This window comes from Gymnogyps californianus, chromosome 21 (assembly GCF_018139145.2).
Source record: "Gymnogyps californianus isolate 813 chromosome 21, ASM1813914v2, whole genome shotgun sequence".
In the NCBI taxonomy this organism is placed as follows: domain Eukaryota; kingdom Metazoa; phylum Chordata; class Aves; order Accipitriformes; family Cathartidae; genus Gymnogyps; species Gymnogyps californianus.
Window position 1 is genome coordinate 547168 of NC_059491.1, and position 129503 is coordinate 676670.

The window sequence follows — 129503 nt, forward strand, 5'->3', positions numbered from 1 at the left end:
CAGGGCTGGAGTACGGGGCGGTGGAGCGCTTCTCCTGGAGCTCCAGCCTGGACATCAGCGAGGAGCTCGGGGGTAGGTGGCTGGGGGGCCGCGGGGGGCCGGCGGGCTGCGGGCAGCCGCGCTTGGCCAAAAACCTCCAGCCCTGGCAATGAGGGTGAGGGGCCGGGAGAAGCTCCGGCCGGAGCAGGGATGCCGCGGGGATGATGCAGTGGGGATGCTGCAGGTGCAGCCGGGGAACGCTCAGCAAACCGCACCGTGCCAGCGGCACCGCTCCCTCCCGGCTCAGACAGGCACCTGAAACGGTGTGCTGCCGCGATGCACTCTGGTGCGAGGACGGTCCGGTTTCAAACCCGTTTGCCGTTTCCGGGAGAGCCGGGTGTGATAACGCAGCCTGCGGCAGCAGGAGGAGGTGACCGGCCGGGGAGAGGAGCTGGTGGGGACAGGATCCCTCCTGTGGCCCCTGAAGTGGCTGGTGGGGACCTGGACACCCTCCTGCTTCTGCCAGAAACCGGGGCTCCCTCTGCACGCTCCCTGCTGAGGAGCTCCCACCCGGCACGCCTAAGGCCCTAGTGTGCGCCTGACCTGCTGCCGGGGTCAGCATTTGGGAAGAGCCGCGCGGCTCTGGCCGTGCCGGCGGCTGCGGTGTGGAGCTGGTCCCCGGCACCGCCAGCCGCTCGGGCCGGCCTCGAGTTTTTGGTGAGTTTGGAAAACTTTCCCTTGGGTGCGTGAAAGAATTTATTTGTTTCCGTTATTATTCCCGATAGGTCAAGTGAAACGGCGGCGGCGGGGGGCCGGCCCAGCCCGGCGGGCGCTGCGGGGCGGCCACGGGGACAGAGCCCTCATTGTGCTCCCGCCGCGGGGGCAGCGCGGCAGCCCCGGCTCCCAGCCCTCTCCCGGGGGACGGCGAGCCGAGCCCTGCCTGGCTGCTCCTGCACCGTCGTCCAGCAGCGTCTGCCGTGCTGCGGCAGCCCCTGCCGGCGCGGGCAGCCCTGCCTGCGCCTGGGATCATCTCCTGGCCGGGAGCTGGGGCAGCCGGCACCGCTCCGGATTGTCTCCCTCTCTCTGGGCAGAAGCAGCAGCTTTTTTGGCGCTGCCTCAAAAGGCGGTTTTTCCCGCAGACCGAGGCTAACCCCGGCCTTGGCCGCGGTCCTGCTCGGGCCGGCGTGGATGCTGTTTTTGTTGGCAGGAGGGATGCGGGAGAGGGGAGCGGCGTGGTGGGGGAAGCCCCTCTGCCGGGGCTGGTGCGGCCGTGCCGTCCGGTGCAGCCATGCCGCCTGGTGCAGCCGTGCCGCCTGGCCTCTCTGCATCCCCTGCATCGGCTCCATGCCCAGCAGGGCAGCTTCCCATCGGAGCATCCGTGCCCTGCAGCGCGGCTGCCCTGCAGGAGGGTGTTCGTGCTGCTCGTTTGCCGTGAGCCGCCCGGAGTCTGTTATTTTTAAACGCTTAGATGCAACGCGTAACAAAAGCCTTCAAAATAGGATTTGTCCCTAAGGCCGATTTAACTGTCAAAGCTTAAAGTGGCTCCTAAGCCCCGTTGGGGGCTGGCGAGTGGCAGATTTTGCGTTCCTGCTGCAGCCCCGGTCCGTGCCAGCCCCGGGGCAGCTGGGGCAGGTCCGTGTCCGGATCCTGCGACTTGGGGCGCCGGGCAGGAGGTGCCGGATCCTGACGCTGCAGGATGCGCGGCGCCTTCCCCCAGCAGGGATGCAGCGCTGGCTCTTGGGCTTGGGGTTTCATCCCCCTGGATGGGCTGCGGGGCAGGCAGGAGCAGGCAGGCCCAGCCTCGGCTGAGCCCGAGTGCTTTGCCAAGCTCTTAAACCTGGGGTTTGCGGTGCGGGAGCCTCGGCACGGCCTCCCTGCGCGGGCAGGGCTGGGAGCGGGGCTGGAGGCAGCTCACTGCGGTGCCCCGGCACTGACCTCCCTCTCTCCTGCAGCCGAGCCGTGCCCGCTGGAGGAGACGGTGCTGCGCTGCCAGAACCCCGACTGCACCGGCGAGAGGAGGGCGGCCAAGGTGGGTCCTGTGGGGTGGTGGGCAGCGCCAGGCAGCTGCCTTCTGCCGGCACCGGGCATCGGTCTCGGCGGGTGAGAAGGGGCAGCAGGAGGCTCTGCCCGACCTGCCGCTCCCCGAAGCCGCCCTGGCGTGGCCAGCAGCCCCTCGCCAGCCATGTCCCTTCCGGCCCGTGCCGGGCATGCATTCCCTGGTGGTGTTGCGGTCCTGCTGGCATTTAACGGTACGGCGGCAGCTTGCCCCTTTCCCCTAGCTGGTGTGATTCGGGCTAAGCCGCTCTAGCCCGTCTGTCCCCCCCTCGCTAACAGTGACGCCAGAGCGGATTTAGGGTCCCTTCTCTCCCACCGGCTGGCCGGGTGCGGGGCTGGGCTGGACCCACGCACCAGCTCCCGGTGAGTCCCCGGGATTCCTGGCCGGGGCCGCGGGCGGTGTCTTTCTGGCGCAGCAGGCGGGACGGCAGCCCGGCCACGCCGGGAGGTGTGCCGCTGCGCTTTGTTTGCACAGCTGGGGTGGCAGGGCCAGCGCTGGCGGGGGCACACGTGGCTCTGGGCTGCGGCCGCCCCGGGGCACAGCTGGGACCGCCGGGAGGGACCCGCCGGGGCCACCCCGCCGCTGTCGCCAGAGACCCCCAACGGCGCCCAGCAGGTAGCGGGGGGCGGGGGGTCCTGGCTGGGCTGGGGCTCGTCCTGCCGTGGCACGGAGCTGCATCGCGTCGCCCCTCGCTTCGTGGGGCAGCTGCCGAGGGCGAAGCTGCCGCATGCCGGGAGCGCGGTGGGGCCGGGAGCCGGGGGCTGATCCCCGGGGTGGGCAGAGGGGTTTGGGCATCCTGCCTGGCCCCTTGTGCGGGGACGAGCCGGGGGCTGAGCCGCCGGCACGGGGTGGACGGGGAGCCCCAGATCCCAGCGGGGCAGCTGCTGAGGGTCTCGGGGGGTGCCCGCTGAGCGAGCGCCGGCTGCGGTCACTGCCCTGGAGCCTGTAGCCATGTTCCCTGTCTCGCAGGTGCCACGATGGCCACGACGGTGTTGGGCTGGGGCACGCGGTGGGAGAGGAGGAGGGCTGGGGCCAGGGCCGCGGGGCGTCCTGGGTGGGGCGGGCGTGCCTCCGGGGCTGGGGCTGCCCCGTGGCCCAGGCACTGGTGGGTGCGCGCGGTTGCCGCAGAGGGACTGACGGCCCCCTGGGGAGCGCGCGGGTGGCGGGAGCGCGTCAGCTCTGACCTCAGCAGCGCCGGGAGGAAGGAGGGCAGGAAGTGGGGGCGGCTGGAGCTGCACGGGAGCTTCCTCCCTGCAGCGGCATGGTGCGCTGCAGGCAAACCCGAGCAGGGCTCGCTCCTCCCCGGCAGCCCCTCGCACCCCACCGCGTCCAGGGCGGCGATGGTGGTCCCACACGGGGATGAGGACGTGCCGGCGGTGTAGCAGGGCTCATTGGCAGTGGCTGGCGGCACTGCGGTCCGGGGCGAGGCGGGCACCGGCTGGGGGTCACGGGCTGTGCACCGTGCTGGGGGCCTGGCCGGGGGTTTAAAAATAACCGGCTGTGAATGCCTGGTGGGGCTGGGGCCGCGGCCGCGGCCGGCACACAATCGGAGGAAACGCGCCGGCTTCGAGCATTGTTTCGCCGCAGACACTCACTTCCTCCGTCCTGCTGCAGGGACGCTGCTCTCGCCAGCACAAAGGGGCTGCGGCATGGGAGGGCGGCCTCCCCGGCACCCGGCGAGGTGCGGGTGTGACACGGGTGCAGGTGGCTGTCCCCCGGCTCCCCCTCCATGCCGAGGCACGTGCAGCCTTCCCGGGGTCCCGCTCAGTGCGGCGGAGAGGGCAGGGGGCTCTGCGGTGCAGAACCCCCTGCCTTGTGGCCGTATCCTGCTCACGCTGCTTTCCCCACACCCGCTCTGGCCTCAACGTTGCCTGCGAGCGGTGTGCCGGCAGCAGTTCGGGATGGGAAGGGGGGTCCCCGCTGCTCGTGGTGCTGCCCGTCCCTCCCACCGGCGTGCCATAGCCATTGGCCCCCGGGCAGCCCGTGCCCGGCTGACGCGTGCGCCCGCAGGTATGCCACCATGCAGAGTGCCGGCAGCTGAACCGCAGCGGCCCCCTCAGCCTGTGTGAGCTCTGCGACGGCCGCCTCCATGGCACCATGCACTTCGACGGCCACATCCGCTTCGACCTGCCCCCGCAAGGTGAGCCGGGCTGGATGCGGCCGGTGCCACTGCTCCCGGCGGCTCCGCAGCAGCGGGATGCGCTTGAGGCCGGTGCGGTGCAGGGATGGGAATGGGATGCGCTCGGGGCTGGTGCAGCACAGGGATGGGAATCGGATGCAGCTGGAGCCGACGTGGGGCTGGGGGTGCCGGCACAGCCCAGCTCGACACCCGTTTGCAGGCTCCATCCTGGCCCGCAACATGTCGACACGCTCGTGCCCCCCGCGCACCAGCCCTGCCTCCGACGTGGAGGAGGAGGAGGAGGGACCGGCGGATAGCAGAGGGTGAGCCCCCGCCCTGCGCGTCCCCTCCGCGTCCCCAGCCCGTGGCGTCCCGGTCACCCTGCCCGCCCTGTGCCCGCAGGGAGCGGAGGAGCTCGGCGCTGAAGCTGCCCAAGAAGAAGGCTCGGCGCAGGCACACGGACGTAAGGCACCGGCCCCTCTCCCCAGGGTGCTCGGCGGGCCCCCGCGCGTGGGAGGGACCCCTGAGCGAGCGGCTGCCGCCTCCCCCCAGGACCCCAGCAAGGAGTGCTTCACCCTGAAGTTCGACCTCAGCGTCAACATCGAGGCGGAGATCGTGCCGGCTGCAAAGAAGAAGTCCCTGGGGTGAGTCTGCTGGGGAGGGATGCGGGGACGGATGCGGGGACGGATGCGGGGACAGACGCGGGGCTCATGTCCCCGCAGGGAGGTGCTGCTGCCGGTCTTCGAGAGGAAGGCGATCGAGCCAGGCAAGGTGGACGTCTACCTGGACCAGTCCCACACGCCGCTCTCCCTCCAGTTTGAGGCGTACCGCTTCGGGGGGCACTACCTGCGGGTGAAAGGTGCGGCGGGGGCCCGGCGGGAGGCTCGGCTGCCCCGGGGCTCACGGGGGACTCGGCCGCCCTGGGGCTCGCAGGGGACTCTGACCGCCCGATGCTCCCGCAGCCAAGCCCGAGGACGAGCTGAAGGTGGAGCAGGCAGCGCGGGATGCCAGGTCGGCCAGCCTGCCCATCCTGCACCCTGCCAGCACTGCTGCGCTCCTCGGGCCGGCACTGGAGCTGGTGCCGGGACGCCGGGAGGGCGCCGACAGCCTGGTGAGTGCCAGTGCCAGCCCCGGGGGGGAGGAACTGGGGAGGGAGTGGTGGGGCACGGGACCCCCCGTAGCCATCCTTGCTGGGAAGATGGGGACGTGGGGCAGTGGCATGGTGTCTCTTGGATGCCCTTGTGTGGTGTGGGCTGAAGACCCCCCCAGAGTCCCCAAGAGCCAGTTTGGCTCCTGGCTGTTCCATGGTGGCTGTGCCGTGGTGGTGCTGCACGGGCAGTGCCCTGTGCCAGGCGTGGCAGCTCAGCCGGTGGCACCGGCCCCGCGGCCGTGCCACGTACAGGCTGGCACCAGAGCGAAGGCAAACAGGGGCCCTGGGAGCCCCGGCAGTGGCAGCCGCTCAGTGCCGCCCTGGCCCTGGGGCTCACCCTGGCCGCCGGCCCTCCTCTCACCGCAGTGCCTGGCAGCTGCTGAGCACAGCCCGGTCCTGCCCCATGGACCCTGGCCCCAGATAAGGCGTGGAGCCAGGCTGGCTGCCGCTCCCCGTGGGAGCAGGCTGCCACGCTCGTGGGGAGCGGCTCCGGGGGGCCGGTGGAAGGGACGTGGTGCTCGGCCCCGCGCCGGCAACCCCTGAGGGTGGCAAGTTGGCCGTGTGGCTGGGGCTGGTGGCTGCCCGTGTCCGGCGTGACAACGCCTGGCTGTGGGACCGGCACGGCCCCGGCAGGGCGGGGGGCAACCAGCCACCCCTGCAGAGGTCTTGGCCCTGACCGCCTTCATGGGGGTAGGCGGGAGCTGAGCCGCGCCGGGGCCATGGGGCTGGCAGCGGCCGGGGCACCTGGGGATGCGGCGGCACGGTGAGTAACGGGGATGGCGCCCGTGATGGCTCTCCCTGCCTGGGGCTGGGGACGTGGCAGGGTGCAGGGCTGTGCCGGCAGCGGTGGCAGCAGCGTGCCACGTCCCGTGGCTCGATGGCAGGCGGGAAGCCCCAGCCCTGCTGCCTTTCGTGCTGGGGCGAGGAGATGGCAGCGGCCGCGTCCCAGCACAGCCCAGGGATATGCGGGGAGGCAGCCGGTGCAGCGGTGCCCGGGACGGCAGGAGCCGCTTGGCCGTGACCCAGCTCTCGCGCCAGCCGGGGGGCTTTGATCTCTGCCGGTGAATTGTTTCGGCTCTGGTTAGCTTATCTGGCCAAAGGGGGAAATTAGGTTTTCGGCGCTGGCCCCACCTCCTTTTGTTTCGGAGGAGCCCGGCCGCAGCCTGCCCAGCTCCGGCTCCACCGTCTGAGCTGGGAGCACGGCTGGGCAGGCGGCTCAGCCGGGGTGCTGCACTCTGCGGGATGTCCTGAGCCCCCGCGCTGCCGGGGCCGCTTGCCCGTGACCAGCCGGGCTCGACCAGGCGCACCCGGGGCCCCACACCCCCGGGATGCAGGTAGGCAGGTCAGTGCGGGCAGGGGCGTGTGGCCGGGGGGACCCCGCTGCCCGGGGGTGCCATCTGGGTGTCTGTCTGTCCTACGGCTGCTCGAGGTCAGCCCCGCTGTAGCATCGTGCTGCGCCGTGCCGCTGTCCCCATCCTGGCGGCACAGCCGCGCCGGGCGTGCGGTGCTGGGTGCTGACGCCGGAGGCACCGGCTGTCCCTGCTGCAGGCTCCGGGCAGGAGGAGGAAGAACATGACGGAGTTCCTGGGGGATGCCAGCATCCCCGGCCCTGAGCCGGCCCCGCACGGCAGCGGCTCCCTGCCTGTCAATGGCACCGACACCTGGAAGAACCGTGCTGCCAGCCGCTTCAGCGGCTTCTTCGGCTCCGGCACCAGCGCTGGCTCCTTCGGGCGGGTAGGTGGGACGCGGGCACGGGGAGGGGGTGCGGGAGCTGCTCCCAGCTACGCTGGGGAGCTGGGATGGGTCCCCCGGGGCTCGAGCCCCCCCAGCTCTGCGGGCAGGGCGAGGGGGTCCGTGGCACGTCCCCGCTGGCCCCCCGCCCAGCCGCTCTGCCCCCCGCTTTCGGCCAGGAGACCGAGAAGCTGGAGCAGCTGGCGAGCAGGCTGCACGCCTACGGCACCTTCGGGCTGCCCAAGCTGCCGCCCCAGCTCCGCTTCGACCGCGACTCCTGGGAGGAGGACGGGGACGAGGCCGGGCTGGCACTGGAGGACAGCTGGCAGCAGATCATCCGGGGCGCGGAGGTAGGGCCGGGGGGCCTGGGGGGCTGCGGTGGCTCTGCCCAGCCACCGGCGCGGCGCTGACGCTCAGCCCGGCAGGCCCTGTCGCGCCGGCAGTGCCACCAGCAGGAAGCCATCTGGGAGCTGCTGCACACCGAGGCCAGCTACATCCGCAAGCTCAAAGTCATCACCGACGTGAGTGCCGGCGGCCGCCGCGCCACGCCGCGGCAGGGGGCCGGGGGCCGCGGCCGCACCCCACTGGCTCCCCGCTCTGTCCCCGCAGCTCTTCCTCTGCTGCCTGCTGAACCTGCAGGAGTCGGGGCTGCTCTGCGAGGTGAGCGGTGGGGGGCTACGGGGGCCGGGGCACGCCGGCAGGGTGAGGATGCCGTCCCCACGCAGCTGCCTGCCTCACCCCCGCAGGTGGACGCCGAGCGGCTCTTCGGCAACATCGGGGAGATCATCCGGCTGCACCGCGAGCTGTGGCGCAGCGTCATGGCCCCGGTGCTGGCCAAGGCACGCCGGACCGGGGCACTGCTCGACCCCGTCGACTTCCTCGACGGCTTCAAGACGGTGAGTGGGGGATGCCGTGCTGCGGCGGGGGGCCGTGCCACCACCACGCCCCGCGGTGACCCCCCTGCGCCCCCCAGTTCGGCTCCCTCTTCAAGCCCTACGTGCGGTACTGCATGGAGGAGGAGGGCTGCATGGAGTACATGCGGGCGCTGCTGCGGGACAGCGAGCTCTTCCGCGCCTACGTGACGGTAAGGGGAGCGGGCGGGGGCCGGGGCCGGTGCCGGGGCCGGGGCTGACACCTGCGTGCCACAGTGGGCCGAGAAGCACGAGCAGTGCAGCCGCCTGAAGCTGAGCGACATGCTGGTGAAGCCTCACCAGCGCCTCACCAAGTACCCGCTCCTCCTCAAGTCCGTGCTGAAGAAGACAGACGACCCACGCGCCCGTGACGCCGTCACCGCCATGGTAAGGGGCTGGGGGGCACAGGGCGGTGGGGCGCAGCGTGGGGTGGTCCCCCCCAGCCCCTCGAACCCACCGCCACCCCGGCCACAGATTGGCTCTGTGGAGCGCTTCATCAACGACGTCAACTCGCGGATGCGCCAGCGGCAGGAGCGGCAGCGCCTGGCTGCCATCCTCAGCCGCATCGACGCCTACGAGGTGGTGGAGGGCAGCACGGATGAGGTGGACAAGGTAGGCTGGGCACGGTGGAGCTGCCATGCCGTGCCACCCCGTGTCTTGCTACCCCATGCCATGCCATGCTATGCCACCCCATGCCATCTCATGCCGTGCCATGCTACTCAATGCCGTGCCATGCTACTCAATGCCACACCATGCCACGCTACCTCATGCCATGTCATGCCACCCTATGCCATACCGTGCTATGCCACCCTGTGTCATTTCGTGCCACGCCAACCCATGCCATGTCATGCCGCGCTTGTACCAAGCCACCCCATGCCATGCATGCTACCCCATGCCACCATGCGCCATGCCACGCCATGCCGTGCCCGGCGCTGATGCCGGGGGCTCCCGGCAGCTGCTGAAGGAGTTCCTGCGGCTGGACCTGACGGCCCCCATCCCCGGCACGTCCCCGGAGGACACCCGGCAGCTCCTCCTCGAGGGCAGCCTGCGGATGCGGGAAGGTAAAGACAGCAAGGTGAGGACCGCGGGGGACGGGGAGCCTCGGCCCCGGCCCCTGCCCGCCCGCCCCCGCCCGCCGCACCGGCCGGCGCCCACGGCCCCGCTTTCATCCCCAGATGGACGTCTACTGTTTCCTCTTCACCGACCTCTTCCTCATCACCAAGCCCCTCAAGAAGGCTGAGCGCACCAAGGTGGTCCGCCAGCCCTTGCTGGTGGACAAGGTTGTCTGCCGGGAGCTCAGGGACCCGGGTGAGCGGCGCCGGGGGCGATGGGGGCCGCGAGGGGGTCCCCGGACGCTGCTGACGGCCCCTGCCCACAGGCTCCTTCCTCCTCATCTACCTGAACGAGCTGGGGAGCGCTGTGGCCGCCTACACCTTCCAGGCCAGCGGGCAGTCGCTGTGCCGCAGCTGGGTTGAGGCGGTGCGCAATGCCCAGGTGAGGGGCGCGGGGGGCGGGCGGGGGTCCCGCGGGCGCCCTGTGCCTCTCTGATGCCTCTGCCTCCTCAGAACCTGCTGCAGCGGCTGCGGCAGCGCCGGCGCCTGGAGGAGGAGGAGGAGGAAGAGGAGGAGGGCGAGAGCGGCGCCTCGGCCGCCAGTTCGCCCACCGTCCTGCGCCACGGCAGCACCAGCCCGGACTCGCAGCGGTGGTAGGGAGTGGGAGGGGGGCCCCGCATACCCCCAGCCCGGCACAGCCCCCTCCTCACCCTGCTGCCCCCGCAGCCCTTCCGACGGCTCCACCGAGACCCTCGCCGTGGTGGCGGCGGACGGCGGTGACGAGCTCTCCTCCCCGGACTGGGACGCGGGGCCCTTCAGCTCGACCTCGGACGGCTCCTCCGTCAGCACCGGCACCTCCATCGGCACTGGCGCCTCTGCCGAAACCCCCACCCGGGAGCTGCCCGCGGGCGCCCTGCCTGTACCCCTGCCCCATGCCGCGGCCCCCCGGCCGGCGGCTGCCGCTCGTCCTCCATCGACAGTGCCTACGGCACGCTCTCGCCCGCCTCCCTGCGGGACTTCGGCCAGCAGCCGGAGGGGGTGGCTGAGGAGGGGCGGGAGCCCCCCCCAGGCCCCCCGGCCCCCCGGCCACCTTCGCCCCGGCTGCGCCGCCGGACGCCCGTGCAGCTCCTGCCCTGCCCAGCCAGGGTGCTCAAGTCCAAGTCGGAGGCCAGCCTGCCCCAGCTCCTGCCCCCCGGTCCCCCGGCCCCCCTCAGCCAGAGCCGCAGCCTCTCTGACCTCTGCGCCGGTCCCCCCGGACTAGCCAAGCCCCCGGCCCCCCGGCTGCCCCCGGCAGCAGCGGCAGCTCCACCTCCGAGCTCTCGGAGCCAGAGGAGCCGGTGGAGAGCCCGGCGTCCCTCCCAGGGGAGCTCGGTCGCGACCCCCCGCCCGCTGCCCGCCGGACCCTCTCAGACCCGCAGTCGGCACAGCACCGCAAGCTGACGCTGGCGCAGCTCTACCGGATCCGGACCACGCTGCTGCTCAATTCCACGCTGACCGCCTCGTAAGTGCGCTCCTGCCCGCGGGATCCTGGAGGATGCTCTGGCCCTCCCGGATGCTCGCCGGGGGCCGGGTCCCGGCACTGAGGGCATCTCTTCCCGCTCTGTGCCTTGCAGGGAGGTCTGAGAGCCGCCGGGGCGGTAAGGATGGACGTGTGGCCACGCCAAGGAGCTGCTCCCGCTTCTAACCGTAGCGTAACGCCGGGGCCGGGCAGAACGGGCGCTGGGATGCCACGCCAGTGGGGACACGGATGGGGATGAAGACCGGTCCCCTGGGCGGGGACGTGCCCCCAGCATGGCAGCGCGGGGCTGCCCACTTCTCCCTGGTGCAAGGACAGACGCGGCACATGGCTCGTGCCGAACCCTTGTCCGCAGAGATGAGGGTTGTCGGTCGGGGCCCAGCTGCCCCATGGTGCATTGGGCAGGGGGTCCCGGGGCTGCGGGGGGCCGTGGGGCGGCTCCCGTGGGTGAGGAAGGGATGACGACGTTGGCGGTGGTGAGTGGGGAAGGTGCTGAGAGGGACGCGGCGCCGGTGGCACGGTGCTGCGGGCGGTGCGGGCTGGTGGCAGGAGGGGACGGTGCTGGGCTGGGGCGGGCGGTGGCCCCAGGGCCTGGCCGGGGCAGGGTTTGCCCTGTGGGGTGGGATGGGCGGCAGCGGACAGCAGCGCCCAGGGCCGGAGCACGGGAGCCGCGGGGGGACGTGGCGGCGGCTGGAGCGCCGGCTGCCGTCCCGTGCCGGGCTGCGCTCCGCATCCTGGCTGAGCAATAAACCCGGCTGGTGCACGCTCGCGCCCGCCTCGCCTCTCTTTCGGCTGCGGCGGCACCCTACGGCTGGGCAGCACTGGGGTGGGCACGCGGCACGGCCGAGGGAGCCCCGCCGGGGCAGGCACCGCGGTGAGGCTGGGGGCAGCTCCAGCTTCGTGCCCTGGAGCTCGGGGGGGGGATGGAGCTCTGGGGAGGGAGGGGGTCAGCGCTGCTCCCCGCACCCCCCGGCCGTGGTGAGTCCGTGCCAGCAGGAAAGGGAGGGCGGCGGCCGGGCGGCCTGCGGCGAGGCGGCACAGGTCCCTCCCGCGCCCGGGACTCCTGTCATGTGGTTTCACACCCCCTGGACTCATTTCCAAAAAAGTATTTCCTCCTGCTGCAGTTGGGTGTAAAAGCCTGCGTGGGGAGGGCTGGTGCTCACTCGCCACGCGTCGCACGCTGCCGGCAGTGGCGGCGGCGGCAGCGGCGGCGGCGATGGGGTGCCGGGGCACCCTGCCTGGGCGCTGAGCTGCCCCGACACCCCACTGCGCCCACCGCCCCAGTCCCCTCGCCGCCCCGGCATGACCCAGCCGCATCGGCTGCAAGGATGAAGCGCTGCTGCCTGGGGACGGCTTGGGTGAGTGCGGCAGTGCCAGGGTCCCGCGGGCTCCTGGCACCAATTGCGGGGTGCCCTGGGGCCGTGACCACGGGGAGTCTGGAGACGAGGGGCAGTGGGGTAAGCTCAACGCCAAAACCGCTCGCCCCCCCTGGCTGAACGCCTGGGACTGGGGTCTGCCTCGCCGAAGCGCCTGCAGCGTGGCACGGCCACAGGGACCTCAGGCATGGCACAGCCGTGAAGACTGCGGGCACGGCCACGACGTGGCCGTGGGAACTGTGGGCTCAGCCACGGGGACCGGCTGTGCTGACAGCCTGCGGGCGCGGGTCAGGGCTGCCGGCAGTGGTGGCAGCGGCTGCTGGGGGCCATCACGGGGCTGGGCCGGTGGCTGCCCCGGCACACGGGCGCTGGGCACGGAGGCCTCACCGGGGCCGCGTTACGGGTAGGGGTGGTGCTTGCGCGGCACAGGAAGCGGTGGCTCTCCCAACCGCGCAGCCAGCGGTACGACGGTACCTGTGCCGACGGCTCCCCTGCCCGCGGGGCACCTGCTCCCCGTGCTGGGGAAGGGGGCAGCTGCCCGCTTGCAGGCAGGGTGCGCAGGCAGGGCCCCACCATGGGAAGGTCGTGCTTCGGGGGTGACTCAGACGTGCCGCTGGCAGCCGGGGCCGAGGCGGCCGCCCCGATCTGCCGGCAGCACTCTGCAAGTGGGGCAGCCCGTGCGCGGTTTCCAGTCCGCCAGCGGGTTTAATAGAAAATGATTCAGCTGCCGTAATCGGGGCCATCGCGGCTGGGAAATCCAGCCCCTGGCGAGGAATCCCCTGGCTCCCTGCCCATGCTGCCGGCGCCATGGCCCCCCCGGCCCCCTGCCCTCCCCAGGACGGGGGGTGCCAGCACGGGCACCCACTCGCCGCCCCCGCAGGGGCTGTCTGGGGAACGGGGCTCCCCTGGGTGCAGCACCAGGCGCCCCGGGGCGGGGGAACGGTGACCTAGTTTGGGACGCACGTACGAGGCGCGATAGCATCGGGGAGAGCGTGAGCCGGGCACGGCTTCCTCTCGGGGAGGAAATCGCCTCCTCTGCGAGGAAGATGAACCCCAGGAAAGTCGACGTTGGCAGTGTTAACCCTCCCGTGCCCGCCTGCCGGCACGGCCCCAGGCTGGCCGTCCCATGGGCAGCAGCACTGGCACCACCGGCAGCCCGTGCACCCGAGTCCCGAGTCCCCATCGACACGGTGGGCCCCACGACACGCGTGCCCCGCGGCACCAGCAGGAAGCCGCTTGCTTGGGTACAGTGGGGAAAGCACGGCGCAGGGGCTGCCACGGGGCGTTCCCGGCCCCAGGCTCCTGCACCCGCGCAGCTCCAGAGCACAGGGCCATGGCTCCAGCCGTCCTGCCCGGCACAGGCACTGGTGGTCACGCGGCACCGGACCAGGCTTGCCTCTGGCTCTGGTAGCCCAGCACGTGTGGCTGGAAGGGCGGGGAGCACGGTGTGAGGGTGCCCCCCGTGGGTGCGTGGCTCCTGGGGTGCCCCAGCTGCCTGTATCCCTGCCCTCTCCCTGCCCACAGGCGATCCTGGCAGCGCTGTGGCTGGCAGCGAGTGAATCACAGCCCCCGGGGTGCCGGGACCGTGCCATGCCGCGGGGGCAGTGGGTCCTGGCGCGGCTGCCCGCCCGCCCGAGGAGGCATGCCACCAGACCCCCCTGCCCCGCTGGCATGAACTGGATCGAGCAGGCTCACCGGTGCTGTGCCCAGTGTCCCGCAGGTGAGAGCTGCCCAGCCAGCACGGCATGGCACGGCATGCTGTGGCACACCGGGCGCGTTGCCCCAGGTGGCCGTGCTCCCTGTCACCCCACTGTCCCCGCAGGGACGTTCCTGCACACCCCCTGCTCGAGCCACGGCAACGACAGCGTCTGCGCCGCCTGTCCCGCCGGCACCTTCCGCGCCCAGCCCAACACCTTCCGCGAGTGCCAGGCTTGCTACGAGTGCGACCGCCAAAGTGAGCTGGCAGCGCGCTGCGCCGTGCCATGCCGTGCTGCACGGTGCCGTGCCGTGCAGCGCCGTGCCGTGCCACTCACTGCCTGTCTTCTGCAGCTTTCCAGAGCGTGCTGAGCAACTGCTCGGCCACCAGCAACGTCGCCTGCGGCTGCGAGCCGGGCCGCTTCCGCAACTGCCTCGACGAGCACTGCAGCGACTTCTCCTGCCGGCAGTGCCAGCCCTGCACTGGGCGGCTCATCCAGCGGCCCTGTGAGTGCTGCTGGCCGTCCCGCGGTGTGCCCCCACTGGCTCTGCCGCCCCTGGCTGTGCCGCCCTGCCTGATGCCCGCCCTCTCCCCAGGCTCGGAGGCGCAGGACACGCTCTGCGGCAGCTGCAAGCCTGACTTCTACGCCGAGGGCGGCGAGTGCCGGCCATGCAGCACGTAAGCGCCGACCCTCCCTGCACCCCAGCCGGGGACACGTGCGGGGCCCGCGGCACGGCGCAGCGCGGCGCCCACGGCTCCCCTCTCCTTGCAGGAGCGCCCCGGAGATGTGTGGCAAGGAGTGCCAGCAGGCGTGCGGCGGCAGCGGCGGCCAAGGTGCGGGGGTGGCGGGGCCGGGTGTGGTGGTGCGGGGGACGCTGCGCCGGCCGGCTGATGGGGATGTTCCCGCTCCTTCTTGCAGGCTCGGGGCTAGTGTACATCCTGCTGGCGCTCACAGGGCCCTTCTTCCTGGGCGCCCTCGCCATCTACCACAAGAGGAAGCGGCGCCGGCACGACGCCCCGGCAGGCGGCCCCCTCCCCGTGGCGCAGGCAGCCACCCCCACGGCTGGGGCTGCGGCCACGCCGTGGTATCAGGTCAGTGCCTGTGGGTGGGACAGACGGTGCTGGACCCAGCCGTGCTCCCCCCAGCTGACAGAGCATGCCGCCGGCACGGCGAAGCAGAGCCCCGAGTACGGGGCCTTACTGCGGGAGCAGCCCAGCGGTGCGGCACGGCCGGGCGGCGAGGTGGAGCCCTCTGCTCCCCCGGAGCCCCGCGGCGCCCTGCTGCAGGGCAGCCAGCTCTACGCCGTCATCGACGCGGTGCCGGTGCGGCGCTGGAAGGAGTTCATGCGGGTGCTGGAGCTGCGGGAGGCGGAGATCGAGCTGGTGGAGCTGGAGGTGGCCCACATCCGCGACCAGCAGTACGAGATGCTGAAGCGCTGGTGCCAGCAGACCAGCGCCACGCTCGACCGCGTCTTCGCCGCCCTGGAGCGCATGGAGCTGGCCGGCTGCGCCGAGGCACTGCGCCGGAGCCTGCCGGCGGGCCCCTGACCCCCCTGGTGCCACCACCCCGGCAGAGGGAGGTCCCGGCACCTCCCCGGCTCGCCAGGCGCCTCGGCCAAGCCGTACCCCTAAGTATTGTTACTTATGCCGTGTAGACATTTTATGTCAGTTTTATGTCCCCTCCCCACCCGCCCCACCCCCCCTATTTATGTCCCCCTGCTCCCAGGGCCGGGCGGGACCTTGCGCCCCGGCACGCCGGCTGCCCGGCCGCTCGCGGGACGAGCGGGCGCCGAGCCCGCCGCGAACCCATGGGATAGTTCTCGAGGCCGCCCGCTGCCGGGCGCGCCGCCCCCGCCCCAATAAAGTGGCGTGTTCTCCATCCGCTGGGCTCCGGCCCTTCTTCCCGCCGCTGCGCCGGCCCGGCCGGGCACCGCTGGCATCAGGGCCACCACGGGTGGCGTGGCCAGCGCAGGTGACGGGGGCGATGTGGGTGATGGCGGTGATGCAAGCGATGCGGCTGATGCGGGTGATGGTGGCGACGGGGGCACCGCGGTGGGTGCCGCGCGGTGCGGGCAGGGGGGTGGTGTGGGCAGCCCCAGGAAGGCGCGGGGCACTGCTGGCGGGGTTTATCGTTTTAATCGCTGGAAAGGCAGGCGGTGCGGGCGGAGGCGAGCCGGGAGCCGGCCTCGAGCAGCTCCGGAGGTGGGAGGGGCAGGAGCGGAGGCGAGCGCGCCGCAGCCGCAACGGCGAGCGGTGCCAGGGGGAGCACGGGAAGCCGGGCGGCATGGCGAGCCCAGCCGCAGCGGTCGAACCGGGCAGCGCACAAAGAGCCGGGTGCCCCTCGCTTTGCGAAGGGCAGCACGGGGTGGCGGCGGGCTGGCGGCGGTGGGACGGGGGGTACGGGTGCCTGGGGCGACGGTGGGGGCTCCTCCGGGTCGGGTTACGTGGCCGTCCGCAGCAGGAGGAGGGTGCCGAGGCGCGTCCCGGTCCGTGGCGGGACCTGCCGGCCTCCTCCCGCCGCGAAGAGCCAGGGCGCGGCGTGGCGTGGCTAGTGCTTGGCTATGTCCCCCTTCTTGAGGATGATCTGCCGCTGCCAGGGCGCCAGCTTTGTCTCATCGTACCCGAGAGTCCTTAGCTTTTCCGACTGCTCCTTCTCCTTCTCCTCCTCCTCCCGCTTCAGCTTCTCCTGCTCTTTCCTGCTCGGCAGCGGAGGGCACGGGGCGCCGCGGTCACCGGAGCCGCTGGAGCCGCCGTGCCCGCCCGCCCGCCCAGGGAAGGGGCTTGCGGCACTCACCGTTTCTGCTCCCTGCAAAGGCAAAGGGAAGAGCGGGGTTAGCGGAGCCGCGGGGGCGGCCGGCTGGTGCGGCAGCCCCCGGCCCCGGCTCACCTCTCCTCCTCCAGCTTCTTGCGCAGGATGTCCCTCCTCCAGGCCGGCATGCTGGCCAGGCGCGCCTCCTCCTCCTTCTCCTGCAACAGACAGCCGTGTTACCGGCACTGCCGGGAGCCCACCCTCGCCGCTGGCGCCGCAGAGCAGCGGCATCGCCCCAGCACATGGCACCACATCCCGCCGGCGGCCTGGCTGAGCCGCGCTCCCGGCACAGCGCTGGCGGAGGCTCGCCAGCACGTGGCTCGCCGACGTCGCCCCTCGCCGCCCGCCTTCTGCGGGCGCGGGGAGGAGGAAGGAGTGCGCGGCGTGGCCAGCCCTTCGCAGCACACCACAGCTTTATTGCACTGACACGCGGGGGCCCACGCCGCCCCGGCACTGCAAACGCCACGCTGGAGGGGAGCGCAGCCCCGGTGCTGCACCCCTCCACACAACACACAGCCACGGCAAGCAGCACACTGCAACCTCAGCCCCAGGGCCACGCGAACCAATGCCGAGCCCTCCGCTGAGCCAAGCTGCGGCACTGCCAGAGCCGCAGAGGTGGCTGAGCACACCCGGCCACCGGGTCCTGCTGCCCCCGGCTGCCCCCGGCGCCTGCTCCCGGCCAGCCCCGCGCCACACCGCTGGCACAGCCCGCAGCATCCCGCCGGGCTCAGGTGTCAGACATCTCCGCCTCCTTCTCCTTCCAGAAGGAGAAGCTGCGGTCGATGAAGCGGCAGATGTCCTCCTCGCTGAACTCGCCCAGCTCCGGCACCGGCGCTGCCATCCCCTCCCCTCCTGGGGCCGTGGCGGGGGGCTCCGGCGGGCTCTCTTCCACTGCGGTGGGGCTGTCCCCGAAAAACTCCTGCGCAAGGTCCTCAAAGCCGTCGAGCCAGTGGTGGTGGCCGGCCTCGACCCGCTCCAGTGCGGCGCGGTGGAAGCGGCGGACGCGGTGCCAGCTGTGGCTGCCCAGGCGGTCGAACATCTCATAGCAGAGGAGGTGGCGGAAGCGCCGCTCCTCGGGGCTGAGCGGCATCTCCAGCAGCTGGAAGTAGCCCAGCATGAAGAGGTCGAGCGGGAGGCTGTCGTGGGGCATGGGCGAGCCACCGACGTGGGGCAGGAAGTGCTGAGGCCAGTACAGCACCGCAGCGCGGCTCAGCCGCCGGATCTGCCGCCCCGGCACCCGGCGGGCGAACACTCCTCCAGCGGGCTAGCAGCCACCCCGCTGCCAGCCGTCGCCTCCCCGGCCGCTCCTCCCTGGGCACTGCCGCCAGCGCCCGCTTCTTCCAGTGCTCCAGGAAGAGGAAGACGGCACGCTCCTTGTGCACCTTGGCGTGCTCCCGCGGGCCGCTTGGCTCCGGCGGTGCTGGCCGGCTCCACCGCAGTGCCCTGTCCCCATACTCCTCCTCCAGGACGGGCCGGCGGGCGCTGCCGGGGGGCTGTGCCCGCTTGCGCTTGGTGACCCCGGGGAGGGGCGCGGGGACCCCCCCTGGCCCCTCGTAGTTGGCCTTGAGGCTGCGGACGGAGACACCACAGCCCAGGATCTCGCGCCGGGCATCGTGCCGGGCGCCGGGGCCGCCCCCTGCCCCCCCTGCCCCGGGGCCCTCCTGGCCCCTCAGCGTGGCCGGCGGCGCGGCCGTGCTCCTCGGCAGTGCGGGGGGCTGGCTGCCGCGGGCGGGCGGGTCCTCGCGGGCGAGGGCAAAGCACTGGGGTGCCGGGGTGGCATGCAGTGGCGGGAGCGGTGGCAGCTCCTCCTCCAGCCGCCCCGGCAGCGGCTGCACCGGCTGCACCTCGTGCATCACCCGCAGGCTCCCCAGCTGCCTCTCCAGGTGCCGCACGTCCTCCTCCCGCATCGGCTGGCCGGTGAGTCCCGGCGTGCCCCCGCCCCGGCACAGGGGTGGCGAGTGGCTCCCGGGCTGCGGCGGGAAAGAGGGCAAAGGGGCTCTTGAGGCCGTGCCGCGCACACCTCATGCCGCCGCTGCCGCACGCGGCACCCCTGGGGCGCGACGCTCCTGCACGCGGGTGGGGTGGTCCCCTGGCACGGCCGGGAGCCGGAGGCGATGCCACGCGCGCCGTCTCGCCAGGTCCTGAGCTGCTGGGCCGTGCCCGCGCCGTGCTCGCCGCCGCAGCACGCGGGACCCCCCTACCTTGCGCCGCTGCTCCTCTTCCTCCTGCATGCGGAGCTGCAGCTTGCGCACCATCACCTGCCGCTTCCACTCGGGGATGGGCCGGCCCTGCTCGTCGTGGCTCGGCACCAGCGCCTCCGCCTCCACCGCCGCCCCAGCGCCCGCCGCCGGCACCGGCGAGCTCCCGTTCAGCACCGGCTCTGGCGAGCCCCCTGCCAGGCAGCGTGGCGGCCCGGCAGCCTCGGGGGTGGCCGGCGGGGTGGGCGTCCTGGTGGGTGACGGGGAGGACGCCGGCGACTCTGCCTGCGGAGGAAGGAGGGAGGGAGGGTGGTGGGCGCCCGCCGTGCCGCGCCGCGCCGTGCCACCGGCTCCCCTGCCCCCCCGCCGCCACCTACGTTGGCCCCTGCCTGGCCGCTGCCGGAGAAGACGGTGGTGAAGCCTTTGCTCTGCGGCGTCGGCTTGAGGCTCTTCCCGGCCTTGATCTCGGCCAGCAGCTCCGAGTTGTCGCCGGTGGGGGACATCATGTTGAAGGACTTGGTGCCTGGGGGGAGGCAGGGTGGGCAGTAAGGGCCCCGCCGCCGGCACCCCCCCACCCCCCGGCTCCCCCGCCGGCTCGCGGGGCGTGGGGGTGGCGGGGTGGCCCACTGGCTGCCCCCCCCACCCGGGAGCCCCTGGGATCCCCATCGGAGCAGCATCCCGGCACCCAGTCCCCCAGGTCCATGGGACCAGCACTCTGGCACCCAGTCCCCTGCGTCCGTGCGACCCTGCCAGGCCAGCACCCCAGCACCCAGTTCACCGGGTCCATAGGAACAGCACCGCAGCATCCAACTCCCTGGCTCCGTGGAACCCCACCGGAGCAACACCCCAGCACTCAGCAGCCTGGCGCCCTGCTCCCCAGGTCCATGGGACCAGCATCCCAACACCCAGCTTACTGGGCCCACGGGACCCCGCTGGAGCAGCACCCCAGCACCCAGCTCCCGGGGCCCCAGCACAGCCCCAGCCCCGAGTGCCCCCCACCCTGCAGCACCGTGCTGTGACAGCAGTGACCTGCCTGTGGAGGGACGGGTCCGGGGCTGGCAGCAGCCCCGGCACAGCAGGACGGCCCCGTGCCGCCTCACCGGCGGCCCTGGACCCCCTACGCCCCCCCGCAGCCCCCGGCAGCGACGCACCGACAGCCTGAGCCAGCCCCACTGCCAGCCCTGAGCCCCAAGCGCCGGATGGCACGGGCACCGGGGCACGGCAGTGCCCCTGGCGATGCCTGCGCCGCTGCTCGCACCAGCCGCCCTGCAAGCACCCACCGTCCGTGCCAGCCATGCGTGGGTCCCTAACAGCCCATGGTGCCGTGCCAAGGCAGAGCCCCTCCCCGCCGCCGGCACCCGCAGCTCGCCCCGCTCGGCTGCACCGCGGCAGGGCCAGACGGCTGCGGGTGCTGAGGGCCCAGCGGGGCGCGCGCGCTGCCATCCAGCGCCGGCTGAGACCCCCCAGCCCCGGGAGCCGGCGCTAATAAAGCGGGTGCCGAGCGGCGGCCAAGCCCGCCGGCTGCAATCAGCGGCGGGGGAGCGGCCGGTGCGCTCACGTGGCGGGGTCACGCCGGCCGGCTGAGCGCGAACAAAGGCCCTCTGTGCGCGGGGCCGGCGGCGGGGCCGCGGGGGCTGTGGGGGGCGTGGGGCCCCGGCCGCCTGCCCAGCCCTGCCAGCCCTGCCCGGCAGCTTTGGCAGCCCCGCGCCAGCGCTCGAGTCGCCCGCGTGGCACGCCGGCCTGGCGACGCGGCAGCGAGGGCTCGGCGGGCAGGAGGGCCGCGAGCAGTTGCCAGCCACGGCGGCCGTCGATGCCCCGTGGCTCCGGCGCGGGACGGTGCCGGGTCGGGCCCCTCCGGCCGTGCCCCGCGCCGGGGCACCCCCTGAGCAGGGAGGAGCGCGGGGCCGCGGTACTTACTCTTCATCTGCCTGAGCGCCTTTCCTCCTAGGGGGAGAAGCAGAGAGGCGGCGCAGGGCGCGCGGCAGAGGAAGGATTTGGCCACCGCGAGACAAGAGAGAAGAGAAGCGGCCAGCAGTGAGAGCAGGCGGGGGCGGGCGGGCGTGGGGGCCCCCGCGCCGACACCGGAGGAGAGAAGGACAGAGAGGCCGTCAGGAGCCGCGCGGCCGGAGTGCGGCAGGAGGAGACGCGCCGGGGCGGCCGGCGTCGCGGTGCAGCCGACGGGACGGTGCCCGGGATCACACCCCGTGCCCACCCGGCGCCCCGCCACTTACTTCCCGTGGAGGAGGAGGAGCGGCGAGGGCCGGTGGGGGTCTCGGCCAGCGGGGGCGGCGGTGGGGTGGCGGGCAGGCGGCATCAGGCAGCGGCGGGGGCGGCGGCGGGGGCGGCAGCTCAGTGCCGGGCTTGCTCTCCCCGTTGCGCATGGCGTCTGCCGAGATGGGCGATGCCTGAAAGAGAGCACATGCAGGCGTCGCCCGGTGCCGGCACCGGCGAGCCATGGGCAGGCTGGCGGCGCAGCGCCGGGGGCTCACCTCCTCGCTGTGCGCCATTCGCTGGGGGCCGGGCTGCTCGGCCACGCCGTGCCCCAGGTGCTTGTAGTAGTCGCCGGTGCTCGGCTGCTTGCCGAAATTCCTCGACCGCCTGGTGGAGTCGGCCCTGCGCAGGCCCTCGGGGCTGCTCTCGCGCGACGCCAGCTGCAACGGGGAGCGCGGCTCAGCGCGGCCGTGCCCGGCTGTGACCAGGGTGGCCGCGAGGCAGAGCTGTGGCGGAGCGGGGCTGGGCCAGCGGTGGCCACGGGGCAGATGCCAGGCTGGGGGGACGGCAGGCGCGTGCCCAGGCGTCCGCTCGGCACGAGGCTACGCCAGGGGCTGCACGCCGGGGTGGCAGCATGTGCCATCGGCGCCTGGCACTGTGACCCCATAGCCTGTGCCCAGGAGCCCGGCCGAGCCTCCCCCACAATAACCCCCTGGGAACAGGAGCGCCGAGCCCCGGCCCCGCGGATTACCGGGAGCTTATCCCCCGCGGGGCTGGGGCCCGGTTCCAAACCTGCCTCTGAACGAGGCTGTCGGGCAGCGCAGCCTCGGCTCACCCCGGCACATACCGCAGCGGCTTTGCAGGTCGTGCTGCCGAGTGCCGGCGCTGCAGGGGGCCGTGCCCGCTCCCCGGGTTTGGGGTGCTGCGGCGGCACGGCCCCGCTCCCTGCGCTGGGGGGCCTCGCTATTTGCGTTTCCCTGTGCGCCACCTCCGCCCGTGGCATTTGCACGGTGAGCCCGGGCGCTCACCGCCGCCGCCAGCCCCAGCTAAGTCAACAAGCGCCAGCTCGGCGCTTCCTGCTTCGGCTGCCGTGGGCGCTGCGCCAAGCCCGGCTCCCGCTCCGGCAGCCCCAGCCCCGGTCCGGCGCGAGGGTCCGTGCCGCTCAGCCCCGCTGCATGGGGTGCCTGCACCGCTCTGGCACCGGGCTGGCACATGCCCGCACCTCCCCAGGGCAGCCCGGCTCTGTAGCCCCACGCAGGGCCGCTCGTTGCCCCGGTAAGCACTAACGAGCCAGGGCCATGCACAATGAGCGCACCGGGGGCCCGAGCCCCGCATGGGCCTGGCACACACTGCTCTGCCGAGACCCCCATCCCATGTGCCTCCGTCCCCCGCGGCGCTGGGCTCTGCTGGTGCCCCGGCCATGGCCGTGCACCGGGCTCCCGTCCCCGGTGGGGTGGCGAGAGCCTTGGTAGGGGGTTGGGGCGGCCCCAAGCCCACCGCGTCCCTATGCCCCCCCGGGAGGCTGCACCCCTCTTACCTGTGCACGCCCGGCTGAGCCCTCTCAGCTCCTGGCAGCGCCGGCTGTGCCACCTGACACCTGCGGCGCGGGCGACACCGGAGCCGGCTGCTCCAGTTACAGCCTGCGCAGCCGCCCACGCCCAGCTCGGTGTGGTGCCGGTGGCATCGCCGGGGCCACATGGGCGCGGCTGCGACAGCCAGCGACGCACCGGCCTGCACAGTGCCGCCAGGTGCCCCAGCCAGCGCAGCCGTGGAGCAGGGCTGCCCGGTGCCACGGAGGCACTGGAGCATCACCAGTCCCGGCTTGCTGCACCCTCGCTGCCGGTCGCACCCCGGCCCCCTGGTGCATGCCAGCATTGCAGGCACGCGGCCTCAAGCCGGGGCTGTCCCCTCCCGGTGCCGTCAAGAGCTAACAGCTCCCCGCGGGGGATCGGTGGCCGGTGGCATGTCCCCCCGGGTGGCACGTCCCCTGAGCTGCGTGGCCAGGAGCAGCCGTGCACGGGCCACAGTGCATGGGGCACAGGGCACACGGTGCACGGGGCCGTACCTCTCGGCGCAGCGCCTGGCTCTCCACGTGCCGCAGGTTGTTCTTGGCCCGCACGTAGATGTCGGCGGTGTGGGGGCGGCGGGGGGCGCGGGCGCGGGGTAGCCGGGGGGCGGCGGGGGCGGCCGGGCGGCGGGGGGCGGAGGCGGCGGCGGGGGGAAGGCGGGGGGCGGCGGTGGGGGGGAGCCCTCGCCTGCCGGCCCCCGGCCCCGCGGCCGCGTCTCGGGGTCCAGCATGTCCATGTACGCCTGCATGTCCGCCAGCGCCGGCTCGGGCACCCCTGCGCAGGGCAGGGGGTCAGGGGGGGCTGGCCCCGCGCCCCCCGCCCCGCGCCCCCCGGCCCTGCACTCACGGGCGGCGGGGGCCCCCGGGGGGCCGCCCCTCTTCTCCCGGTGCTGGACTGGCTGGAGTGGCAGGAGTCGTAGTTGGAGAGGGTGCTGGCAGGGGAGCCCACCTCGAAGCGCGCCTGGGGCGCCGATGCCGTGGTGTTGGGCGACGACATGCCCGAGTCGGGCTGCCGGCACTCCCCGTCCGCCGAGGGGTCTCGCGACAGCACGCGGTGCTCCATGCTCTGCTGGCACAGCCGCGCGGTCAGGCGGCGGGGCGGGAGCGGCGGGGCCCCGTGTGCTCCCCGCGCGCTCGGCCACGGGACGCCGCCGTACCATGTTCTCCACAGTGCGCAGGTACTGGGCGCAGTGGCCGTGGCCGTTGTAGTCGGCGAGATCGGCCGCCGTGTAGCCGTCCTGGTCACGGACGCTGAGGTCGGCGCCGTTCACCACCAGGATCTGGCAGCACTGGGGAGAGGGGGGGGCGCGTGGCAGGGCCGGAGGGCGGCCTCCCCACCCCCCCGCCCGGCACCCTGCCGGCTGCCGGCACCCACCTCCAACTCGCCGTTCTCAGCGGCGTCGTGCAGCGGCGTGCCGCCCCAGCCGTCAGCGGTGATCTCCCCGCCGTGCAGCAGCAGCCAGCTCAGCACCTTGGCGTGGCCGCGGCTGGCGGCGAAGTGCATGGCCGTGGCCCCCTCGGCATCCCGCTCCGACAGGCTCACCGTCGTGAAGCTCATCTGCGCGGGCAGGCGGGCTGAATGCCGGCGCCGCCAGGCCCACGCCGTGCCGCCGCGCCGTGCCACCACGCCGCCGCGCCGCGCCACCACGCCGCCACGCCGTGCCCGGCCAGCTCTTACCAGCCAGACGATGACGGTGTTGTGGCCCATCTGGGCGGCGGCGTGCAGCGGGGTCATGCCGTCGTGGGCGCGCGCGTGGGGGTCGGCCCCGCAGTCCTGCACCAGGTACTGGATGATCTCCAGGTGGCCCTCCTGGCAGGCGAGGTACAGCGGGGTGGCCCCCGTCTTGGTCTGGGCACTCAGCGTGCTGCAAGCGGGGCACAGCGCCCGTCACCCCCAGCCACCGCCGCCGGCAGCGTGCCGGGACGGGTGGGCACGGGGGACACGTGGGTCGCAGGGAGATGGGGAGGTGTGGGGGCACAGGGGACACACAGGGCACAGGGGACACGCTGGCCGGGGGCAGGCAGGGCAGCGCCAGGGCCGGGCAGCGCGGGCAGCGCGGGCTGGGAGCCATCCACCCCACGGCTCCCCGCTGGATCCCTGCGCAGCGGCGGCCGCTGCGGCGGGAGGTCACGAAGTTAATCAGCCTGCTTAGGCTAAGCTCCTTCCTCCGGCTGTTTTTGGACACTGCAATTTAGCAGTATTTTTAAATAAGCGGCTTAGGCCGCACTGGCCGCGGGGCAGCCGGCAGGGAAAGGCCGACCTGCACCATGGCGCTGCCCGGCCCCACTGCCCCCCGCCAGCCCCGCTGCCGGGCACCGGCGTGCCCCCACTGCCGCCGGCGAGCCTTGGCGTCCCCGCGTCCCTTGTCCTGAATTGCACATCCTGAATCACACAGCCCGCATCCCAAATCCCGTATCCCGCATCCACAGCCCAGCTGCATCCCGCATCCCACATCCCCATCCCGCATCCCGCATCCCTGCGGCGCAGGAAGCTGTTTTATTAAGCGCTCCGTAAAAAAACCTGTTGAATATTTAAAAAAGGAAGAGCAATAAATACTCTGCTCTCTTATCGCAACGATCGCAGGCCCTTAATAATTGATCCCTGTAACCAGTGAGACGCGGACGCGGCCAGCGCTGCCTTCCCGCCGTGCCGTGTCACAGGGCGCCTGCCCCACGGTGCCGCAGCGCCGGGCCGGCAGGCCGCTGGGTGCTCCCCAAGCAGGGGCCGGGGCGCAGGGGGACGGTGGGGGCACGGGCAGGTGTTCAGCCCCCGATTGCCGTTTCCCACTAATCGCAAAGGGGTTAAGCCACTTGGGCGAGCGCCGGTAAACTGCTTTGCCAGATGGCCACGACCCCACGCCGGGCCGTCGGCTGCTGGGGACCCCGCAGGGCTGGGGCGAAGGCGGGCTGGGAGCGCCAGCATCCCACGGCGGCACTGGGGATTGGATTTCATGGCTGTAACGGAGCCTCCGGGCAGGCGCGGGGCCGGGAGCGGGGCCAGCCCTAAATAATTCAGGGGAAGGCGGCGACGGCAGCGGAGCAACACCAGCAAGAAGCGTGAAAGCCAATGCGGGAGGGCTGCCGCCAGCGCCGCGCCACACCGGGGCCGCCACTGCGGGCACCGAGCGGGAGCCGTGGCTGGGCTGGGGGCCACGGGGGGATAATCCCCTCAGGTGCCCGGGGCTGAGCCGGCACACCCAGGGCAAGGGGATAAAGAGCCGGGGCTGGGGCTGGGGAGGCTGCGGCCGGCCGGTGAGTGCCACGGGCGTACAGGGGCCCTGCAATGAGCTCCATGGCCCTGCCTGGCGGGAAGGCTGGGGGGCTCCGGGGTTGTGGCACCCGGGGACAGAGGGGTGCTGAGCCCCTGTTCACCTCCCGCTGCCTCGGGACCCCCCTGGATGCGGGGGAGCTGCGCACCCCCTCGCATCCGCATCCCTCGAGCCTGCCGGGCACAGTGTGGGGCGACAGCGCATCCCCCCGGGCTCCACCTCAGCCGGCGCCGCGGGTTATTTCCAGCGGCCTCTGCCCACCGCAGGAAATCGGATTAGGGGCTGCCTAATCGCCTGCCGCAGCCCTGCGGCGAGGCTTGGCACCGCGTGCCTGGTGGGCTGCCGTGCCGCGTACCCCGGGCAACCGGCCCGGCCCCGGGTACCGCTCAGGAGGCAAAGCGGGGTCGTTGCCGCGGCAGTGCCGGCCGAGCGGGCCTGCCGCATCCAGCGATGCCCGCGGCCCTGGGCGGGCGGAAAGGTCACCTCCGGCGCGGGGAGCGGCCTCTCCTCGGCGGGCAGCCTAATCCATTTACATAACGGCAGGCGGACAAAGGCGGCTGTGTTATCGCCCCGCGCCAGGAGCCCAGGGAGCCAACCCGGCGGCCGGCGGCAATATTTCTGCCAGCGCTCACCGCTCTCCTCCTCGCCCTTTCTCTCCGGGCCATAAAGAAGGTGCAGCTGGCTGCCCAGCCTGATAACGCGGCCGCGTTGCCCTTGGAGCTGGGGGATGAGGGCGGCTGCGGCATCCGTCCCCAACGCTGGCACCGCACCCGGTGGGTGGCGAGCCCCCGGCACGGAGCCCGTCTCGCCCGCCGGCAGCGGGGGCCGTTACCTGGGGCAGTGTCCCAAGAGGAGTCGCAGGGATGGGAAATCCCCTTTGGCCGCGGCGTAGTGGACGGGCAGCGCGCCCGTGTTGGTGGCCGCTGTGGGGTCGCTGCCCCCGAAGCGGAGGAGCCAGTCGATCACCTCGTGGTGACCGAAGCGGGCTGCCAGGTGTAGGATGGTGGCACCGGAGTTGTCTGTGTCCTGCGGGAGGAAGCGGGGCGGCCGTCGGCACCGGGGACCTGAGCCCCTCCGGCGAGGGAGCGTGCGTGGGGCTGGGGACCGCGGGCGGCCGCGGGGCGTCCCCGGCCGGGAGCCGGCCGTGGGCAGGGTGGGCTGGCCAGGGCGGAGGTCCCGTCTGCACGGAGCAGGGCCGGCGGGAGGGGACGGGGCCATCGCAGGGGCCATGGGACAAGCATGTCTGCCCTCCGGCGGGGCCCGCATCCGCACCCAGCAAGCGCGGCACAAAGCCCCCCTTGTTCTGCCGGCGGCGGCAGCCCCTGCCCGCGGGGGCTCGCCGCGGAGCCCTGCTGCGCTGCCGGCCCGGCGCCCTCCGCGCTCGGCGGGGCGCGGGCAGAGCTGGCCTCCGGCCAGGAGGTTGCCGAAGCGTGCTGACCCCGTCCTTCCCACTTAATCCCCGCTCCCAGCGCCTCCACCGCCTCCTCTTCCTCCGGCCCGTCAGATGCCCTCAGCTCTCGGCCGGCCCTGGGGCAAGCCGCTTTACCGCCCCGGTCCTGCCGTTGCGTAACCCCGGGAGAGGCCGGCAGCCCCGGGCACGGCCCCGGAGGGTCTGTGCTCCCCTCGGGGCTGAGCCCCGCCGGGATGCCGGGGGCTCGCCGGGTGCCCCGGCTGCCACCCGCTCCGCACGGCGCCGTCCTGCCCGTGCTGCCCGGGACCCCGGCTCGGGTCTCCGGAGAGCCTCCCCGGTTACCCGCGCCACGGGGACCCCGCCGCGCCCCCGCCCCCCCCCCCCCCCCACCTCTCCGCCGTCCCCGCTCGCACCTGCACGCCGCAGCCCCCTGCGTGAGCAGCCACTGGAGACAGGCGAGGTTGCCGGTGGCGGCGGCGTCGTGGGCCGGCGTGGCCCCGTTGCGCGCCCGCGCGTCCCCGCGGAGCGCGGCCTCGGCCGCCAGGTACCGGAGGCAGGCGAGGCGGCCGGCGCGGGCGGCGTGGTGCGCGGGGGAGGCCCCCAGGGCGTCCCGCAGCCCCGGCCGCAGCAGCCCGGCCGCCCGCAGCCCCCGCAGCGCCTCCACGTCGCCCTGCCGCGCCGCCAGCAGCGCCCGCTCCAGCGCCATCCGGCCCCGGCCCGGCCCCGGCCCCGCCGGCCCGGCCCCGCCGGCCCCGGCCGCCGCTTGGCACTGCGCGGCCTCCCGCCCCGCCGCCCCCCCGGGCCCGCCGGCTCCTCCTCCTCCTCCCCCGGGGCCGCCCTCCGCCCGCCCCGCCCGACGGCGCGGCGGCTGCCCGCTGCCCGCTGCCCTCTGCCCGCTGCCCGCGCCCCCCGCGCCGCTCCCCCCGGCCCTGCCGGGCAGCCGGGCTTTGCCGGCTGCGGCCGGGACCGGGGCCGGCTCGGGGGACCCCAGGAGCGGCCGTGCCCGGCCGCCGGCGCTGCCGTCCGCGGCCCCGGGGAGCTGCTGCCTCCCCCCGCCCCTCCCCGCCCCACGGGTGTCCCCTTCCCCCGCACGCCGCCCGCCAACACGAGAGGCGCGGCGGTGACGGGTTCCTCCGGCAGCCCGACGTGCGCCTGCCGGTCCGGCAGCGCAGGCAGGAGCGGGGGGACGCTGGGCGGGCTGCCCTGCCTCCTCCTCCCGCCGCGGGGGGGGGGCCGGGACGGGCAGTGGGGCGGGGGGGGGTCGGAACCGACGGCGGGACCCGTGGGCAGCGCGGGCAGCGGCGGCGGTTACCCCGGGCACGGGCAGCGGGCGGGGCGGGCGGGCTGGGACACCCCCGCCGTCAGCACCGCGGACAGCGGCGGCGGCGGCGGCGCGGCGGCACGCGTTCAGCACCGCGGACAGCGGCGCGGCCGCCCCGCCCGCCCGCCCTGCCCCGCCGGCGGCCGTAAAAGCGGCGGCGGTACCGGTACCGGAGCGCCATGGCCCGCCGGGCGCCGCGCCGCAGCCCTCCCGGCCCCCGCGCCCCGCTCCTGCCGCCGCTGAGCTGGGCAAGGTGAGAGCTCCGGCAGTCCCGGGCCTCCCCGGGTCTCCCGCCCGCCGTCACCGCCCCGTCTCCCCGCAGAGCCTCAAGCCCCTCACGGGGAAGCGCCGCCGCCGCCCCGCATCAACGAGAGCCCCGACCGGCTCCAAACGCTCATCCTGCCGCTCCTCGGTCCCACCCGCCCTGACAACCCGAGCCGCCAGCGCCGGGCGGGAGGGCGGCTGCCCGCCGGCGGCCCGCGCCCGGCGTGCGCCCGCTCAGGCAGGTGCCGGCAGCTGCCCGTGCCGGCCTGAAGGCCGTGGCCTCCATGAACCCCCGCGCAGGCAGGGCGCGCCCCGGGGCCGGCGGCTGAGCGAGGGGAGGCGGAGGGGCCCCCGTCCCGGTGGGGCACACACGGCTCCCCGGGCAGCACCGGGGCTCCGCCCCCCGGGCAGCACCGGGACACCAGCTCCCCGCTGCGCCCCCGAGCGGCACAGGCCGGCAGAGCGCCGGCCCGCCCCCCTCGCCGGCGTGGGGGCGTGGCGAGGCGCTGCCCGCCAATGAGAAGGCGCGGGGGGGAGGCGCGCCTCCTCGGCGTGGGGCGTGGCGTGGCGAGGCGTGGTGGTGCCGCAGCGCCGTTGCGGGCGGGGCGCCGGTGCCGCCATGTCGGAGCGGGGGGCCGCGGGCCCGGGCCGGCCGCCATCCAGGTCTCCAGGTACGGCCCCGCCGCGCCGCCCGTCTGCCGGGGACCCAGGGGAGGGCAGGCGGGCTGGGGGACCGCGGGCGGGAGGGCGCCGGGGCCGGGGCCGGCCTGCAACCGGGATGCTACCGGCGGTGCTGCCTGCACTGCTGCCGGCACCGGCAACGCTGCCTGCACCAGTCACGCTGCCTGCACCAGCGTCGCTGCCTGCGCTGGTGACGCTGCCTGCGCCGGGCACAGCGAAGCCGCGCCGTGCCCTTGCTCGGGTGTGCGTGAGCTGGCAGGGCGGGCAGGGCGCGCCCCGGTTTTCCTGCCTTTGCCCGGTGCGGCTCCCTGGCATGGCCGCCTTGCTGAAGCGTGGCTCTTCTCCGGGCCGGCGTGCAGCCGCTGCCCCATCGCCACCGTGCCTCGCCTTCCCTCCTCTGGTCAATTATTTGCTACTCCGGCAAAAGCCGCCGCTGCTGCTGCCGGGAAGCCGGGTCGAGCGGTGGCATGTGCCCGGCTCGGTCTCTGTTTGCCGCAGTGAGGTGGCGGTGAGATGCGGTCCCAGCCGAGCAGCCGGCTGCCCCCGGCAGAGGAGCGATGCCTCCTTCCGCTCCCAGCGGTAATTTAGGGTGGTTTCCACTGCTGCTCGCAGGAAGCTGCATGCAGGCAGCACCGGTGACGTTGCCGGCATCAGCGTGGTGAGATGGCTTGGCAGCTCATCCGGTAGGGCGATGGCGGTGCCTCCGGGGGGCTGCACCGGGAGCCGGGCTGGGGGCACAGCAGGGGGGTGCGAGCTCCCGTGTTCCTTCCCCTGGCAGGATCATGCGCCCGGACGATGCCAACGTCGCGGGGAACGTCCACGGGGGAACCATCCTGAAGATGATTGAGGAGGCGGGAGCCATCATCAGCACCCGCCACTGTAACTCCCAGGCTGGGGTGAGTAGGTGCCGGAGTGCCCGCTGGGCTCTGGCTCGGTGATTCTCTGACCCCCCCGCCACGCCTCAGGGGTCTGCTGGGAGCGGGGAGTCCCCAGGCATCCCCGGGGGCCCCCCCGGTTGTCCCCCCGCACCAGAAGCGCTTGCTCCTGTGTGCAAACCACTGGTGGCTCCGGCTGCTGCCAGAGCATGGCCCCGGTAGCATCCAGCTGAAACTGCATTTTATGAGCAGAAACATGATTACGCTGCTGTTCATGTTTTAACTCCCGTGAAGGGCGAGTCAGAGGCAGCCCCGGCGTCGGTTACGGGTGGGGCAGGAAGCACAGCCACCGGCTGATAAGGTGGAGGTCAAAGTGCCGGAGCCGCACGTGGCATGGTCGGGCCCCGGGGAGCCGCCGGCTGCGGTCCCGCGTGGCATGGCTGCGGCCGCTACCCTCGCTCTCTCGATGTCCCCAGGAGCCCTGCGTGGCCGCGCTGGCGCGGGTGGAGCGGACGGACTTCCTCTCCCCGGTGTGCATCGGCGAGGTGGCCAACGTCAGCGCCGAGATCACCTACACCTCCCGGCGCTCTGTGGAGGTCCAGGTCAACGTCATGTCCGAAAACATATTAACAGGTGGGTGGCTGCCGGCGCCTCGGTCCCAAAACTCCAGGAATAACCGTGATAAGCCGAGAGCTCGCGGCAGTGACCCCATCCTCCGCCCACCGTCGCCAGCAGCGTCGGGCAGAGGGGAGATGTTGCCTTTCTACTGGGAGCGCCGGGGGCGGCGGGGAGGGGCGGCGCTGGGAAGGGAAGCGGAGCAGGCTCCCTGGGGATTACGGCTCTGTGGATCGTTTTTGGCAAAGAACGGAAAAATCCACCGTTAGCTCCCCCTGCCTAATTTGCTGCCCGTGGCTGCCTTTGGCCTGAACGAGGCCCTTTTCCTGCTGTTGCTGCGGCAACCGGCTCCGCTTGCCGGGACGCCTTCCCAAAAAGCGCACTGTCACATCCGCTCCAAGCCAAAGCCCGGCAGGAGCCGGCAGGGCAGGGGGCTGCCCGGTGCCGGCGGCATCGCCAGTGTGCGGCCAGCCCCAGACCGCGGCAGCGCTGCCGGTGTCGGCACGGTCACCCTCTGCCCCCCTCTCCGCCAGGGGCGAAGAAGGTGACGAACAAGGCGACGCTGTGGTACGTGCCGCTGTCCCTGAAGAACGTGAACAAGGTCCTCGAGGTTCCCCCCATCCAGGTAGGATGGCTCGCTTTGCTCCCCGAAAACTGGAGCTCGCCCTCTCCGGGCGCTAACCTGGCCCCGTCGGCACCCCTGGCTGTGCCGGTGGCTTTGCTGACCCCGTTCTTACCGGCCTTCGCTTCCAGTATGCGAGAAAGGAGCAGGAGGACGAGGGGAAGAAGCGTTACGAGGAGCAAAAGCTGGATCGGCTGGAAACTAAGCAGAGAAACGGCGACGTGATCTTCCCCGTCATCAACCCAGGTAACGCGGGCAGTGCGTGGCCTGTGGAAACGTCCCGGCGGTGCTGGGAGGCCGAACTGGTCCCCGAGGCAACTCCAGCCATCCCCGGGCACCCGTGGCTGCGAGCGTGCGCTCCGAAATGCTGTGTCGCGGATGGGGATGGGATTTTGGAGCCGCGGAGGGGGAGCCGGGCGGGCACCTGTGATCCCCGGCTCGGGCTGGTGGGTGGGATGCCCTCTGCCGAAACACGGTTCCTGCCACCACCCTTGCATCCCTCGTGCGCTCCTGGGCAGCGGGAGCTAGTTTTGCTCAGCATAGGGTAAACGCAAGCGTTGGGCGAGGGTTTTGCACGCTCTGCAGCTCCAGCCCCTCTCTGGAAGTCAGTTTTTAGCAAGAAGTTCATCGGCCGGTGTTCGAAGGGGAGGATGAGCTACGGGGAGGAGCTGGGGTCACACTCTCCCTGGGGGAGCGCCGGGGATCCCTTTCCTACCGAAAGCGTCGCCCCGGCTTCTGGAAACCCGGTGGCAGCGCTGACGGCGAGCCGAAGGGGCGAGCGGCCGGCGGCCTCCGGCAGAGGCGGAGCGGTGGCACACGGGGATCGTCGGGGCGGGGCGTGATGCAGGATGAAAGTTGCTCAAATGCTTTTTTTTCCCCCTTCTGTTCTCCCTGCTCACAGATAGGCAGACGAAAGGTAAGGCTCCGCGGGCGCTGCCGTGCGGGTGTCACCCCCCGAGGAGGCGATGCCGAGCGGTCGGGGGCTCGGCTGGTTTTTCCTGCGCTAAGCGCCTTTAGTGTCTCTCGTTAGACGGAAAACGCAGCCACCCCCGAGAGCGGTTTCCCTCTGCCGGCAGTCGGAGGGTGCGATTTCTGTCGCCTGGATTTAGTGGCGAGTCAGATGTCACCAGCATGCGCCAGGGCTGGGGGGGCGTGGGGGCCGAGGTCTTCACGCCGAGGGGAAAGCGTGGCTCTTTGGAGACGCCGCTACGTGGCAGCTTCGGGGAGATTTGGCTGCGGTTGGTGGCCTGCGGAGGGAAAGCGTACAGCCGCGTGTCCGTCCAGTTCACTCCCGTTTGCTTTCGGGCTCTTTGAAAGCTTTAAAAGAAGAAACGAGCTGAGCTGGAATAAAATTGATGGGTGGGCATCGGAGGGAGGTGGCAGCCCGTCAGGTGGTGACTAGCCTCTGCTCTCAGGACTTCTCGGGGCCGATGTAGACGCTGGTTTGAACATGCTTCAGCTTTGCACAAGCCAGCCCCATGTTTTCTTCCTTCAGACGGTTTAAGACGGGGGCGTACGATGGCGTACGGGTGCTGGCCGAGCAGCTCTGACCTCCGCTTTGCTCTCTTCCTCTAACCAGAGCCGCACACTGTTGGCTACAGCCAGTCCAGCCTGATCCACCTGGTGGGACCGTCGGACTGCACGCTGCTGGGCTTCGTGCACGGAGGTGAGCGAGCGCCGCCCCGTTCAACGGCTGGGTTGGTTTTTCCCCGGAGCAGAAGCGCGGTTTGAGAGCGACTCGTGCGTCTTGGTGTTTTCGGGGGGCGGCCTCCGCCTCCCGAGGCGCGCAGGCCCGTTTCCACCGTCTGTAAGGTTCAGCGTTGCTTCAGCTGAGACGAAAGCTTCGTCTTTTTCTATGCTTAAAAAAGGCCCCGAAAACCGACATGCTCAACTGTTAAATGCTACAATTTTGTCATCGTCTCTTAAATTGCAAATCGCTGATTATAAACACCCAGCGTACAATGACTGCAATTTGCTGGAGTAATTTCCTCTTGGCTAGCAGTGCCCGTCGCCTGCCGGGCAGGCAGGGCAGGGCAGGGCGGACGCGTGCAGCGTGAGCCCGGGGAGACGCATGTTCGCCAAGGGCTGGGATGACGCTGAATGCCACTCTTCATCTAATTGCGTCCTTAAAAAAAAAAAAAACCAAACCAACAATGTGGCTCAGAGCTCTTTCCAAGCAGGAGGTTTGTGGGACCGCTCTTGCCTTGCAAGGCTGAGGTTTGCGCAAAGAAATTCGGGAGAGCCAGAGCTGGCCTAAATCTTAAGCCCAGGTCTGTAAGGATGTCACCCTGATGGCACTCTTGATGGAATTCTTTGTGCTTGTATGGGGGGTTTCCTGCAGCTGGGATTCAGTCTCCGGTCCGACTCCTCGGCGTAGCTTTGGTCGTGCAAAGGCCTTACCGACCTACGTGTGGTTTTTCCCAAATCCCACTGGCTTCCCTGAGACGCACCCTCTGCCTCCCCCCGCCAGGTGTCACCATGAAGCTCATGGACGAAGTTGCTGGGATCGTGGCCGCCCGCCACTGCAAGACCAACATTGTCACCGCCTCGGTGGACGCCATCAACTTCCACGAGAAGATCAAAAAAGGTACCGGGGGTGGTGGCGGGCACTTTGCTCTCCTGCGGTGCCACGTCCCAGCTCCCTTGGGTGCGTGCTCGGGACACACTGGCAGAGAAATTTAGTCCCCGTTACACTTGTCCTGTGCCGAGAAGCTCCGCTTAAGACATGGCTTAAGCATAAAACACGCGGGACCCCTTGCTCCCTTTCTCTGAGCAGAAGCGGGGGCCGCCTGCTTAACCGGCCCCTCTCGGCTTCGCAGGCAGCGTCATCACCATTTCGGGGCGCATGACCTTCACGAGCAATAAATCCATGGAAATCGAAGTCTTTGTGGATGCCGACCCGTTCGTGGACGAGCCTCGGGAGCGGTACCGTGCCGTCAGCGCCTTCTTCACCTACGTCTCCCTGAGCAAGGAGGGGAAGCCCCTGCCTGTCCCGCAGCTGCTGGTAAGAGCTCTCCCCGCCGGGCTGCGGGCCCTCCTGCCTGTTTTTAGCTGTCCTGATCCCGGCAGGGCTTTGCTGACGCGGCGCTGCTGACTGGGGGCTGTTTCTTGATTAATATTTGATCCCGCGCGGGTCTCCTCCTGCTCCGTGCAGGAGTGCATTAGCTGTCAAAACACGTATTTCACGGAGCGCAGGTTTTCCTTTACGTTCCCTGTAAGGGGAGGCGCGTTTCCCTCCCGCACACGCTTGCAAGGTGTGGCGTGGGAGAGCTGCGCTGCCCCGAGGCAGCTGACGCCGCTGGCTTCGTTTTCTTTCTGTCGCCGGCAGACGGAGACGGAGGATGAGAAGCGGCGCTTCGAGGAAGGGAAGGGCAGGTACCTCCAGACGAAAGCCAAGCGGCAGGCGCAGATGCAGCAGGCTGCCCGGCAGTGATCCCGTCCCGCGCCGCCCCGCGCTCCCGCAGCCTTCGCCCGCCAAACGTCCAGGTTCCCGTTAGTGTCGTGTCCGGTCCGCGCCGGGCCTCGCGCCTTCGCCCGCCCCCGCCTGCCGCCGGAGCCGCCGCGGTGGTGCGGTTGCTTCGCTGCTGATCGGTTTAGTGCCGTAGACCTTGTGCTTTAGGTGGCTTAAGCACCCCGAAAGCCTCCGGGAGCCTTCCCGGTCGCTCGCCATTCACCTCTGGAGCCCTGTTTTCACCGTTTAACCCTGTAAGCGAAGCTGCTGCCCGTGCTGGAGCGGGGCAGCGGCGCGGCGCGAGGGACGCGCGAGGCCACGAGTCTTTGTGATGCTGTGTTAAACTTGCCAGTATGTCCTAAAACTGCACACCAAAGCTTACGTACGATACTGGCGACGAGAAACGCGCCCCGGTATCGTACTGAATGTCTCGGACCGTTTCGTTGACATCTCTAGGTAGTTTCTCTGTGCACAACTAAATTATTTAAGGAATCCTGTGGCATAAATAAAATCTGTTGTCGTTGACTGAAAGAAAATCGGTGTTGCTGTTTTGTTTTGTTTTCTGGCTCGAGCAGCAGCAATTCTGGCTTAGGAGCTTTATTGCAAACAATTGTGCTGCTTCCCCCCTGGACCCTCCCGGGCTCCCCGAGCGGCGCAGCGGGCTCCTGCCCTTGTTTTTAAGAAATTCTGCCTCTTTTAACGGAATCCCGCAGGTCGGCAGCCATCCAGCGCGGATCCCCTCGCCGGCCCGGGACTGCGGCTGGCCCCCCAGGGCCCACGCAGCTCTTCACCCTGGGGCCTGGAGGCCGGGTGCGGCTGCGCTGGGCCTCGGGGCCGGTGGCGGATGGGGCAGCGACTACCGGTTTCCTCCGCTGCCCCGCGGGGTACACCACGTTTCTCTCGGCCTCCCAGGCGTGGGGCAGGTGCCAGAGAGAGCCCCGGGGCCGGGGCGGCGGCCCGCAGCGGGAGAGGGCGGGCGGCGGCCCGGCGGGTGGTGAGGGGACGGTGGCCTGAAGGTTACAGCCCGAGCCGGGAACGGCGCCTTCGCCCTCGGAGCGGCTGTTCCGGTTCGCGATGTGAAACGACGACCAAAAGCAAAACCGGCGCCGGGCCGGGCTCCGGGACCGTCCCGCTCCCACCGGCGGCGGCCAGTGCGCCTGCGCGGCCCCGCTGCCTGGGCGAATGCGCCTGCGCGGCGCACCTCTCGCGAGAGCGGCGCCGCTCCTAGGGCTGCTGCGCCTGCGCGGGGCGGAGCTCTCGCGAGAGCGGCGCGGCCGTTTCCCGGGCGACGCGGGCGGGGTGGGCGCCGCCATGATGGCGGCGGCGGCGGCGGGTCCGCGGCGGGGGCGGCTGGGCCGGGAGGCCCGCGCCAGCCTGGCCGCCTTCCTGCTGGGCGCCTCGGTGGCGGCGCTGCCGGTGGCGCTGGGCTCCCCCTCCGCCCTGCTGGCCGCCCCCGGCCTGCGCGGCCGCCTGGCGCTCGCCCTACACGTGGCGGGCGTCAACGCGGCGCTGCTGCTGCTCTACCCGCGGCCGCTCTACAAGGTGCGGGGGCGGCGGGATGGGGGGAGGCTCTGGGGAGCGGGCCTGAGGGGCGGCGGGGTGGAAGGAGGCCTTGGGGGCGGGGGGGACGACACCAGGGCCGGGCCCGGGGGGCGGCGGTCGGAAGACACCGGGCCCAGGGGAAGGCCGCGGCGGGCCCAGGTCCGGGGGGCGGCGGCGGCGGGGGCGGCGGTTTCTCCCCTCTCTCTCTGCTTGCAGATCGCCGTCCGGGCGTGCTTCCTGGGCTTCGCCTTCGGCTGCGGGCTGCTGCTCAGCGCCGGCCGCTCCGCCTGGCGCCACTTCGGCTGGTAAGGGGAGGGCCGGCGGGGGCCGGGGCAGCCGGGCCGGTGCGACGGCCCCCGGCCCTGCCAAGCGCTCCCTCCCTCCCTCCCGCCGCAGGTACATGTGCTCCCTCTCCCTCTTCCACTACTCGGAGTACCTGGTGACGGCCATCAACAACCCGCGCAGCCTCTCGCTGGACTCCTTCCTGCTCAACCACAGCTTCGAGTACAACCTGGCCGCCCTCTCCTCCTGGGTGGAGTTCACGCTGGAGAAGCTTCTCTTCCCAGGTCAGCCGCCACCCTGCCCCTCCCTGCCGCCCACCCTCCCGCCTGCCATCCCCTGGCTCTGCCTGGCTGCGCCTGCCTCGCCTGGGGCCCACCTGTCCGGTAGCAAAGTGCTGGTGACCCCCGCTTAGCCGGCCCTTGCTGGCGGCGGAGGAGGGCTTTGACGTGGTCTTAATCTCCCTGTGCTCAAAGCCTCTCGGTTTCGGTCTTCGGGGGGCGAGGGGGAGCGCCCCCCTCGCTCTGACGCGCCACCCCATCTTTGCCGTGTAGCGGGTCTTCAGCCCTTTTCTGCCTGCATCTTTTGAGCCGCTTTGGTGGTACAAAGAACGACGCTTCAGTTACATCTGGGCGTCTTTTGACCTCGAATAAAATCAAATCGGCAAAAAACGTTGCTGTTCGCCCAATCTCGGGTGCTTCTTTTTTATTTGGGAGAGGGAGATGTTCCCCTTCCCGCTTCACAATGGCTGCGGACTCCCCGTGTCCGGCCTGAGCGCGTCTGCTTGGCTGTGCTTTACGCGGCTTTACTCTACACCGTAAAGCCGGGCTCTGCCTTGGAACTGGGTTCCCCTTAGGGCGATCTGCTGCGAGGACGTACAGGCTGCGCGTCGGGGGGAGACTCCGGGGCAGGGGACGCTATTTTTATTTGTTTTGGTGGCGGGATGGCAGCGCGTGGAACGCTGGCTGTCGTACACGTTGTCCCGCTTTGAGATGGGGGGGGGGAAGCCCACCCAGCGACCCAGCCCCCCGTGAGCCCCCCGCGCCGCCGGCGTGGGCTGTGCAAACCTGTTGTGACCCGTCCTTGTTCCCTTGCAGAGCTGAAGCAGATCACCTGGCTGAGCACTGTAGGCTTGGTGATGGTGATCTTTGGGGATTGTCTGAGGAAAGCGGCCATGCTCACAGCTGGCTCCAACTTCAACCATATTGTTCAGAATGAGAAATCGGATACTCATACTTTGGTGACAAGCGGGGTGTATGGGTGGTTCCGGCACCCGTCTTACGTGGGATGGTTTTACTGGAGTATTGGAACGCAGGTACCGTATACAACGCGCTCAGATACTTCCATCTTACAACCCGGGTCTTTCTTCTTAACACTGCCCCGCACCCGTAACGGGATGCAAACCGCCAGCGGTCAGCGGCAGGGGCGGCCCAGGCCTGGATTTGGACGCCTCCTGCCTCCCCCCGGCACGTGGGGGATCAGGAAACCCCGAGCGCTCCGCCCCGCACGATCTTTGGGAAGACCCCGTCGCCTTAATTTTCTGTGTGCAATAAGCGGGGGCGGCGGGGCCGGGGTTTGAGCCAGAACGCCCTCGGAGGCTCGGGGTGTGATCCGCTGCTAGCCTAAAGCTGGTGTCCGGAGTTGCCTTGCATCCCTGTGGCCAAAACGCCTTCCGTAAGCGGTGGGACTCGGCCTTGCTCCTGCCAAACACCAGTCCTGTGCGGATGGCAAAGAAAACTCCCCCTAAGAGTGCCCAGGGCCCGGGCCGGAGGGTGAACTGGAAGCCAGCTGCGGTCGAGCTGTAACTCGGCGCTGCCTTAGTCACGCTCCTCTCGTGGCTGGCATTTGGTTTTATTTCTCTGGAGAGAGACCGTAAAGACCGCATGCGGAGCAGCGCGGCCACGCACGGGCTCTCTAGAGCCGGGGTGCCGCTCTTAGCCAGGGCGGCAGGAGCAGGCAGCTGCCCGCGGGCCGCTTTCTTCATAAGCACTAATTTCTCCCCGGAATGAAATTCCACAAAAGGCGCTGGGATATTTTCTTTTCTTTGGAGAGCGTTTAGACCTCATGGCAAACTTAACGAAGGGTGATTAGCATGTGGGGGCGGGGGGCAGCCGCGGTTTCTCCGGGAGGTGAGGGGACGCTAACCGCCGGTGTCTGTTTGCAGGTGTTACTCTGCAATCCCATCTGCATGGTGGGCTACGCGCTGGTGTCCTGGCGCTTCTTCAGGGAGCGGATCGAGGAGGAGGAGATCACGCTCATTCACTTCTTTGGAGAAGAGTACCTGGAGTACAAAAGGAAGGTGCCGTCGGGTCTCCCTTTTATTAAAGGAGTCAAGGTGGAACTGTAACGCGGGCGAAAACCGGACTGGCTGAGCGAACGCCCGGCTCCAGGCACGGCGGGGCGAGGGACGATGCGTGGTGCCGGCGCCGGGAGTAGACCGTCGGTATTTCCCGGCCGCCCAGGAGGAGCTGGCGAAGGGCTGCGGAGCTCGGCGGCCTGCCGGGTCGCTAGCAGATCAGAAGCTCGTTCGTCCTCCTCGAGATAAGTCCTTCGTTGCACATTCAGGGATCTTCCAGATAACTTAGCCTGTAGCGACCCTAAAGAGACTCGAACCCTCCTGCCTGCAGCAGCTGAATTACACGCCTCCGGACCGATTCTTCCGGAGAACAGCTCTGCCCTCCCGCCCCCGTGCAGGAAAGGCGCCGGTCAGCGGATTGTTCCTGTGCCATAATTCGATTTTAAAGCTTTTTGACCTTGCGAGCCAGGCAGCGTGGCTTTAATCTCTTTAGGCCCGATTCTGCAAGCTGGCGCTCGGGCGGCTCGCGGGAGCCGGCCTCCAGCTCTCCGCTCCTCGGGTGCGGGGGCTGCCTACCCCCTGCTTGCCGGAGAGCCGGCAGCGCGGCACCAGTCGGTTCTCTCCCAGGCGTTAACGTTCGCAGGGAGGATTCTTCCGCTCGCCTCGTGCCGCTGGATCGCGAGCACCTCTGTGAAACACGGCAGGAGAGTGAGCCCTCTCCCTCCTCCTCGGCTGCCACCGCGAATTCGGGAGTCACCGTTTCAGCCGCTGCCTTCCCGAGCCTCCCCGCCGCCACCTCTGTTCCCTCTTCCCGCTTCCAAAGCGCGCTGCTTCCTCTCCTGCCGGGCCGCCTCCGTCCTGCAGAGATCCCGGGATTTTGGGTTGGGAAAGAACCGCAGCTGCCGGGCTTGCCGGGGGCTTTAGCGCTCAAGATTCTTGCCTGCTTTTTTGGGCGAAAGCTGGGATGTTGGCGTGACTAGGAGACGCTTCTAGGGAAATTCTCCAAACGGGGAAAAAAGTTTGGCTAGCTAATGCTATTTTAAACGTTACCATTTTGGAAATGGTTCCTACTCGAGCTTTGTGGTATAACTTATTCTGTCGTTATATACCAAAGAGGTTCACTGTTTTCTTGAGTTTTACGTTATTCTTCCTAGCTGGAATGGAAACAAGTTGCTTGTCAGTTCACGCTTCGGGCTTGCGGTGTTCCTCGGTGAAGGTGCTGTGGTATGGCTCAGGAAAGGGGGCACTGATGGAAATTGCTTTGATTTTGGTTGGTTTTTTTATATAAAACAAAAAATATTGCCGACTGCTGTCTGGTGGTTATTTGGAGATCTCCTGAGGTGCCGATGACATCATCGAAACTGGAATCCTTACCTTTACAATTCCCAGTGGGTTTGCGGTCCAGGCCAGTGTTGCGTTAAAGCATGACCGCAACTCGCGGTGACTCGCGGGGCTGCACGGCCCCAGGGACGGGGCGAATTCTCCGTCTCGCCTCGCTTAACCGACGCAGAGTCCTTCCTCCGCCGGGTTTGCTTTGTATTGCAGAGTGCGTTCTGCACGGAGCGTCCGCTTAACGCCTTCGCTGGTAATTTGTCTTTTACCGAGCGTGGTTTTAGCTTGGGAGAAGAGAGCAAATGTGAAAATACACCAGCCGGATAGCGCCGATTTCTCTGCGTAGTCGCTCGTAGGGCCCCGCTCGGGCTTTTCTGTGCCTCCGACGCACGCCCTGCCGGAAGCTGCGACCTGCTGTTGTAGCCAGCGTGCCTCGGGCAAGTGAATTTTTAACTAATTATTTTGTAGGCGTTGACGTTTCTGCTGTGAACTTGCGCCAGCGTACTTTGAAACAAACAAACAAAGCGATTGTCGCTGGGATTTGACGTGAGCTGACGACGGAAACTTCAGCTTTATTCTCAAGTTGTTCTTTGTAGTAAATGCCCCTCGACCCTAATGGGCGAGAGCGTGCCAGCGCTAGCTCTGACCCCGGTTCCAGCTGCGCGGCGGCAGGGTCTGCCCAAGGCGGGATGCGTGGGCACCGAAAGAAAGGGATAAAATTCCCCTTGAGCAAAATCTTCAGAGCCCTCTCGGTGCTTTTGAGACCGGCAGCCTCTCTTAACCTTTTATTTTCCCGAAACCTGTGACTGGAAGCTCGGTGAGGAGACCGGAGCTCACCAGGCGCGGGGAAGGCGTCCGAATCTTTAGTGAAAAGCCGGAGAAAGCTGTCAAACCCTGCCCTCCTGCGCCGCAGCAGTCGGTAAGTTTTTAAATAGCGCAGACGCGCAAGGAGCAGAGCGCCTGTTTCTAGCGCCCTGCCTGTGTTTTCGCTCCGCTGCCTGTCGGCGGTTCGCAGGACGCTCTGAGAGCCTGCGGTGAGCTCCCGGCTCTGCCCTACGCCGGGTTTTTTTGTTTCATTTACCCCATGTTTGCAAACTTTGTGGTTTTAAGAGTGGCTGGACGCCCGGAGCTGGCAGGCCCCGTTTTTTCCGGGGCGCAGAACCAAGCGGACAGGTACGCTTGCGCCCTTTTATTTCACTTCCGACACACGAGAGGGAGAGTATAAAGACAATTAAGGATTTTTCAGACGAACGCAGTCGCCCTAAGGCAGGCTTTTGATACGCCGCAGACACTGTGTGCCCGGGCTGCGTTTTCGCTCGTGGCACAAGGCAAGAGGAGCCGGTTCACAACTGGGGCACGGCTTTTGTGCAGCGAGCGGCTCCGCGCCCTCGCTCGGCGTCAGGCTCTACGGTGCAAGCTCTTTCCGGGCGGCGCTCTCGGTCCCGCTTTTCGGCTGGCCCCTGCAGCAGTCTTTGCTTTTCGGGGAGGGGTCTCCGGGGGCAGCGCCGGGCGCGCAGCCCTCCCCGGGGCTGGCCGGAGCCCCCTCCTTGCCGCTGTCCCTGGGGAAGGGAAGGTGCCTCGGCAGGGTCAGCGGCCAGGAAAGGGCAGGGAGGGAATTCGGCACCCGGGCGCTCGCCCTCGCCTACCTTGGCGCCGCTTTGCTGTCGTCGCAGATCTTGAGCAGCATCTGCGCCTGTTCCTCCTTGGGCTCCCGGTGCTCCTGCAGCCTGCCGCGGGACGGGCGTGAGCCACGGCCGCGTCCCCCCCCGGCCCCAAAACCCCCTCCCCTGCACCCCTCACCTGGGCTCCAGCCGCTCCTTCACCTTGGCGATGGAGCGGACGTAGGGCGCGATCTGCTTGGTGATGGTGGTCAGGCAGCTGTTCTCCTGCCGCAGCTGCAGCAGGTCGTGGAGCTGGGCTGGGGGGCGAGAGGAGCGGGCCGTGGCCACGGCTGCCCCCCCGCCCCCGGAGCGGGCACGGGGGGTTCGGGGCCGGGGGAGCGGGGTCGCCGGTACCTTCATAGATCTCCTGCTCGTTTGCCACCCGCTGGTACGTCTCCTCCCAGACCTGGAAGGGGAAGAAGGAGCCGGGCAGCGTGCGGCGGCGCGGCACGGAGGGACCCTGCTCCGCCGGGACGCGCCGGCCGTACCTCCTCGAAGACGCTGCGCATCATCTCCACGGCGGAGTAGTGGGCCGCGATCTGCACGTCCATCTGCAGGGACTTCTGCAGGATCTCGCTCATGATCTCCGTCTTGATGAGCGAGTGGTGCTTGGTGAGGTCGCGGTGCAGCTCCTGCACCTGGTCCTTCAGGCCCTGGATCTCCGTCTGCAGCATCTGCGGGGGCCGGGGGGCACCGCCACGTGAGCAGCACCGTCCCCACCCGTCCCCACCCGTCCCGACCCGCGCTCCCTACCCGGTAGGTGTTCTCGTAGTTGCGGCAGTGCTCGGCGAAGGGGGTCTCGCGCCCCTCGGCCAGCAGGACCTTGGTGCTGATGTACCGGTGCATCGTCGGCTTCCGCACCATGGGGCCGGCGGACATTTTATCGCCGGCGGGGGGGCAGCTGGGCACCATGAGGGTCTTGGAGCATTGGCCGCCAGGGAGCCTGCGCGGAGAGGGCGACAGGGGCGCGCTGCAGGCGAGCGGCGGGGGCGAGGTGCCAGGGGCCCGCCGCCGGCTCGGCCCCGCTGCCCCTCGCCCCCGGGGTGCCTGGGGACGCACCAGCCCCGCACGTAAGCACGCGAGGTCAGTCGGAGGTGCCTTACGCCGCCCCGCAAGTCGGGTTTCCGTGGGCTGCTCTCCCGATGCCTGCGGCTTCGGGATGAGCTGCGGCAGGGAGAAGGCAGGAGCCGAGCTTGGCACGCTCCGGTTTCTAAAGGGAAGGATGCGGCTCGCTCCCTCACCGCCGGTATCTCCTGGCCCCTTGGCAGGTGCCACTGCCTCTGCGTCTCCCCCATCACGCTGCCCACCGCCCCGGCTCTGCTACCCCACCGCCATTGGTCCTACCGTGCAGCGCCGTGCTCCCCCTGCCCGCGCCGGGGCCAGCAGCCCCCAGGAGCTCAGCCGCCCTGCGGTGCCGAGCCCCGCCGGGGGCGAGGAGCGGTCCCCATGGGGTGGCAGTGCCCGTTTGTCCTCTCCGGCCGGGAGCGCCTGGCAGGGCCGGTGCTGCCGTGACATCAACGGGCCTAAATATATCCCGAGCGAGGAACGGCCGGGCACTTCCCTGAAATTCTGATAAAAATAGTGGCGGGCAAAGAGGCTGCGGCGCCGCGGGCGTGCGGGCGAGCAGGAGCTGGCTGCGGCGCAGCACCCGCGGCAGCGGGGGCAGAGCCCTCCGGGGACCGCGGCGGGGGGCCGGGCTGGGGAGCAGGGTGCAGGCTCACCCAGGCACCCTGCTGCCCGCCCCGCTGCCAGCCCTGCTGCCCGCCCCGCTTCCCAGAAGTGTCACTTGAAGCCCCCGCGCCTGTCGTTCGTCAGCGCAGCTGTGCTCCCCGCTGTCCCCGCGCCACCGCCGAGGTGACAGCCTCAAGGGCAGCAGCGGGGGCGAGCTTGGCGTGGCAGGATGCCGAGCGGGGATGCGTGGCACGGCGCGCGGCAGGGGACGCAGCGGCACGCGTGGCAGGATGCGCCCCGGCCCCGGGTGCGATCCTAGCACCTCACATGTTCGTGCCAGCGATGCCGGGACCGATGCCGCCGGCGCTGCCCACCACAGAGCGGCGGGGGCTGAGCATCAGCAGGGGCTCCAGGCAGCGGGCGAACTCTGCCTGGTACTCGCTGTTGATCTGGGGGGCGAGACAGGGGCGAGCGCGGCTGGGGCCGGGGCAGAGCCGGCAGCCGGGGCTGCCCGCAGGGCGCTGTGGGCAGGGGCTCGGCCCCGGGCGAGCGGCAGGGCTCTACCTTGCTGGTCTGGGCCGGCCGCAGGCGGTGCGGCAGCTTGACGATCCTCTGCAGCCTCTCCATCAGTTGCTGAAAGGCAGCGGCGAGGCGCGGTGAGGGGTGCCCGGCACCCTGCCCGTGAGCCCAGCACCACGGCAGGATGCTCCGGCTGCCTCACGGCACATCGGCAGGGTGCACTGGCCACCCCACGGCACCGCGGCAGGATGCTCCAGCCACCCCGCAGTGCTGGCACCACTCACGTAGCCCAGGTCCAGGAACTCGGCTTTGTTGGCGGAGCTCAGGAATGCCGAGCAGGTCACCAGGTGGACCTGTACACAGGGGGGTGTCACCGCCGGCGCCCCTCGGGGCCGTGGCAGCCCGGCCCCTGCCCGGCTCCTGGGGCCAGGGCATCCCTGCCCGGCCCAGGGCCCTACCTGCAGGGTGGGCAGCAGGGAGGCGAGGTGGGCGAGCTGCTCCTTGAACGCCTTCTCCTTCTCCTCGTGCTGGCTGCAGCAGAGCAGGGTATGGCCCAGCCTTTGTGGGGCACCGGGGAGCCATCCGGCCCCAGGGTACCCCAATACACCCCGGGAAGGGGGGGGACACCCTTGGGAGGGGGCTCAGCCCGCGGCCCCTCACCTCTGCACGGCTTTCAGGAGCGTTTTCTTCCTCTCGGAGAGCTGCTCCTGCAAACGGCACGGCCACCCTGTGTCCTGCGGCCACCCCGGTTCCCTCCTGCTGCCCCGGCTCCGCCGTGCCCGTGCATGGCGCGACCCTGGGCGCAGGGCGCGATGCGCGGGCGGTTGCCCCGCACCTGCATGCGGCCGAAGAGGGAGTTGATGGCCGCCTCCTCCTCGCTGGCACTGTTGCGCACCTCCTCGATCATGGCCTTGAGGAGGACGATGGCCTCGCGCGTGGAGGTCTGCAGCTCCTTCACGGCCTGCCCGGGGGCGGCGGGGCGGCTGCGGCGCTGCAGGCAGCACTGCACCCCCATACCCCCCCCTTCCCCGAGACCCGCCGGCACAGCCCACCATCACCGCCTGGTCCAGCCGCTGGCAGCCCTGCATGTACGCCGTCTCGATGTCGATGCAGTGCGCCCGGCTCTCCCTGCGGGCACGGGCGTCAGGGCACGGGCCGGGATGGGGCGCGGGGCGGGCGCGGGGCCGGGGCCGCTCACCCCTGCATGTCCCTGAAGCAGTTGATGCAGAGCATGGACTTCTTCTCGGTGGAGAACATGATGTAGGGCTCCTCGTGCAGCGCTGCGAGGGACGGGGGTGTCGGGCAGGCTGGCGCGGCACGGCGCAGCATGGCGCGGCACGGCGCAGCCCGGCACGGCACTCACGGCACTTCTTGTGGATGTCTTTGGTGCGCTTCGAGAGGGAGACGATCTCGTGGCGGGCGAACATCTTGGCGCGGTGGGTCTCCTCGCGGCACGGGGCGCAGAGGGGCTGCCCGCAGGTGTTGCAGAAGTACATGGTGTCCAGCTCCTTCGTGGGGGGGGGGGCGGCTGGCGGCGGGCACGGCCCCGGCGGGGGTCCCCTGCCCGCCCCGCCTGCCCGCCCCGCTGCCCTCACCGCCTTGGCGCAGCGCCGGTCGCAGTTGGCGCACTGCACGTCCTCCTCGCCGTCGGCCGAGCTGTCCACCAGGAACTGCAGGAGCCGGTCCACGGGGGGAAGCCCCGTGCCCCCCCTCACCACCGAGGGGTGCCTGCGGGGATGGGACGGGGACAGGGATGGCGACACCCGTCCAGGGCAGGCTTGGGGACACTGGGAGCAGGCTGCCGGCCGCGTGCCCTGGTCCCGGCGTCCCCCCCCGTCCCCGGGCAGGGTCCGTCCCTTACCCGCAGAGCGGGCAGCGCAGGCGGCCGTCGCTGGCGCGGCCCCGCAGGCAGCTGGCGCAGAAGTTGTGGTAGCAGTCGAGCAGGCAGGGGTGCTGGTAGGGCTCGTGGCAGAGCAGGCAGACCAGCGGGTGGCAGTTGGCCTTCTCCAGCTCCGAGCAGCTCCCCAGCGGGGAGAAAATGCCGCCGGCCATCTGCGGGGCAGAGAGCGGCCCCCCCCGCGCCCCGCTTCACCCCCTGTGCCCCCCGTGCGGCACCGCTCTGCGCGAGCACCGCGGCCGCCGCGGAAAGGACGAATCCTGCCCCCCCCGTGAGCCGCTGCCTATTTTTAGGTTATGAGCTGAGCGGCACGAGGCTGCCCCGAACGCGCCCCTTCCCCCGGGCACCGTGGGCTGGGGGCAGCAGGGCCGGGTGCCGTGGCCCCCGGGGTGGGCATCCCCAGAGCGGGAGCATCCCCCGGGATGGGGTGTCCCCTGCAAAGGAGCGTCCCCCAGCACAGGGGTGGGGGATCCCCCAGGACTGGGTGTCCCCCAGGAGGGAGCGTCCCCCCGCGACGGGGCCTCCCCTGCCCTGGGATGTCCCCTACGATGGCAGCCCGGCAGCGAAGGCAGCCAGCTGCCCCACACACCGGGGAGCCCCCGGCCCGGGGGGCACCGTGGCCAGGCGAAGGCTTTACCTCTCCCCGTCTGTAAGCCGGGGGATCGGCCGTGCCGTGCCGAGTCAAGCCGTGCCGCCGCTCCCCGCGCGCCGGCTGGAATGAGAGCGATGCCGAGGCGGCAGGGCCTGGCCGCCCCCGTGACGTGGGGCCCCCTGGCACCGCCGGACGGTTGCCACGCCACGGCCCAAAAATAGCCCCGCGCGCTCCTCGGCGCCCTACGGCGGGGACGGCCCTCGGGGTGCGGGGACTGCGGGGACACGGGCCCCGGGGTGCAGCCAGGCTGCGGGGACGGGGGCATCCACGTGGCCTGGCGATGGCTCCCGGGAGGTGAGGGTGCACCGGGTGGGCAGTGACCGGGGTGCCGGGACACGTGCACCCGGCGGACAGTGACCGGGGTGCCGGGACACGTGCACCCCGGGGGGCAGGGGGTTACCCTGCAGGCAGCACGGCGCCCCGGGGTGCAGGGGTGCTGCCACCGGCAGTGACCGGGGGTGCAGGGACACGTGCACCCGGCGGGCGGCGAGGCGCCCCGGGCCGCACCGTGCTCCAGAGGGGCCCCGACCCCTCGGTCCCTGCCAGACCGATCCCCTTGTCCTTGCCGCCCCCGATCCCGGCCGGCCCCGGTCCCCGGTGCCCCGATCCCCCGCCGGGCCCCGCCCCCTTCTCGCCGGCCCCGCCCCCGACCGCGGCCCCGCCCCCCCGCGCTGCGTGCACCGCCCAGCCAGGCAGCACTATGCGCTCGCGGGGCAGTCAGAGGCGTGCGGGGGACGGGGGGAGGGGGGGGGGGGGGGGGGGGGGGGGGGGGGCGGAAGCCATCGACGCGCTCAGCGGTCGGCTAGGGCGGCCTGCGCGCGGCGCGCGGCGCGCGCGGCGGCCGGCGCGCGCCCCGGCGGCGGCGTGGGCGCAGGCGGCGCGGCGGCGCGGCGCATGCGCCGTGGCCGCCCGAAGGTGTTTCCGCGCAGGCGCGCGGCGCGGCGCTCCCTTTTTGCCCCTTCGCTGGAGCCGCCATGGCGCCCGTGGTGAGTCTCCGCCGGCGGCGGGCGGCCGGGCCGGCCCCCTCCCTGCCCGCCCGCCCTCCCGCAGGGGGCCTGCCGGGCCTCCGCCCTCCCCCACCCCGCCCCCGGCCCCGTCTGCCCCGGCCCCTTCTCCTCCGGCCCGGCGCGGCCCGGCCCGGGCCTGCGCGTGGGGCTGGGCCTGGGCCTCCTCCGGGCCCGGCCCGCCAAGCGCCGGGGGGGCGAGCGGCTGGGGGGGGGGGCCCTTCCCTCTCCCCAAGGCCCCTGCCCCCTTCCCTTCTTCCCTTCCCCCGCCCCAGCCCGGAGCTCGGCCCGGTCCCCTTGCTTCCAGCCTGGAGCTCGGTCTGGCCCCCTCCCTCCTCCCCGCCGCCCCCGGGCCCGTTGCTCGGAGCGGATCCCTCACGGCTCTCTTCCCTCCCCTCCCCGCTGCAGAAGAAGCCCGCAGCGAAAGGTGGCAAAAAAAAGAAGCAGGTGTTGAAGTTCACCCTGGACTGTACCCACCCCGTGGAGGATGGCATCATGGACGCCGCCAACTTTGTGAGTGCGGGGCCTCCCCGGGGGCAGACGTGACGGCCCTGCTGCCCCCCGGGCCTTTCCGTGGGGGGGGGGCTGCTGGCTCCGCTCCCAACAGCGTGCTCCCCCCCCCCCGGCAGCCCCCGCCGCCCCTCCTCTCTGTTTCTGCCCCTCAGCACGGCGCAGCGTAAAAGCCTGCGCCGCTCGGAGACGCCCCGCAGACAAAGGGAGCCGGGGTGATGCCGGAGGCTACGAGATGCTTATTGTTTTTAAACACTTGGTAGTTAAAGCACAAGCGTTTTCCCCACCTGTCGAACAGTATTGCCGTTCGTCCCTCGCGGGGTGAGTTTTCCGTTAGGCTGTGAGGATCTGCGAGGGCAGGGAGCGCTGCGTTTCAGCGCTGTCCGATGAACCTGTTTTCGTTCAGACTGTGCTCGAGTACGGGTTTGAAGCGCAGGGCTGCGGCTGAGGTGTCCTCGGAGGATCCTAACCCAGCCGTCGCTTCGCTGGCTGTCCCCTCGGAGGGCAGGAAGCGCGTCCCTGCCTCGCTAAGCCGGTGCATTCGGACTTGAGGACCTCGCTTAGGCGCGGGCCTGAATGGGCCGGTCGGATTTGTTGCGGAAGGCGGTGGCGGGCTCGGAGCCTCCTGGCCTGCAGGAAGGCAGCTTTCCTCCGCTTTGCCTGGACATAACGGCACTCCTCTCTCTTCCCCAGCTCTAACAAAAAGCCGAAGCGCCGGGCACGAGCGAGCTGGGGAGGCCTTGTCCGGCAGGAGCTGGCGGCCCCGGCTAAGCGGCGGCGTTCCTCTCTTGCAGGAGCAGTTCCTGCAGGAAAGGATCAAGGTGAACGGCAAAGCGGGTAACCTGGGCGGGGGCGTGGTGACCATCGAGAGGAGCAAGAGCAAGATCACGGTCACGTCAGAGGTCCCGTTCTCAAAGAGGTGAGGCGCAGGGCAGCCCCGCGTCCCGGCGGTGCTGGTTGCCGTCACGAGGCTGCTGCCGGCACCCGGAGCCGCGGTCGGTCGCTGCCGGCAGCAGTAGGCCCTCGGTGGGGGATTGCCGGCGTTCAGACAGGAGCCTGGCTGGCAGGAGGGCCCGGTAGCGAAGAGACGTCTTGGTGCCGGAGTTGTGCCAAGACTCTCGGTTAAACGCTGCGTGACGCTCGGTGTGGTGGCTGCTGTTCCCAAATGATCCTCAGCCTGCTTCTCGTGGCTGCCTGTCCTTTGTCTGGCTTCGATAAATGTGGTTTCTGCTGCGGCAGAGGCGGCTCGGTGCGGCGGCTGGAGGTCTAAAACGGTGGGAGGAGGAAAACTGTGTGGTGTTGGGGCAGTGCCCTGCTCTGCAAGCACCCGCGTTTCACCCGGCGCGGTTTCTCCGTGTTGGTGCCGCACCCGGCACGTCCCAGCAGCTGCTGCGGGAGCCGGCAGCGGTTAGCCGCCATCCGAGCGGAGCTTCGCTGCGGCGGGTTGAACCGGTGGCGTGGAAATAAGGGCGTTGTGGTCGCAGCCTCGGAGGGCGAGGGGAGGGAGATGATTTCCCAGGCTCCGTGTCGCGGCGTTGCCGGTGCGATTCCCCCGGCGGTGGTGTTTCTTGGCAGAAGCTTTGCCGGGACATGCCTGATGGGACGCGTTGCTCCCGGTGGAGGTGGAAGCCCACGGGAACGGGGATGGGTGTTTGCCAGCACCGCCGTGCCGGGGGTCGCAGGGTGGGCGGAGGGCGTCCCGGGAAGGCTGCTCGGTGCCGCTGGAGAAACGCTGCGGATCTGGGGGTGCAAAACCGCTTCCGAGCCGCGCTTCTCCCCGCAGGTACCTGAAGTACCTGACCAAGAAGTACCTGAAGAAGAACAACCTGCGCGACTGGCTGCGTGTGGTGGCCAACAGCAAGGAGAGCTACGAGCTCCGGTACTTCCAGATCAACCAGGACGAGGAGGAGGAGGAGGAGGAGGATTGAGCCGGCCCGCCGCCCGGCAGCCATTTTGTACAGTTTTGCTTTGCTGGAATAAACGGCGGGGAGAGTTGTTGATACCCCCGCGCTCCGCTGGCGGCTGGCGGGCCCCCGGGGGGGGCTGATTTTGGGGGGGATTGGGGGATTTTCGGGGAGCGCCGGGGAGGGGAGGGGGCTGGAGGCGCGGCGGGGCGGGGCTGGGGGCGGGGAGGGCGGGGCTGGGGGGGGTGTCACGGGGTGGGCGTGGCGCGGCGGTCGCCATCTTGGCGCGGAGCGGCCTCGCCCGCCGCTCGGCCCCGCCGCGGGCCGCTGCCGCCGCCCGGCATGCGGGGGCCGGCGGCCGGCCGGGAGCTGCTGGACGACGCGGAGAACGAGGAGGACGTCTCGGGTAGGCGGCGGGAGGGGGAGAGAGCGGACGGGGGCGGCTGCGGGGCCTCCCCTGAGGAGCGGCCCGGCCGGGGGGGGAGCCGGCCTCGCCCTCCCGGCCCGGCCCCGGGGCGGTCTGCGCCGGGTGCTGCTCCTCCAGCTCAGCCCCGTTGTCCTGACGCCTCACGAACGGGCGGGGGGGGGGGGGGCTGGCAGCTCTCCCAGGCCCGGGCTTGTCCCCGGGCCGCGCCGGGCCCTCCCGCCTGCGGGTCTGGCTCCGGCCGGAGCGTCGGGCTGCGCTCCCCGGCCGGGCACCGCGGGGCTGCCGCGGTTTCCTCTGGGAGCGGCGCCGGGGGGCGGCCCGGGTCCTTCCCCGGGGGCCGAAGAGCTGCCCTCCCTCCTCGCTGCGAGCCCCGCGGAGGGCAGGCTCCGCAGCCCCTTCTCCGGCGGGACGCGGGGCCGGGGCTCCGTGCGGTGCCCGGGGAGGAGGTGGGCTCCCGGCTCCTGCCCTGCCCCGTGAATTCGGTGGAGCTCAGGCGCCTGCCTCGCCGGAGCCTGAACCGGCACGGCTCGAAGTCGAACAAGAGCTACGCCCCAACGACCCTGGAGTGTTATTACCGTATAAGCTTGGAAATAAAAAAATAAAAAGACTGATGTAGGCCTTAAAGAAATGCAAAGGCTGGACAGGATGCTGGGAGTCACTGGCGAGCGCTGGGTTCGGGGAGGTGACGATGATGGGAAGGTGAGAGCGTGTGTTGGGACTGGTGCCTCTGCCCGGGGCCGGGGTCCGTGAGCTGGCGTACGCAGCCCGGCCGGGTGCCCGTGGCGCTCCCCCAGCGCGGAGCCATGACACACCAGCCTCCCGTGAGCCCTGGCACACGTCTTCCACACGAGGCCCTCCTCTTCCTTGTTCACCTTTCATTGAATCCGTTTTAACGGGCTCTGCTTGGAGATCCGACAGGTAAAAGCCTAACGCTCCCTATTACCTGCGGACCCAGATCGGTAAGAGCAGGCAGCGCGCGGGAGCATCCCCGTGCCCCTGTCTCCCGAGAGCGAAACGCAGACTGCCAAAACCTCGGCTGTTCATGTGCGAGCGGCAGCGAGGAGCTGGGCACGAGAAGTGCCGGGGCAGGCACTCCTGGGCAGGGCTCTGCCGGCGCGAGGGTCTCCGGGAGAGGCCGCAGAGCTCCGGCGTGATGCTGCCGCTCGGGTGTGCTCCTCTGCGAGGATAAACGCGAACGCGGTGTCCTGCGTGCCTGTGCAATCCGTCCGCGTGAGCTGTCCCTTTTGTCCCCAGAAGAAGATGATGGGGTGCTGGAAGGACTCGATGAGTTTTTCGCAGAAGAGCAAGTCGCTGTGCAGAAAAAGAAGAAATCCAAGAAGCTGAAAGACGGCAAGGCTGCCAAAATCAAGAGGAGGAAGAAGGAGGTAACGCTACATGCTCTCGCACCGGGCTGGGGGGCTGCTCTCGGCTGTGGCACAGAGGCAGGCTGCTCAGGGCGCTGCTGGCGGGCACCTCTGGGGTGTCTGTGGAGGGAAAGGGGGGGCGTTATCGGGGTGTTCCCTCGCCGAGCAGGTGCTCTCCTGGCCCCGGGGGGTGACCCAGAGCCAGGGCAGGAGCGGTTCTTGTCCAGCTCGGAGGCTCTGGGGTGGAAATCGGCCCTACGAGTGGTCTCTGGAGAGCGGCTGGGGGAAGAAACGGCCACCGTACCTTCCGGCAGCGACGCGGCTGCCCACCCCCTCGGGAAGGGCTCGGCTGTGGTGCATACATTGGTGTGTGCGATGATACCGTCTGTCCCCGTTTGTTGAAGCCCTCCTGCCCGCGCTGCAGTGCAGCACCTCCTTGCCGTTGTCTCCGGGGGCAGACAGTAAATCTTTCTGGCGCGTCCTGTACCGACGCGGCGTCGAGGAGCTCGTGTTTCTGAGGAGGGAGATGCAAACCGCCACGTTGGGGGCGCGACCGGGGCAGGGCTTGGAGGTCTCTGCAGACGTCGGTGTCAGCCGTGCTCTTCCAGGGCATTTTGCAAGCCAGGCAGCATAGGGGCTTCAAGGATTTGGCACGTAGCAGGGCTCTTGGGCCTTCTGTAGGAAAACAAAGGCGAGGCGTTGTGTCCTTGAGGATCAGGCCTTCCCGAGGCTGCACTGGGGGTCCGCTGTCTGGTCGGGAAGGCTGACTGGCGCTGCGTGTGCTCTGCCGGGGCACCCGGCTCGGACACGGCGCAGTCCCGGAGCTGGGCTCACTGCCGCGTTGTGCCGCGCAAGCTCTGCCTCTCGCTCTGCCATCCCCGGGCAGCACTGGATGCGAGGATGGGAGCAGACATCTTGTGTGCTGGCCCTTTCGCTGACTAAATGCAAATAGGCTGCTGGAAAGAAAGGGCCAACAGCCGAGGTTCTTCAGCCCCCTTCCCTCCCCAGTGATGCTGTGGCTGGGGAGAGGTCACTCATCCAGCACAACTAGACACATTCCCCCCTTCCCTTGCCAAACCGGGGCTGAACGATGCTGATCTCCTCCGGTCATCCTCTCCTCCAGCCACTCCCCGTGGGACTTGTAAAAACAGATTGGCTGGACGAGGTAGCGCATTAAAGTGCTTTTGCTACTGATGGGAGCTTGATGAGCTGCTGATTTAAAGGAAGCTGATTCTGTCCTGCACTGCGTTGCCTGCCAGCCTTTTGGAGAAGTCACGGCCCCGAGGAGGCTTTCTTCCTTCATGGCCGCGGTGATGCTCTTCCCCTCCTGCAGATACCACACAAAGCTGGCTCAGGCCCTCTGCCTCCCTGTGCCTCTGCCATCGTTGGGTGCATTTTTTTCCTATGCCGCTTTTCTGGGGCAGGGGGGGGGATAAAATAAAACCCCGTGGTATTTTCACCTCTGTTCGTTTTCCGTCAATGCCGGCCTGCCTGAGCCCAGCAGCAACATGTGCGGCTTGTGCCGAGCCTGACTGCTGCCTTACTGGGGGTGGGGAGAAAAGAACAGGCTGAACGTGGAGTGCGCTTGGTTTTTTTAATTAATGCCTTGCGTGGGCAGCGTTAACCAACCTTGGTTCCCCCTGTGGGAGACTGTTTCCTCGTCCACCGAAGCCAGTGAGAAGCTGGTGCTGTAGCTGTCGGTAAGGACCGAGCAGCACCCAGGCTGCCTTTGGGATGAGGAGATAAAAGAAAGGGGGGCCTTGAACGGGGCTTCCTTTTCCTAAACTCCTCCTCCGGAGTTTTGTAGGGTAAGTTGGCTTTCCCCCTGCTAGAGGAAGGTGGGAGCGAGGTGCAAGGCTGCGATGTGGGGCCGGTGCCTGCGCCACGACTGACTGACGCCCCGTAGTCCCCCGTGGTTCCATCATGGGAGCGTGGGGCAGGAGTGCCGCCACGCTGCGCTTGCACGGGAATTCGCCTGCGCCAGCCGCAGTGGAACTCGTTCGGTTTGCGGCGACGCTGGCGGAAGCCCTGCTGCAGGAATTGGTGCTGCAAACCCCTGGAAAAATCTGCGTAAAATAACCAGGCTGCGGTTGGAACCTCAGCATATGGAGATGAAGGTCCTTGTCAGAGAAGGGAGCGGCGAGAGGGGGAATTTCAACCTGTACTGCAGCAGTTACCATGGCAACCAATTATTCCATGCCAAATTACAACTGTTTATAACCCCGCTGAAGGAAAGGCTCGATTTGTTCTGAACCAAGAAGGACCAGAATGCTATAATGGCCGCGGAGAGAAAGCACGCCTTGGCAGCCGTTGGTGTGGGGCATTACGATGAACTCCTGTTGCCGGGGCGGTGGCTCCGGGCAGGAGGGCCCGGGGCGGAGGGGGCCTGCCGGGCGGCGGTGCCGAGCCCTCCCCGCGGTGCCGAGCCCTCCCGGCGGGGCAGCATCCCGCTGAGCTCTTGTGCTGCTCCGCACGCCGGCGTGAGGGCTCTGCCGACCAGGTCCGGAGCACTCCGGGTGGGACGGAGGGATGCCATAACGCACGTATCCTCTCGTCCTTGCTCGTATCCTCGGTCCCTGGGACCCGAGCCCTCCGCCCAGCCCTCCTTAGGGTGGTAATGTGGTTGCTGTCAGGGTTGTGCAGCGGGTCACAGTCTTTCTCCCAGATGGAAACCTAAACTCTGCCCGACGGGTCTCCACTCTAGCTCTCCCCAGCTCGGTGTAGCCGTCTGAGCCTGCTCCCTTCTGACTGTGGGGAAGCAGAACGCGTCCGCCGGCCATCCGGCAGGCCCAGGCCTTTCTGAGGCAGCTGGCTCACCGTGCTGCTGAAGCTGCGCGTGACCGAGTCCCCGCTGGAGACGGGGGGCTTCCTGCGGCCGCCTGTCTCCGAGAGCGAGGGAATCCAGCCAGGCTGACCTGACTTACCCTGCTCTCCTGCCCCTTTCAAGACTCTCTGTGCATCCACCGGGACTCTCTTGTTCGCGTGACAGCTGAAATCCTCCTGTAGGCACACAGTCCTACTGCAGCACGTAGTGCCCGGCCGGGCAGAAAGAGAAAACGGCCACAAAGCAAAAACCGAGCACGTTACCTGTCTGGTGAGCTAAAAGGTTGCATGTGACTGAAGAGGTGATTTCTTCCTTTCCGGTAGTTTCTTAGCTGTTCACACCGTGGTAGAAGAATGTGACTTTATTTGTGTAAAGCCGGAAGCAAACACAAGACGGAACATCACGTTACCTGTGTTACAGCAATTAAAAGCGTTGCCTAAATGTTGCCTGTCTGACAATTTAGGATCTTTTAGCAGAGCAGTTAGCTGCCTCTCAGAGGCGTTGCTCTTTGGTTTTCTACGCAGCTGTTTTTAATGCGCACATTCCCTGACTTGGCTTGCTGTCTCCTGGTTTGCTGTTTGTACCGCCGCTCGCCAGAGCCGTACCTGGACGCTGTGGTCTTGCAGCATCTGGGCGCTTTCAGAGGAGCACGTTGCCTGCTCTGCCTCCATGTTGTATACATCCGTACGGCTGTGGCTCAGCGCTGCTTCTCTTGCCCGCCTCGGTGAACGACTCTTGAGGCAAAAGCATGAAGGTTCCGTGCCGTATACCTTGGCCTAGACCAGCTTTTCCAAAACACAGTTTTATCCGTATTGCAGGACCTTCTCCTCTTGTTTCCAGTGCTTCCACGGGGCGTGGGTTGCCTTGCGTGAGCAGATGTGTTTATAGCGTTCCTCGAATGGAGAGAGGGAATGGCTCCATTTACAGGTGGGGACTTGGGGCAGAAGATTAGCTAGGGATCACGCAACTGCCCTGAAGAAACGCTTGCAGATAAACCAAGGATTTCTTTCTGTCTGTGTCTCCTGTGGTCGGGTGCTTCTTGCCATTCCCAAATTTGATTTTCGTGGTGTTTTCCCCCAGCGTAACGGCAGGGTTATTCGAGGGAGGGTTGACTGTGGCTGGTGACAGGGCTTGCTTCGTGCTGGCTGGGAGGGTTTGTTGGAGGAGAGCGGAGGGGGGCAGGCCCTGCTCTTTCTCCACTGGCACTTTCTGTTCTAGGGGAGCAATGATGAAATGTCAGACAACGAAGAGGAGATCGAGGAGAAATCTGAGAGTGAAGGGAGTGACTATTCCCCCAACAAAAAGAAGAAGAAAAAACTGAAGGACAAGAAGGAGAAAAAGCCAAAACGGAAGAAGAAGGATGAAGAGGAGGATGACAACGAGGACGGAGGTCTAAAGGTACCAAAGCTTCCTTTACCCCGAGCTGGTGCTAGAGCATGAGCCCTCGGGTTGTGGCCAGATCCCTGCCAGGGCTCGAGCCACCTCGTTCAGCGAGTCACCGCGCGAGAGCCGAGCCGTGTTTTCTGGCCGGTCACCTTGCGTGGGTGGAGAAGTTCCCTGTGCGTAACGCAGGGCGGCGTAAGCAGAGCGCTCGCCGGCGGGCTGACCGATTTGGCCGCGTGGCGACGTGCGCTCGCAAGTCCTCACGGTGCCTTTCGCGGTGACGAAGCCAGCGTGTTTTACTCTGAGGTTGGAAGCCTAGTCAGGTAGCTTGGAGCTTCTGACAGACGGCAGCTTCTCCGTCTGAGGCAGCTTGCCTTCTCGGATCATCTGCCCACATCCTGTCAGTAACAGATTCATCGCGTCTGAACACGGGGACAGAGAGTGACAGAGCAGCTCGTGCTTGGGGAAGGTGGCCTGGGGGTTTCATGAGAAGTTTGCCCTGGGTTTGGTGAGGAAGGGATTGCAGACGAACGGCTGGGAGAGGAAAGGTTGTGTTTCCCTGTTGTTTATCTCACATGCAGAGTTTCTCAGAGACGTGAAACCTGCCAAGGCTTTGCATTGTATTACGTGGCACAGGGAGCGTTTGGATGATGCCACGTTAATTTGCTTCTTGGAAGTGTGTGAAGCTGTAGTTTATTAAGCACTTGTGCCCGCTCCGTTTTGTAAATCATGGAAACAAATCCCTGCGTGTGGCTGACTAGGGAGAGCGTTTGATACGGAGCACATGACAGACCCAGGCTTGCGCTGCTCGTCTGCAGAGCCGCAGTCATTTATGTTAACGATGTCTCTCTAAATCTACAGGAGCCCAAGAGCTCAGCCCAGCTGATGGAAGAATGGGGCCTCGATGACGTAGATTACGTTTTCTCAGAAGAAGATTATCATACTCTGACTAATTACAAGGCTTTCAGCCAGTTCCTCAGGTAGGAAACTGTAGGTCTGGATGGGGCCTTGTGTGGCGGTTGAGGTTTGGGCCTTGCTCGGTCAAGCGGGTGAAGTTGTGAAGTAAATTCTGCATCGCGTGCTCCTTGTTGCTTCTCCCCGCCTGACTCAGTCCTCGGGACTCCATTTGAATTGCAGGATTGACTGGAAAACAGCTGAAGTGTTTCCCTCTCTCCAAAAGCCCATTTTTGGTGTGTGCTTCTTTGAAAAGTTTCATGAGAAAAATTGAGTAACAGTAGTGAATTTTTGCTTGTACTGCCAGCCATTCAAAACACAACAGGTATTTCAGGGAAAGGCGGTCTCTGAGGAAGTTTAGGCGTGCCCCCTTTTGTATAGGTTCTTGTTTGAGAAAGCTCTGGTGTCTGCTGCCTTTCCGATGGAGCTGCTACCAGTGGGCCACAGCAGCCTGCTGCTGCCAGCCGTGCACCGCTGGTGCATTTCTTGGGCTGAAGTACCAGCACACGACGAGCAGGAGCAGACGCGCAGCGAAGTGTTTCTGTTAAGGCGTGCTTTTCCCTCTCACCCGCCCTGCAGGCCTCTGATCGCCAAGAAGAACCCCAAGATCCCCATGTCCAAGATGATGACCGTGCTCGGTGCCAAGTGGCGCGAGTTCAGTGCCAACAACCCGTTCAAGGGCAGCTCGGCGGCAGCGGCAGCGGCGGCCGTTGCTGCAGCTGTGGAGACCGTCACCGTCGCCCCGCCGCTCGCCGCCAGCCCCCAGCAGTCTGCCTTGCCCACCGTCATCAGGAAGGCTAAGACCAAGGAGGGCAAGGGTAGGTGCCAACCGCGGTGGGCTGAGCGGAGGGGCTGCTCTCACCGGCGGCGTACGGCCCGCCTGCCGGGCCTGCAGAGCTAGCCAGCCGCATCTTCAGGCTGGCAAAGGTGGCAAAGCATCTCCGGGCAGGAGACGTGCTTCAGCAAAGCGCGGAGGCGAAGGTAGTGCCAGAGGTGTGTCTGCAGCTCCCGTTTCCCTCGCAGAAGTCCTAGAGGGGGCCGTGGTTCGTCAGCCGCGGCAGATCGCCCTGGCAGGCTCTGGATCTTCTGGACTTTTGGCACTTTGTGGCAATTAGTGCTCAACTTCATTCTTAAATAAGCGATTGGGCCGTGTGTTTCTGTGCCCTCTTCTCTGCTGGGGGATTCGGCAGGGTTGTAAAGCCCTCCAGAAACCAGCGGTATCCTCAGAGTCCGGTGTCCCAGCTGAAGAGGATTTGTAGGTTAGGAAGGCTAGGGCAGAGGTGCGTTGGCAGAGCAGGTATGGTCTGGCCAGATGAACGTGCACTGTTTGGCAGTCGAGCCGGGTGCTTTGTCTCTGAGATGGCAAGGAGTTCAGTGATGGAAAGGCACTGGCAGTAAGGCTGCAGCTCTTTTCCAGAATTAAAGGATTTATTCTTCTGGCAGTTGGGTGGAAGGCGACTGTCTTCAAAGCCTGCTTGCAAGGAGCGAGCCAACCATATAAATCTGCAGTAGCTCCTCTGGAAATAGTCTGATTTGCGTTGAAAGGGTCTCTTGCTGTCAACCTTTCTCTGTTTCTGATGGCAGATTGGTGCTGCTTTCCCTGCGCTCGGAAGGGGCTGTGCGAATCGCTGTAGAAGCTGGGCGGTAGTGGGAAAGGGAGGGATCTCCCTTTGTTTGCGCCGTGTTCCTCCTTGGGAAGGTTGCTGTTCTGCTTGTGCGGTCGTCAATTCCTGATGCCTCAAGAGGTTTTGAACAAGCGGCTGAGAGCTGGCAGCTGACCGAGAGCGCAGCTTGCAGCAGCCTTCCCGTGCGATGGGCTCAGCGCAGCGTTCCTGCCGCTCCGTGGCAGCCGCCTCTTTTCTCCCCGCCTTGCGGACCCCTGAGTCCCTATCTGGAATTCGCAGCCCTGTGGTCCCTGGGCTGCGGTCCCTCTCCTGGATCCCAGGGCAGATGCTTTCCTCCCCCGATTCTTCGCGAGCGCTGGGTCTGGGCTTGCAGCCTTTTGCCCTGAAGGATGTGCTCTGTGGACGGTGCTAGCCACTGCCCTGCTCCCCGTGGTCCCCAGCGCGCTCTCATCGTCCCTGTAAATCCTGGGGTTGGGGTGGGGGGTGATTTGGGGGACAGCTGTTTGTAGAGTACCAAACAAGTCTTCTGTTTCTCCAGGTCCAGGCGTGCGGAAGAAAATCAAGGGCTCCAAAGACGGGAAGAAAAAAGGGAAGGGGAAAAAGATGGCAGGCTTGAAATTCCGGTTTGGAGGAATCCCCAGCAAAAGGAAAAAGGGCTCCTCTGTAAGTGTGCGCCACCTTTTTCGGCACGGGGCCTTGGGTGTGGGGGGGCGCGGCAGGGAGGTGCCGGGACAAGCCCTCCCCTAGAAGCCTCCCTCGTGTAGGGGGTGTCACGGCCTCGTTCATGCCCCTCTGCGAGGCGCCGGTCTCCGATCAGCACGTTTGTTCATCCCTTTGAGAGCGAGCTGTGTCCGGGCTCAGATCTGTAAAGACGTCGTGTCTGGGCGCAGTTGCTGCTAAAATCACATAACCACGTTTCCTTTCGGTGATGAGGTTGATAATGCCATTGTTTCAGATTCCATTTGCAAAGGAATTCTTCAGGGCTTGCACTCCAGCTGAACCGTACGTCAAAGAGAATTATCGAATGCTTTAATTGCGTTAGCATAGCCTGCCTCCGGGCATCCGGAGCGTAGCCCAGGGGTACCAGAGCTTCCCAGTAAGAGCACGGCAACAGGGCTCTACTGCAGTTTGTGTGCTGTGCTCTTGCCAGCACATGAATATCGGGCGCGTTTTAAAGAATAGCAGAGCATTTTAAAGAAGAAATCTCTTAAACAGCTATTGAATAGGGGTGGAACTCTTGTAGGTCTTGATAATATTATTGATCAAAGTCCTATTAGTTCACCCTTATTGGAGCTCACTGACTCTCTAGCTCTGGTTCGTGTAACACAACCTGTTTGTAAATACCTTTGTGCGTCAGAGACTGAAGCAAAAGGAGCAATGCGAGGCAGCCACTCGCTGCTGCGTTTTTTCAGTCGCACGTCACAAAAAATTCATCCCGTCTCCGGGCGCGCTCTAGATCTGTGCGTTCACCTTCCTGAGGGTTACAAAGAGCTTGGGCTTGCTCCTGCAGCTGGAGCGCTAAGCACCCGATTAATAGTGTGCAAATCGGGGATTTGCATGCGTAAGTCTCCAGAATAAGAATTCAGACATGTTCTTACGTTTTGACGCCATTGAATGCTGGGCCTGTTTAACTCCTTTCACGTTATAAGGAAGGTCAAGCGTGAATGCCTACGTGCACGCACACAAACGGGCTCACACAAGCTCAAACGGGTGTCGAGAGAGAGAGAGAGGGAGCAAAGTTCTGCCCCCAAGAAGGGGGCCCCTGACTGCACAGGAGTGGGAGCAGGGGGTCGTCCCCCCACGTGTCTCTCTTTCGGGTGTCTGCACCCAGGACAACGTTGCCACAGCAGCGGGCTCTTGCAGCTGGCCGACGCCTGCGAGACGCTGAGCCTTTCCCAACGTGCCTGGCCCGCCGCACCATGCGATACCTCCGCACTCTGCGCTAGCGGGGACGGCAGGCTGCAGGCGAAACCCAGAGCCCACCTCTTGTCAGGGAGGCCGAGCAGGGACCCGACACCTTGATTTATGTATTTTAACTGTGCTCTGAGATGTGCTCGGGGAGTGCACGTTGATGGTGCTGTGAACTGGACAGGCTGTCCCTGTGCTGTGCTGAGCAGTGCAAGGCAATTGCCTTCGGGCTCTAGCGATAGTCCGGCTCTACGCTTACCGATTGCCTGGCTGGGACATCGATCTGATAGAGGAGATTTCCCTGCTTCCCGACGCCTTGTGACACGCTCCTATGAGCCCCGTCCGTCGGTGCCGGGAGCGCGCTCGCCCTGCCACCATCCCTGCTGCTCTGGCTAGTCTATTCACGTGGAAAGGAGGGCGCCCCGAGGAGCTGGGCCGCTGGTCGATGATCCCGCCTGGGTTTGTGTGGGTGTTTGGGGGTTTGTTCCGCTGCAGAGCGGCGTTCTCTGGGTGCGACCGCTGGGATGCCAGCGCTTGGACTGTGTGTGCTTTGGTTTTCCCTTCTGCAGAGCGAAGAGGAGGAACGGGAGGAATCCGACTTCGACAGTGCCAGCATCAACAGCTCCTCAGTGCGCTCCGAGTGCTCGGCTGGCCTGGGGAAGAGAGGGAAGAGGAGGAGAAAGAAAAAGAGGAGTAGGCCATCCTTTCTACTCTGTTCCTGTTCTGTTTGGATTTCCCTCTTCAGATGGTGCTTTCCTGGCCTTGGCAGCTCCAGGCCGTGTCTGGCGCTGGCTCGGTGGGAGAGGATGTGCTTGTGCTTGTCTGTGTGTGTGGAGTGCGAGGTGGTTCCTTGGTGTCCAGGCCCTGCTGCTGGTGGGCTCGCGCCCGCAAGAAGGCAGCGAGCGGATCCCGCCGCAGGGTGACGGCTCACCCCCACGGTGCCGGTGGCGGCGGAGCAGCCCGGCGGCGGGGCTTTTCCGCCGCTCCGCAGCCAGCTTTCCCTCCGGGCCTCTCTCCAGCCATCAGCCACCGCCCGGGGCTCATCTGCCCCCGAGCCAGCTCTGTGTTGCCACTCGGAGTTGCTTCAGGAGAGCTGTGGTGGCGGTGCTCTGCCGTGCCGTGGCTCGCACAGCCTGCCTGCCTCGTCTCGCTGCCTGCTCGCAGCCCCAGCCACCCAGGGCGGCTGAGCCCCCTGCCCGCCCCAGCACCTTGCCTGCGCTTTGGGTGCCGGGGTGCGTCACAGGCAGCGTGGGCAGCCAGCACCCTGCCTGCACGTGTGATCCCGCCAGGATTTGTCCTCTAGCAGCAAAGTTCCAGAATTTGTGGGGCTTCCAGGGAGGTGATTTTCTGAGGAGCAGCCCCTGGAGAGACACGGCTTGTGGCAAGCTCCCAGCAGAGTAGGGCAGGCTGCGGGTGAGAAAACGTTAAGAGAAGGGACTTTTTGTCTGTGTGAGATGTGCAGTCAGGCAGTGGGCAGGCGGTAGATCTGTGGTAGCGATGTAGGAAGAGGGAGGCACGCGAACAGCAGTGGAAAGCATCTGTTGGGGTCTCCCAGCGGCTGCATGGCCACGTTTGTGTGTGTATTCCTTCATCCTTCCCTCACGGAGGGCTGTGGGTGGATTCCGCGTGATGGCACCTCCATCCCCGTGCTGCCGTTGAGAGCAGCCCCGCTGCGCCGAGCTGCCCCAAGCCGTGCTCCGGCTCTGAGCGCCGATGGAGACTGCTGGGGCCCGGCACTGCCCTGCCTGGCTTCCCACGCCGTCTCTGCCTCCTGTGCCGCTGCAGGACGCGCGCTGCCTTTCTACTTTGTGTCCTCATTGGGGATGAGATGCTTCAGATCCAGGCGCATCCTTTGGCTTCTTAGCTTTGCCGGCGGGTTTTTGCTTCCGAGAAGTGGAAGGGCGGCTTCTGGGCTGGGGGACGGTCAGGATGTGATGCTGGCCAGCCTCCCCGTCGGTCAACGAGGCAGGGCTGGCCGGCTGGCTCCACGTCTCGCGCGTGAAGGGCATCGCTTCTCCTCCCGGCTTGTTGCCGTACGAGGGCCCTCGTGCCGGAGCTAGGCAGCTCCTGCCGCGTGCTGGAGGAGCGGAAGGTCGGAGGTCTGCGCCGGGAGTTTGTGGCAGAGCTGGGAATTGAGACGAGCCGTTCCGGTGCTTGCAAGGCCTCGTCCCTCCCGTCCTCTTCCCGTCCGTGCCGGGTTGAGAGAGCTCCTGCCTCTGTGCCAGTGAGCACCCAGGAAGAGCAGCGTAGTCCCAGGAGGAGGAGTCCTCCTCCTCCTGCTCGGCCGTGTCACCCTTGCATGGTGCGTTTGCAGTTGGTGGCGCTGGTACCCGGGGAGGTTTCTCTGACTGGCCTCCCTTGCAACCTCTCCAGGTTCTGGCATTCTCCATTGAGAGCCTGAAGGAACCAAAGGATGATACAGTGTGGAGAGAGAAAGAGAGACAGAGGTGAGATGATGCTGTGTGCAAAGATGAACTGTGGTGCTGAGGGACAGAGAGGTAGGGGGACGTAACAGGAGGGGTCCGAGGCGAAACGCTTTCCTTATTTCCTTAACTGTATCGTAGAGGAGCAAGCGTCCCGTTCCCTCCCGGGAGAGCAGGCAGCTCTGCCGTCCCTCTGACTGTACGCCTGTCCCTTGCTTGCAGTCGAAGAAGGGGACGGGTACGAGACGGACCACCAGGACTACTGCGAGGTGTGCCAGCAGGGAGGGGAGATCATCCTGTGCGACACCTGTCCTCGCGCCTACCACCTCGTCTGCCTCGACCCCGAGCTGGAGAAGGCCCCCGAGGGCAAGTGGAGCTGCCCCCACTGCGTGAGTGGGGTCGGGGCCCCGTGGGGGCAGGTGGGCGGGCGGGCGGCGGAAACCCTCGGCGTTACGCTGGCTCTGCTTCCCCAGGAGAAGGAGGGCATCCAGTGGGAGCCGAAGGAGGAGGAGGAGGAGGAAGAGGAAGGCGGCGAGGAGGAGGAGGAGGATGACCACATGGAGTTCTGCCGAGTCTGTAAGGACGGAGGGGAGCTGCTGTGCTGCGACACCTGCCCGTCCTCCTACCACCTCCACTGCCTGAACCCGCCGCTGCCAGAAATACCAAACGGTGAATGGCTCTGCCCTCGCTGTACAGTGAGTGTTACCAGCATTCCTCGCCCCGTCCCTGCTCCTGCACCCGCCCCGCCTGGCCCGGGAGCGGGTCTCCTGGCCGCCACTGCCCCTCGCACCCTCTCCCCGTGCCCTGCTGCAGGCCGGCGTCCTGCCCTCTGCCACAAACCCCCTCCCTGGAGGAGCATCCGTGCTGGTTGCCTGCGCCCGAGGGCCCTGGACGGCTCTGGACGGCTCTGCTGCCTGCACGGTCTCCCCGTGGCGGCTTCCCTGCCAGTTTTCAGATGGGATGTCAAGCCCCATTTGATGTGTGGCCTGTGTAGAGAGACCTTTCTTGCTTGGTGGCAAGGCCCGTCCCCGCGGGGGATGCAGCAGTGTCACGGACACTTCTCGGGCACGCCTGCGCCGGCCAGCCTCCGCCCGCCCCACGCACCCTCACCGCCTCCGTTCTGTCTGCCCCGTTAGAAATAGCAAACGAGTAGCTCTGCCGGGACCTGGGCCGCGCTTTGCTTGTGCCTAGGGGCGGTGGTGGTGTTTGCGGGGTGAGATAGATGCAGCCAGGGTCTGGCACCGTTCAGGTCACCCCTTTGCCACGCTTGGCTCCCTGAGGCTGGGGGTGAATCCACAGTTGCTCTCCGCCCTGGGCTTTTCCTCTGGCAGCAGCTTTTGGCACAGGCTGTGCCGGCACGCTCCCCGGAGCCCTGGCCGTGCTCTCTCTGCCGCGCCTGGACGGCTGCCGTCCGCTTGGCATCACGACACCCTTTCTGCCCTCCAGGTCTGCCCTCCTCCCGCGGCCCCTGACAGGGGCTCACCTTAAACTCTGTGCTCTTGCCTGTTTGCTTTTTTATCCCCAGTGCCCTCCCTTGAAGGGCAAAGTCCAACGCATCCTGCACTGGGCCTGGAAAGAGCCGCCGGCCGCCCCGCTCCCGCCCGTGCTGCCGGCCCCGGACGCGGAGCTGGCTCTCGCCCCGCCAAAGGTGCTGGAGGGGATCCCGGAGCGCGAGTTCTTCGTGAAGTGGGCAGGCCTCTCCTACTGGCACTGCTCCTGGGTCAAGGAGCTGCAGGTGAGCCAGCGCGGTGTCGGTGTCGTTGTGCCCCTGCCCGCCCCGCTGCCCCACCGCCCGCGGGCTGACCGCGGCTGCCTCCTGCCGCAGCTGGAGCTCTACCACACCGTGATGTACCGCAACTACCAACGGAAGAACGACATGGATGAGCCGCCGGCCTTCGACTACGGCTCTGGGGACGAGGACAGCCAGAGGGAGAAGCGGAAGAGCAAAGACCCGCAGTACGCCAAGATGGAGGAGCGGTTCTACCGCTACGGCATCAAGCCCGAGTGGATGATGATCCACCGCATCCTGAACCACAGGTCAGGAGCCGTGTGCGGGGGGGACGCGTGAACGGGCCGTGGGAAGGCGCGTGTCAGGGTGCCCGAGCCCCAGTGGCGCTGAGCGATGCCGTTGCAAGCCAGGCAGGGAAGCGGCAAGGGTGAGCTCTGCCATGCTCCCCGGGACCCCTGCGAGTCCTGCAGATGAAGCTTTGAGCAGCGGGTCTGTGCCCTCTGCGGGTTTTCCCTTCGCGTGCAGCTCTCACGCGGACGGTTTATGCGGATAGCTGAGCCTCTGGGACTGCCTGCCGCGGGATTTCTGTGCTTGGCTGAGTTCTCCCCGCCCCGGGGCCGGGAAGTTCTTGCTGTCCTTCTGCAAAGCCAAAATCTCGGGCTGGTGGAATTTCAGCTGCTGGCTTGTTTCGAGGTCTCTGTCACCTTGGGAGTTTGCTCCCGAGGTGAAGCCAAGGCCAGAAGTGAATTGATGCCTTCCGTATCCTCATTTCTGCTACGTTGCACGTTAAAAACAGAGATAGTAAACTTTCCCAAAGGTGGATGCACAGAGTTGTTCCGCTCTTCCTAGATGTACTGTTTGGGTCCCTGTTACAGCCTAATCATTCTGCAAATTTCTGCTGCAAGCCGGTGATGGGTCTTGCTTCCATCGATTGTGCCCTGCGGCTGCTGCCGCTCACCTAAACCGCTTTGGAACAGCGGCCCGTTTCCGTGTAGGTCGTTTGTTCCTCTCAGAAACCACGCGGCCCCTCTGCAACTCACATCAGAGGTGAGGCACCAGCAGGGATTTGTGTACTACGCGTACCCGAGAGGTACGTTATTCCCGCTCGCCTCCCCTGATGCTGATAGGGACGGTGCCCGAGGAGAGGAGCTGGAGCAGGTGCCCGACTCCCTTAGGAAGCCTTGACGTTTGCGCTTCTTTGCTGTGGAAGAAATCTCCTGCATATGAAATGTGCTCTGCGGATGGTTTTCTTACATCGAGCGGCTAGAGATACCTTTTTGGTTGAATTTCTACATTTCAACTGGCAACCGGAAATTTCAAGCGGCAGCTCTGCTTGAAGGCTGCTCGGCAGAAAATAAATAAAGCTGCCTGGCTAATTTTCATGCGAGCTTTACATTGTTTGCTAATAAGGCAAGGGTTTTTTCCCTGTAGGCATATAATCGGACTCGGTAGTGTGTTTATTCATTTTTCAGTGTAAGCAAAACTTCATAGAGCAGTGAGTGCTGCGGGAGAAAGAGGGTGAGCGCCGGTATTCATCCAGTCCTGGTAAAACAGGAAAACGAGGTTGTTCGGTGGAACGGAAGAGCAGCCTTTAAAGCCCAGTGATTTAACACACGCAGCAGATTAATAGGCATTATTCCGGAAAGCGTCCATACTTTCTGTATGTTTTTCTGCCTCTGCTTGGATGTCGCGGTCTGTAGGTAAAAGCAGAGGATGAAACATCCGGGCTTGTGGAAGCCGGTTATGGCTAGCTGCTTCCCGGGGGTCAAGCGTCACTTCACTGATAGGCTTTTCATGCCCTGCCTTACAGCTTTGATAAAAAAGGAGACATCCATTACCTGATCAAGTGGAAAGACCTGCCGTATGACCAGTGCACCTGGGAGATCGACGAGATAGACATCCCGTACTACGAAAACCTCAAACACCTCTACTGGAACCACAGGTACGAGCCAGCTGGGCGGTGGGACCGCAGCCGGGCTGCCGCAGCCTGGCAGAGCCGGGGCAGCCTGCGCAGGCGTTCGGGACGACCGGGGACTCGTAGGTGTCCCCCTTTTCAACCTACTGGCACCGCTCGCAGGGACCTCTCTTCAGAGAGCGGTGGCCGAGCACTTTCGGAAAGCTGGCCCTCCTGAAACGCCATTTCGGGGCTGCTGGGAAATCCTGCCGTACCTGTTGTTTTCCAGCCTGTGCTCCCCTTCCCTTGCGTTCATACTGCCGTAATATTCATGGTCTCACTGCGCCTCAGGGCGGCTCCGTGGCGCTGCTGCCTGTCTGTTTTGGGGGAGAACCACAGTACTCTGATGAGATTGCTATTCTTCGTTTTGGATGATGTTGCGCGGACTGTCGGGAGGGGAAAATGAACACCCTGTGAGTGCCCGTGCTAAGTGGGCCAGAAAAGCTCCCGGGGGGAAAAGGCAGTGGAGTCTGAGAGGCGTTTCTGTCCCTCGGCGTGGGGACTGGGAGAGGAATGCCCGCCTGCCTTTTCCTGATGGGCCCTGGCTGTTGCAGGGAGCTGATGCTGGGGGAGGACACGCGCCCTCTGAAGAAGCTGAACAAGAAAGGGAAAAAGCTGAAAGAGGAGAAGCTGGAAAAGCCTCCAGAAACGCCTCTCGTGGATGTGAGTAAGAGTGGCGGGGGCAGTGCAACGGGGTGTGAGCCCAGAGAGAGGGAGGTCGGTCTGGCCCCCCCATCCTGTTATGTTTTTCTCCTCCAGGTTCCTTCGGGGACCCTGGTTTTTTTTCATTGGAAGCTCTGGGGTGGTTTCGCTGTGAGGAGCCTGAGGGCTGGGCTGTGCCGGGGACCGTGTCTGCATCTCTTTTGGGGCTGTTCGGTGTCACGAGGCTAAACAGAGATGCGCTTGGCCGCAGAGAAAGGAAGGGGAGGTGGTTCTCACCGCTATGCGTCGTGTTTCTCTCTTTCCAGCCTACGGTGAAGTTTGACAAGCAGCCGTGGTACATCGACGCCACGGGAGGCACGCTCCATCCTTACCAGCTGGAAGGCCTAAACTGGCTGAGATTTTCCTGGGCCCAAGGGACGGATACAATCCTGGCCGACGAGATGGGGCTGGGGAAGACTGTGCAGACTATTGTGTTCTTGTATTCCCTGTACAAGGAGGTGAGTGGAGCATCCAGCAGTCCCTGAGGTGGCTGAGAGCTGCTCGGTACAGGGAGAACAGCTTGGACTTTGTCTCCCCGAGCAGGGCCACTCGAAAGGGCCGTATCTGGTCAGCGCCCCTCTCTCCACCATCATCAACTGGGAGCGCGAGTTTGAGATGTGGGCACCCGACTTCTACGTCGTGACCTACACGGGGGACAAAGAAAGCCGGTCGGTCATCCGGGAAAATGAGTTTTCTTTTGAAGACAACGCCATCCGGAGCGGAAAGAAGGTCTTCCGGATGAAGGTGGGAGCTAAGCCTGTGCCCTACCCGGTAGCTTTAACCATCAGTAAGAAGGGGAGAGAGCAGAATTTGACCCGGAGAGGGAGGTTGGTTAGGTCCCTAATCAGCTGTTTTCCAAAGAGGGAAGCTGGCACTGTTTACAATTGCAGGAGATCTGTGATGAGCTTTAAAGATTCCTGCCAGACCCTTTGCTCTTTCTGTAGTCCCCTGCTTGGTTCTAACGTTCGGATGGGCGTAGATTTTCTGCTGGCACAGCTCATGCCTTGGCCCTGCTGCTGGCGCTGTGCAGTGCAGCGCAGGCAGCCCCCCCTTTTCTCCTTGGGACACGTGCGGCAGCGGCAAAGGCGGAGGCCGTCCCGTTCCCTGCTCTCTTATCCTGGCTTTTCTCTCCCTCTGCTCCTCCAGAAGGAAGCCCAGATCAAGTTCCATGTCCTGCTCACCTCCTATGAGCTGATCACTATTGACCAGGCGGTGCTGGGCTCCATAGAGTGGGCCTGTCTGGTGGTGGATGAAGCGCACAGGCTGAAGAACAACCAGTCCAAAGTAGGTAGCAGACGTTGGTGAGCGATTTTTGTGGTGCAGCCGGTGCCACAAAGATACGACGCCCCGGCACTGGTGGTCTGCTGCTCCACGCTTCTCTCCCTGGGAGCAGAAAGATGTCCTCGCCTCGCACAGGCTCTGCCTGGGGCCCGCGTTTCGGTGGGGTTGCTCTCCTTAACATCCTCTGGCATTAAAAATCCTTCAGCAGTGGAAGAGGCGGCAGCCTGGCTGCCTGCCTGGCAGCCTGACGGTCCTTGGATGGGCTGTCGTGGAAGGGAATCGATCCCTCTCCTTCCTCTCCCCTTTACCTGAGGCTAAATGCAGTCTCTGGCCCCTGGGACCTTCACACAGTCCCCAGCGCAGGAGGAGGCAGGCGGTGTGACCCAAGGACGCTCAGGATTGCTGCCTGTGCTCGGTGGCGATGGCGCAGAGCTGCGGTCCGCTCTGCGTGCCCGGTGGGGGGGAGAGGTCACTGCTGAGTCTCCGGGTGCGCAATCTGCGGAGCCCCCAGATGACTGATCGGCTCCTCTGAGCTCTTTTCACCTAACCTCATTTCTTCTTCCCAGTTCTTTAGAGTATTAAATAGCTACAAGATCGATTACAAGCTGCTGCTCACCGGGACTCCGCTCCAGAACAACTTGGAAGAGCTCTTCCACCTGCTCAATTTCCTGACTCCCGAGAGGTTTAAGTAAGTTGCAGTAGTTTCCCCCCTGCCCCGAAAAGGGAGAGCAGTCGGGACCTGGCCGGCAGGGCGGCTCAGCAGAGGTTTTCCAGTTTCCTGGGGCTCCTGTCTGTGTGGGGGTGCCTGGGTCCAGTTACTGCTGTGCCAGCGTCGCAGATCTGCGCCGGCAGGCCGGTGGCAAAGCGTATCGCCCCCGTGGCTTCTCACAGCAGCTACACGCACGTTTTATGTAACCCCTCATTCATTCCCGTGGACTACTACTTTTTGGGTCCTGTGGGTAGCTATTGCCTTGCTATCGGTCAGGGGAATTGTGAGTGAGGAACTGGAGCCTGCCTTCTCTTCCCTCTCTCTGAGGAGGCAGAGGTACTTTGGGGAACTTGTTCAGACCTCGTATTAGCGCATTTAGTGCGAATTTCCCCTCAGCCATCAGTGCGGCTCCTCGATCTGACTTTTGCTCTGCTCTGATACAGGCGCGGGAGCGTTAACCTCATCGCGTACCATCAGAGCTCTGCCCTTGTTTTAAGTCGTAAAGAAACAGGTATCTCTGCTCTCGTGTGCCCATTATCGCTCAGCACTGTGTGCTTCTGGCTGCTTTCACAGTAACCTGGAGGGGTTCCTGGAGGAGTTTGCAGACATCTCCAAGGAGGACCAGATCAAAAAGCTCCATGATCTGCTGGGTCCCCACATGCTGCGGCGGCTCAAGGCGGACGTGTTCAAGAACATGCCGGCCAAGACCGAGCTGATCGTCAGAGTGGAGCTGAGCCAGATGCAGAAGTGAGTAATTGCGGCGCAGCTCCCCCGGGGTGGCTGGCTTCCCTCACCCCGCCTCGTCTGCAGCACGGCGGGGCGTCGCTGGGGTTCGACAGGTCAGAGACACCCCGCTGTCCTCAGGCCTGCTGCGGGAAGAGCTGGAGCGCTTTCCGTCTCACCGGGGAGCGCATTCAGCCTGGTTAAATTGGGCTCCGTGCAGTCCTGGCTGCTCAGCGGGAAGCGTTAGATGCCTGGCAGCCTGTTGGCGTGGCTCTGCTAGTTCTGGGGGGCGCAGAGAAAACGCTGAGGCTGAACCCCCTTCTCCTCCTCCTGTTCTCGGCGCCGGGGTACCGGCCTGTGCTGCCAGCTCGCCTGGCATCAGTCTGGAGCGTCGCTGCTGCCGCAGGGGATGCTTGCTCAGCTCCCTTTGTTTTGGGCTGACTTGCTCAGCTTCAGCGGCATCTTCTGCAGAGATCGGGGGCTCGCAGGGAAGGGCATGTCGCTGCTTCCCGGCACGGCACGGTGGGGCAAGGCTCGGTTCACGCCCAGGAGCATTCCTAGCTGGTGTGCCCCCGAGTCCGTCCCGCTTACAGGGGCTGTGATGTCCACAGAGCAAGCGAGTAAACCTGGCGCCAGGCTGAGGGTGCCGAACCGTCGCTTTTAGAAACATCCAGATGTCCCTTTTGAAGTGACGCAAGTGGCGTTTAATTCGGTGCCGTCCTGCTTATGCCGGTCTCGCATCGGGCCGAATTAACGAGCGCGTCTGTCCCATCCCCGTTCCTGCAGGAAGTACTACAAGTTCATACTGACGAGGAATTTTGAAGCCCTGAATTCGAAAGGTGGTGGGAACCAGGTCTCGCTGCTCAACATCATGATGGACCTGAAGAAGTGCTGTAATCACCCCTACCTCTTTCCTGTGGCGGCGGTGGTACGTCAACTGTATTTGCACTGTGGAGACATTTCTCAGACCATTTGTTGTGTGTAAGCCGGCGGTGGGGGCTGTTTCCGTGATCTGGCTTTGGTTAACGGTGCGGGTTTTCGTGCGAGTGGTTTCGTACAAGGATTTTGTCTTTGAAATGCATGAGAATTTCTCCGTGAAGTTAACGAGCGTTGTCCTCAAAGAGGCTAACCGGGATGCCTTCGCAGGAGGCCCCGGTGCTGCCCAATGGATCCTACGACGGGAATTCTTTGGTCAAATCTTCTGGGAAACTGATGCTGCTCCAAAAGATGCTGAAGAAGTTACGGGATGGGGGTCACAGAGTTCTGATCTTCTCCCAGGTGAGCGTAGGGCAGGATTAATAATAAATACATTTCTACAGGATTTTTTTTTTTTTGTTCTGCATGAGAATTTTGTGCTAGGAACAGCTAGAGATAGGTGGAAGAGCTGGTGCCAGCTTATCCCCCAGATAGCGTGGCAGCTGTGGCAGTCACGATGGATGGACTGCGTCCCAGCTCTCTCCCGAGGGAGCGCCTGTAACGTTTAAAACCTCTTTTATCTACGGATAAAGAGGAGCGCTCCCCTTCGGGGAGGGCCGTTCGGACACGACTCCCTCGTGCTGGCAAAGCTGCCTGTAGAAGATGAGACGCGAGCATCGCTCCTCCGGCAGTTGTGGGTCGGCCGTACTCTGCCGTTGGCGGTACCGCCGCCACCTTGGCCTCTGGGCTGCGGGCAGGGGCCCGGCCGGGGCAGGGCAGGTCCCGGGGGGATGCGGGGAGCCGTGCCGTGCCGAGCCGCTCGTGCCAGGGTCGCCTTGCCCTGCAGATGACGAAGATGCTGGACTTGCTGGAGGATTTCCTGGAGTACGAAGGCTACAAGTACGAGCGGATAGACGGGGGCATCACCGGCGGCCTGCGCCAGGAGGCCATAGACAGGTTTAACGGTACTCGCGTTTCTGCCTTGCCGAGGAGAGGGCGCGGGGTGGATTCGCAGCAGGCGGCCGGCAGCGGGGCCGGCTGGCCGTCCCCGAGAGCCCCTGCTCGCCCGCGGGACAGGCGGCAGGGGGTCGCCTGCGCGTCGGTTGTGCCGCGCTCGGCAGGTCCAGCTTCCTGAGGCGCGGCGCGGGCTGCTCGTACCGCGTCGCTGGGCCCTCGAGTTGCGTCCCACAATGAACCCTGAGCGTGCCGACGGCGGGCTGCTTAGTTTGAGGGAGTCCGGCGTTTCCCTTCAAGGCCTCGGTAGACGGCAGAGCTTCCCCTTCGGCTCTGGAGCTGCATTTTCTCCAGTAGCGGGTTCCCAGGGAACGATGTGTTTTCACTCCTTGCCTTCCCTGCCTGTTGCCTGTTGCCTTAGACCGACGGTTCCCGCTGGTTTTTCCCTAAAGCGTGGCGCTGCACCTTTCCGCGTAAGCCGCGCTCCTTTCTGTCTCACCGTTTGCCACCTGTGGGTTTGTCTTTCTCAGCTCCTGGTGCTCAGCAGTTCTGCTTTCTCCTCTCTACCCGCGCCGGCGGTCTGGGCATAAACCTTGCTACGGCCGACACAGTCATTATTTATGATTCTGACTGGAATCCCCACAATGACATCCAGGTTTCTGACTTTTCCTTTTCCTTCCCGTATAGTAAGTACCCCTGTGGCTCTGCCCTCTGCGTGCACATCCTGCACGGGGAAGTCGGTCTCTTCTCTCGAGAGCTGCCGACCCTTTCCGCAGGATTTACGGGGCGCGTTTCTGCTCAGGAGCTCCCTTCCCGCATCCACCAGCCTCGCCCTGGCCTGTCCGCGGCACGGGAGAGACCTGGCACCTAAAACCGGCTCTCTTCCGCAGGCTTCTCACTTTCTCCTGCTGCTTGTTCACAGCCGGGTGTCCCCTCCTCTTTTGGGGAGCTTCCACTTGCCTTTCCAAAAGCCCGGGGCGGACCATAGCTAAGGACTGACCGCCGGTGGGAAATGGCAGCTGGAGCGGGCGAGCAGCCGGTGCCTCTGAAAGTAATGGAAAAGCGAAGAGAAATGGGTATCCCTCCCGTGCTCCCTCCCCGGCCGGGAGAAGGTCCCTCCAAAGCTGCATCCGCTGTTGCCGTCCGTTTGTGCCAGCGTTTCCTTTCCCTGGGTCCTCGGCAAGAGGATGTGCTGGTGCAGGGCAGCGAAGGAGCAGTGCGGGCCCGGTGAATCTGCAGCCGGAGGGTCCCTGGGGAGAGCGTGTCCTCGCTGCCTGCCTTCAGACCCTTCAGTTAGGGGCCTGCACGGGGAAGCTGGCTTGCCCGCGGTCAGCGGAGGGGGCCAGCGCGTTCAGGCTGGCTCTGCGGAGCCCCTCTCGCTCCGCCGCCCCGTAGCAGCCTTGAATGCTGAATTCAGCCCTGCCCTCGCGCTGCCTCTGTGCAGCCCGGAGGGGTGAGGAACTCGGACCCCTCGGCCGGCGCGGCACGGCGCCGCCCTGGCACGGTGCTGCCCTCGACAGCTCCGTTCTCTGCCCGCAGGCGTTCAGCAGAGCTCACCGCATCGGGCAGAACAAGAAGGTGATGATCTACCGCTTTGTGACCAGAGCCTCCGTCGAAGAGCGCATCACCCAGGTGGCCAAAAGGAAGATGATGCTCACCCACTTGGTGGTCCGCCCGGGGCTCGGCTCCAAGTCGGGCTCCATGACCAAGCAAGAGCTGGATGACATCCTCAAGTTTGGGACAGAAGAGCTCTTCAAGGATGATGTGGAAGGTGAGGTCGGGGAGGCGCTGGGGATGCTCTGCACGAGGCGGGGCCCCGTCTCAGCTGCCGGGGCTCCTTCTCCTCTTCTTACGCCCGCAGGCATGGTGTCTCAGGGACAGCGGATCGCCATGCCGGATGCTGTCACCCCGTTCTCTGACACGCTGTCAACCAAAGGGGGTGCGGTGACTCCCGGCCTGAAAAAAAAGCACGGTGGCACCCCGCCAGGTGTGTAGCCCCCCTTGTTGGGGCGACCCGTCCCCCTCCCTGGCCCTGCGCCCAACCTGAGCTCGCCTGGCTCGGGGAGCGGGCTGTCTCCGGCACGGTGATTTGCGCTTCCCTTCCCCTCGCTTTGCTCTCCAGGTGACAATAAGGACGTGGATGACAGCAGCGTGATCCACTACGACGACGCTGCCATCTCTAAGCTTCTGGACCGAAACCAGGACGCGACTGATGACACGGAGCTGCAGAACATGAACGAGTATCTCAGCTCCTTTAAAGTGGCCCAGTATGTTGTGAGAGAAGAGGACGGTGTGGTAAAGTGATTAGTATCCTGTCTTACAATCGCACCTCTTTGTACGTCCCCCGGGGTCTCTTCCGCTCCCTTTCCTGTTCTCGCAAGTGTTTCGGTGCGGGCCGGCACTCCTCCCTGCTCTCTGTCTACGACTGCTGTACGCTGTTCCGGACCTGGGGGTCCCAGGGCTGATGGGACCGGCCGCAGGCAGAGGAAGCACAGTGGTCGTTGTCCTGTGCAGCCCACACTGCCGGCCGGGCTCTGTCCCTCTTGGCGCAGGACCTCCTTTCGATCAAAGCGTCCGTAGGCGCCTTCTTCTGAAGGCCCTTCCCCTGCAGACTGGGAACGGGCATGGTGCTGCTTACGTACCGCGCTGCTGTCGTTCGTTTTCCCAGCAGCTGACTGCCTTATTTCCTTCATCTGTTGACGAAGCCGGTAGTAGGCTGCTGTTCTGGGAGGTCTCTGCAGATCTGCAGCTTTTCCCTCGATGTGAGCGCGGGCACTGCAGGGCGGGATGGATGGCAGCCTTCGGAGGAGCTCTTTCTGGGTGGGAGGTTGTCTCAGCCCTTCGACAACCTTGCGCCGAGGTCGCTACGTTTGGGCAAAGACCCAGGAGCCAAATTCCAGCCCGTGGCTCGGTGCCCTCCCTCCCTCTCTCCCTGGAGTACCGTTAGAGGACAGGCAGCGGGGCGATGCGGGCAGGTCTGCGGCTGCCCGATCTCCAGCCTCTTGTCTCTCGCTTTGCAGGAGGAGGTGGAGCGTGAGATCATCAAGCAAGAGGAGAATGTGGACCCCGACTACTGGGAGAAGCTGCTGCGGCACCACTATGAGCAGCAGCAGGAAGATCTGGCCAGGAACTTGGGGAAAGGGAAGAGAATCCGCAAGCAGGTCAACTACAACGACGCCTCGCAGGAGGACCAAGGTACGGCTGCGGCCGCTCGGCTCCCGGCTGGGCTCGGGGCAGGCAGCAGGCCCTGCGGGCTGGCTCTGAAGAGCTGCACAGCATCAGGTTCCCTGATGGGCGTACTGGCTGAGTTGTTGCCTGGTGTTTCTCTGCAGTTTGGTAGACTGCGTGGCTCCGTACTTCCCAGATTCCTGAACTTTCCAGCATAGAAATTCTTCAAAGATTTTTTCTTTTTCTCTTTTGGCCCGTAAACTCTGTTTTTGCTGGAAGAATTTAGGAGAAACGTGACTGTGGGCACAATATTTCAAATTGGGTTTTTCCTGTATAGGAGAGCACTGATTTTGGAAAACCTGAGAATGTGATTCCCTGCTTGCTGTGCCTCCCCTCTCGCTGCCCGGCAGCAGATGCCAGTCGCACCTGCGGGCAGGCTCTCGCCTCTCCGGCGTGTCCCTCCCGGGCAGGGTCCCGCTGCTCGGGCGCTCCTCTAACCTGGCCTCCCTTGCGGTCTGCAGAGTGGCAGGACGAGCTCTCCGACAACCAGTCGGAGTACTCCATTGGCTCCGAGGACGAGGATGAAGACTTTGAAGAGAGGCCAGAAGGTCAGAGTGAGTTAATGCGTTTGATACTCCACGGGATTTTGCTCTGCGGGAAGCCCTGGCCCTCGGGCGCAGCAGAAGCATCTGGGTTGGAGGGACTGGCGTGCTTCTGGGCCTCCATTCAGGGGGAGGTATCCCCGCTTGCCTGCCAGGTGAGGAGATTCCCAGGGCAGGGAAGGCAACCGGCTGTTTCCTTCACTGGCCGCTGCGGGGTCTTGCTCTGGTCCTCGCAGTGGAAGGATGGGGACCGCGGGAGGAACGGGCATGGTACCCCCTTGCCTGGGAAGGGCAGAAGAGTGCCCCGGCTCGGGGGGTCCGGCGGGATGGGTGGAAGGGACCCTGCAGCCTGGGCTGCTGCTCTGCCCGGGTTCTGCTCCCGTCGGGAGGCAGTGCAGGAATCTTGGGGCACGTGAGCACTTTGGCTGTCCTTCCTCGCTGCCTGGGCCCACCCATCTCTGAGGCTGCTTGACTCTAGGTGGCAGAAGACAATCCCGGAGACAGCTGAAGAGCGACCGGGACAAGCCTCTCCCTCCTTTGCTGGCAAGAGTTGGGGGGAATATCGAGGTGAGTGTCAGCCTCAGCCAGAGCACGACCGATGCGGTTGTGCCAGGGCTGCCCTGGGCTCGCGGGCCGGACTACTCCGTGCCGAGTCGCCGGCGCATCAGTCCTGGTCCAGCACGCCTGTAACAGCCGCGAGGCTGCGAGAAGCCGCGCGCTTCCGAGGCCGCGTCGTGATCCCGGCAACACCTCCGCTGCCTGCAGGTTCTCGGCTTCAACGCCCGCCAGCGCAAGGCTTTCCTGAACGCTATCATGCGCTGGGGCATGCCGCCCCAGGACGCCTTCAACTCTCACTGGCTGGTCCGGGATCTGCGAGGGAAGAGTGAGAAGGAGTTCAGGTACGGGGGTGCCGGGCAGGCAGGGCGAGGTCTGTCCTGGGCTCCGGCTGATCGCAGCGAGCGCTTCGCTCTTGTATTCGGGGCGAGCTCTGATCGCCCTGTTGTCTTGCCCTGTCGCCATCTCTGCCGTGCTCCCCAGGGCTGGGGAGCAGTAGCCCAGGTGCCTGCACACCCCCACCGTGGTTTCTTTTTGGGGAGGCAAGGCCTGGTTCGTTTGGGAGGGCTGCTGTCGTTCTCTTTGTGATAGGCTACGTCTTAGCCTGGGCGTGAGACTCTGCCCTCGCCCACGGGTGAAAGCAGACGGTGTGGGCGCTTGGCTCAGCCGGGGGTCCGTGGGCCAAGCTGGACTGAGGTCTGGTTTTCCTTCCGCAGGGCGTACGTCTCTCTCTTCATGAGACATTTGTGCGAACCTGGGGCAGACGGTGCCGAAACCTTTGCGGACGGTGTTCCCCGGGAAGGGCTGTCACGCCAGCACGTGCTGACTCGGATAGGAGTCATGTCACTAGTAAGGAAGAAGGTGGGTGAGTAAAATTTTAAACGTGCCGTTTCAGGTATGTTCTGGAGACTTGGGGGTTTCGTTGGCTGCTGAAGGCCTCTCGCCAGGGATCCCCTACTGAATCTCCCAGGCTTGTTTTTGTCATAAGCGGATAGGTGACGGTAACGCAAACTGCCTTCCAAACCCTGCCGCTTCTTTCCCTGGGAGGGACATGGGGACGAGCAGGTATTTAGTAGTCTGGCTGGCAGAAAAGAGAACTCACGCTGGAGACTTGCTGGGTCTCAGAGCTCCAGTGTCAGATGTCCCTGGCAGGGTGGGGGTAGCGATCCGGCCACTTCGTGAATCTGTGGGTGAAGCAGCCTGAACGTGCCGGCTCTGCAGCGCCGGGCTGGAAACGTCTCTGCTGTGTTTGACTCGATGGTGTGCCTCTGCCCCAGGTCCAGGAGTTCGAGCATGTCAATGGGAAGTACAGCACCCCAGATCTGATTCTCGAGGGCCCGGAGAGCAAGAAGTCCAGCGAGATCGTGTCTTCAGACCCCAACACCCCCATCCCGGCCAGCCCGGCGCATATGCACGCGGGACCTGTGGCCCTTGCGGGTAGGCCTGCCTGCGGGCGTCCGGGGGATCGTGGCTTTGGTCTGGCTTGGGAAGGGAGGTGGGCCAAGACGCCAGGAGGTCTCGCAGGTGTCTGCCTAACCTGGTAGCGTGCGCGGCCCTCGGGGGCCCCGTTCAGTAGCTTCCTTGCTTTGCTGTTGCTACAGACAAAATAGAAACACAGCTCGGGTTCCAGGAGGAGAAGGACCAAGCGGAGCAGAAGTCCAGGAAGGTGTCTGACAGCCAGGTAGGCTGGCTTCTTTCAGCATCTCCTCCGGCAGGCCTTCTCGTGGCCTGCCCGGAAACTCGGAGCGCTCCCCGAGGAAGGGGCAAGGCTGGGCTGATCTGGTGCGGGCGCTTTACGTTAAGGTGCCTGCGAGTGCCGAGAAGGTGGAAAGCGAAGAGCACCCAGAAAGCTGCGACAGCAAGGAGAAACCGAGGGAAGAGAAGCAAGAGGAGAGTGAAAAGGCTGAGCCTTCTCCCGAGCCCCTGGTGAAAGGTGAGTCTCTGTGGCTCGAATGAACACGATCCCCGTGCCTGGGCTCCCCTCTCAGCCACGGCTGGGGCTTCGGTGGGGCTGTGGCACCCAGCAGCGGCATCCATTTGCGCTGGAGAAGTTCTACAGCACCAGGGTGTGCACCCTACCAGCCTCGCATGCGCTGGCGCTGCTGACGGGCAAGCTTTCCCTCTGAGGTGGGAGGCTCCAGCGCTCACACCTTGCTTGGGTCTTTCTCTTCTCCACATCACAGTGGGAAACGTGAATGTCGTGAGATCCTGTAGCAATTCCTGAAAAAACAACAGCTCCAGGTTGCAGATTATGAGAAGGGCTCACTTTGGGGGGCATTTTCTGTTCCTAGCGATATGTTCCTCCAGCTGTCTCAAGGAAGAGGGAAAACTAAATACGTTTTCTTGATAAAATGCAGAAGAATATTCTGTTAGAAGCTTTTCAAATGCCTCGAACGTACAAACAATGTAATCACTTTACCCTAAAAGGGAGAGTCTATCCGGACGAGTAAGGTGTTCTTCCCTGAAGAGTGTTTTGCACATCAAGCTTTTCTCATAGTCCCCTTCCCTTCTGCAGATGAGGGGATTCAAGAGAAAGAGAAGCCTTTGGAGAAGCCGGAGTTGAACAGCAGCCCAGGGAAAGGGGAGGACAAAGAAGTCAAACCAGGTGAGGCACTGGGAGGCACTGGGGGGGCGAGAAGCGGTGCGAAGGGTCTCCAAGGCAAGGCAGGTGCCTGGCGCAGGGGCGAGGGAGCGTGTCTGCGGGGTGATGGCGAGGACGACCGTCAGCACCCGCAGCGGCTGGTGCTTGCCTTCTGGTGACGCTCGGGAGCCACGAGCGGGAACGAGACGCCGTTACGGTGAGCGCTGCCCGGACTTGCCGTGCAAACAGCGGGAGCTGCCGGAAGAGGCAGGTGGTCGGCCGCTGTGGAGCGGGGAGCGGGCTGGGGGCTTTTCCAACAGTGGAGTGACTTTAGCAGGGAGTTCCTCTGGCAGCTGATGGGGCAAGGATGACGCCGGTCGGTCTTTCAGCAGAGGACGATTAGACAGGCGCGATTTCTTGTGTTTGACGAGCAGAGGACGCCAAGGCGGAGGAGAAGGAGCAAAGCGAGGCTCAGCAAAACGGTGACAAAGAGGAAGAGGAGGATGGAAAGAAGGATGACAGAAACATGAACTTCCGATTCATGTTCAACATTGCCGACGGTGGCTTCACAGGTAAGAGCAAGAGGCGAGGCGTCGGCCGCTCCTGCACGGCTTCTGCACAGCAGCTCTGAAGCTGCGCGAGAGGCGAGCCGAGTAAAGAGGCTGCGGACGGGATGGTGCTCGCGTCGCTGCAGGCTGTCTCGGTTTTGCGCTGTGCCCACGGCCGCCCGGGAGATTTCATCGCTCGCCCTGCCTGACGCGCTCTGCGATGTCCCCGGCAGCCCCGCTGCCTGACCGGGCCGTCTCGCTTCTGCTTCCGCAGAGCTGCACACGCTGTGGCAGAACGAGGAAAGGGCTGCCATCTCCTCCGGCAAGATCTACGACATCTGGCACCGCCGACACGACTACTGGCTGTTGGCAGGAATTGTCACGTACCCTTTGACTCGGCGGGAGCGTGCTTCCCGCCGGCGGGTGGCAGGGAGGCGGCGAGGCGAGGGAGGCCTCCGCGGGGCGCGGGAGCTGGGGTGACGGTGCGGCGACGAGCAGGGAGGGGGTTTGGCGACGCGGTGTCGCTGCGGGGCGGTGGGCATGCTGTCGGCCGGCCGGTGCTTCCCTTGACGCTCCCTCCGCACCAGTCACGGCTACGCCCGCTGGCAGGACATCCAGAACGACCCGCGCTACGTGATCCTGAATGAGCCGTTCAAGTCGGAGATACATAAGGGGAACTACCTCGAGATGAAGAACAAGTTCCTCGCCCGGCGGTTCAAGGCGAGTTGCAGGTCCAGGGCTGGTGAGTCCTTACCGGCAGGGGGGACCAGAGCGGCGCCCCAAAGCCGTGGGGGAGCCCGCCAGCGCCTTCTGGGAGCGGTCGCGGGCTTTGCGAGGGGCTCCTGGTCGCAGGAGGAGAGCAGGCAGCCGGGGCTTGGTCTCGGGGCGCTCACAGGCTCTGCAGCGCGGTGCACGGGACGGGGCTGGCTGCCCTGGGCTCCTCTCTGCGAGTGGGCCAGGCTGGGTGCTCTGCCCGCTCCCGGCACGTGCGATGCTGTGGAAACGCTGCCCGCATCCCTTTCTGGGATGCTCGGTGTCTGAAGGGGATAAGAAAACAGAAGGGCTAAGCCTGTTCCCCCCGGAGTTTTTGGGAGTGAGGCCAGCGGGGAGCACGGCAGGGCAGAGGCTCTGCTGGCGTGAACAGTGTGGGCAGCTGGAGCCTGCGGAGCGGTACTGGTTTACACTGGAGCAGGGTCTGGTCCTGAATCCTTCGCCTCCTGTACCTCCCAGTTGCTGGAGCAGGCCCTGGTGATCGAGGAGCAGCTGCGGAGGGCTGCGTACCTCAACATGACCCAAGACCCCAGTCACCCGGCCATGGCATTGAACGCCCGTCTGGCTGAAGTGGAGTGCCTTGCCGAGAGCCACCAGCATCTCTCCAAAGAGTCCCTGGCTGGGAACAAGCCCGCGAACGCCGTCCTGCACAAGGGTGCGTGCCGGCAGAGGCGGGGGGGGGAGCCTGCCCCGGGGGGAGCCGGGAAGGGTTTGCCACCCTGACCGTGGCGAGATCCAGCCGGGAGGTCGTCCCCGGCTCGCGTTCCCTTGGCCAGGAGCTGCCTGCTCCTCCCCGGCTCGCTTTGCCGGCGAGGGCACCGGAGAGCGGCACGCTGGTCCGCAGCGCTCTTTGCCATCGGCTCCCGGCTGCCGGAGCTCGCCAGTCCCTGGGGCTGGGATGCCGGGGCCGCTCCTGCCGCTGCCGGGGGTCCGGCGAGCGTTCCCCCCCGGCCTGAGCGCCGCCTCGCTCTGCTCGCAGTGCTGAACCAGCTCGAGGAGCTGCTGAGCGACATGAAGGCCGACGTGACGCGCCTGCCCTCCATGCTGTCCCGCATCCCGCCCGTGGCCGCCCGGCTGCAGATGTCCGAGCGGAGCATCCTCAGCCGCCTGGCCACCCGCGGGGGGGACCCCGCCGTCCAGCAGGTCAGCGGGGCCGGGGCCGGAGCCCCTCGCCGGGGGTGGCGGCGGCGGTGGGGCCGGGGCGGCAGGTCGGCGGCTCTTCTCCCTCCTTACCTCCCCAGGGATCCTTCGGCTCCTCCCAGATGTACAACAACAACTTCGGGCCAAATTTCCGAGGTCCCGGGCCGGGCGGGATTGTCAACTACAGTCAGATGCCTCTGGGACCGTACGTGACCGGTAGGTCGGGATTTCGAGCGGGCGCTCCCGGGCAGAGAAATTCCGGGGGCGGATTTGAGTGGGCCAGGAGCATCGCCAAAGGACGGCGGGCAAGCAAGGCGTTTCCTCTCTCTCGTCACAGATATTTAGCCGTTCCCACGATTTTCCTCCGCAGCTCCCGTTTCCAGCTGAGGTAAGGCTGCGCTCCCCGCTCTCCCCGTTTCCTTCGCCGGGGCCTCGCGGGGGCGGGGGGCCGTACGAGGGCTCCGCTCCGAGCTGCCTCCCCGAGTGCCGGTGTCCGGATGCGGCCTCTGGCTCGAGCGACCGCGGCGGGTACCGGCAGCGGAGGCGGGAGCAGGGGCAGGATCCTTCCCGAAGCCCTCGGGCTGGCTGCCCCTGCCCGGGGGGGTCGGCACGCTCCCCCTGCCCCTTGCTTGGCACGGGGAGGGTCCGGAGCCCGGCTGACGGGCAGCTCTCCCCCCTCTCCTTGCAGCAGCCCCCGGGGGCCGCTCCCCGGCCCCCCCAGCCGAAAGCCGCCCTGTCGCCGGAGGAAGGGCGGGGGAAGCGCGGCGGCGGCGGTGCCTGCGTGGAAGACGAAGCTGCCGCCGGCGCTGCCGGGCTCTCCCGCTCCCGCTTCAAGTGTGCTTCAAGCGATGCGACCCCCGCCGTGGCTGGAGCGGCTGGGACGGGGGTTTCGTTTCCGTGTACATTTTTTGCACTTTCTTATTGAAGACTTGAAGAGTTTGTCTGGGCCGGGTGGGCTGAGCTGAGAAGGGAGCCAGAGTCGCCGTGTTTCTGTCTGGTTTTCTTGGCACGTGTGAGGGGAGGCCGGCGGGCGCCCCGCTTCCCGGCCGGCTGCGCCAGGGCGCCCGTCCGGGGCCGAGCCGGCTCCCGCTCCCGCGCTTCCCTGTACGGTCCATTTCTGCGTCCTCGTGGTGTTTGAGCAAGTGCATGCCTGCTGCCAGCCCCGCTGCCGGAGCCTGCCTGCCCGCTGCCGGAGCCTGCCTGGCCCAGTCCCGGCGGGAGCATCGGCGTGCGCCAGCGCTGCCGCGGGGAGCCTGGCGCTGTCCCGGCAGCGGGGCCGTGGCGAGGCTGGGGGTCCGGGCGTGCCAGGCTTGGGGCACACGGGCGGAGGCGACGCGGACGGGAGGGAAGGGACGGCCGGAGCCGGGACGGGGACGCCCGCGAGCGTGGTGACACCGGCTGCGCCGCGGTGGCGGCCTCTCGCCGGAGGCTGACGGCAGCTGTGAGCGACGCCCCCGCATTCACTTCGTCCTCCGTGTGTCCCGGTTTCTGTTCTCTGTGTTTTAATAAATCCTTTCGGAAGGATGCAGCGGGAGCCTGGCGGGGGCGAGCGGCCGGGGGGCGAGGGCGGGGGGCCCACGGCGGGGGGCACTGGCGGCGACGGGGTGGGCCCGGGGGGGCGCCGGCTGCGGTCACGGCCCCCGCACCGCCCTGCTTACACACGTGTGTGCATGCACACACGCACACGGACACACACACACGCGTGTGCAGACGCGGGGTCTGTCCGCGGGGGGCGCGGAGCTGCCCCCAGCCCCGGCTCCCCGCACGCTCTTCCTGCACCCCCCCACATCCATATGTGTCTGCATGTCCATATATGTAGATATATAGTGTAATTGTTATATGGTTGGCATATGCACGTACATAGGTGTATATATGGCTACACAATGTACATACGTATGTATGTATATACCTCCACAGGTATATGGAGATGTGTATGTATCTATATGGATACACACGTGTAGATATATGTAGAATGGTAATTTTTAGAGGTATGTGTGTGCATACGTATCTTGATATAAGCGTACATAGATATAAATAGGTATTGATACATAGGTATAGCTAAAGGTATAGGTATTTAGGTACAGCTCTATGCGGATGTGTACATATATACACACCTGTTTATTTTTATAAGTGAGGGTATATAATGTAATTTTAACGTGTGTGTTCATGTGTATATATATGCTTACGTACATTTGTAAGTAAATATATAGGGGTGTGTGTATATATGGGCATAGGTATGGGTAGATAGGCATAGATCTATATACATAAGTATGGATGTATAGATCTGTATTTACATAGGTGTATATACACATACATGTATCTATATATACACACATAAATATATATTTGTAATTTATATATACACACATGTACATATGTAGATATATTTATATCTACATATCTATATCTCTGTACGGATATATAGGTATATAGATCTGTGTGTATATACAGACACACACGTATTTGTAATTTTCATATATTTATACATAAGTGTAGATATAAATAGATACAGATAAAGATGTATAGATATAGCTACACATATATAGTATACATATGTGTGTATACACAGATACACATATATATATTTGTGATTTCATACATATATATGAGTATATATATGTTTATATATGCATACAAACAGCTACGTAGTTCTATAGCTAGATATATAGATAAAGGTGTGTGGGTATAGAGACACACAACTCACCCCAGCGGGAGCGCGTGTGCGCGCAGACCCCCCAAGCCCATACGTACAGCGCTGTGGCCGTCTTAATGTGTTTTGTCAGAGACTGCGTGCGTGCCTGCGGGTGTATATACATCCCCCCCCCCCCCCGGATTTCTACACATCCACGCACACACGTACCTGCCCCATATTTCTATACATACACGCAGACACACACACATTGATGGCAGGGATCTAAGTATAGCTGTGGCTACACAGAGAGTGGATAAACACACACACACACACGTACATATATACATGTCTATGCATAGAGCTAGTTTTGTACATCATGTTGTAATTTTTATAGTTATGTGTGTGCATATATATGTGGATATAGATATCTATAGGTATGGGCAGAGATGTGTGTTTCCACACAGAGACAGAGAGAGAGGCATCTAGAGCTATATCTAAATTACAAATGTGTGTATGTCCATGTCTATATATAGGCATATGTTTATATATAGAGGTATAGATGTATGTATTTATATAGCTAGGTATTTATATAGATATATCTGCACATATATCTGCATATACACACATTTATGTATATATCTTTGTAATTTCATGTGTGCATATATATACATACAAACACATGTGTAGCTGTATCAATATATTTACATGGATATGTACACGTCTATATATCTACGTATATGGATATAAATATATAGCTATATAGATATATATGTCTGTATATACACAAATACACATCTACATTTGTGTGTATACATGTTATATATGCAATTTTCATAGATGTGTGAATATATACATACATATATCTCTATATATCAATAGGTATGGATATCTATAAAGAGTGGTATAACTATAGAGATATAGGTAGAGATCTACATCTATATATGCAGCTGTAGATGTATATGTATATACACGCTTGTAATTTATGTATGTGTGTGCACACATAGATGCATCTATATGTGAATCTAGCTAAAGGTACGTGTAGGTAGCGTGTTAGATCTACGCAGCTGCTTAGAGATGCGTGCACCCAGGTGTGCAAAACGTGCAAGCAGACGTGTGTGTATATATATACATCCCTACGCGTATGTGTGTGTGTCTGCGTACACGCGCGCTCACACGCTTGCCCCCCCCCCCTCCCCGCAGCAGAGCCCAGCTGGGTGCTGAGCCCTGGGCACCCCGGGAGCACCCACCCACCCGCCCGCCCCCCCCGCAGGGGCACCCCCTCCCCGCCACCGCCCCCCGCCCCGGGAGCAGGTACTCCCGCGGGACCGCAGCCCCCCCGGCGCCGGCGCCGGCACGACGCAGGCAGGGCAGAGGCGAGGGGCCGGGGCGCAGGCTGGGGAACAGCTTCGTGTTGTCGGCCTCGTGGGCGTACAGCACCCGCTCGCGCCCCCGCGCCCGCCGCCTCCCGCAACGCGAGGGACGGGAGCGACGCATGCAACGGGCTCCCCGCGCCGGCGGCGCCCGCGGCGGCTCCGGCTGCGGGCAGCGCGGCCGGGCAGCTCGGGGCTCGCCCTGGGGTGCTCCCCGCCGGCGGCCGTCCCTGCGCTCCAGAGCCGCGTCGGGTGGAAGCGGTAGGATGGTCCCGGGCAGCGCGGGCGGGAGCGCTGGCTCTCGGTGCTCGCGGCGCGTCGGGCTCGCGGTGCAAACCACACTCTCCACTTTGCTCCAACAAAGCGTAAGCAAGCGAACGGGCGGCGAGGGCTGCGCGGCGGGCGGCGCGCTTCTGCGCGCGCTTAGGATCTGTAGTCCTTCTTGCTGTAGGGTTTGTTGCCCAGGATGCTATCGATCTCGTGGACGATGGAAGACGACAGCTTCGGAAGGACCTGCGGGGGACGGGGGACGCCGTTGGGAGTCGGGATCGTGCCACGGGTGCATGCGGGAGGATGCAGCCGGCGGCGGCACGCAGCCGTGCCGCGCTCACCGCCTCCACCCCGCCACCTTGCTGCTACAAGCCCCAGCTTGCTGGCCAGGCGACCCAGTTATGGAAAGCCTACGCCGGGCTCATCCTCTGCCTTCTCCGCCTGGCAGAGCCTCATCTCTGCCGCTCAGCTTCGGATCAATCAAAACCCATAATTTTTGTTTCGAGCCAGGTTTGCAACCTCCTTTCCCTGCACAGCGCGTTGCAGCAGCGAGCGTTGCAGCAGCGAGCGTTGCAGGAGCGTGCGTTGCAGCACGGCAGCAGCAAAGCACGCGCAGGCAGGCGCTGCCCCGTTAAAGCCCGGCGAGGAGCAGGGTCTGCTCGCTTCCCCGCGGCGAAGCCTCCCCCGGCGCGCGTTGCCGGCGTGCCGACGAGGCGGCGAGCGCTGACCTGTATTGCTCCGATGTTCTCCATCAGCTGGTCGGCGTTGGAGGCACCCAGCAAGACGGAGCTGACGCCCTCGTTGCGCAGGCACCAGGCTGGGGGAGGAGGGAGAGCAGAGCCTGAGCGCGGCCTGGCCGCCCCCGGTGTCCCCCCCCCGGCCCCCCCGGCCCCTTACCGATGGCGAGCTGGGGCAGGGTGCAGCCCAGGCGCTCGGCGATGGCCTGCAGCTCCTTCAGCTTCGCCTGCTGCCGCCGGCCTTCCTCGCTCAGGATCTTGTCCTTCAGCCACTGGTATCCCTGGGGGGCGGGAGGGGGTGTCACGGTGGGATCGGGGTGGGCCGGGACCTCGCACAGGCAGGGCGTCCCCGAACTCCCCGGGTGGCGGCTCCTGGACCTCCTGCTCCCGCGGGGACCTTGCGACGCCCCTGGCCCCGCTCCCCCGGCTCTGCCCATCCCATCGCGGCCCCCCCGGCCCCGGCCAGGCTCACCTTCAGCGAGGCGCGGGAGTAGGGGGGGATCCCCCCGTCGTACTTCCCCGAGACGATGCCGCAGGCCAGCGGGGACCAGGTCATGGCTCCGACGCCTGGGGGCAGAGCAGAGCCGGGGGGTGACGCTGCCGCTCCCCAGCTCCCCCGGGGACACGCGCCGTGCCCCGCCTGGCCGCGGCAGCGCCGGGCTTTGGGGAGCACCGTGCTTTGGGGGGGCTGGGATGGGACCCCCGCTGCCATACCTATCTTGTGGAAGAGCTCGGGGAGCTGCACCTCCACCTTCTCCCGCTGGAACATGTGGTACTCGGCCTGCTCGCAGATCGGCGGGATCAGGTTGAACTGCCGGGCCACCGAGTACGCCTCCTGCCAAAGAGCCGGGACCGTCAGCGCCCCGCCGAGCCCCCCGCCGAGCCCCCCGTGCCCCCCGAGCAGCCGCCCTGAAAAATAATTAAGGCTCAAGCGCATCGGCAAGCGCTTGGTTCCCGACAGCTGCTGTCTCATTAAATCAGCGTCACCGGCAGCACCGGGGCTGCTCCGCCGTGGCCGCCCCCGGGCCCCTACCATGATCTCCATGGAGCTCCAGCGCGAGGTCCCCCAGTACATGGCCATCCCCTGGTTGATGACGTGGGTCATGGCTCGCACCGTCTCTGCCGGGAGGGAAGGGGAGAGCGGCAGGCGGGGGTTAGCGGGGCGCCGCGCCGGCACAAGGGGGCTTGCGCCATGCCGACGGCTGGGGAGCATCCCGCTCCCCAACGCCAAGGCAGGAGCCAGGCTGTGTCCGGAGGATGCTTTCAGAGGAGCAGGACGGGGATCGAGGGAGCAGCCGCTCGGGACATGCCGGGGACCATGCTGCCGGCAATGCCGGGACTCTCCCGGCACAGAGAGCAGCCCGAGGCTCCTGGCACGGGCCCCACGCCCCGCGGGGTACCAGCACCGGCGCTGCTGCGGGCGGAGGGACCTGAAGCATCACCTGTGTCCCGAAACGCAGGAGAGGGAGGGAAGGCCGGACCCTGTGCGAGGGGCGCGGGGGTCTCGGGGGGAGCGGGCCCTGAGCCATGCGGACCGGGGCCAAGCCAAGGCACGCTCCTGCAGCCAAAGGCGGGCAGCGGGGAGAGCGAGGGGCGCGAGGCTCGCCTGGCCGGCACCGCAGCGTGCGCCCCGGCGTGCTCGCAGCTGCCCCGGCGAGGAGGGACCCTGCCGCGGTCCCCGGCACAGCTGCAAAGGGTGCCCCGTGGCGAGGACCCCGGCGAGGCTGGGGAGCCTCTTTGCTGTTTACCCCGATAACTGCGAGATGGTCTGAAGGGGCGGGGGGTGTTTCTGTTGCGCTGCTGCTGCCTGTGCATTTTATGGCGGGGTTTGCTCGGGGCGGGAGGGAAAGGGCTGGAAATCAGAGAGGAGAGGGGTTCTGCCCCGGGAAACGCCGCCGGGACGCAGGCAGCGGCCGGCGGGCAGAGTGCGGGCAGGGAGTACCTTCTACGATGAAAGTCCTGGACTTGGAGGAACTAAATGGGTCCCCTGGTGATAAAAGAGAAATTCAGAGAGAGCGGAGTCGGCCGCTGTTGGCGGAGCCGAGCGAGCGGCTCGCCGGGGTGGGGGCAGCGACCCGCTGCCGCGCTGCCAACCCGCCCCTGCCGCGGCCCGAGGCGGGTCCCGGTGCCGGGCTGGGGGCGGCAGAGGCTTAACCGCGGCGCGGGCTGACGGTGGCGGCGGAGAAGCGGTTTCTGCTCGGGAAGGGAAAACGCCCTTTAGATAAAAGCCTGGTGCAAACCAACTGCGACGGCAACCAAAGGCGGCGGGGAGGAGCGCGGCACCGCGGCGTGGCACCCACCTTCCATCGGCGTGTTGGGGTCGGGCCGGTTGGCGAACACCACATCCACGTACTCCAGCTGCAGCCGCTCCAGCGACGCCTTCAGACCTGCCGCACCGACGGGACCGTCAGGCGTGCCAGGCTCTGCGCCGCCAGCCGGCGAGGCAGCCGGTGCAGGCACAGCCTGGCGCCGAGGCTGGCAGTGCCTGGCGAGCATCCCTACCTTCTATGATGTGCTTTCGGGACAGTCCCCTCTCTGTCTCGGCCCTGGAAAAGGAAAGGTGGGTGAGAGCCTGGCACGCTCTGGCCGCTCTGCCGTGGGGTGGGCACGCTACCTACTTTCCTCCCCAGAAGATTTTGGTAGTGATCACCAGGCTGGACCGTCTGCAGGGAGAAAGAGAGAGAGTCACCCGCAAAGCCCCGCGCGCCGTGCTCTGCCAGCTTTCCCCAGCCCATCGGCACCACGGTGACGGCTTTGCCGCACAAGAATGAAGTCCGGCTTACCTCCACCCTTTCTTCTTGATGATGTTCCCCAGCACCACCTCGGCCCTACAAGAGAAGGGGACATCAGCCGCCGGCGCCCCGGCTGCTGCGGCCCCGGGGAGTGGTGGCAGCCGGCAGGGACGGCCCTGGTCCCCGGCAGACTAAGAGGCAAACGCGGTGGCCGCGGGGATGCCGTTTCCCCCTCCAGCTGCAGCGCGCAGAGCCGAGCTGCTCCCCGATGCGTGAGCTCGTTATTTTTAAGCGGGCGCGTGGGCACGCTGCGATGCCTCCGGGCCACCGTGCCCCAGGCACAGCCATGGCTCGCCATGCTGGAGAGGGTGCACGGCTACAGCCGCGTGGCACAGGCAGCCGCAGGCAGCGCGGGACCGCACGAGCCATCACCCCCCGGCGAGCAAGCTTCCATCCCGGCAGCTGCTTTGCGGCCAGCAAACCCGGGAGGCTCCCAGCGCCGCCGCAGTTCGGAGGTGCCGGAGGTTGGGGCGCAGGGTGAGGCCCCTTGTGCCGCTGCCGAAGTGGGGTACCTACTTGCCGGCAGCGTAGACTTCTGCCGTGTCGAAGAGATTAATGCCGTTGTCGTAGGCTAAAGTCATCAGCTGCTCTGCCATCTGCGAGGGGAGAGCGGGGAGGGTCAGCGAAGGGGGTGGCCGAGAGCCAGAGCGCCGAGGCGCACGCGCTCGTCAGCGCTGGTGAGCTCCGGCACGTCGCATGCACCGAAACCAGCACCCGTGGCTGTGCCGGCCCCATCCGTTCCCTGCTTCGCTCGGGAAAGGCCGGGGAGGGACGGGGCGAGGGGGCGCGATCCTTACCTCATCTGTGATCTGCCCTCCAAAAGTCACCCACGTCCCTGCGGAGGAGAGAGGGTGCACACGCAGTGAATGCGGTGAGCACCGAACGCCGCCGCCTCGAGCCCCCGGCCGCCCACCCTGGCTCCCCTGGCACAGCCCCGGCACGCGGCGGCCACAGTTGGCCCCGCCGCGTGCGGCACGGCGCTCCCGGCATAGCCCGGTCGCCTCCTATCACGTCGAAAGAGAAAAAGAGTAAATAATTTGACAACTTGTAGGCTGCGTCTCAAAACCGCTGCCGGGCCGGAGGACAACCCTTTCCTTCCCTTTGCAAAGCATCGCCCGAGCAGGCGAGCGCCGGCCTCGCCGGGGAGCGCCGGCAGCAGCCGCGGGACGGAGGAGCCGCCGAGGGGCCCCGGCGAACCCTGGCACTTACCCAGGCCCAGGCAGGACACGCGCAGCCCCGACTTCCCGAGGTTCCTGGAAGACAGAGAGCTGTTAGGAAAGCCGCCAGAAAGCCCCAAAACGCCGGCTCGTGCACCCGCGTGCCACCGAGCGCGCCGTCCGCATGGGCTGGGAGGTGTGGTGGTGGTCCCTGGTCCCCGTCCCCATCCCTGCCTGGGACGGTCCCGCAGCGAGGGTCCCCCCACAACCAATTAAAACGTCATCCCAGGCCGGGCATGCCACGGCTCGCTGGCGGCACGGCCAGCACCGGCGCAGTGATGCTGTTTCCCGCAGGCAAAATAATTGCCGTGCCCGGCAGGGTAACTGAGAGCGGCAGCGGGCAGTGACCTCGTTAAAGTGGCTCCCCGTGACCAGGCCGGGGTGTCCGGCTGCCCCGACGGTGCCGCCGGCACAGGGGACCGGGGCAGGAGCAGGGGGAGGCGGACACCCCGGCGGTCAGGCCCGGAGCATCCCACACGTGGCACGAGCTGTGCCCATTCTCTGCGGCGCAGGGAGCACGGGGCTCGCACAGGGAGAGGGTGCTTGGGAGTGGAGCGGCATCGCGGAGGAACGGAGCACCCCTGAAGATTTGGCCGGCACGAGGAGCCGGAGAACAGCTTTCGGGAAGGGGGCTGGGCAGGCAGACGCCTTCGCCACGGTGATGGAGAGCCAGTTTCTCGTTGAAAATGACAAAGGCTCGAGAAACGAGCGTTAAAATAAATAAAGTGTAGGTGAGCCGTGGCAGCTCGCCCGCGCGGGTGTCGCGTAGCAACCGGGAGTCACCGCCACCGCCGGCATCGCCGCCATGGGCACGGGGAGCTGGGCAGGGAGCAGCCGCGGTCCGACGGCTTGGGCTGAGCCGAGTCGGGGCATCTTCCTTCCGCGCCGCCGCGTTATTGCCCAACATCTGGAGGCGCGGGCACTCCCTCCCCAACCCTGCGTTATTTTTAGAGCGTTTTGCGGCTGGAGAGGCCGTGGCCGTGGGGCAGCGGCGGCGGCGGCGGCTCAAGCCCACATGATGGGGGGTTGCGGTGGGTAGAGGATGGCACCAGCCCCGTCCCGGCTGCAGGGGCATCACCGGGGTCCTCCTGGACGGGTGGGCACCGGCAGCGCATCGCCACTCCTGGCTCTCCTGCCTGAAAGCGTGTTGACCGGCTGCCAAACAGAGCCACTGGCAGATACTGGGGGAGGCCAAGCAGCCCCCCGCGCCACCGTCCCCCCCCGCAGCCGCCGGCGGGGGCCCCTGAGCCGGTCACCCACTGCCTGGGAGAGGGTGGCCCCCGGTGCGCTCCTCCTCTGGATGGGGATGCAACCGCGGGGTGTGAGCACCGAGCCCGGAGGATGCCACCGCGCGTGGCCCCAGCGCCGCTGCCGCAAGGGTTTGGTGTTGGAGAGCCGGCCGGGGCCGGCCGGGACCCCTCGGCTGATTTGGACGATGATGGTGGGTGACGGCCGGACTCATCCCCGCGCTCTGCCGGCCTGATGCGCTTTGCAGCCCAACGCCGGTCACATCTGGGCCGCAGCGGGGGCACGCAGCGGCTGTCAGCTGGACCGCGGCGCGCACGCTCGGCCCCGGGGGACCCCCAGCCCCGCGCCTGGGTGCATGCTCATCTTGGGGGGGGGGGAAGCCCCCAGCGCTCGCTCCAGTGCCGTGGAGCGCATTAACCCAGTGGGTGCTGGCCGGGGTGAGGGGGGGGGGCACAACGTGCACATGCCGCCCTTCGTTTCCAGACCCACTGCGGGCAGCCGAGGGCTGAATCTGGATTTACGGCTCCGTGCACGCTTCACAGGGCGGCGAGTCTCCGGCAGCGCCGTAACGATGCCATGGCAGCCCGTGGATTAAAGTGTGCCGCGACTCTTAGACCCCCCCCCTCGGCTCGGCAGCCTGCCCGGCTTGGATGCTACTAATCCTACCCCAAATTTTTGGGTTCCTTCCTCCCCCCCCATCCCGCTGGTTTTACGTGAGGCTGGATCAAAGCCGCCCCGAGAGGGGACAGGAGCAAACAGTGAGGAAGGCGACGGAGGCGCACGGTCAGCACTTTTAGCACCGAGAAACCTACGGAGCGGGACGCGAGGCGGGGATTAGGGGAGTGCAGCACACCCGGCCCCCCCAGACCCCCCCCGCAGCCGCCCACGTCTCGGTGAGGAACCGAGAAAGCAGCCGAGCAGGCGGCAAACCTGCCTGCCCGAGCAGCGCGCCCGTCTCCTACCGGTATTTCATCCCCGGCTGCTTGACGCTGGACTCGCTGGAGGAGGGGGCGTTCTGCACCGAGAGCTGCCCCAGGCTGCGGGCCACCATGGCCACCGCTCGGAACTTGCCGCGGGTACCGAGGCTGGGGCTGCCGGCATTCTGCCGGTTCAGCCGGTCCTCCGCGCTCCGGCTCTTGATGCTGTGCTCGGAGCACACAAAGGAGACCTGCATGCTGCTCCGGCGGGCAGCCGTGCCAGCTGCCTAAATTTAGCCGGCGCCCCGGGCGAGGCGGGGAGCTCCTCCCGCGCGCCCGCGCGCCGCCGCTCCGCCAACGTGACGGCGGGGGGCTGCGAGGCGGCGGGCACGGAGCCGGCTCCCGTCAGCCCTCCTTGCCCTCAATATTTGATGAGCTCAGGAAGCGAGCCAGCGGCGCCCGGGCAGGTGGGGGGCAGGAAGGGGAGCGTCGCTGCCGGTGCCCCCCGAAGGCACCCCCCGCGCCGCGCCGAGCATCCCCCGCCGGCAACGCTTCCAGCCCAGGCCTGGTTTGGGGTGCGGTGGGTCTGGGGAGGGGGGGGCTGAGGCCCCGGGGGCGAAGGGGCCGCTCGGTTCCCTCCGGCCGCACAGCATCCCTCCTCTCGGGCGGACACGAGTCCGAAACAAAAATCTCCCGGCAGAATCTCTCCCCCCAAAAATCCTGGGGGCAGAGCCCGGCGGTTTGCCGAAGCTGGTCGCCCCCTCCTCAGGGCCGCAGCCCCAGCGGCGCGTCCCCCAAATTTTGCCCAGCGCGAGCTAAGCGGATCGAGGCGAAACCCAGCCCAGCATCTCCTGCCGAAGGAGGGACGCAAGCCGGCCGTGCTACAGCACCGTTTTGCGGCCAGGGCCGCGTGCCGGCTGCCCGCACCGGCCGTGCCCACCCCGGGTAAGGCGCAAGGAGCGGGGCCGGGGCTTGACTTGCGGGGGAAATCACGCACGGTCGGCCCCGACCTAATGAGAAAGCTTGTAATCTCCTCCGCTTGCCTCTGCCGCAAAGCTCCTTAGCCGGGTAATCCCGCCGGCGCCGGCTCCGGCTCTGGCCCCGGGGCGGGGGGCACCCGGCAGCAATGGGCAGCTCCCCCGGAGCAGGAGAAACCCCAGAGGTTTTGGGGGCAGCGGGCAGGAGCGTGGCTGGGGGTGCCCGTGCCAGCCTCTCCCCATCAATAAATAACCGCCCCATGAATATTAGATGGGCTCTTGCCACCGTGTAAATGTTACCTCTGTTATTGTGAGCGGAGGGGAACCTGACCCGCGGCGCGGCACGGCACGGCGCGGCAGAGCCGCCGGCCCCCGGGGCTTCGCTGCAGCGGGGGGGGGGGGGGGGGCTAGGGGCACAGGGGGGAATGGCCGCCGTCCCCAGCCCCGGTGCCCCCGGCCCGAGCCTGAACTGGGTTATTGGGGGTGCCCGGCCCCGCGCCCCATCGCCCCACCGGCGACGCTGCGGGAGAGCGGGAAGGGACGCGCTGGGAAAACCGGCCACGTGCCCTCAGAGGAGCCGCGGCCGACGGCTCCGGCTGCCCGGCGCGTCCTCCCCGGCACGGGCGGGTAACGGGAAGGACGAAAGTCGGCTGAAAACCTGAGACGCCTCGCGCCGCGCCCGGGACCCCCACGCAGAATTCCTGGAGCAGCAGCTCTGCAATGGCCGCTCGTCAGAGGGATAAAGCGTTTCTGTGGCTGCTTGCTCCAACCGCCTGCTCTTGAAAAGTGCGGCGTGTGCTTGCACTTGCCGCTTCCCAACAGCAAAAGGGCAAATCGAGCGAGAAGATCGAAGATCGTCGAGCGAGCAAGAGGCAGCGGCGCTGCCCTGCTGCAGCCTCTCCCGCACACGCCGCGCGAGATCCATCGCCTTTCGTGCCGAGGGCGCTGGCTCCTCCCGACCTCGGCGCGGCACAGGGAAACCGGTGAAAGCCGGGCTCTTCCCCGATGAGGTGTAAAACCAGCGCTAAGCAGCATCCCCTGCTCTGTCCCCACATCTCGGGCCGGGCGCGCTCGGCCCTCGCCGCGTTCGCCACCCCGGCGCTGCCTTACCTGTACTTCATGCCGGTGGCGCGGGCGGTGCTGTCGGCCAGGGAGAGCCCGTGCATCCGCAGGAACTCCTCCAGCGTCTTCGCCCGCGCTGCCGCCCGCACGTCCCGCAGCCGCCGCAGCTCCAGCCCATCCGCCGGCCGGGGGGCCGGCGGCAGCCCCCACTCGGGGGGGTGCCGGCTGGCCACGCTGCGCAGGCTCTCGCTGTACGTCATGGAGAGCATCCCGCCGCCCGAGTCCGGGCTCTGCGGGCCGGCCCCGCCGCCGCCCGCTCACCGATGCTACGGAGAGAGCTGGGAAAGCGCCCCGCCGCGACGCCGGGCTCTGCCACCGCTCATGGAGGAGCCCTGCCCGCGCCCGCGCCGCGATGCCGGAGTGGTTGCTCCCGCCCTTGCAAGGGCCCACGGCGGGTCTGCGGCACGGGGAGGGGAGAGCAGGGACCCTGGCAAAGCCAGTCGCTTCAGCGGAGTAAAGCCTTGGCAGGGGAGCCGAAGAGCAAAGGAAGGGAGAGGGCGGCAGGGCAGCAGCGCGGCAGGGAAGGGACGCGGCGCTGCCCGCGGCGGGGGCTGCAGCGGGTGCCTGCCATGGCCGCCCCGAGCCCGGCGAGCTGCTGCAGCCCGGCACGTGTCCCGGCCGTGCTGCCTCCCAGCTCGCACCAGCTGGGCTGCCACTGGTTTGCATCCCCGCGAGGGACGCGGTGGGCCCCGGGAGCCGGCTGGGGCGGGGCGAGCAGTGGCACAAGCGCCGCCGGTGAGAATCCGGCACCGCGTGCCGGCGGGCGGGAGAGGTCAGGACGGGAAAGGTGTCCCCGCAGGGCTCCCCGGGTAGGGTGGGCATCCGCAGAGGGGCTGTGGGCGCTGGGCGCTCGCCGGTGGCTGCGGTGCCTGCAGCAGACTGCCGCAACTTGCGCCGCCAGCCAACACCTTCCCCGCAACCGCGGCAGCGACCTCCGAGCCGGTGCGGGCTGCTGAAAATAGCCTGCCGCAGAGCGGGCTCCTCACACGCTGGAGGTGCTCGCCGCCTCTACGGCTGGGATCTCACCGGCGGTGGCACCGGCATCGATTTCCCTGCCGCTCTCCGCAGCATCCCTCGCACTCAGTGTCTGAAAGAAGGAGCAGGGACCGGGGCCAAAACTGTGGCGCTGGTGCCGAAGCGGCTGCTGGGAGTGCACCGTGCCGGCGCTGCGCCGGCATCAGGCTCCTGCCGGGCTTCAGCCGGTGGTTTTGTCTTTCCCTGCGAAGCTCAAATTTATGGTAGCAGGAGCCAAAAGCAAAGGGCGCTTTCCCACTGAGGTGTGACCTCCAGAAAAAAGAAGAAGAAAAGCCAGAAGATACGGAGCGGCAGCTGGCAAGGGGTGACCGAAACCCCGGGGAGCTCCTGCAGCACCCAGTGCCGCCGGAGACCCTCCCGCGCTCCTCCTGCTCCGCAGCAAGGGCTTGGGAACCCAGGGAGATGTGGAAAGGGCACCCCTCTACCGCGGCAAAGCCAGACCGAACCCTGGCCACCAGCCTCCTCTTCCTGCCGCGCCTCGAAGCCGGAGTCCGGAGCCGGCACCGCTGGCACCAGCCCTTCTCCGCGGCCGGCGGTTTTAATGAGGGCAGTGCCGGTGGCTCCCGCCGGGCATGGGCGCAGCACCCGGCCCCGGCGGGATCCCCTCGCCCGATAGCGGCCGGGAAAGGTCTGAGCCGGCTGCACCGCTGCTCTACAGCTTCACCGCGCTGCGATGAAATGGCCGCAGCAAGCGGAGCCGGGGGTTTGGTGTGGGCTGCTTTGAGGGACGGGGCGGGAATCCACCGGCCGCCTCATTTCGACACCTCCCTGATTTTCGGCTGAGCAACGTTAACGGGCGTCGGAGAGCGCACGGAGGCAGCGGGGTTTGTCTGCAGGCCCGCCGGTCAGCAGAAATCCTGGCGCTGCCTGAGGGACGAGAAGCAGCGGGGGCCGCAGGAGCTGCCGAAGCCCAAGCGGCGCCGTGCCCAAGCGGGAGAAGCCGTTTTGCGGGGAAGAAGCGGGGATGGGGACGGGAGACAGGCTCTGCAGGGGGACGGGGGACCGTTAGCGTGCGTCAGGGACACAACAAGTGGGGGACAGTCGGGTGCGCAGGGTAGCTGCTCGGAAAGGCGTCTGTCCAGCCCGGCTTGCCAAGCTGGGAACTTGCTGGCCACCAACAGCCTGCCTCAAACCGAAAAGACCCCAAACCCCAAACGAAAACCTCCCCGAGCCACCAAATCCCGAGTCACCCCGCGCAGCGGCCCCGCTCGCCGCCCGCGCCGCCGGCCCCGACTCACCCGCGCGCCGGGGATGCTGCTCAGCAACAGCAAAGCTCTGGGCGGCCGGGCAGCTATAAGAGACGCGCGGCCGCCGGGTTTTTTTGCATTAGGGGAGTGTCGGCGCTTGGCGTCCAAAGCAATTGGCGGCTGCGCCGGGCCCCCCCAGAGCCCAGCTTTCTCGCCGCGCTCCATTAGCCCTATTAGGGGATTTTCTTCCTCGCGAAGGGGAGCTAAATTATTCATGGCCGCTTCGCTAAAAGCCCGGGGATGCGCCGCTGCTTTATCAACGCCGGCATCGCTGCCTCCGCCCGCAGCCGACCCTCGCCCTGCGGCAACAGGTCCTGCGCCACCGGCACGCGGGGCGGTGGGGACAGCCGGGGGCACCGGGGGCCATCGGAGCCGGCCCCCTGCGGCGGATGCAGCCCTCCCGCGCTCCCCACGGCGGCAGGGTCGGAGCCGGGCTGTGGCAGGACCGAAATCCGGACTCCTCCAGGCAGGAGCCCCGAAATGGGGCTGGGTGACAGACACCGGCGGCAGCTGCCTGCAGGCAGCCTACGGGCAAGCCGGTTCCTGCCTGTTGGCCTCGGGAGCCTTTCGCACCAGACGTAGCCAGCCGTTCAGGTGAGTGGCTGAGCCTGGCCGGTTTGGCAGCCAAAAGCCAACCGTGGCTCAGGCTCGGCAGTGCCGGCGGCAGCACATCGCCGGGACAGGCACGCTCGCGGTGCCACCGAGCCACCCCGGTGCTGGCCAGCCTCTCCTCCTCCCGCCGCGCGCAGGGACGGAGTGGGGAGGCCACGGCTCCCTTGGGGGGCAGCCCCCCGTCCCCTGCCCCATCGCAGCCAGGCCGGACCTGGTCCAGCGCCGCCGGGCTGCTGCGGCCCTGGGAGCACCGAAGCGGCTGCTGGCACAGCGTGCGGGGAAAAGTGCCGACGGTAAAAGGGCGGTGGTGGTGGGGAAAGCGTTGCCTTCTGCACCACTTAATGACGCTTCTCTTAATGGAAGGAGCAGCGGAGCGGCTGGCCGGGTTCCTGGAGCTGCCCTTGGGAAAAGCCAGCGGGCTTTTCCCGGCGCAGCATTGGCGCGGGATGCTCCCCCCGAGCCGAGCCGAGCCGAGCCGAGCCGAGCCGAGCCGAGCCGAGCCGAGCCGAGCCGAGCCCCGCACCCCCGCGGTGGCTGCCCCCCAGTAGCCCTCCGGCCATGCTCCAGCCACGCTCCGCTGCTTGGGGAGTCCGGCGAGGACGGCCCCCCACCTACCCAGCCGCACACGCGTGGGGTCCCCAGGTCGCACTGCCGAAGCCAGGAGCAGGCGGAGACGCGGTGCCGCCCCGGCGATGCCCCGGCGATGACCGCCCCGCACGGAGAGACTTGCCGGGGGGGGGGGGAGATTTTGAGGAGGGGGAAGGGCTGGGTTACCTGTAGAACTGGAGCTGGCGCTTGGGGCTCCCGTACCTCGCGCTTCCGACAGCAAAGGGGAGAAAGAAGAAAGATGCCACAAACCCCGTTAGAAAGGTGGAGCGGGACCGAGCGGCAGAGCCGGCGGCCGCGGGAAAGGTCGGTGGCGCCCGCCCGTGCCGTGCGGTGGGGGCCACCGTGCAGCGGGCACCGGCACGCTCCCCGAAAGTACCCGCTCTTCCCATAACAGGCAGCAGCGCCCAAAAACGCTGCTGCCGCTGCCTGGTTTTTTTGCAGTCCTGGAAGTTTTTGGTGCGAAGCGTGCCGGGGCGGTGTTGGGGTGCCGTGGCCTCGGGTGTGATGCCCCGCAGATCCCCCCCCCAGCGCCGCCCCGCACCCTTACCTGTAAATCATCCCTGGGGAGCCCGTCTGCCGCAGCGAGAGTCGCGCCGGGGAGTCAGTGGTGGATTCGGGATACATGGAGCCAGCCTGGGCTCCCCGGAGCCGCTCGCCGCCTCACCCCTGCCACAGGGGAAGAGAAAAAAGAGGAAGAAACGGCGGTTTTTGGGGCGCGCGCGTGACGGCACTTCCTGCACAGAAGCTCGCGAGCCGGATGGGCATGCGGTGTGGGCAGCGGCGCGGGCAGTGGCAGGCAGGGCACGGCAGCCCTGCCAGCTCCAGACCCCGGGGCTCCCACCCTGACCCGCCGCCGATCCCAAACCCGTCCCACCTCTGCCCTGTGCCGCCGACTCCCCAACTTGGTTGCTCTCCCCAAACTTCTGGGGCTCCCGGGGAGGGCAGAGCGGGGCTGCTTGCTGCCCGCCTCGCTGCCCGCCTCGCTGCCCACCCCGCTGCCCATGGCAGGCGAGCAGGGCATGCCACGGGGCAACCCAGCTGCGGCAGCGAGGCACCGACCGGCGCCGTGGAGGCCTTACGACATCGCAGGAAATGGTGAAGAAACGCGGGCCTGAAAAATCCAACGTTTTGCTGGTGTTTAACACCGAAGCAGCCCCCAGCGGGTCTCTCTGCGAGGGACAAGCCAAGGAAAGGCAAACAGCTCGGCTTTGCCCGCAGCCCGCACGTGACTGCGTGAGCCGGGGTGCAGGAGCTCCGAGGGAAAGGGGGGCTCGCCAGCAGGCACCCCTGACCCTCCCTGTCCCCATCCCCATGCCAGGGGGGCATCTGGCATGACTCCCTAGGGAGCTGTGGTCCTGCTCCCGCTCCCCATCCCGCAACATCGTCAGCAGTTTCCAGTATCACAGAAAACCACAACACCTCCCTGCAAAGCTGGGGCTAATTTTTAAACGTAACCCGTCTTTCTTTAGGCCCGTGAAATGCCATCTTGACGCTGCAGGTCACGAGCTGCTTCTTCCCCCGGATGGGGACTGAGAGATCTCTGGGCTCCTTCCCCGGCTGCCCCGGGCACAGCGGGAGCGCGGCCTTGCACAGCGTGCTCATGTCCTGGCACGCATCCTGCCTGCATGCCGGCACGGCGTGCCTGCGTCCTGCATCCCTCCCGCATCCCAGCATGGTGTGCCTGCATATCGCATCCCGCCTGCCTCCCAGCAGGGCATGCCTGCATCCCGCATCTCTCCCACATCCTGCATCCCTCCTGCATGCCGGCACAGCGTGCCTGCATCCTGCATTCCTCCGGCATCCTGCATCCCTCCTGCATCCCGCATCCCTCCGGCATCCTGGCCCGGCGTGCCTGTATCCCGGCGCAGCCCCTGCAGCCCACGCGGCCCAATGGCAGCGGCTGCGGCAGCCGAGCCCGTCCCCGCAGAGCCGCCTGCCCGCCCACCGCGGCCCCTGGCCCCGCTGCGGGCCCTGGTGCAGCCCCGGTGCAGCCCCTGGTGCAGAGCCCCCTCCTCCCCTGAGGGCCGCAGAAACGCGGCTCGCTTTGGTCGCAGCCGCGCCGGGGACAGAGATCAGGCAGGCTCATTAAAGCTGGGGTTTATTTTTGGGAGGGCGGGAGGGAGCTGCTCCCCCGCGGCCCCACACCGTTGCACTGCGCGCCCCGAGCAGGACCCTGCCGAGCCCCCAAAGCCATCGCGACCCCCCCGGCTTCTCCCCGGGGCTTCACCTTCGTGGCTCCCCGCGGCCCTCGCCTGGCAGCGGGCAGCTGCCTGCAACAATGCAGGTTCAACAGCAGCCACTGGCCTGGGCACCGTCTTGCATGCTCCTGCAAGCCGCTTCACGCCGGCTCAGCGTCACTTAATTAGTGGCCGCGTTAATGAAGCTGAAGCGAGCAGGAGGGCCGGCCGGCCCCCCCCTGCCCAGCCGCAGCGGGGCAGCCGTGCCGCTTCCTTGCCTGCACTGCCACAATCCGAGACTCAAACTTATTGCAGGGCTTAGGACTGGCTCTGTTAACGCATCCTGGGCATCTGTGGAGCGATGAGCTCAGCTCTGCGATGAGCTCAGCTCTCTGCAGTTTTCAGCAGGACCCGACGCCCCTCATCCGTTACCTCCTGGTAATGCTGGGGCGACCGGGCGCAGTGGCTGGCAAGTCTCCGGCGGCATTGGAGGAACTTTGCTGGGAAGTGCCGCTGGACCACTGGGACATGGGGCAGGGCTCTGCGCCCCGAGGAGCTGGAGCATCCCGGCCCCTGGGGTCAACCCACCCCTCCAGGTCCTCCGAGCCAAAGGCGCTGCCAAAAGCCCGGTCCCCTCCGTGCCGGCAGTTTGGTGCTTCCCCGAGACCGCTCCTGCGCCTTCAGCTTCCTCACGGCAAAACTCAGCCGCGAGTCCGCAACTGCAGGAGTTTCTGCGGGGCGATGCACGGAAAGGGAAGAAAAGTGTTTTCTTCCGTGGGATGCGCCTAGGACCTGGGTGCAAGGGTGCCCCGAAAGCTTGCGCTCCCACCCGGCTCCATCCTCATCCCCATCCCCGGCCAGCACGACGGGGCAGGAGAGCGTGGGCGCCGGGATGCTGGGAGGGTTTATGGCCGGGAAGCCCCCCGGGAGCCAAAGCTCTGCTGGGCTGGCCTGGGGGGTGGTCTGCGGACCGCAGCCTCCCAAACACGCTGCCGCCGGAGCAAGAGGAGGTGAAACTGCAGGCGGAATTAATCTAAATATAGGGGCGAAGCTCCTCGCCCCCTGATGCGCCTCAGCCCCCGAGGGTGAGGCATTGGGGCGGGGGGGGAGCCGCGGGACCCCCACCCTGGGCACCCCAGCATCCTTCCCCGCTGCTCAGGCGAGGGATGCCGGGGAGACGGCGCCGAGCATCTCCCTGCTCCGGGTACCTGTCCCCATATTTCTACCCCTTTTTTACCGGGTTTGCAAACAGCACCCTTAGCAAATGCCCCCCCCCCCCCCCGCCCCGCTCCCCGCAACACACCACGGGAACGGTGACTTTAGCACAATTTACTCACGCCGCCCGGCTCTGCCTTGCCAAACGGCTTTCGGCCCGGCACCTCTTGCCGTGTCACCCCCCTCCCCGTTCATGCCCCGCGCTGGGCTCCCCTGCACCCCCCACCCGCTCCCGGCCCCCCGCCCGCAGCACCGGCGCCGCAGGGATCCGCAGAGCGGCAGCCCTGCCCCTTCCCTCTGCCCGGGGAAGCCTCTGCTGCTGCAGAGCAGCGTTCGTTCCCCGCCGCCTGCCACCGCGGCGCGGGCTCCCTCTGACCGCGGCCCGCGGGGTCTTTACAAGCCGGTCACGAAGCCAAGGCACAAGGCAGGCGTTGGGGATTTCGCCGCGACACGCGAGGTCACCCATGATGGTGCTGTGCGCGCCGAAGCGCAGGCACCCGGCGCCGCTCGGCTCCCCGAGTCGATGACACAGCCCAAAACAACACGCGACGCGTCAGACGGCGTTATTCCAGCTTTGCCGTCACGTACGGCCAGCATGGAAGTAACGGGGTCTGCCAGGCCACCGAGCACCCCCGGGTCCCCGATGTGCAGCACCGCCAGCGTGCGCCCCTTCCCCAGTGAGCCGGCGGCTGCCAGCCAGGCACAGCCGAGCCACCGCTGCGGCACCGCAGACCCGCACCTACCTGGCTCCGGTGCTCTAACGGAGATGCGTGCGGTCAGGAGGCAAAAAAAATAAAAAAGGAGATAAAACCCCAGCTGCCGGCAGAGCTGGAGGCTCTGCAGGTTTCGGGAAGCGGCACCGGTGCCGGTGCAGAGCAGCTGCGACAGCCGGCGGCAAAGACAGCCGGTGCCGGTTCCTACCCCATTCCCGCTCCGTCCCTGGGAAAAGGTGTCTGGCGGAGGAGGGGAAGCCGAGCCCTCCACACCCCGGGATGCGGCAGCACCCAGGGATGCTGCAGAGCCGTCCCTGCCGCTCTCACATCCTGACTCGGCAAGTTTGGCTCCGCCGGTGGCGTGCAGCCGCCCCGGCTCCCCGGTCCCACCGGTGCCTTAACCGTGTCGGCGCCGCAGCCCGGCACCGGCAGCGCGCGTGGGCGAGTGAGCGGCTGCCACCCGGCGCCGGCCACCCCTGCGCAGCTCGGGCGGAAGGAGGCTTGTCGGCGGCGCGGGAGTCTGGAGCCGGACGTTTCCATCATCGGATGCCGTTAAATCACGCCGGGGGGGGTTCTTCAAAAATAAACTCAGGGCGGCCGCAGGCGATGCTGCAGGGCTGCCTCCCAGCACCGGGGCTCGCCCAGCCGCCGCGTCCCGCCGGCCGGCCGGCCGCCGGTCCTCCTCCGCTTGCGCCAATCGCGCCTCCTCGGCCGCTTTTGCTTTTTGGCCACCTTGGGCAAAAAAACCCACCCTGGAGCGCGCGGTGCGGGGACGCCCTGGTAACAGGAGCACGCTGGTCCCCGGCAGCAGCACAGCACTGTAATCCTGGGGCGACAACAGCACCGATGTGGCCAGGGGCTGGATGCAACAAGAAAACCGGAGGCCAAGCCAGCAAAAAGGGGTCAGGGTTTCGGAAGCGCGCCGCAGGGCTTTTTCCATTTCTAAATTAGGAAAAACCAGTCCCTCTCCATCCGCCGAGTCCCGCTCAGCTTCACGGCGGCATCCTGCCACTTCCTTTGCCCTCCCGGCATGGTCCTGCCGGCAACGGGGCCAGCGAGCACGGTGCCCGCTCCGAACCGCCCCGGCACTGATGGGGACCCGCTCGGCATCGCCTGGGCAGGTGATCCCAGCAGGTTGCCCCGCTTTCCACGCCGCAGCAGCTCCGCTCGCAGCGTGCGACAGACAGGGAAGGCCATAGACCCCATCTCGTCCGGGGAGAGCTCCCCAGTGCCGGCACGGTGGCGGCGGCTTTGCTTCCCCAGCAGACGGTGGAAACCGCGCGCCAAGTCGTTCTGCTCTCGCTCTGCCGCGCGTCCGAGCCGCAGAGCCGCACGCCAAGAGCGGGGAGGTGACGGCCGGCCCCGCCGCCCTCCTCATAAAAATAATAAGTAATAAAAAAAGCAGCTCTTGCGTATCTTCCGTTAGCAGCTGCGAGCAGAGGCGTTTCTTGTTAACCAGCTGGAAAATCACTGCATATATGCAATATGTGTATATATATATATGTGCAATATATACCGGATGTGTATTGCCCAGCCTGCCGGCTCTGGCACTCACCCACGACGCTGCACCGCGGCTCCCAGCGACGCTTTTGGAAGAAACCCGTGGTTTTCGGAAAGCGGGCTGGATGCCCTACCCACGCAAAGCCGGCGGCGACCGGGCCTCGCCTCCCAGCGGCGCGGAGCGCGGCTCTGCTCTTCTACCGAGCGGCTCTCACCGGGACGAGAGCCCAAGGCGCCCGTGCGAGCGGTCCCAGGACGCGCCCGCGTGAACCGCAACAGCGCGGCGTGCCCCGTGGCGAGGCAAACAGCCTTAAAGAGCTGAGGCTGGAGAGGGGCAAAGAAACCCTCGAGTTTCGGGGCACGGCTGAAGGAAAGCCCAAGGGGAGCGCTGGCAGCGGCCGGCCTGCAGGACAGGGAATCCTTCGCAGGGCTTGGGAGAGGGGTCCTCCTTTCCAGCAACCCTACGCGTCGTTTGGGTTCCCGAAGCCGCCGTCTTCCGTAGGAAACGCGACGGTTTTGTCTCCGCTGTGCGCAGAGCGGCTCCGGTTAGGAAACAGGGGAGGACGCTTGGGGAAAAAAAACCCCAACGTTTACACTCTCCCGCCGGCGGGTTTGCCAGCACGTCGTGTCATCGGGGCTGAAGCGCCAGCCTCTCCCCGGCGCGACGTCAACGGGCCGCAGGCCACCAGCAGCCGGAGCATCGTCCGCAGGGTTACCTTGCTGTGCCGGGGGAAAAAAAAAAACCCAAGGGTGGACAGACCCCATCGCCCCCGCTCAGAGCGGGGTTTCTTGCATGCGGCAAGGGATCCTCTTGGCAGGGGGCTGGCTCTCCGAGGGTGCCGGACCCAGGCCCACCCGAGCGACGGCGAGCGAGTGGAGCCGTTCCCGGGGGCGCGGGGAAAACGCCGGGGAAGGGGAAAAAATAAAGAGCCTGTGGGGAGCAGCAGGGCCCGGGCGCCGGGCTGGCAGGGAGAGGCCGCCGGGGCCGGGGTGGGCCCGGCTGGGGCTGCGCCTCGCACCCAGCGCCCCGAGCATCTCCGTCCGTTCCCGCGGAGCCCCCGCCGAGACCGCGCCTGCGCCGGCCGCCGTCCCCCCCGGCAGCGTTGGGGGGGGGGATGCCCGGGGAGCAGCCGGCGATCGGAGCCGTCCCTCCGCGGGAAGGGGCGCCGGCTGCCCCGCGCAGCCTCCCCCGCCGCTCCCCGGTGACGAGCCTGATGTTACCGGAGCGCCAACCCGGCGCCGGGGACGGGCGTGAGGGGCGGCGCGGCCTTACCGCAGCTCTGCCCGCGGCCGTGCCCGGCTCCGCCATCGCCATCATCGCCTCCATCGCCACCTCCGCCATCCTCCCCCTCAGCACCCTCCCGGCCCCGGCCCCGGCCCCGCGGTCCCGCACCTGCCCGCCGTCCGCCGCTCGCCACCGCTCCGCCGCGGCGCCCTCGTGGGGGGCACGCCCCGCCCCGCCCCGCCCCGCCCGCCGCCGCCGCCGATTGGCCGCGCCGCCCGCCTCTCCCGCCGCATGCAAACGACAACGACGCGGGGGGGGCGGGGGGGAGGCTCCGCCCCGCTCCCATTGGCTGCAGCGCCGGCCGGGCCCAGCGGCGAGGCACCGCCCCCCGCGGTGCGGCACCATCGCCCTAGTAACCCGATGCCGAGCCGGGCGCGACCACCCGCGCGGGGGGCGGGGGGGGGGGGGGAAACGACACGGCCTCCGCCGCTGCCGCCGCGCTCCGCGTCGCTCCGGGATCGTCCCGCCGCCTCTCCTCTCCTCTGTCCGCCGGCGAGGCGAGGCGGGGGGGGCGCGGGAGCGCGGGCGGTGGGGTGGGGAGCGGCGGCGGCGCGTCCGTTCCCCCCTCACCCCCCCCGGCCCGGCGCGAGGTTGGTCGGGCCCGAGAAGATGGCGTCGGGGCGCGGTGAGTGCGCGGGGGGGGGGAGTTCGATTCGGCGGGCGGTGCGGGGCCGGGCCGGGCCGCGCCGCGCACGGGCACCTATAGCCGCGTGTAGGTGTACGTATGGCTGCGTGGGCGTGTGCCGGCCCGCGGCTTATACCTCGCGGCGTGGACGACCCACGCGCCCACATACACCCCCGGGGGCGTACAGGGGCGGGCGGGCCTGGCGTGGGCAGCGGCCCGTCCCGGCCCGTCCCTGCCCGCCCGCAGCGCCGCGGGCACGCACCGGCGGGGAGGTACGGGCGGGCGGGAAGGTGCGCCTGGCCTCGCGCTCCGCGGCCGGCCCCGCGCGCCTGTGGTGCCGTACACGCGGGTGCGTGGGTGTCCGTGGGTCTGCGTGCACGGGTGTCTGTGGGTCTCTGTACGTGTGTGTACGTGTGTCTGTGGGTCTGTATGTCTCCCTGCACGTGTGTCTGTGGGTCTCTGCATGCACGTGTGTCTCTGTGTGCATGCGTGTCCGTGGGTCTCTGTACGTCTGTGTGCACGTGTATCTATGGGTCTCCATGCAGGCATGTGCATACATATATGGGCCTCTGTACGCAGACATGCACGTATGTGTACGGCTCTTGTTGTACGGGAGGAGCGGTGGCCGGCGGGGCCGGAGGTCCACCGGCACGGGTGGCTCACCCTGCCCTCGGGTGACCTGCGGTGGCCCCTCCGGCCGTGCCTTTGGGCTCGGTGGGACGCCCCGTGGTGCCGCCCGCTCCCACGGGAAGGCCGGCGCCTCGCTGCGTGGGTGCCGCAGGGCCTGGGAACCCTTCGAGATGTGTCCCGTCGGGGTCGTCCGTGTGCGGGCCTCCGCGGCACGTGGCCGGAGCGTGCATTTCCCTGAGAGACGTGTCTCCGTTTTCCAGCCGAGCCCTCGCCGTAGCCGACGCCGTGAGGGAGAGGCGACCTTCGGGGGAGCAAGATGAGCGAGTGGGAAAGGGTGTTTCTGCAGAACCTCGCCCTTCCTCCGCACTGCCGGCGGAGACGGACTCGCCGGCCGGGCTCCACGGCTTTCCGCTGCGTCCTGAAGTACCTGGAAGGGGCTGCCCTCGCCCAGGTAGGGGGGACCCGGCTCTGCAGAGGAGAGCCCAGCAGTGTTGTCTTGCTGAGCCCTTGGCTTCTGCCTGCTGCCGTTCCGCGGTGCTGCCGGGATTCGCTGTGTTTGCGGGCCAGAGCTCGCAAAGGTGGAGGCTTTCGAAACGAGGTTACGTGTTTTGAGGGGAGCTCGCTGTAAATCTCCTAGAAACACCAGTCGGAGCTGTGTCTCAATCCCATGCGTTTTTACCTGCAAATCTGAGTTAGCGTTTAATTAAAAATAATTTAATTTTTGTTACTTTTTGATTTTGGTAAGCATTTTTAGATTAAAATCTCCGGGTAGCGCCCTAAAAGTCTGCCACCCCTTTATGACATGCTCAGCGTTCCGTTTTCCCGCTTCTGCTTTGCTTGTTCGACCTCTGGCTTTCAGGCAGGTTCTCCAGCAATGTGCGAAGCTGTACGCAGCCGCGTGCCTGATCTGGGCATCAGTTAGAAAATGGGAATTCTTTGTCCTCTCTTCCTGAAGCGTGTTTTCTGCAGCTTTGGGGGCCGCTGAGCTGGCGTGTCCCCGAGCGGGCCGGAACGCCGGTGCCTCCCGTCCTGTCGTGCCTTGCAGGGAGCCGAGTACCACCTGCGCCTCTCCCTTTTCGACGCCACTTACCACCACTTCTTCGGGAGGACGTGGAGGAGCCGCCGGCGAGCTGCCCGCGCCGCCCCGCCGCGCCCGGCCAGGGCGGCTTTCAACGAGGTAGGGTGCCGGGGGGGCTGCGGGCGGGCAGGGGGGCGGCCGTGCCGGCCGGCTCTGGGAAAACGCTGGTAGCCCCCCCGGGAAGGGGCGGCGAGAAGTGGAGCCGGGGTGGCAGCGATCCCGTGGGGAGGCTGCTGGAGCTGCAGGAGCCGAGTCCGAGGAGGGAGGTTTTTAATGCGCGAAGGGAAAAGCCGTCTTTGCTCGAGTTCAGCCAGGAGCCGCTCTCCTCTGGGGCTGGTTTCCTCCGTCAGTCTGGTGGAAGCGGAGCTCGGAGAGCGCTGGGAGCCCGGGGTCAGCACGCTGTAGCCGTGAGCCTTTTAAAGCAGCGAGTCCTAAGCGTGCGCGGGCTCTGGCCCGTGGTCGGTCGGTCTGTCTGGCGCTGAGCCTTGTCTGCGGCCATTCGTTCTCCTGCACGCAGGCAGACAGCAGCAGCGAACCCTTTTCCCTTCCGGCGCTTCCCGATCCTTTGCCCAGGGCGCACCCCAGACGCTGCCCGCTTACTAAGCTTTTATGCACGGTTTATTGGAATGGGGAAACTGGGGTCTTGGGTTACCTCCGGGGCTGGGCGACGGCGTGGGAGCAGCGGTGTGCCGATGTGTGCCGCCTGCGGTGTTCAGGGCCGGCGGCAGAGAGCAGTGTTCCTTCATGAGTGGGAAGGAAGGGAAGGAGCAGCCGCTCGCCCTCAGCACAGCACTTTTCTCGCCTTACCTGGGAACTAAGCTTGCCCAAAGCCATGCTTCCATCCGCTGCCGATACCGGCAAACCCTTACTGGGGAGATCCCGCTGCCCCGTAGCAGGGACGACAGCCGAGATGTCACGTTTTCTAATCCATAACTTCTGTTTCCACCTCCTCCAAGCGCTGCAGATGAAGCGTAGCGCAGATTAGCGCCGCGCTCCTTCATTTATTTAAATCGGTAGCCGTATCTGAGGGGCGTTGACGTGTGCGTTTCTTCCCCAAGTGTTTTCATTACCGGCCGACCCCTGCTATTTTGAAGGGGGATGGAGAACAACTATGGCGGGGAGTGCTGCGGAGAAAGCACCTCGCCAGATGCCGGGTGGAGCGGCCTCTCCGAGCACCAGCTTGCCGGCCTCGCCGGAGGAGGAAGGCGCGTGGGCAGGGGACAGGGTCCGCACGCGTGGCGGGTCGAGGTGACCCCGGCGCTGCGTCGTCCTTGTAGGGTTTAGGGGAGAGGAACGAGCTGTCGCAAAGCGTTGTTAGCGTTCACAGAGGGAACAGCAAGCCTGGTTTTACCAGGGACCCGCTTTAAGGGCGCTCTGTGTCTTTGCAAGGCGAGGCATCGGTCTGCAGCCAGCGGTCATTATTTCAGCGTTTTGCAATAAAAGATAATAGAGTAACGATTTATTTCCCTGGGTTGATGCGGTAATGTCTCTCTCCGTTATCCCTCCCTGACACCCTGTGATTACAGTGAATGTTTTCCCTGGGACACTGCGGTAATGAGTTTTTAATAGAAAGATTAACCTAGCTTTAAATCCTGTCCCGGGGAGGTGACCTGTGTCCCGTCCCCTCCTGCCCTCAGCTCCGGGCCCCCCATCTCCCCTCCCCGCGGCAGGAGGGTTTCCAGCTCCTTTGGCTTTCCCAGTGCGGGGCTTGCTGTAACGCCGTAGGTCAGGGACGCATCGAAGCCCTGCTCTTACAGGGTCTGCAGCCTGCGAGTTACTCTGGAAAACGGGTGTTAGCAACAAAAAAAAGAAAAAGGGGAAAAAAAAATAAATTTTTAATGATGTTTGAGATTTAAGGAGGTTGAGATTTCCAAGTGGTGCCGGAGGTCGTTTGCTGTGAGCCACTGTCTGGAAGTTTTAATGGATGTTCCGGTTGCGCCGCTGGCTGTCCAAATGCAACAGGTATTGCTCTGCCTGCAGCTGCCGCCGCCAGCTCCGAAATACCCTTTCTCTCTCCTTTCCCGTCCCAGACCATTTACTTCCATACTTCATTGAACCACCCCGGCATCGCCGCCGTCGTGGAAGTGGTGGCGACGGCCGGGAAAGGGGATGAGGGCTCTCGGCATCTCTCCTGCGGCTTTGGACTCATCCCCCTCTTCGGCAGCGGGTCGGAGGCGACGGAGCCGGCCGCCGAGGACAGAGCGTAGGTCCCCCCGCCGCCGCGTGATGGGGCACGCCGGGAATTGGGGTGGCAACGTGCACGGCTGCTTTGCAGGGGTGAGAAAGGGTGGTCCTGGGGCTGCAGAAACCAAGCCAGCGTTTAGAAACCTGGAATTCTGCACTGCTGGGGAAGCAGCGATGGGTTTGTAAGCGATGCCTGTCCTTTCCCTAGAGGATGGGGTTTTTACCGCGGGTACAGAGTAGGAAGGTGGTTTCTTACTGGTGAGCAGAGGCATTGTGGAAGATGAAGATGTGCTTCAGGGTGGGTTACTGACCGCTGCACCTGTGCTCTTTGCTTTCAGGCTGAAGCTGTACCACGGGACGCCGCGCGCCTTACTGCACCCGCGCTTCCAGGACCCCGTGGAAAGTAAGCAGCAGCAAGACGTTGCGTCTCGCTCCTTTCTTGGCGGCCTCTCTTATCCAAATGAGTATCGGCGTGTGCGTCGGGTCAGTGCGATGCGTGGTCCGTGCCCTGGTAGTGCCGAGCGGATGTGCCTTACTGCCAGCCGGGAAAAGCCTGGCCGGGCAAACCCAGGCTTTGCTTCGCTCCCAACACGTGCGTTTGTGGATAACGATTTCTTTGACAGTGGCGCCGCGAAGCTGTCTCCCCCGCTTTTGGTCATTCTGGGATGTTTTCTCTTCTTCAGAGAACAAATACCTGACGGTGATGGAGAAGAGCCACCTGCAATACGCCCTGAAGCCCCACCAGCCTCTGGAGACGATATTTCACCTCCTTCCTGAAAACCTTCTGATGTCTGGGCTGCAGACCGTTCCCGGCTTGCTGCCGGCACGCGGGGATGCGAGTGAGGGCTCCTTCCCTTTCCCTGCTGCCTGCATCGCCCCTGCTGAAGGCGGCAGGTCCCCGGGGAGGCTGCGGGCAGGGCAGGCAGGGCGCTGGCGTGGGGTTTCTGGGAGCACCGATGGGTTCTCTGCAGCGCTGCCCCTCGGCAAGAGCATCTCCCCTGCGCGGGCCAGCGGGGCTGCAGCCCTTGCAGTCGTAGCTTGTCCTGAAAGGTGTCAAAATGGCTTCAGTCTGTTCTCCTTCCGTTAATTGCTTCGCTCCTGGGAAGCTGCTAGGGATAAGTGACGGCTGGTTTAATTGCAGTCGTTCAGCGGAGTCTTAGGCGATGCCCTTGCAGCTTGTTGAAAGTCGTCCTCCTCGGTGGCGGGGCTCAGGACCGCTGGGGGTCTGGCAGGTTCGGGGAGACAAGCTTTTGCACGCTCAGCCCTCGTTGATCTTTCCCTGTGGGTAGGAGCCTTGCCGTTCTGAGCTGCTGCAATTAAAATTACGTGGTCTGAAGATTCCGAGGGTAAAAAGCACTCTGAATTCTGCAGCTGAATTATTCGTCAGCTTGCTGCCTGGAAAACCCTACTGCTAACCATTTGGGGGGTTGTAACTGTTAATGCTAAAGCTGAGCGAGGTCTCCAAAGCAGCCGAGTCGCCGGTGCTGCTGAGACCGCTGCTCGGAAGCAGAAGAGGAGAGAGCTAGCCTCTTGCGCCGCAGGGCACCTCAGCGCTACAGTGGCGGTGGCTTTATTAAGCAAACAGATCATGTCCATTGACACCGAAGGCGTTGGGTATTTCTGGGTCTCTCCCGGGCGTAAAGGCGTGTGTGTGCCGGGGAAGCTGGGGGAGGCAGGAACGTTTCATCGTGCATCTCTGCAAACACCCCGCGTCCGCATGAAGGCGGTGGCCCCGTGGCCAGGGAGCCTGTGCACGGCCACGACCTCTCCCTGGTGCTGCTTTCGGCTCGGGTCCGGCTGTGGGTGCCCCGGCGTTCCCAGCGACGTCCCCCCCGGCCGCAGCGTGACCTGTGGCCACCACCTTGTCTTTTCAGGTGACTGCTTGCAGAAACCCCGGCTGATGAAGCCGGTCACCTGCTATCTGGAGAGGCTCTCCGTCCGGCTGTACCCTTCCTTGGAGGAATTTGAGGAAGAACTGCTGGACTTACTGAACGGCGATCGCTTACTTCAGGTACTGCCGATGCAGTTACGGCGGGGGAAAGCCCGGTGCACGAGCAGTAATGCCAGCACTTCGTTTACGGGTGGAGTGGAAAGGTTCAGATAAATGGCGCTCGTGTATTTGTTTCGCTTGGAGTCTCCGATTTTTTTTTTTTTTTTTTTTTTTTTTTTTTTTTTTTTGCTGTGCAGGCCTTTTGCTTGCTTTACGGCTGGATTAGCACACACGTGCTCTGTGTAGGCTTCGTTTTGAACATCCAGACCCTAGTAAGCAGAATGTGGGTTTGCTCTGCTACGGAAAATGCAAAGATAGGATGCAGTGCACATTGAGTACGTCTCTTTAGGAACGGCAGCGCTCGGTGCGTGGTAACGACCACTGGCTGAGTCCTTTATTTGCCAGATTTGCACCAACTCTGCCATAAAGACGGAAGATTTTAATATCCATCAGCTGCTGGGGGGGGTGGGTCCCGTTTTTTGAGTTTCTGAGGGATTGCCTGAATTTTCCTGGCCGTGGGCAGCGCAGGGAGGGATGCTGTGCTGCCTCGCTGCCCGAGCTGGAAAATTCGCCTGTCGCAGGCTAACGCCATGCCGGATGGCGACGGGATGGCGGTTCGGGAGCGGCGGCTGCACATCGGCGTCCACAACGGCCTGCGCTTCATCCAAGCGCCGCAGGTGGCCGTGCTGGTGCCAGAGGCGGAGGTGGCACGAGGCGGCTGCCCGGGGGTGCCCAGCTCCGGAGCCGGGTAAGTGCGAGACACTCCACTGCCGGTGCCGCTTCCCTCCTGCCTCGGGCGCTGCCGACAGCCGCATCTCCATCCCGGCGCAGGGGTGCAGGTCAAGCCCTGGTCCTGAGGAGCCGCATCCACCTGAACGAAATGGTCCCTCACCCGGCGTTCGGGATCTGCTTCCAGCTGGAGTACGTCTTCTGCAGCTCGGGGAGAGCCGGCGGGAAGGTAGGGCTGAGTGTGCACGCACCTCGTCGCCGTCGCTTATTAAAGAGCGGAGATCTGCCGCTGGGGGAGCGAGCCCCGCCGAGCAACTCCGTCCTCTGTCCCCCCCGTTCCGCCGCCCCGCACCCCCGAGGCGCAGGGGTTCCTCGTCGGGCGGCCGCGCTGCCTGACGAACGGCCCCGCAAAGCGTGTGGGTGCTTTCCGCAGCGCTGCGCAGAATAACCTGCAAATGGCTTATGGAATCATTTTAATTACCTGTGGTTACGTTTCTCCACCGTGCATATGTATGTGGAGAAATGTAGCCTGCAGCAGTCCCACAGTGTTCTGGCAAGCTAATTTGGAATATTTCAGCCTTCTTTAATTTAAAAAAGGCTTTGCTTTAGAATTTAGCATTTATGCCGAAAAGAAATTAGCCCCTCCCGTGCTTTTTTTTTTTTCTCTTTTTCTCGCCCCTGAATGCTGAGTTTTTTTCTGGGAGCTTCAGCCTGATGTTCTCCGGACCCTAAAGCCCTGAGAAGTCTCTGTATTGACAGCAGAGACCACACTCGCTAACGCCTACTTACCGATCATTTACATGTATTTCAGTTTAACCTTTCTGCAGGTTAAACCCGGCTTAGCGAGAGCGGTTTGGTCCTCCCCTCCAGAGACCCTTTGCTATTAGAGCTCGTAGTGTGGCTGAATCGGTGGCCGTGGGTTCGTTAGGAGGCCCTAATCGTCCCGTGAAGACGGTCATTGAAAATGCAGTGAGCGTCCTCTCTTGTTAGAGCTGTCCAGAGCAAAACTGGGGGGAAAATGGGCATTCATAAAGCAGGACACGCGTGCCAGGCCAGAGGGATTTGTATTGCGGCGGGGAGGAGAAGCTGAGCCTTGCTGTCGGAAACTACGTGTTGGGTTCAACTCCTTTAAAGAGCTGAAACCCAAGGACCCGCACAGATTTGGGGCTCCAGATGCAGATCGATTTGTTTGGCTGCGCTGGGTGCCGGGAGCGCTGGCCGGGGCGGCGGCGGAGCCGGTTCCCGCGGCGCAGCCCTTGGGCAGAGCGCTTAATCCCAAAGCCGCTTGCCGAGCTGATCGCCTTGTCCTCCGTGCCGTAATTAGCAGGCTGCAGGGGTGATTGCGGGCGCTGGTAGAGACCTCTCGGCTTGCTTCTGCGCCTCTCCGTGGGTTTAAGGGGAGGCTGCGGACGTCCCCGGGTAAGTGGAAGCCTTTACGTTGCCTTTCCCGTCTGTCAGATGTGGGGGGTCAAACATAGATCCCTTAATGCAGCGGCTGGAGCGAGGGGGTTGCAGCCCTTTGGCTGGGTGCTGGTGTCTTTGTCTCAGCCTACCCGTGCTAAATATATACGAGGGATGAAAACCCTGTCATTTTTGAAAAGCATTATGTCACGCTTTTATATTATATCAGCATTATATTATGCCGATCTGCAATATAGAGGCGTAGTCCCTTGCGTAACTCGGTGAAGGGATGAGGTGCGATTACCTGGAGCGCGGGCGCCTGCTGTACTGCAGCTGCAGCCTGCAGGAAGGGGAATAATGTCAGCGATGGGCTGGCTAAATGGGGTACGTGCCAGAAAAACCCGAGGGGGAAGGGTGCTACGGGGTTTACAGGGAGAAAGCGGGATTCATACCTGTGTGCCGCTGTGGCCGTGAGTTTGCGGTCAGCCTTGAGGAGGTAAAATCGCGTAGGAAGGCGCCGGTTCTGCCTGCGGCGCTGCTGGCAGAGGGAAGAGAAGCAAACCTCGAAACCCTGCGAGCCGTCTCGGTGCTCTTTCACCGAGAGGTCTCGTGATCCCGGGTCCCCTCCCTGGGACCGACGTGTCCCCCTCCATCAGAGAAGTGTTCCTGGCGCTCCTCAGAGCCTGCAAAGGGACGGGAGCGGAAAGGTGCGGTCGGTGGGGGGGAAAAAATGGGTGCAAAAAGAGAAATAAGGCGCTGGAAAGCGGAACGTCCCCAGAACGGGTTGAAGGGGAGCGGTTTCTGCGGAGGCGGGCGCGGGAAGGCGCGGCGAGAGATCAGAGCCCGCGTCTGTCCGGCGGCACCCGCTCTCCCATCCCGGCGGCGAGGCAGGGGGGTGCCCGGCGCTCACTGCTCACCCCTCTCCCCCCCCCACCAGGCCCTGCCCGGCGGTGAGGCGGCCAACATGCGCTCGGTGCGCTGGGCCGTCTGGAGCCCCGTCCTGGGCACCGGCGAGGCGGAGGTGGTCCTGCCCCTGCGCGGCGGCGCCCGCCGCGGCCCCTGCCAAACCTTGGTCTACCAGACCCCGCCGAGCGGCAGGAGCTCCCGCCGGGTAAGGGCTTGCTTCTGCACTGCAATTACACGGGGACGCTGCCGGTGCTTGGACAGGCTTGCCGTTAGAGAGGCTCTTTGCCAAAACCTGTTTAAGTGCGGGGTGATGGGGAAGCTCTTTGCAAATGTGTGAGTGGCTGAAGAGGCACGGGAAGAGGAGGGTGAGAGCCCCCCACCCCCTGCCAGCGAGCATCTACGCTGACAGATAGCGCGCTTGGTGCCCGGTCCTGCTTGACCGTAGTTACTGCGAACGTGCAGACTGAGCTGCCGCGTAGGCTGGTCAACGCAGCTAGTTACTGCGATGCTTCTTGGAGGCCACCGTGACCCGAGCCGGTTTATTCCGAGAGATCTGCACGCACAGGACAAAGACCTCGCTCCCAAGTGTTTGTCAGCAAAAGGAGGTTAGGGCCGGGCCGAAGGAGTCACGAGGGGGCGGCCAAAATACGGCCGTGGTGCTAAGCTCCATGGGTTGCTCTCTGCCACGGGGAGGGAGGGAGGGATGGATAGATGGCATCTCCAGAACTTGCTCGGTAAAATCTTATGCTGGGTGGCAGCGGGTGGAGTTGGCGGGTGTCTGTGTTTGTCTCCTCAAGGACAGAGGTATTTGATCGGCTTATTAAAGTACAGCCCCTTGCTAGCTCTGCCTCCGGCTTGCACCACCGTTTCTCCGGCTGCAGGGCAAGGGAATCGTCTCTCAGAGGTACGGGGGAGGCTGCGTGTAGCACGCCGTCTAAAAGTATTTCATTTCCAATTTCAGGGGAAGCACGTGGAGTCTGGGACTGTCCAATTCCATGTTTCCACTGATTCGGAAGAACATCTTGTAACTGCTGCGGAGATCCTACGTAAAGACAGGGACGAGTCGGAGAAGCCTCCTACGCCATCGCTGAGTGAGTGTTTTCCAGATCGCTGACATTTAAAATATAGAGTGTGGCACCGGTGTCTGCTCAGGAGAAAAAACACGACTTCACTGAGTTTCAGTGAGCTACTTTATGAATTACCGGAGTGAACCAAGTTCCCATCGAGTTGAATTCAGCTCTCACTTTTTAACTTGCAAAATTCCCCTGTGATAGTAGCGCTGAGGCACTGAGCCCTGAGCCCAGGGATTTCCAGCACGGCACCAGCCCGCTCCCATTTCGGGTCGCTCTGACGGCGTTTGGGCTCCCGTGCTCCCCACCCAGAACAGTGGGACGGGCACAGCGGCTGCACCAGCGGCGCGTTGCTCTCTGCCAGTGCCACTGCTCGTCTCTCTGGACTCTGAATCCCTCCAGACGTGAGCACAGGAGAGATGTCAATTATAGGCTGAGTTAAAAATAATAATCTCGTTGCGCTGGCGCTCAGGGAGCGTGACAGCAGCACGCGTTCGATCGGCGTGCACGGGCTGTGCCAGTGCCCAGCCGGAGAAAACCAGGCTGCGTATGCGTGTGTGCACGTATGCATCTATCTCTAGTGCCGGGGTGCCAGGTGGTTGGGGTTTCGGCGCCCGTCTGCTGTGTGCGTTGGAGGCGGAAAGAAAACTGCTGTTGGCTTGGGTTTGGGTGTGGAGTTGAGTCAATGGCCCGGGCTCCTGGAAATCCTCTCCGGCTTGTTTCTGTCTAATCCCCCCTTTTGTGATCAATGGGAAACAAACTTCCCTTTCCTCTGCCGCGTCGCTCCTGCTCCGGTTCCTGCGCAGGTCTCAGTGCGACTCTCCAGATACCTGACAGCGTTTAAATACATTGTACGAGCTGATCCAGCTCCTCTGGGGAGCCGGTAGCTGCCAGCCCGCAGGTCGGGGCGGTGGACGCCCGTTCCCGCACCGGCTCCGGTACTGCTGTGCCTTCCACGAGATGGCAGTGGCACCACGGCTTTGCCGCGGCAAGTCCTGGCTTTCTGCCGGCGAGGAGCCGGGTTTGCTGGTGTAAGGGGCTTTAGAGCAGAAAGCTTCACGGGTGAAATGAAGGGGTCTGGCGACGTTGGGGATGCGCTGGGTTGGGCTCTCTGCGACATGGCTGCATCGCTGCTGGTACCCTCCTGGTGCTGCTGGAAAGGTTTTCCTGGACGCCTTTCAGTTGGCGGTGGCCAGGACCTTGAGGGAGTTGCAGCGCGGTGAAGGGAGAAGTGAGCGTGCGCCGATGGTTAGCTTCCAGCCCGGCACTGGGCTGGCGTGCTCCGGCTTGGGGGGAGCGTGGTGGAGCCACGGGCATGGTGTCCGGCGAGGGGAGATGCCCCAGCAGGGCGATTTTAGGGGGTGAGCTGCGTGGCGTTTCCCTGTCTCCGGGGGGCTGGTGGCACTGGGGAGAGCTCGGCAAGTGCGGCGGCGGTCCCGGAGCCGTGCCGTGAGGTGAGCGGCCCCGCGCGAGAGCCAGCCTGCACCCTGAGCTGCTGAAGAGTGTTTGGTGAACTTCTTGTAGAGCTCCGTTGGAAAAATTGCCACCGTCTGGCCCTTTTGGCCAGGGGAGGCCGAGCGCATCTTCTGTCAGCTCAGCTGCTGGCAGTGCTGATGGATCTGTCCGTCCTCACCAAAAGAAAACGGTATTTTAGGCGTAAGGGAGACAGGGTGGTTCCCTTTGCACAGCAGTCCGCGTGAAATAGCTGCAATATATGTGGTGGCGAAAGCAAAATAAGGTCTCGGCATCACGCGGGTGCAGAGATAGAACATCTGTGTCCCTGGTCTGCTCCGAAGGACCCGCGGCTCAGCGGCACGGCAAGCTCAGCTGTGCTGGCGCGCGAGCCGAGCAGCCAAACAGCAACACGATAAAGCTCGTAGCGTTTTCGGGGCATGAATGCGCGAACAGATGAAGGGAGCGACAAGAAATAACAGAGGAGCGACGAAAACCTTAAGTATCCTAAAACTTTCACGTCTCATTAAGCATCCCACTTAGGCAGCGCCGCATGGCCGTAGGGAACCGCGGCACTGTCTGGGGATGGAGGAGCTGCCTTTTGCGGCAGAGTTAGCCTAATTCCCAGCAAAGTAATGGATGGATCTGGAGACGTGCCACGTTCCTGCCCCCCCAGGCAACAGTCTTATTGGAAAAATAAGTCAAATAAGTGGTTGAGAGATGGCAAGCCACCTCGCTGAGCTGGTTTCACCCCCAGAACGTAGAAGGGCTGGCGGGAGGTTGGAGTGGGCTCGCTGGTGGAGGGTGCAGCCGCGGCGGCGGGGCCTGGGGGCGATGGCTCCGCTACAGCATCTCTCCCGTCCCTCTCCGCAGGTCCGCCGGCCCCGCTGCGGATGGCGGCCTCCCCACGGGGACCGGGGGTAAGTGCCGCGGACGCGGGTGACGGGCAGCGGCGTTCCCGGGGGACGACCCACGCGCTGAGGACGTGCTCCCGGTCCCGTCCTCTGCCGGTTTTCCTAGCTGCTGTGGCCAAGAGGCACCGAGCGTCCTGCTCAAATCCACCTCCTCCAGGGCAGCAAAACGGATCCTGCCTCTGACGTGCTGGGCAAGATTCCCTGAGCTCTTTTCACACCCCAGATGTATTTGTAAGGGCAGTTCTGGGTTTTGACAGCCCAGATTTGCTGGGTACTGTTATCCCCGGTACGTGCTGACAGTGACGCACGGTTTCTTCTTGTGGAGCTACCGGGATTTAAGGAGAGCTATGAATACCGAGATCCCTCTTTATGCTTTTTAATATCTTGATGCAGGGATCAATGCACACAAATATTTTTGATGAAATGAAATGCTTCATAAGACCGCGTTAAGCGGTTTGATCTTCCTGCTGCATTTTCTCATCCCTCCCCTTGCCAGGGAAAGCGCAGCAGCTAAATAGGAAGCAGAGGTGCGAACCCACGGGCAGCCGAGCCGCGCCGCTTCTCGGCGGAGCGGCGATGCCGGAGCACGTGGCGTCTGAGCTGCTTTAGCAAGGAGGGGTTCCGGCAGGGTGGGCTGCATCGGGGGGCTGCTCCCCCGGCGCAGGGCTGCGGGCGCTGACGCTCGCCGCTCTCCCACCAGCTATCGGTGTCCCAGCTGTCGGCCCCGCCGCGGGGCAGGGACCGGTCCCCGACACCGCGCCGCCGCGGCTCTCGGCAGGAAGGAGGGATCACTCACCTGGAGGCCGACCTCGGCTCACCGGACCCGGAGCCCTGCGCCGGTGACCAGCTGCGGGCGCTGCCCTTCGCCCCGCTGCAGGTGCCCATCGCCGCCGTGGGGCTGCAGGCGGGCAGGTGATGCTCGGCCGCCCTTCCCCGGGCTCCTGCGCCCCCGTCGCCCGGCCCGCCGGGGGCCCCCGCGGCCGCTTCCGCGCGGCTCACCCCCGTTTCTCCGTCAGTTCCCGCACGCTGCTCTCCCGTGCCTCCCTGGCTCGCCTGCACGCCGCCGGCTTCCCGGAGATCCTGGACCGCAACGGGCAGCCGGTGGAAATCTCGGAGCCGGCGGACCCGGGGAGTTTCAGCCCGCGGCTGGAGGAAGCCGACCCTCTGCAAGGCAACGAAATAATCCTGCAGTTCCTGGCTTTTGGCAGGTGGGGTGGCAGCTCTTCGTGGCGCCTTCTGCGGGCAGATCCCAGGGGCCTCCTGGGGGAGAGTCCTTTCCCAAAATCCCCCCCCAACCCGCTTCCCTGCTCGAGCAGGAGAAGTCCTTGCAAAGGTGCCGCTTCCTCCAGCGCCTGCCGTGGAGGCGAAGCCCCGGAGGGTTTTACGGACGATGCTCTTGTCCTTTCCGGGCGCTCTTAAATCATATTCCGATTTTTTTATTGTATCTGTTAGCCACAATGTGATGTAAAAGCTAGGTAATGCAGGCTTTCTCCGTAAATGCATGTGGAGTTGGGAAGGTTGGCACCCGTAGGGGTGGCTTTGGCTGGATAAGGCCCCCCTTGTGTTTTTTCCGCGGATGGCAGTGTGCTGTGCGAAGGTAAAACGCTGCCTTTGCTGGGCTCCTCTGTCACAGCATATGGTGGGAGACAGCTGGAATTATGAAGCTTTTTGGAAAGCCAAGGCAAACCATATGCCCGCTGTCTTCGGAGAAGTCCAAATACTTGTGATGCTGCTGGTCTTCTCTTGTTCTTCTGCCTCTCAGTGCGTGCCAAACGCATGAGGAGCTCGTGATGGGGAGGCAGCGCTGTGCCATGAGCTAACGCAAACCCCTCTCTCTCTCTCCCCCTCGAGGGATGCCCGGGACGGCGCGGAGGGAACGTGGCCGAGGACCGTCTTCCTCACCTTCCAGTTCTACCGTTTCCCGCCAGTCACCACGCCGCGGCTGCAGCTGGTCAGCACAGACGGGGGGCTGGCGGCTGGGCCGGCTGTGCCGGCGCAGCTCCTTGTCCGGGTGAACAAGGACGGGACCCTCGGCACCGGTAAGCTCCGGTTTTAGCATCCTCGTGCGGCCACTCCTCTTCTGTCAGTCAGGTTTGGGCTTGCCTGCGGGCTGAGGAACGGGCCGCTGTCTGCTTTAATAGCAAACCTCCGCTATTTTGCGCGGCACGTCGTGAAAAACGTTCAAAATGTCCAACGTTTGCAGGAAAACGCTGGTAAGCGTTGGTGGCGCGATTTGCACATCGAGGCGCTAAGTGCCTTTGAAAAGAAAGGCGACACGTGAGAGCGCAGCGCCTGGAGCGAGCGGCTCTGATCCTCCTAGCCGAATGCTTTTCTTTTGTTTCTTTCTGTGTCTTATCACGTTCTGGTCCCAAGAGACACCAAGCACTTGCGGCTGACGAAGCTCCTTCTCCCCGCGGAGCTGTTAATGGAAATGAGAGGGGGGGTCCGTACAGACCGAGTGTTTCTGCGGGAGGGTGCCGATCCCAGGGGACCTCGGACCTTACTAATTGACCAACGGGTTCGTTAAGTGGAGGAGAGTGGGTGCGCGAGCAGGCAGGCTTCTCCAGAGCGGAAGAGTGTCCCCGTCCCGGGTGACGTGCCGGTGGAAGTTCCATTTCCACGACGATGCCGTGTGTCTTGCAGGACCGCCGGGCTTGCAGCTGAAGTACATGGTGGATCCCGCTTTCCTGCGGCCCGGGGAGCAGCGCTGGTTTGTGCGGTACCTGGCCGAGCACAGCCTCCAGATTGACGTCTGGGATGGCGACTCCCTGCTCCTTGTTGGGTCCGCTGCCGTTAAACTGGAGGTATTGGTTAAATTGAAAGTCTTTCCCCTTTTCCTCTTAAGCCCTCGGGACTGCTAACAATGAAGGAGACGCCCTCCTTAGTGTGCAGGAGTGTTAAGGAAGAGCCTGACTTTTCCTTCGGTCCCGTGTTGAGATGCTGTCGCGTTACCCTCGCGCCTTTGGTAATCGAGTTGCCGTCAGCCCCTCTGCGTAACCGAGCCCGATGTCAGCCTGACAAGCCCCTAATCGCGGGGTTTGTCATCTTCTCCTCGAAAGCGATGGCAAAACGTTAACTTCCTTCCGCTTCCCTGGAACTCCGGCAGTACTCTAGGGCTAAACCCCCCAGGCCTAGGACGTCCGGAGACATCCTTACCCAGACCCCTTAGCTCCCCAGACCGGACTCCCCGGTACCTCCTTACCCCTCGCCCGTCCTTGCCTTGTCCCCAGCCCCTGCTGCGCCAGGGCCGGGCGGCCGTCAGGACCCACCACGAGCTGGAGGTGGCCACGACCGAGTACGAGCCGGACGCGACGGTGATGGGCCGGGAGGCGCTGCGGCACGGCGCCCTGCGGCCCCTCGGCGTCCGTGTGGCGGTGAGGGGCCGCCTCCACTTCTGCCTGGCCAACGTCGGTAAGAGCTTGCTGCTCACACAGCCGAAAGGGTTGGGTGCCAGCACCAGTGCCGCGTGGCACGCGTCCCTCGCCAGGTACCTCCGGTGCCGGTCAGAGCCCCCATCCCGGCACCCGCCGCTGGACTCCGGGTGCCGCTGGGATGCAGGCAGAGGCGTGTGGCTCCTGGTCAGGCTTGCAGTCTCTGCTCGGCCGCAAATGCCGGCACAAGGTGGCGGGGAGGCCGGCGGTGCGGGGACAGTGCCGCGCGGTTAGGTGCTAGCGAACAGCATGGGGCTGCGGGAGAAATGCACGGCATGCCCAGGGCTGTACCGGAATGAAAAGCACGCTTGTAAGAACGTTCTTCTTCCCAGAACCTGCTGGCTGCTTTTATTTTATATGTTTAATTCCCCGTCCTATAAATGTGCAGTGACTCCAGGTTTTAAACTCTTATCTTCAGAAGAAAGATTAGCTCCGTTATAAGGTATCTTAAATCGTCGCTTCCCTACTTTGCCTGCAAAGGGATGATAAGCTCCTGGGAAGGAGAATCTGAGATTCGCAACCCAGGGAGCGGTTTAACTCACACCCCGCAAAAGAAGAGGGAGAGAGGAAGCAGAGACGCTGCACCAGGACAACAGCCGCCCTTTGATTGCTCCCCCCCCTCCCCGTCCTCTTTTTTTGAATTTCAAAATACTGTTGTTAAAAACAGTCGCTCGGGATGGCGCCGTGCTTTTGATGCTGCTCTGTCTCTGGGCGGACGGCTGTATGGTGGTAACGGCAAGAGGCTCTGGAGGGAGCGCCGTAGGGCTCGCAGAGCATCGTTGGCAACCAGATATTTGCTCCTGCTTTTTGAAATTGTCTGTAAAGAGCGGCAGTGAAGATAAAAATTTGCAGTAGATTTTATAACGATGAAAAACAGATGGTTTCCGCTCACCCCCGTCTCTCCTTGTGGCAGGCCACCCGTCCGAGGAGACGCCGGGGCAGCCGCCATCCCCACTGCCGTCCCGCTCCCGCATCGTGCCCACGCCGGACAGCGCCGGCAGCTGGTTCTCCCTGAACGCCGCCGGCGGTGAGTCCTGCCGGGCTGGGCCTGGGTTTGGCTTGGCAGGGTCTCTGCCGCTGCGGCACTGGTGCTGTGCTCCCAGCTGCAGAGTGGCTGCTCCCTCCGGCGCTCCCTGGGGCCGCGCTAATTGGGTGTCCCTCGTCGGTGCCACGGAGCTCTCTCCCCACAGGCAGGCGGGTGTCGCGGGCACGGAGGCTGGTGGAGGTGGACGGCGAGCTGGCGGCCGCGCTGCGCAGCCGCCGGCCGGAGGCGAGGCTGGGCCCCCCGGCTGCCCCGGCGAGGCCACGGCCGCCCGCCGGCGCAAGCTGCGGCGCATGGCGCTGGTGCGGCAGCAGGAGGACGCTGACGGCGGGAGGACGCCCCAGCTCTCGGTGAGGAGAGGGGCGCCGGGGGCCGGGGGTGTCACGGTGGCTCCGGGCTTATGGTCCACTCCCTCCCGGCAGGGCTGGCAGGAGCAGCGCGCCCGGCACGTGCGGGACCTGCAGATCATCGACGCCTACCGGGAGCACATCAAGGGCGAGAGCATCTCCCAGATGCTCAGCCAGGCCATCACCGCCACCCGCACCGTGCACGCCGTGCTGGGGACGGCCGAGTTCTTCGAGTTCGCCCTGAAGAATCCCTACGGCGTCCAGCACACCGTGACCATCGAGGTCGACCACCCTGAGCTCAGGTGGGGGGCTGAAGCGGGGTCTCCCCTGTGTGCGTGGGGAGATGCCACGGTGGCACCGGCTCCCGACCGGTCCTCACCGGCACCTCTGCCGCTCGCTCCCCCAGTGTCATACTGGACCCGAGGGAGTGGCGCCACTTCAAGGAGCTGACCAAGAGCGTTACGCCGGTGGAGGAGGAGATGTTCCACCTCCGCGACGACCTCAAGCCTCAGGTCTACCTGCGCCCCAACGAGACCGTCCGCATCCCCTTCAAATACCAGACCTTCTCCGCAGACCCCGCGGTCGTCGCGGCGCAGGTAGGCGCAGGCCCCCGCTTTGAGCTGTTCCCAGCGGGAAGCGTTTCCCTCGGCTACGCAGGGCGGGGTGGTACCGCCACGGGCAGCACTGCGTGGCCGTAGCGGGGCTGCATCCCGAGGCGACCCGCTCTCGCACCCCGCAGGGGCCGGCAGGGCTGGGCGCCGACGCGGCCGCCCGCTCCCTGGGGAAGAGCGGGGCCGGGCGGACAAAGCACATCGAGGTGAGGGAGCCGGGTGAGAACGCCGCTCGAGGGGCTGCGCGGGAGGGGAAGCATCGCTCTCGTAAAACTCCGTCCCTCTCCCGGTGGCCTGCCCCCCCCGGGACAGGTCTCCTTCCAGGTGAGCGGGGGGAAGCCCATCGCGCTCCTGCGGGTGAAGGTGGAGCCGCAGCCCCACGTGGTGGACCAGACCTTCCGCTTCTACCACCCGGAGCTCACCTTCCTGAAGAAGACTATTCGGCTGCCCCCCTGGCACACCCTCCCCGGTGAGCCCGTGGCGTGCCCGGCGGGGGCTCGGGCTCTTCCTCGTCGGTCAGCACCCGTGGTTCAGAGGGGCCTTCCTGGAGGGGCGGGTGGCATCCAGAGAGCTCGTCTCTGCTTCCTCGCCCTTCCGCAGCCTTGGGCTCCTCGCTTGCTCTTCATCCGCCTGCCTGCATTAACGTTATACTTAATTCCCTGCACCAGTGCGCCCGTGTAGTTTGCCGGTAGCCCCGGCCTAAGGGATTCTGGCCTGCGGCTGCGTGGGGCGCAGGGTGGCAAGCACAAACAGAGGAAAGGCCGAATACGGTTTCACCTGGGTCTCTCTCCTCCGCAGGCGCGCCGGTGGGGATGCCGGGGGGGGAGCCCGAGATGTTTGTTCGCTGCAGCGACCCTGACGTCATTTGCGAAACCAAAAACATGGTACCGGTTACGCTTCGGCATCGGGTCTCTCCTTTGTGTCCTCCTGCCGCGGGTTGTTTTCGTCGGCAGAGAAATGCCTCGCGCCCACGGAGCATCCCCATTGATCAGCCCGTGGTAGTGAAACGCTGGCAGCAACGGAGCCAGAATTGCCCTTTATTCCTGATTAAAAAGGAGCCGCGTTGTTTTCGTGGTCGAAGCCGAACGTTGCGCCTTACCGCATCGTGCAGCGGCCCGTGCTCGCCTGTTCTTTTGAGCAAACACCAGATGATTAAGCTGCTGGGGAAAAGCAGCCTTTTCTCCAGCGTGGGATAGACCTTCCCGCTGCTCGGGGTATCCGCAGCCGCTGGATAAAACTGTACTGGTTTTAACAACAGTATTTTGAAATGTAAAAAAAAGAGGACAGGGAAAAATAAACTTGGGCCCCGTACGGGCAGATGGCGACGAAGGGCAGTTGCTAATTGCCGTCGCAGAAACACGTCAGTATGGTAATTGGATTAGGGCTTGTTAGAAAACTTGGGGAAAATTTGCCAAAATTTGATTACGGATGCAGACCTGGAACGCGATAGTCGTTTGTATCCTCTTTTGTAATTAAAAATACTGGAAGAGCTCAGCCAAGCTGTATAATAACTTAATAACATAGTTTAACGAGATGCTGAAAGCATCTGCTTTCGTAAGTGGGTCGGCGGCGGGTTTCTCCGGTAATGGGAGGGAAACCCTGGAGCCCTCATTAGCTGGTTTGATCTCGAGGTTAACTGTTGGAACGACGCTCCGATTTCTGCACGCAGGGGCCCGGGGAGCCGCAGGACATCTTCTTAAAGGTAGCCGGAGGACCAAGCCCGCAGATCAAAAAGTTCTTCGTTGCTATTTATACGTAAGTAGCAGGACCCCGAAAAGTGAGAAGGGCTAACCCCGAGCATGGGGCAGGGCCGGAGGGGAGCTCGGGCCACCCTTTCCTTGCTCGCGGCTTCCCGAGCCCGGCCGGCTCGGGAAAGCCTGGCAGGAGGCTTCCCAAAACATTTGTGGCGTAGGGTTTTTACATCGTTCTCTCTTCCCCTAAATAATCCCTGGCCAGAGCATCCCTGGCGTGCAAACTAATGCCTCCTGAGCCGGCCGGGCTCTCTCTGCATCAGATGATGCTTTAGGAATGGGTGGGACCGCAACGGGTTCCTTTAGAAGAAGCCGTCGGTGAGCCCCGGCCGTCTGTCTGTGCCGCAGGGACGCCTGGCTGGCGGCGCCCGTCCAGATCTGGCAGTTCTACCTGCACTCGCTGCAGCGCCTGGACGTCAGCTGCACGGCCGGGCAGCTCGCCCGCCTCTCCCTGCTGCTGCGGGGCACCCCGGCCCCGCGGAGGGTGCGGGCGTTCACCTCCCACCCCCAGGAGCTGGAGGTAACCCCGGGGGCTTGGCACGGTCCGTCGTGGCTGCGGCAAGCGGGGGGGTTGGCCTGGACCAGCCTGGTGAAATCCCCTCCGGAAAGGGAAAGGCAGCCCTAAGGTGTTTGTGCTAATTCTCTTTTGACGAGGGCTGTCGCGTGGGGGATCATCGGCCACAAAAGCCCGGAGGGCAAATTATCTGCGTTAATGAGACCGTCTGAAGACTGACAATTTCTTTAGAATGCGTTCAGCCGTAATTGCGCATGTGACTACTACAAGGCAGAAAAACTCCATCGCTGTGCCGTGAACAAAAGCCAAAGTCTTCCCGGGCAAAGCCTGCGCCGGGAGGTTGTCCCCGGGCTGGGGAGGAGCTGGCTCTCCCCGAGCGGCTCTTATCCTTCCTGACACGAAGCCAGTCCCGGCGTATTCGCATGGGTGGGATTCAGTCGCGGTGGCACAGGCGCGCAGGTTTTTGAGAGCGATGGGGTCTAGTTTATAGTCCAAGCTGGAGGCGGCTGCAGCTCCCGGTGTTGGTTTCCGCAGGTGGATCCAGACGGCGCCTTCCTCCTCCCCGCCAACGGCATCCAGGACCTGTACGTCGGCGTGAGGCCTCGGCGGGCTGGCAGCAGGTTCATCTACCTCAACCTGGTGGACGTGGAGTCCCAGCAGCTGGTGTCCTCCTGGCTGCTCTGCCTGTCCTGCAGGCAGCCCCTCATCTCCAAGGTACGGCGGCTCTCACGCCGGAAAAACGCGGTGACGGTCGCCAGACCGGCGGTTGTGGGCCGGCCGGTAACCCGGGGCCGTCTCCTGCTTCTTCCTCTCTCTACATCTGCGGGTTTTTTGGTGCTTGCCGCCCTGAGCCCACATTTAGCCCTCAGGTGCTCGAATAGTCTCACTGGAGACCACGGTAAAGCTTCTTGCAGGCCGTTCTGAAGGCAGTCCCATGCTGAGGAGCGTCAACTCCGAAGCATCCGCCGTTGTGAAATTAAAGCTACGGCACGCTGCTTTCTGTTAGCAGTGTGCTGGCGGAGGCCTTGCCTCAAAGATAGAAAATTAGATTTCCTGGCTAATGTGTTCCTTTTTTAAAACGTTTTCCCGAAACCCTCGGTACCGGGGGAAGTTCAGATCGGCGTTTAAACCGATGCCCCAGGGTCCTGCCAAGTGCCAGCCCTCCTCCGGTGCGGCCAGGCGTTATCCGAGCGAGCACCACGGCTCTTCCCGGCGGAGGGCCGTTAATGAGCCGGAGAACGAGCCGCCCGGTCCCAGCTGCTCCCCTGGCCCTTTGTCGTTCCGGCTCGTAATTACTTCGGCGACCACGCCGGTGCCAGCGGCAGCGCGAGGAGGGTGCTTGTGCTTAAAGGTGGTTTCTCGATACCTGCTAGCAGAGAGCGAATGTAAGCGTAGAAGGAGGGGGACGTAAGGCAGCGTGCCCCCGGAACGCCCCCCCACTGCCGTGCCTCGGCGCGGGAGGCAGTTCCCCGGAGTCGGTTTTGGGGGAGCGCCCGCCGTTCCCTCTGCCCGCCCCGCGGGCTGTGCCGCCTCTGCCACGGCTTGCGCTCGCCCCGCAGGCGTTCGAGATCTCGCTCCCGGCGGGAGGCGGGAGAGGCTGCAACAAGCGCATCACCTACACCAACCCCTACCCCTCGCCCAGGCTCTACTTCTTGCGCACCAACCGGCCCGACCTCCTGCAGTTCAAGGAGGACTCCTTCGAGGTACGTCCTCCTGCTGCCCGTCCCCCCTTGCCGGACCCCCACCCTCATCCAGCCGGACCACACCATGCCGCGCTAGCCGGGGAAGGGCGGGCATCGGTCGAGGGCTCCTTGCCGGCTCCTGCCGCCTCTCCTCCCGCCCGTTCTCCCGCAGGTCGCCGGCGGGGAGGTGTACACCATCGGCTTGCGCTTCGCCCCGAGCCAGGCCGCGGGCGAGGAGGAGATCCTGATTCACATCAACGACCACGAGGACAAGAACGAGGAAACCTTCTGCGTGAAGGTCCTCTACCACTGAGGCTGCCCGCCCGCCGCGGCAAAGCGGCCGGTCTCTGCGCCGGCCGCCCCGGCGCCTCCGCAGCGCCATCTCGGGGACGCCCATGTCCTTCCGACGGAGGGGGTTGTGAGCCCAGTCCCCTTGGAGTCACCTCACCAAGCCAGGAGGTCTTGCCGTCTCCTGGGGTTCCTGGGCATTGCCATGAGCACCAGCAGTGCCACGTGGCTTCAGCTGCACAAATTGGGGAGAGCGAATGTGTTTGTTACCGCGACTGCAGGATGTCTTTATCTTTCTTAAGCGTTACCATATTTTAGGCAATGATTTTTAACTTAAAAAGTTTGCAGATCTGATTCTGTGGTATATTTTTAAAATATTTTATATTCTACAGTGAGTTTTGTACACACTGAAGCAGTTTTCTGGGATTTTCGATGCTTTTTACTCATCCTTGATCAATTAAACTTGCTGCGCAAAACTGGCAGAGTGTGGCGGCGTTTTCTGCTGTGGGAGGAGGAAACTCTCGGGGTCCCCGTCCTGCGGTGACGAGCGCTGGGCTCGCCCTGCCCGCGGCTGCGGTGCCATCACTCCCGCGGCGGGGAGCCCTGGGGGTCCCCTGTCTCTCCCCCAGTTCCCTGGAGCATCCTGGGGGTCCGGGTCGGGGCAGGGACCGCGGAGGGGAACGACGGGAAAATAAGGTGTGGGCTGACGGCCCCGTCCCAGCGCCTTGTCATCTTGCTTGTCGGGTCCTGAAAGGCTCCCGCCGTTCCTCCCCGGTTTGCAGCACAGCTATGGCTGGCTGCTCCCGCCGGGATGCACTAGGCTCACTGTGTGGAGGGGGGAAAATCCCAGAGAGGCGAGAAACAAGGGAGCCGCGGCCAGCAAAGGTGGGGAGGGGCCCTGCCCCTCACCGTGCCCCTGTGCCGCCACGGCCGGGCGGTGGGCAGAGCCCCGGCGGGCAGCCAGGAGCCTTGTATCCCCGCGAGCGCCGCGTCGCTTCTCTGCACAGGTCGGAGGCTGGTGAATCAGTAGCCCCGATGAAGTGGCGTGCCGAGTTCCTCTGCCTCCCTAGGACTGATCGGAAATGACAGCTAATATTTTAAAAATGATTACACTGTCTGCAGCATGGAGAGGCCCCGAAGCTGGGTTATTAAAGTAGATTAGCTGAATAATTTTCATTACGTTTTCATACAACGATATTTCTTGAGGCTTATGAATGAGCTGGTGCTGTACCCTCGGCCGCGGCAGAGGAGGCAGCTCGAGCGCCAGGCGTTCACAGCCGCCGGTAACTGATGTGCCGGCGGGCAGGGGACGCCGGCACGGGGACTCGAGCACCTAAGGTGCGCCCGGCGGGCAGCAGCTGTGCGGGCAGGGTGCTGCCTGCTCCCCCAAAGCGCACGGCAGTGCCACGGCTTTGACCCGAAATCTGCAGAACTGGTGAGGCCGTTAAGAAGAGGTGAAAAAGACTTTTCCATTAGGAAATGGAGGTGTCTTGTGTCCCAGCTCCTTCGGGTGGGCACGAATCGGGGCCACGCTGCCTTCTCCAGCCCGGAAAACCTTTCCTACGGCACAGACAGTCCCATAAATCTTCGCGGGGCATTCATCTGCCCTGCTGGCGCCTGTTAGGTTGTTTTCACTACGTTAGCTTTAATTAAACAATTTCCTTTCTTTCAACGTAAGCAAACCACGGCGGTCGATCCGAGCGGGTTTGTCGGCGCGGTGCGGCGCGGCGGGGGCCGCAGAGGGGCAGCCCCGGGGGTTCGGGGGGGTGAGACCCCGTCCCGCTGGAGAGCAAAGA

General features: G+C 65.7%; 10 protein-coding genes across 15 annotated transcripts; 7 read left to right on the forward strand and 3 right to left on the reverse strand.

Moving 5' to 3' along the window:
- The first annotated feature begins 4109 nt into the window (after positions 1 to 4109).
- On the forward strand, positions 4110 to 10904 carry PLEKHG5 (pleckstrin homology and RhoGEF domain containing G5). The gene is made up of 21 exons (XM_050909333.1): positions 4110 to 4175; positions 4375 to 4477; positions 4557 to 4617; positions 4707 to 4798; positions 4877 to 5013; positions 5117 to 5265; positions 6853 to 7038; positions 7215 to 7385; positions 7461 to 7556; positions 7645 to 7695; positions 7782 to 7931; positions 8009 to 8119; positions 8184 to 8333; positions 8421 to 8558; positions 8902 to 9021; positions 9122 to 9254; positions 9325 to 9440; positions 9512 to 9651; positions 9725 to 9918; positions 9957 to 10499; positions 10612 to 10904. The coding sequence occupies exons 1-20, from the start codon at positions 4133 to 4135 to the stop codon at positions 10436 to 10438; spliced, it is 2823 nt and encodes a 940-aa protein (XP_050765290.1). The 5' UTR covers positions 4110 to 4132; the 3' UTR covers positions 10439 to 10499; positions 10612 to 10904.
- A 2032-nt stretch (positions 10905 to 12936) lies between these two features.
- TNFRSF25 (TNF receptor superfamily member 25) lies at positions 12937 to 15134 on the forward strand. The gene is made up of 7 exons (XM_050909641.1): positions 12937 to 13134; positions 13415 to 13610; positions 13713 to 13844; positions 13940 to 14092; positions 14183 to 14264; positions 14359 to 14420; positions 14506 to 15134. The coding sequence occupies exons 1-7, from the start codon at positions 12937 to 12939 to the stop codon at positions 15132 to 15134; spliced, it is 1452 nt and encodes a 483-aa protein (XP_050765598.1).
- A 626-nt stretch (positions 15135 to 15760) lies between these two features.
- ESPN (espin) lies at positions 15761 to 27757 on the reverse strand. Its single transcript, XM_050909524.1, is given in 17 exon segments — positions 15761 to 16282; positions 16381 to 16392; positions 16474 to 16553; positions 18597 to 18878; positions 18971 to 19116; positions 20511 to 20537; positions 20825 to 20888; positions 20891 to 20998; positions 21083 to 21244; positions 22870 to 22946; positions 22949 to 23146; positions 23215 to 23437; positions 23529 to 23660; positions 23747 to 23929; positions 24050 to 24236; positions 26473 to 26698; positions 27478 to 27757. Coding segments are annotated over 17 exon segments (2535 nt in total). The 3' UTR covers positions 15761 to 16134.
- Positions 27758 to 29980: 2223 nt separating this feature from the next.
- On the forward strand, positions 29981 to 35402 carry ACOT7 (acyl-CoA thioesterase 7). Its single transcript, XM_050909267.1, has 9 exons — positions 29981 to 30000; positions 30096 to 30213; positions 30669 to 30825; positions 31341 to 31432; positions 31561 to 31675; positions 33009 to 33095; positions 33900 to 34016; positions 34249 to 34433; positions 34758 to 35402. Exons 1-9 carry the CDS (start codon positions 29981 to 29983, stop codon positions 34860 to 34862), a joined length of 996 nt encoding a protein of 331 aa, XP_050765224.1. The 3' UTR covers positions 34863 to 35402.
- Positions 35403 to 36191: 789 nt separating this feature from the next.
- ICMT (isoprenylcysteine carboxyl methyltransferase) lies at positions 36192 to 40303 on the forward strand. The gene is made up of 5 exons (XM_050909268.1): positions 36192 to 36422; positions 36639 to 36727; positions 36819 to 36988; positions 37799 to 38016; positions 38866 to 40303. Exons 1-5 carry the CDS (start codon positions 36192 to 36194, stop codon positions 39046 to 39048), a joined length of 891 nt encoding a protein of 296 aa, XP_050765225.1. The 3' UTR covers positions 39049 to 40303.
- Positions 40304 to 41672: 1369 nt separating this feature from the next.
- RNF207 (ring finger protein 207) lies at positions 41673 to 46232 on the reverse strand. The gene is made up of 17 exons (XM_050909266.1): positions 46042 to 46232; positions 45776 to 45908; positions 45544 to 45688; positions 45379 to 45460; positions 45233 to 45308; positions 45016 to 45141; positions 44841 to 44887; positions 44639 to 44711; positions 44465 to 44533; positions 44226 to 44294; positions 43989 to 44110; positions 42744 to 42933; positions 42479 to 42664; positions 42345 to 42396; positions 42130 to 42247; positions 41976 to 42056; positions 41673 to 41888 (listed from the first exon to the last, which is right to left on the reverse strand). Exons 1-17 carry the CDS (start codon positions 46230 to 46232, stop codon positions 41735 to 41737), a joined length of 1914 nt encoding a protein of 637 aa, XP_050765223.1. The 3' UTR covers positions 41673 to 41734.
- Positions 46233 to 47667: 1435 nt separating this feature from the next.
- On the forward strand, positions 47668 to 50245 carry RPL22 (ribosomal protein L22). The gene is made up of 4 exons (XM_050909402.1): positions 47668 to 47715; positions 48142 to 48246; positions 49038 to 49162; positions 50027 to 50245. Exons 1-4 carry the CDS (start codon positions 47704 to 47706, stop codon positions 50169 to 50171), a joined length of 387 nt encoding a protein of 128 aa, XP_050765359.1. The 5' UTR covers positions 47668 to 47703; the 3' UTR covers positions 50172 to 50245.
- Positions 50246 to 51901: 1656 nt separating this feature from the next.
- On the forward strand, positions 51902 to 82906 carry CHD5 (chromodomain helicase DNA binding protein 5). Of its 2 annotated transcripts, XM_050909620.1 has the most exons (41): positions 51902 to 51959; positions 55981 to 56160; positions 57007 to 57125; positions 57679 to 57917; positions 59263 to 59387; positions 61202 to 61325; positions 63278 to 63444; positions 63529 to 63750; positions 64581 to 64790; positions 64881 to 65092; positions 66595 to 66726; positions 67293 to 67401; positions 67707 to 67898; positions 67984 to 68184; positions 68587 to 68724; positions 69288 to 69409; positions 70004 to 70177; positions 70940 to 71081; positions 71300 to 71431; positions 71916 to 72033; positions 72553 to 72677; positions 73562 to 73793; positions 73884 to 74009; positions 74145 to 74317; positions 75043 to 75217; positions 75712 to 75798; positions 76271 to 76359; positions 76558 to 76691; positions 77064 to 77208; positions 77625 to 77784; positions 77949 to 78028; positions 78151 to 78280; positions 78863 to 78952; positions 79363 to 79500; positions 79751 to 79859; positions 80064 to 80196; positions 80707 to 80902; positions 81227 to 81390; positions 81489 to 81603; positions 81725 to 81775; positions 82076 to 82906. In XM_050909620.1, the coding sequence occupies exons 2-40, from the start codon at positions 55996 to 55998 to the stop codon at positions 81730 to 81732; spliced, it is 5652 nt and encodes a 1883-aa protein (XP_050765577.1). In that variant the 5' UTR covers positions 51902 to 51959; positions 55981 to 55995; the 3' UTR covers positions 81733 to 81775; positions 82076 to 82906. The 2 variants fall into 2 exon arrangements, with proteins under 2 accessions (XP_050765577.1, XP_050765578.1); XM_050909621.1 differs by lacking the exons at positions 51902 to 51959; positions 55981 to 56160; positions 57007 to 57125; positions 57679 to 57917; positions 59263 to 59387 and adding an exon at positions 63006 to 63079 and having other exon boundaries at positions 61277 to 61325; positions 75712 to 75804.
- Positions 82907 to 85812: 2906 nt separating this feature from the next.
- Positions 85813 to 98796, reverse strand: KCNAB2 (potassium voltage-gated channel subfamily A regulatory beta subunit 2). 5 transcript variants are annotated; one of them, XM_050909624.1, is made up of 15 exons: positions 98720 to 98796; positions 98338 to 98379; positions 90398 to 90441; positions 89986 to 90023; positions 89705 to 89784; positions 89180 to 89224; positions 89015 to 89059; positions 88899 to 88942; positions 88697 to 88783; positions 87430 to 87515; positions 87111 to 87231; positions 86869 to 86963; positions 86557 to 86677; positions 86388 to 86476; positions 85813 to 85902 (listed from the first exon to the last, which is right to left on the reverse strand). In XM_050909624.1, exons 1-15 carry the CDS (start codon positions 98794 to 98796, stop codon positions 85813 to 85815), a joined length of 1104 nt encoding a protein of 367 aa, XP_050765581.1. The 5 variants fall into 5 exon arrangements, with proteins under 5 accessions (XP_050765581.1, XP_050765579.1, XP_050765583.1 ...); XM_050909622.1 differs by lacking the exons at positions 98338 to 98379; positions 98720 to 98796 and adding exons at positions 88339 to 88383; positions 94658 to 94878; XM_050909626.1 differs by lacking the exon at positions 98338 to 98379.
- A 7119-nt stretch (positions 98797 to 105915) lies between these two features.
- NPHP4 (nephrocystin 4) lies at positions 105916 to 128175 on the forward strand. The gene is made up of 29 exons (XM_050909344.1): positions 105916 to 105959; positions 106578 to 106768; positions 107363 to 107494; positions 109426 to 109598; positions 109918 to 109982; positions 110263 to 110418; positions 111454 to 111590; positions 112151 to 112317; positions 112401 to 112527; positions 114637 to 114810; positions 115567 to 115696; positions 118001 to 118047; positions 118742 to 118953; positions 119058 to 119249; positions 119893 to 120080; positions 120685 to 120845; positions 121272 to 121452; positions 122386 to 122499; positions 122663 to 122742; positions 122937 to 123163; positions 123268 to 123457; positions 123601 to 123678; positions 123785 to 123941; positions 124271 to 124356; positions 125142 to 125227; positions 125572 to 125743; positions 126272 to 126451; positions 127297 to 127440; positions 127592 to 128175. The coding sequence occupies exons 2-29, from the start codon at positions 106634 to 106636 to the stop codon at positions 127730 to 127732; spliced, it is 4032 nt and encodes a 1343-aa protein (XP_050765301.1). The 5' UTR covers positions 105916 to 105959; positions 106578 to 106633; the 3' UTR covers positions 127733 to 128175.
- The last annotated feature ends 1328 nt before the right edge of the window (positions 128176 to 129503 follow it).

What these genes read in the sequence shown, in the direction of transcription:
- TNFRSF25 (XM_050909641.1), top strand. Translation starts at nt 12,937, where the DNA reads ATGAACCCCAGGAAAGTCGACGTTGGCAGTGTTAACCCTCCCGTGCCC. An exon ending in CTGTGCCCAGTGTCCCGCAG is followed by an intron (nt 13,611 to 13,712) that starts GTGAGAGCTGCC and finishes CTGTCCCCGCAG; the next exon opens with GGACGTTCCTGCACACCCCC. An exon ending in GCGGCTCATCCAGCGGCCCT is followed by an intron (nt 14,093 to 14,182) that starts GTGAGTGCTGCT and finishes CCCTCTCCCCAG; the next exon opens with GCTCGGAGGCGCAGGACACG.
- ICMT (XM_050909268.1), top strand. Translation starts at nt 36,192, where the DNA reads ATGATGGCGGCGGCGGCGGCGGGTCCGCGGCGGGGGCGGCTGGGCCGG. An exon ending in ACCCGCGGCCGCTCTACAAG is followed by an intron (nt 36,423 to 36,638) that starts GTGCGGGGGCGG and finishes CTCTGCTTGCAG; the next exon opens with ATCGCCGTCCGGGCGTGCTT. An exon ending in ACTGGAGTATTGGAACGCAG is followed by an intron (nt 38,017 to 38,865) that starts GTACCGTATACA and finishes GTCTGTTTGCAG; the next exon opens with GTGTTACTCTGCAATCCCAT.
- RPL22 (XM_050909402.1), top strand. An exon ending in TCATGGACGCCGCCAACTTT is followed by an intron (nt 48,247 to 49,037) that starts GTGAGTGCGGGG and finishes CCTCTCTTGCAG; the next exon opens with GAGCAGTTCCTGCAGGAAAG. An exon ending in GAGGTCCCGTTCTCAAAGAG is followed by an intron (nt 49,163 to 50,026) that starts GTGAGGCGCAGG and finishes TTCTCCCCGCAG; the next exon opens with GTACCTGAAGTACCTGACCA.
- NPHP4 (XM_050909344.1), top strand. Translation starts at nt 106,634, where the DNA reads ATGAGCGAGTGGGAAAGGGTGTTTCTGCAGAACCTCGCCCTTCCTCCG. An exon ending in AAGGGGCTGCCCTCGCCCAG is followed by an intron (nt 106,769 to 107,362) that starts GTAGGGGGGACC and finishes CGTGCCTTGCAG; the next exon opens with GGAGCCGAGTACCACCTGCG. An exon ending in CTTCTGCCTGGCCAACGTCG is followed by an intron (nt 121,453 to 122,385) that starts GTAAGAGCTTGC and finishes TCCTTGTGGCAG; the next exon opens with GCCACCCGTCCGAGGAGACG.
- CHD5 (XM_050909620.1), top strand. Translation starts at nt 55,996, where the DNA reads ATGTCAGACAACGAAGAGGAGATCGAGGAGAAATCTGAGAGTGAAGGG. An exon ending in GGCTCTGCCCTCGCTGTACA is followed by an intron (nt 63,751 to 64,580) that starts GTGAGTGTTACC and finishes TTTTATCCCCAG; the next exon opens with TGCCCTCCCTTGAAGGGCAA. An exon ending in GGGACCTGTGGCCCTTGCGG is followed by an intron (nt 77,785 to 77,948) that starts GTAGGCCTGCCT and finishes CTGTTGCTACAG; the next exon opens with ACAAAATAGAAACACAGCTC.
- KCNAB2 (XM_050909622.1), bottom strand. Translation starts at nt 94,878, where the DNA reads ATGCTCTCCATGACGTACAGCGAGAGCCTGCGCAGCGTGGCCAGCCGG. An exon ending in GAGGGCAGATCACAGATGAG is followed by an intron (nt 89,785 to 89,985) that starts GTAAGGATCGCG and finishes CTCCCCTCGCAG; the next exon opens with ATGGCAGAGCAGCTGATGAC. An exon ending in CCCCAACACGCCGATGGAAG is followed by an intron (nt 88,384 to 88,696) that starts GTGGGTGCCACG and finishes TTTTATCACCAG; the next exon opens with GGGACCCATTTAGTTCCTCC.
- PLEKHG5 (XM_050909333.1), top strand. Translation starts at nt 4,133, where the DNA reads ATGCACTTCGACGGCCACATCCGCTTCGACCTGCCCCCGCAAG. An exon ending in GCAAAGAAGAAGTCCCTGGG is followed by an intron (nt 4,799 to 4,876) that starts GTGAGTCTGCTG and finishes ATGTCCCCGCAG; the next exon opens with GGAGGTGCTGCTGCCGGTCT. An exon ending in TCCTCGACGGCTTCAAGACG is followed by an intron (nt 7,932 to 8,008) that starts GTGAGTGGGGGA and finishes TGCGCCCCCCAG; the next exon opens with TTCGGCTCCCTCTTCAAGCC.
- ACOT7 (XM_050909267.1), top strand. Translation starts at nt 29,981, where the DNA reads ATGGCTTGGCAGCTCATCCG. An exon ending in ACTGTAACTCCCAGGCTGGG is followed by an intron (nt 30,214 to 30,668) that starts GTGAGTAGGTGC and finishes CGATGTCCCCAG; the next exon opens with GAGCCCTGCGTGGCCGCGCT. An exon ending in GTCCGAAAACATATTAACAG is followed by an intron (nt 30,826 to 31,340) that starts GTGGGTGGCTGC and finishes CCTCTCCGCCAG; the next exon opens with GGGCGAAGAAGGTGACGAAC.
- RNF207 (XM_050909266.1), bottom strand. Translation starts at nt 46,232, where the DNA reads ATGGCCGGCGGCATTTTCTCCCCGCTGGGGAGCTGCTCGGAGCTGGAG. An exon ending in AGACATCCACAAGAAGTGCC is followed by an intron (nt 45,461 to 45,543) that starts GTGAGTGCCGTG and finishes CGTCCCTCGCAG; the next exon opens with CGCTGCACGAGGAGCCCTAC. An exon ending in GACAGCAAAGCGGCGCCAAG is followed by an intron (nt 41,889 to 41,975) that starts GTAGGCGAGGGC and finishes TCCCTTCCCCAG; the next exon opens with GGACAGCGGCAAGGAGGGGG.